Below are 144,179 nucleotides of genomic sequence, written 5' to 3' on the forward strand. Positions count from 1 at the left end.
TCACAGTGGTATTCACTATGTGCCAATGGTTCATGCCTGCAGGGGGGCCACCAAATCCATTATCAGGTAGGACAACAGTTTCTACACTGTTTCACACACACTGTATACTATATGGAGTGAGGAAGGCATTAAGAAAGGCAAGGGAGGAGAGAGTTGGGGAGAGCTGAGGAAGGCTTGCTTTTCAAGCTAGATTATGAGCCAAAAGAAACATGAAGTAAACACCAGAAACAGTTTCAAAATAGCACATTATTTTACATCATATATCTAATATAGTGTGATCCTGCATAGTGGTAAGAGTAAGATTTATGTGAATCTTATATCTATACCTGAATGTTCTCAACATATTTTTTAGTCTTAAGTTAATTACTAGTGTGGTACAGAGTAATATATCATCAAGACATGTCAGCACAAAATTTGAACAAGCTCAAGTTTCTTCAAGTGTATGTAATTCATTCTGACACCTGAGCAGCTCAACAAGTTACTTGCATGACTTCAGAGATAAGATTAAGTGAAGCGTAAGCATAATCTACATCAAACAGCTGTCTTTTTTTGCATTCCAATTTCCAAATGTCAGAGGACAAAACAAAAGTTTATCGGGCCATGGAAAGCTAAAGGTTAAGCAAGGGAAAAAAACTACAAACACTCAGTTCTGTCCAGGTGGTTGAGTCAGGAAGACCAGACATGTGCTAATCTCTGTTGAACATTTCTTCACCCAAACATACTAAAAAAGCTGAATTATAGTCTGATGATTTTTGGTGCTGCAGTGGGCTTTGCTTGCTAAGATACTGTCCTGATAGAGGCAAACTGAACCGCCACTGGCAACTGGCAACATTCACTTGTTCTCACACACATGTAGACAAACACACACTCACAGATGCAGTATGGACCAAGCATAGGCCAGTGTAGCAGTAGTGATGGCCAGTGTGCCAGTCTGAGCATGAGTGTGTCTAATTCCAGACTAATGCTGTCTACCCCCAGGTCTGCTGTCCTTGGCTGCCTGCCACTCTCTCAGTACTCACTGTGCTCCTTTAAAAGCCTTTCAAGGAAAAGTTCAGGGGCATAAAGCAAGATGAAAAAAGTGCCATGAAAAGAAAGACACAAAAACACTTATTAATCAGTGAAAAAAACAAAGTAAAATGGGACAGGTAAATTATCTGAGAAATATTTGATTGACCTAGTGTTGATATACTGAGCATCTTTTAGGAAGCAGCCATAGTAGGCTTATATCTCTCATTGAATGGAAGACAGCACCACCACTCACCCCCCTCTCCCAGCCCACATATGTAACCAGTAGGAACAGTTATAACCTTTAAGCATGAGGTTTAACCTGAAATTTACCACCTCTGACCCCTAACCTTTGACATCCTCACCTACTCCTACATCTCCAACTGCCTTTTCTCTAAGCCATTCCTTACAAGCAACATACCATCGCCATTACCACAACTTACAGAAAGTATTTCTACTCGCTCAGCACCTACATGTACCTTTTCTTTAAGCTGTAGGCTGCTGTGACTCCCGAGAGCATCGTCAACTTCAGCGTGAGATGTAAATGTCTATACCACTCATGGCCCATGAGGCCTGTGGGTTAGTAACATCGTGCTGGTGACTTTCTCTTATGAAACCTGATACCATTAGCAAAGGTTACAAATATTCAGGTTGTACAGGCTGGGGGGTGGGTGTGTGTACAGGGGGGTGGGGGGGAGTTGGCTACTCAGTCAAAGAAGAGTAAACCAACCAGTCAGGCTGGTGTAGCGTGCTGCAGTGTTGTATTCTTCTTTCCCACCCTTCTGTCCTTTGGTCTGACATGACCAATATGTGGGATCATGGACGTGCATGTGAGATGGGTATATCTGCAGCTTTTGCCTGCATCTGCCCTTAGTTACCAAGGCGTGTCCAGAAGCACAGCTATCAAAGCATGTTATCTATGACACCTGAGGGTTTTTTTTAAACTCTCCCCTCTACTCCTCTTCCTTTTCTTCCATTCCCTCAAGGAACCCATAAATATGCCCTCTGCACAATTTGAAATAGAGTGTCATTATAATCACCCTTTAGATATGCATTTCACTCTAAAAAAAAACCTAAACGTAGGTATTTTTCTGGATGATGCCAAAACACAAATACTGCCCTTCAGGTAATGGAATAAGTAAGATATATTTAGAATAGAGATATTCTCTGTCGAAATTAAACACTCAGTTAATTCTTTTGTTTAAATCTTTCTAATTTCAAACACGTGTTTTTTATTGAATGGTTTTCAGGTTGACTTAAACACCGTCCATCTGCAATAACAATATATTCTGCCTGTCAAAAGTGACAGCAATGAACAGTGTTGGGAAAAAGTGGAGCAAATAGAAGTCATCAGTTTTTGGACTGATTTGTAGATGTGACAACATCTGATCATCTTTAATATCCAAGACACATATTTGAAAAATCTAATTTGATGTGTTTTATACAATATATCACAGCGTAATAGGTTATTACTAAATTATGTAGCATGAAAACCCCACAAAAAGGGGAAAAAAGGGATGAACATTGTCCCAGCTCCTCCTATTTTTCCGATTTCTTATTTAATTTTTGCATCTGAAATAGATAGCTATTCTGAGAGGCCACTGACAAATCAAAAAACAATCCTGATCTAACAAAGTGCAACAGTTGCACTCGATGATGTGGATACTGTGCAACCACAGAAAGAATCCCGATGAGTCTTAAACATAATAAACATATCAAATTTAATTTATAATTAACATATCAACAACCCTGGGCATAATTCATGTGTTGAAGATAAAACGCTGTAGATGTATAATTGAAGGTTAACGACCACGTGTGTATTTGTTTTCATATGAACTTATGTGAATATGTGTAAATGTCTGCTCATGTGTGCACATATCAGGCAAGACAGATGAGGATGACAGATGTGAGTGTATTCGTGCATGGGATTGTGTGTGTGTGTGTGTGTTGGGGTGTGTGCATGTGTGTGAGTGGGGGTTGGGTGGCAGGGTGACAGTGGTGTTCATGTGTGCATGATGGGAAAATGTCGAATAGACATGGGAGCACAGTGACGGCTCTTTGAGTTTCATCCGTCTCCCCATCACTGCCTTCATCCCTCCATCCCTCTTCCTCTCCTAAAGGCACAAACTCTGCCAGTTGTCACCTTAGAGTATTGCAGGCCTGCTGAAGCACTCCACTCCTCGGGAGGAGAATGTCAGCCCAAGCTCGGGGCAGTTTTGACAAACAGAGTATATATTGATACATGATAAAGTATGCTAGAAATCACCCGACTGCTGAGGGCTACTATAGTTTTAATATCATCATTTGAATTAACAAGCATTCTGTGGAGAAATAATGAGCTTTCATTATTCAGAACATCATCCTTACCCCGGCGGAGACTCGCAGGGCTATTAGTGCTTGAGAACTTAATGAAAAGAAGATAAAGAAGGTTTGAGATAAAAGTTTGAATGGCCACACTCGGTAACCAGAGTTAAAATTTAATGTGGCCCCAGTGGATGACAGATGAGCTTCTTATCTAGGGCCTGGGGAATGGGTAGACAGGGGATCTGCTTTGGAAGGTGCCATTCTGAGGGAGGTGAAGGATGTGCACTCCACCTGCGTTTTCTGACAGGCCTAGTGTGACGTGTCAACCTGTGTGGACCCCCCACCCCTCTTGCGCAATGATTCATCCCAATGCATAGATAGCTGTGTGTGTCACTACAAGAACACTTTAAGATCCACGACCAAAAACATTGTTGCTTTGCCAGAATGATGTCCCATTTAATTAACTTTTATTTGATTGGAAAATATGTCTGACTATCAAGCCCAAAGTTAAGTCTGCTTCACTTCCCCTCTATAAGCTATGGCTACAGTGTATTACATAATTAATGATTAGTTATCATCAAGAAAAGATAATTGATGCCCACAGGAGTTGGTAGTTTAAGTGAAGATAGATCAGCAAAGGCTAAAACAAAGTAAAATGTATAAAAAAAAGAAGTAAAAACATTTCTCATCTCCTCTATTCCGTCTATTAAAGATTTCACCACCACGATCACATTCATGCACACTAAACTGCCGTAGGACAGATTCTCTTCATTAAGCCAACCCCATGGTGATGCCTTTTCCTTTAAACTAGTGTGCTTCTTCCTCCAATGTGCTTCAGTGCCACTGCATTACGTAACTGACATGCATTGAGTTGTCAAGAGATGGAGGACAAAGCCAAACACTTTTTTCTTCATTCAAAGCCAAGCCAACTTTACTGATGTGCAATTAAGCAGCGCGTGTTACTACCAATTTAACTTTTTAGTGGGAAATCATGTCTTTGTAGCGAAAGACACAGGTACAACAGCCCTCTGACACACTTATAAACACACTATGCATACTGAGTAACACACACACAAGTTCTAGAAAAAAAAGACAGCAGCAGCCACTCATGGAGTCCCTCTGCTTGATGCTGTGTTTGTCCCAAGGGCCTTAAGGGAAGTATGTTTGCTTGCTGAACCATTGTGAAGTCTCCAACAGACATGTCTAGTTTGCTGCTGTGCCGGGCTGCGCTGTTCTCTGCTGGAGGAGATCTCTGTGAATGGGAGGGGAATGCATTGATTTGATGAATGAGTGCATATTTGTGGGAGTACTGGTGGCCAATGTGCAGTCTGGTGTGAGAAGTTATTTTTGTTGCTAGAACTTGACAACAAAGCTTTTAGCTCTAGGAATGCAAGAATAACAGCTCAGAGAACGAAGAGTACAGATGTGATTTTCTCACACTGGATATTCTTTATGTGACTTTTTTTTTTTAGATTACATTACTGCAAGCGTAGCATGACATCAGCTGAAAATTCTAAAAACCTTTCATACTTTCAATTTGTCAGATTTAATTTTATGATAACAGATTCTCTGGTTTTCAACAGTGAAACTCACAGATGATATAGAGTTAGTCAAAAACATAGCAGAAGAATCAAAGCCCCTATTCAACCCAAACAAAGAGTCTGTCTTGCATTGCGTCTTCAGCCTAGTTTGAAAGCTAAACTATTTCAAGCTGTATTTCCATTTAACAGAGTTTTGTGCCTTTTCCCTTTCCCATACATCAGTATTCACACATATGCTGCCAATGTGCTTTTCAGTTTGTAAAACCCTTGACGTGGCCAATATAATCTTTTAAAAATAACCAATTAATACCTCTGCTAGGATAATAAAGTTTGACATCAAACCCAGGTGTTTTATGGACAAAAAAGTAAATATCATTTGAATGCGTTTAACTCCATAACTTTTTCTCTTCATACTCATAACATGGTCCATACTTCAAAGAAAGTGCTTAATTTTTTAAGCACCCATAAAGGTTCCTTATCCATAATGGCAACTCCATTTATAGCAGCTATATAACTTTAATTAAACACACACATGTGTTGGCTGGTAACAACTTGACACGGAACAGCAACAATACGACCTGGTAAAAGATATGTGGGGGTTTTGGGTGGCCAGGACCTCTCTAGGGTTTCACGGGGTAGCTGGGATTCTGGGTTTGCCAAAAACACAAGAGCACTGCAAGTACTTAAAGGTTAACGTCAGTCAAATTTGGAATCCAAATGTTTCTTTATGTGGTTTTCAACTTCCCTAAAGTCCTGTGAATCAAGATGAAAAACATTCCGTTTATAGAGCCATTATGAAACTTCCATTGCTTTTGGTTTTCCAATATTGGATACATTTAAAGATGTTTTTCTTTCAGAAATTAAAGTTGGCAAATTATTTTAGATTTTAACTTTCTGAAAACATGCTTTAAAAGATGCCTACATAGAGATCTATGTGTTTGAATGTTCTAACGTAATCAAAGAAATAAGATTTACAGGTCGTGCTGAGCTAAATTATAGCAGTTTATATTACTACGTGTCTTTTACACCACCAAACTGCACAGACACTTGCCATGTTGTTCACATTAGTGTCTCCAAATGGATTTTTCTGTTATTGCCGCTGTTTACTTCCATAAGATTTGACATTCATCTACCTTATGATTACATTCAATCAATATCTGTGGTCACTCCTTGTATTCATAAGTTCATTCACACATTTCCGTGCTAAAACATCACAATGCATCTGGCTAAAAGAACAAAAAAACAATCACAGAGGAATTAAATATAGGGTTTAAAAGGAATTTAAAGCAGGCACAACTCTGCCACATTTACAGATTATCTCAGGCATTTTAATTCTGTTCTGTTGCATCATTTTATGGGATGTGGCAGGGATTGCTGAAAGGTAAGGCTGGGGGATGGAGAAGAGTGTGGTCTGACTCCTCTACAAGTATTCACATGCCCAGAAAGCAGGCAAGCTTAATAAAAAACGTCTCACTAATCATTTCAATGCAGCACCAAGGCAGGCAGGAAGATGGCTTAATGTGCACAAGGGAACACATGAACAACAACAGGTGATATTCATAATATCAGAAGGGACACTGCGAGGAACATGAAATAGGATCTAACTAAAAGAAGAAGTCAGCAAAAAAGCACAAATACTGATACATAATCAAAGTTGGGCAGTCTGTGTTTCACCAGAAGTGGAAAGACATAGCCAAATCCTAGAGATGAAGTGATGTAACAGCATCACACATCGGAGACTAGAAAGAAGAAGGCGGTGTGTTTTTAACGAGACGAGTGCGCCTGAGATGTGAAGACATCTCATTTAGATAACTGGAGTGGTAAGCCACTGTCATCTCAAGGGGAATCTTGCTCCTAATTTCCCCTGGAATCACAAACAGCTGTTGTTTAAACTAGATCACATCACTGTCACATGGCTGCGGGGGCTTGTGGTAGTCGCTCCGCTGCTACTCCTGACTGTCACCACCCAGCAGCCATTTTTAACGCTGATCCCTAACAGGTACTTTAATGTTCTTGGCGTCTCGTGAGACAGTAGGGGTGGGAAAAAGAAAAGCAAAGAGAAATGTCATCTTGAGAGATATTTACTTCATACCAGCACTGTCCAAGCGAATTAAAAAGCTTGCTGCCTTGATAAAGAGATGATCTCTCATTTTTTCTTTGTCCCTTTTCCTTTTTCCTTTGTAATTCGGGATGTTTGGGCCAAATCTCTCTCCTATCTTTCCCAGGATACAATGCTTGTGCCATGTGCTGCTGATCACAAACACATGGTCGGAAAACTGCAGAGAATCAAAAGACATAACAACAAATGCAAACTTTCACTAAACTTTTGCCCTGAAAAATTCTTTCATATTTTAGTGATACCTAAAGTTAAAGCTGTTTCAACACACATTGACACACAAGAAGAATAGGTCAGGCTTATGGTTAGGGATGATGTTTTATGCTGAGCAGATAGTTTAGCCTTTATGCTGGTTGTTTAAATAAAGAAAAGTCATGCTGGATGTTATTACCACATATTGTAAGCTATATTTTACAAGAAAACCATTTATTTTAGCTTGAGGGATATTTTTGAAGTATTCTAATAGTTAGTCATTGCTTTATGTGTGATAGAGCACATTTTGGTTTTAATTCCAGTTAAAATCTGCCCAAAGTAGTCTCATAAGAAGGCAGAGGCTTACTTTTTGTAAGATTATCACTTTTTTTTTTTACTTCCATCCACATTAAGCGGGCCTTGAGAATATCTGCCTCACTGTACAGCCAAAAGTAAAGTAAAAGTAAAAACAGCTGCAACCTTTAAGTCATATTTCATGTAATTAGACTCTAGGTAGCCTGGAAGCTTTGCCAGAAGCATGGCATGTATTTATGCATCTGACAGTGCAAAGTGTGTATTTGAAAGACAGCAAAAGATTGCAAAGGCTGGAGTGATCCTCTATAGACCAGACATCAGGAGACAGAGCGAAGCAGAAATGTAAATGATTGTGTCCATCCACCTAAGGCCATGATCAAAGCTTTTACACATGCAAACTTTAAATACCTCTCACCAAGCTCTTTCCCGTAGCCTGTCTGTCAGTGTCTTTCTGAAGAAAGGGCGGCTGACTGGACTTTTTAGTCATTGATTATGTGATAATACTGGCTCGGCATGTATCCAACACCACTCATTTTTTTCTCATAAGGCGTGGAGTAGTTTTTAGGTTTGTTTGTGGCTAAGTGTGAGTGGGTGCGTTGTCTCTAATGTTTGCATGGTAAGCTAAATTTAAAACATATAGTCAGTCATCAGTGTTGTGGCTCGAGATCAGTTACTTTAACCCATTTTCAAGCTATACTATTTGAATACAAGTTGTTTTATGCTGGTAAGACAAGCTAATCTTTAAATTTGTGCATTCCATTCCCATCTGTAATTTTAAAACCATGAACTGAAGAACTCTGCTGTTGGGTGTTGCTCATTGACTTCCTATTGTGTGGCATCTGCCTGCGTCGTGATCATAAAGTACACACAAAGACACAAATCATGTGATGAGTCAGAGGGAGCAGCATTCCTTCATCAACAGTTCCACTGTGAGCCTGAAAGTAACCACACAGAAAGCCCCATAGACATGAACACACACACAGGCACACACACACACTCTGCAGGTGTGCCATAAATTAAGTGCATGAGTAACTGTCTAGAAGAAGAAAAGAAAAAAAGCACTCCTAAGAGACATAAAATGCCACAACACACTCATAAACAGATGTATGCACGACTCCCCACTACAAACGGACACAAAAGAACAAAGTCATACACTTATGCAACAGAGTTTTGTTCATACATATACTTTAGACTCCTACCATGTGTATATGTGAATGTTTGAGTCTTTTAGAACACTTTTGATCCTGACATGACTTAATGTAGGATTTCAATAATGCTAAAATGATTTGAGAATGGAAAATGCCTCTCGTGCTTCACTTTCACCCAGGTTTGTTGAATGGATAAGATGGGCTTTAATTGTTCTGACCAACACATGCAACATAACAAGACAAACACAATCATCACACAATCTTCACACTGTCTTATCACTCCAGTGTTGGTGGTTATGACTGCTACTGTAGTTGTGTGTGCATGTATGTTATACTGCACAGTTTTGTTCTGGGCTCTGTCTATGCCAGAGACAAAGATATCATTCTAATAAATGACTTTCTGCTTGCAGTCATTGTGGATTGTGGCACAAGGCAGTGGCAACTTGACAATTCAGTTCTGTGTGACGAGTCAGACCAAAAGGTCAGAGACTTCAAAGCCTGAGCCAGCTTCAGAACAGAGCTCTGCACCTCTGACGGCTACATAAGATTTGTGTAGCATATACCTGTATGTGTGTGTGTGTTTGCGCCCAATGAAAAGTGGCAGTTTAATGAATGTTCGCCAAGGATAACTATTGATTTGTTATTATATGATTGGTCAAAAGTGCACACACATTGTTGTTATACGTAGAGATGTTGGTATAAAAACTTAAGCTAGCATTTAATAGTTTTCAGTGACTATCTTTCATGTAAACAGTCAAAGATGCCTTGATTTTTGCACGTACAAAATACATAAAGGCGGGGAAAAGTGACAACTGTTTCCATACTGCATTATCTTTTGACAAACTTGACTGGCAGGCCCAGAAGAAAGTGTGTGTTTGTAGGTTTGGAAAAACACAGCTTTGGCTGGTGGTGATTTTATTTACATTGAGAAGTAATCCATACACAGTCGTCACATTAGGGCTGACTTGTATCATCACAAAAGTCACCAAAGTCACACTAAACTTGGGTGCACTCTTTGATTTTTTGGAACGACTTTGAAATATTAATTTGTAAGTCTGTCACAAATAAATTGCTCATGTAAAAACATGCCTGTAAGTTCAAGACAAAAGGAGAACAGCTCTATCTTCGTTGCAAGTAAAGGATTTCCTTCCTTATCAAAGCAACACAGGGCAAGATTAAAGAGTCAAAATCCTCCCCATGTATGTGTGTATTCGCTCCTGCGTGCCTGCCCCCGGATGTTCTGTCTCCTTCTCCTCCCTCCCTCTTGTCACTGTCCCTGTAGCATTAGGAGCTAGCTGCCAGGCTCCCCTCTTTAGCATCCATCCATCCCTCATCCTTACCCCTGGAGGAGTTTGCATTAATCATTCCTTTTCAAAAGAGGACCTGCTACAGTAACTGGTGTATTTTCGTGTATTTGTTACTATGCTGATGAATTTACACCAGGCCTTTTACAGTGGGAATGTAGTACATGGCCAATCAATAACATTAAGTAATTTTTTTTTGCCCTTTCCTGTGTCCATCTTTTCTTCCTGTATTTGTGTATACAATGACTAAAAGTTACGATCTACTTAAGTAACAATGAGGATGTGGGTGCTCAGATGTAAAGTATTTGAAAGTAAATGTGACCAAGTAAAGTGACAAACTCAGCACTACATGGAAACTTATAACAGCTTAAACATCTGGGCCAATTGTGTATTTTGCAGACACTGAAATCTTACACTGACTTAAGAAAAAAGGATGATAAATTTAAGGCAGCATTAGAAAATGGAATAATAGATATTTTGGGGTAGGACCTTAATTCTTTAATACTTCATGTTGTTTATCACAGCAAAAATGCAATCCAGACTGTTGCAGACCCAAAAAGCTTCAGTGAGAACCGTTATAGTGTTAATATTCACTGTTCAGGTATTAATCTTGTATGGTGGGTTTGCTCCATAGTAATCAACATTTGTTAATAGAGCACAGTGCAACTGAAGTCATGTACAACAAAGCACATATTGTCTCAATGAAAGTCCTTTTTCATTAGTCAGTTGCCAGGTTTACATGAAGTCTTTGATTTGCATTTAGAAGATTTGATTAAGAGTTGATCAGAAATGGTTAGAAATTGAAAAAACTTCCACTCTTGCACAAACAAGTTTGCACACTTGCCTGTTTTGAAGAGTTGCTCTGCATCAGCGAGAGTTGAAACAACTCTGTGAATTACTTCACACATAACAAACATTAGAATGACATGACTCACTAACTGTTTCCAGTCTGAGCTGGTAAACTCATGTGATCTCATGTGATTTTCCAAATATGAAATAATTACCCAGATATTTCCACAGATAGAAGTATCAGCTGAAGAAGAGCTCTCCCCATTTTTCTCTTCAGGATGTCAACCACCGTTTACTCTGATCCGTATGTCCTTCAGGTTTGTTTCTGGTTAGGACAACTACTTCTTCTACTGAAATACAGCCTCTAGCAGTGTAGCCTATATTGCCACCCTCTACACACTACCCATCCTAGTTTAGTAGATTCAAAACAGTCAATGAACATTTTACTGATGAACATTTTATTTTGGCTGCTTTTCAAAAGAGGACTTCCGGTTTGCTTTACTTTTGAATTGGCACTTTAAGAGAAAAAAACAATTAGGACCCTATACCATCTAATACTGAAACACTGAAACCACTTTGAAATAAGATAAATAAATATTTTCCAGATAAAATCCCATAGAATTTGATCTTGAAATTAGTTACAATTCAAAAATAAAACACAAACAGAAAAATCCTCTTGATATGCCCCAATTTAAGAATGTAGTGTTTCTAATGCTAGCCTGCTACTCTCTGCAACACTGGGTGCAAATCAAGCTGTCAGCAAGCGTGCCAACATGTCCAGAGGGTGTCACCACACGTACTGTGCTGAGCTATGAACAGACACTGCTTCCTGCAGTGGGATTACAGTGGCTGCCAAAGGCCAGAGAAGGAAAGATCAGGGAGAGTATGTGGAGACATTATGTGGGACAGAAAGATGCAAAGAGAAGGTGAAGAAAGAAGAATAAGGAAAAGTCAAAATGTGTGTATAGGAGAATGAGAAAGAATGAGGATGAGAGAGGAGGTGGAAGATGGCAGGAGGGCAGCATGCAAATTGCCCATAACCTGACTGGCATATTCTTGGATGGCTAACAGACGGAGAGACAGGGAGAGGAGGGAGGGGTTGTGGAGCCCGGGGAAAGTTTAGACCCTCAGGATGTTCTGTCCCACTGCCAGCCCCAGAAGTGTGGCTAGGAGATAGCAGGCCCATGTGCAGTGGTGCACCATACACAAACACACATGCACTGACAATAAAAATGCAGTGATTGAGTAATTTATGGATCAACACAGAAAAGAAACAATGAACTAAATAGATATAAAATCAAACAGCACTGGATAAATAAAGTAAACAAAAACTAAACTAAATAAAAACAAGCAAATGATTCATGTTCAAGTCCTTTCAAGTTTTCAAGGTTTTATTGACACTGCATGGAAAATTATGTTATTTAAATGAGGAAAGCTGCTTCATTTAAAGCCATTATTCCAAATTTGTTAACACAAACTTGTCACAGACACCAGTATGTAACACATCTTCAGACAGACCAGTTCTTTTTTTTTTTTTTTCGCTTTACTTTCTCCATCTGTATCCTCCACTCTCTCATTGGCAATGTAGAATGGAGAAGCTTGAGGCCATGTGTGCAGGTTTGGGCCAATTATAGGGATTCTCATCAGTTCTGGGCTGCCTTTTGCTGCAGGCGCAGAGCACGCACAGACCAGCCGAGGGTCCACATGGGTCAACCCTGTACCCCTCACATCTCCACACAGTGAGCGTACCTGGGAGATGTGTGCACCTCTGCTTTGGTAACCTAATATATAAAAGACCACAAATGTGGAAAAACATCAAATTATGCTCGCTGGGCATAGGTATATAAAATAAAAATCGGATAAGAAAACAAGGAAAAAAACCCAATATTTTCAAGTTTTGCAATGTAATGTAACAGTGACTATGCAGGCAAAAAAATCTAGAATTTGTTTAGCCAATGCAGATAAAGTGTATTAATTAATTATGCTACTTAAACAATTTGCCATAAAAACACTTCTGCTTATGTTGACAAACTGATATGATCCACGTGAAAAACAGGGCCAGTGTGTAATCCTATGAGATTTTGATACTGTGGGGGTGGGCTGTGTCTTGCCACTGCTCACGCCACATGTTGTATGGTCTTTGTCCTGAAAGAGCAAGGTCAAGTTGCACTCTGGCAAGGTAATAACAGAAAATGTTTGTGGAAGACTCAGACACAGTGGGACCAGATTGAGGTTGTTTTTTGGCAACGTACACACAGATGGTTATCAGAAGGTATAAGTAATCTTGCAATCAATTGTCTTTGGCAATCTTCATACATGTATGTTGCTGTATGACATGTATCTCTGCTGAATATGTTAATGAAACTCCCCTAAGAGGTTGCAAAGGTAAGTCCGACGACTGTTTATTTTCTCCATAACAATACAACGGTATACAGAGCATAACTACAGTATTGCGTGGAGATACTGTGGAGATCATTGTGTGGAGAAAAAATATTTGTGAAATTAAATATTTGTGAAATAATTTACTATTTATTTAATCTAGATTCACCATTGATTACATTATGATAAGGTTGGATTTTCCCCTGCTAACAGCAGATTATTAGGGGTGATACTAGATTGGACTAGACTGGAAGCATTAACAGCAATATTTCAATTATACACTTTATTCAGTCATGATTAGCAGCTTGGAGGAAAATTTGGCTGAGAAAACTGGATTAAGCATAACCGAACCCTCTTAAATGGTTAGAAAAATCAAAGTGTACCGAACGTTTGCCCCATATACATTGGCTTCAGGATGAAAGACTTGGCCAAAGTTCGTGATCTAGCGCCAACACCAGTTTTTTTTTTTTCATGTCAAATAATCAGCTTTTATTCCACCAGAACTTTGATCAGTGTAGATCTGTGTGAAACAGGATCTCAAGCATGGCTTGAAACTGAGACTTATGCCTTGGAAAGAGAATCCAACTTGTGGCCTGTTTGGCGCAGCTGCATTAGCGCAGCCCTAAAATGGATTGTGCAAGTGCACAGGATTAGCAGATAGCAGGCAGAGTTTTTACATATGTGTCAGTGTGTGTAGTGTATATATATGTATATATATAAAAGCATCTGAGCATGTCTGTGTTGGTGTAGGACGGTAGTATGTGGTGAAGAGGAAAGATTTGCACCTCTATTCATGCTGCTGAAAACCTGCTAACCCTCACATTTTCAACTCTCAGTATTGTGAGGTAAACGCATTTTTAGTCAAGTAGACCCCTCCTCTCCAGAAGATTTTTGAAGCAAAGGCAACAAGAACATATTCAAAATAGCAATGCCATAGACCCTAAAACAAACATTTTGGATTGGAAGATGAGGCTTGTCATCCAAATACAAACATACCCCAATACCATCAAATGGACTTCAGCCTGCTGACAAAATGAAAAGCAAAGTATGCAATTATTATTATTTTCCCTTCAGGAAATAGCACTGACATAGAAATGTATACATAGCAATCATGTTAATCCTTTAAACACTCATTTAAGTGCTCTTGGTTTTATTAACCATCATCATAATATGAATAATAGTGGGTATTTTTTTCTCTCCTAAGAGAAGAAAAATGAATGTAAGACCCAGATTCCTATCCCACATTGCACTTAGTGTTGTTAGTTGAAGAGAAGGAAAGGCACACAGAGGAAGCTTTAAATCCTTGTCAAAAAAAAAGACATTAGACCTGAGCGAGATGTTCATTTAGGAAACCTGTGTGAAGGTAGATACATGGGTCCATTAATTACAATAATCACATCGTAGGTGTTAGAATAATTCATTAACTCAGATTTAGTTAAGGCTTCATTTAATAAGTCCTCACTGGTCAGGAGAATAAGAGACAGGAGAGAGGAAGGTGGGAGGGGGAAGAGGATAGAAAGAACGAAAAACGAAAGAAAGGGAGGGGAAGCTTGAGAGAGAGAGATACAGGGTGCCTATTAAACCACAAGGCCTGGATTGTCAATTTGTGTTTGAGCGTTCCACTGGGGGAACTGTTCCATCCTTTTTAAGAGATATATCATTTTATAAAAGACCAAAGGGAGGAAAATGGAGACAAAAACTGGGGGGATGGAAGGATGGTTGTGATACTAGGGAGGGATGGAAGCAAGGAGTTACAGAGGAGGGGTGGCTGGTTAGGGAATCAGTTTTGCCTACTATATTTAACTGACCCATAAATCTGTTTTTAAATTCCCTCCATTTGAAAACACCCGGGCGAACAGGAGAATAGAAAGCAATGGAAGGAAAGAAGGGAGGGTTTTTCTTTTTTGCGCCGGCTGTTAAGTACCACAATCCATGCATAGCCAGCGCTACATTTATCCTAACAATGTAATTGGTCCAGCTCCCTTGGCTGGTGGCTCAGTTACTGGCCCTCCCTCAGGTCCCCCAATGTGTGTGTGTCAGTGTGTGTGTGCACGCACAACTGTGGCCCTCCCTACAGGCCTAGAATGAAGAGAAACCCCTGGCTTCTATTGAGAAAGACAGACTCACTGGGGGGCATGGTGGCTACAGTAGGCTAACTCTGCTAATGCTAACATAAATGATACACACCTGCTAACAATGCAACTTCAGGGCTATTAGTGTGTATGTGTGCAAAATAATGTGTGTTTGTATGTGTAGGTACTGAAAAGCCAGCTGGGAGTGGGGTTGTGAATTGCACCGAGGGCAACAGATGAAAAGCAAAGGACTCACACAAACAAAACTGCATACACACACTAACATACACACAAACACAGACTCATGCTCAAACAGCCCCACACCAGCCTCTCCTCTCTTTTTGGTCTTTCTCTCTGACACATACGTATACAGTACACGTATTCGCAGACACACACTCACACTTTGCATTGAGCTTCAGTGCAATTACAAGGAAGAGGACAAAAGCTTCACATACAGAAGCAGTGCAAGGGTTGGCTCACTGTTTCACCTGGAGCTAAATATCAGAAGCGATAAGAGAAAAGACGAGAGGGAGTGTGGGAGAGGGGGGAGGGAGGTGAGGGGGATGAGAAGAGAGAGATGGATGGATAGGGGGAGGAAGAGATGGCAGGACAAGAGGGGAAGACCAGGGAACGGTGAAGAGATGGGAGAGCAGGTGGTTACAGCTACAGAGAGTCTAATATTGTTTCTTTTGTTGATTGCTGTTTAACTTATTGAGGTAATTTACAATTTTTTTGTCATATTAATACAGACAACAGCAAAATTGGATGGTAATAGATAACACAATAGCGGCCAGATATAGAAATAAAAAGAGGAATTAATAGGAATGATAATGGAAGAGGATATTGGTGCAGTAGAGGAAAATTTGGCAAGAATCAAAATAATTGATGTTGGGCAGGGATGAGGAAAAACAGGGGGGTGATGATGTAGAATAGGAGAGAGCTGGCTATGAGGGAAGAGGAGGAGACAGGAGCAGCATAATGAAATGCTGGGCTAATTTGGAGAACTCCAGCTGGCTGAAGCCAGAGGGCCTGAGGTTCCAGAACATCTGAAGCACCTTAATACTGAATACACACAGAAACTTTGACTTATACACAGACATAGATGCAATCATGTAATCATACAGCAGTTAGAAAAAAGTATATTTCACACACCTGACTGTTGTGCAATCTGCCTGTGTGTTAGAAACTACAAACACCAAAAACATCCTGGTGTGGTATGGCATTGTGTATATGTGCCTATGTTGATGTGTGGGTTTGTAATTAATGAGGTCTAAGAGTTAGTTAAATCCTTTTTGTGTGTATATGTGTGTGTATGTCAATGCTGGAGTTATTAGGGGGAAGTATGCAGGAAATTGGTCTGAACTTGCTTGCAGAAATTACCTGCTGCTCCATAGTTTTGTCACTTGTTTTTTTTTAATATAACCAGTACAACCCATTTAGGAACAATAGGAATACAACACAATGTCAAGTTTCCCAATGGCTTACTGGCAAAGAACTTACATATGCTTTGTCTACCTGAGATTGTAACTATGATGGCCTCAAGCTTTGCTGACATTACCACAGAAAAATTGGGGGGGTATTCAAATCCATATCCATCCAAACAAACAGATGAAAAAGAAACAAACAATGGGCAAGTGAGCTCAGTGCACTGAAGCATAAGAAAACTCATGCAAATGGCCCAAACACATGCAAATAAAGAGAATATTTTCATCAGCGACACAACAAATGCATGACAAATTAACTCCAAATAACCAACAACAGAATATCAATGGTTTGCTTAGAATGAGCAAATGGTTAAGGCTCGTTTGACCCCTACAAAATAATCCAGCAAGAATATTTCCAATATAAAACATGCGGAATTGCTTTATGACAACAGGTTGCATGTAATGGATTAAATTATTTGAAAAATAGATGTCTACTAGGTGTCTTTATAGAGTCAAGCATCGTTCTCAATGGCACTCAGTCATAATTTGATTGACAAAAAGAGTTGCCAAGTGCCATAGTTAATCTTCAACATATTTTCAACCATGTATGGACCGCTGAGCAAAATGACTGGCTGAAATGTTTGAGTAAAATTTCTTTCCTCTGAGGCTACATTGCAGTAATGACTAAAAACACAGCTGGATTAGAGCCTCTCATGTTTATGACCAATAAGGTTTTCCATCTGCAAACAATGCCTAACTATATTTTGTTGCCCTCCTTCATTTGGTTAACCTCAAGCCTTTATGGTTACCAAGGGGTGGCTTGGGGTGATGGCATTTGACTCGAGACGAGAGCCAGAGTGCAATGCTGACTAATCTGTAACATCTGGTAAATTTTATGAGACTCACAGAGAGAAAAGAATGATGCCAGGTTGGCAGGTGGAGAAATGAGGAGCAGTCAACTTTAAATTATTATAACCCCACACACACACAGAAGTAGTGACTAGACTTCTCGTGTTGCCAGGGTATAGTGGCTGCTGATGCCAAGCAGCTTGTCCCAGAAAGTTATCCAACACATATTCATGTCCTTGTGTCTGCAAGTGCTTGTAAATAGATCAACAAACACAGCCTCTGTTGGAGTTAGTCTCTGCTAAACACACACAAACACAAACAAATTTGTGAGTCGTCATAGGGCGAGAGCTTAGCCCCATCCCTTTTTCAATCATCACCCAAGCCTCCGCTCCTAAGGCACCATGAGCCCCTGACCTAGGAGCTGTCAGCAACTCAAATGCTCTTGTAAATAATGTTGAGGCTTACATGTGAGTGTACCTGTGTTACCCAGTGGAGGACTGTACAGTAGAGGTGAATTTGGTTAAACTCAAATGCACTTTCACATTTACAAGTCAAATCAACAGACAAAGAAAAGCAATTTGTAATAAAAGTAGCAGTGCAGGGCAGACTTCATACACACTTTCAAAAGTGTCCCAGAAGAAGCTCAATGCTTCACTTAAAACTATCCATCCAGTTTCTATACCTGCTTAATTCAACTTAGGGTTGCAGGGCGGCTGGAGCCTGTCCCAGATGTCATTGGGCAAGAGGCAGGGTACACCCTGGACGGGTCACCAGTCCATTATAGGGCCATATAGAGACAAACGAGACAAAGAACTATCCATGTCCACACTCACTCCTAGGGTCAATTTTATAGTTAGCAATTAACCTAACATGCATGTTTTTGGGCGGTGGGAGGAAGCCAGAGTTTCCAGAGAACCCACGCATACACGGGGAGAAAGAAACTCTACACAGAAAGGCCGCAACTGGGATTCAAACCTGGAACCCTCTTGCTGTGAGGCAACGGTTTCACTGAAAACATGTACCTAAAATATTATTTTTACAGAAAGGACAACACCATGGGGAATCAAGTGTGGAAATTATCTAAAGAACTTTTGAGAGTACAAAATGATTGACAGAGCTGTCAGATACCACAAAAATAAATTACTATACATACTTATATATATATGAATAATACATTATGAATTAATCTGACTTGTAGAGTAGAGAAAACTCTGAAATGCTTCCAATGTGATATGAAACCATGTGAAGGATGAAAAAAAAAAAAAACATAGCTGAATGGGATACATCTCTGAGCAATGAAATGCAAGGGTTAGGGGTTACAAACAACCTCACAGCTGTCATGAGAGACCATTGTCCCATTGACTTGAAAAGTGAGAGGTTAGTGGTCCAGTTTTCTATGTGTGAATAGATTCAAATCTAAATTATGTATTTTGTTGTCACCTTAACCTGGCTTTACACTGGGAAAGTGCTGCATGTGCTGAACTGCTGCATGAATGTATGCATCCATACCAACAACCTCTCTGTTGGCCCCATACCATTAGGGTGTTACACTAATCACTGGGGTTCGAAAGCAACCAATAAGATCACCTTTAAAATCCGCCAAAATGACTCACAATAAAATATTTGTATACTGTTTATTCTACTTTGAATGTGAATATTCAGGTTTCTACACACACAAATAACCATTCACATACACTTCTGAAGCAAGGACCGTTTATCTTCCCTGCACAAAATTATTTTCATAATCACCTGGAAAATGAAACCACAATGTCACACAGTACAGCACAGGGGGGGTGGCACACACACACACGAACACAATATACTCCATGTTGTTCGCTGTACCACGCGGCAATCACACGTGCGCTGCGCACTAGGATGAGAGCAACAGCAATAAATTGGATTTCCCAAGGATGATGGTGTGATGAAAGATTGTGTGTTTTTCTCATCTACCGCCAGTGCTGTTAGAGCAAGGCATGATTAAATAAAACCTTGCCCAAGTTTCAATAAATGCATTATAACAATTGCATTTCCTTGACAAAGATTTAGGGACTGGTGTGATGCGATTGGATTACTGGGGAACATTGAGCTTTTTTAATGCTGTTTTTGCCCTGCCTTAAGTTGAACGTACACCTCCACTTGAGCAAGTTTAAAGGATTTCTCTCCTCTCAACATGTGGTTAGGGACTTTGATGATGATGATGGAGAGGGCTTTGGCTCATCCCTCTCTTTTCTCAGGCTTTATGCAATGGAGAAAATAAATGACAGCGTTTCTGCCTTTCACCACAGTTGGAAACTACTTTATTTACTCCCAGTGACGAACATTGCATGATTTTCTCGTTAATCCCTGATCAGGGTTGAATGAACAAAGCAGCTGCATGGCGCCACGCGTGTCAGTTAAGAACATTTTAACACCATTTCTTATTTGGTTGCAATAAATTGTAGTTTGATCAAGTAGAAAAAGTGTGTTTGCACTGTCCTCTGAAGTGCTCTGCCAAATGTTTCTTGTTCAAAGCTAACACAAAGTATATAATACATCTCATATTGTTTTTTGTTTTATTCCAGGACAGTTTGACATGATATAGAAGGAGCCTTTTTCATCAAATGTAAAAGAAAAACTGGTTAGTACATGTTCAAAATTACCTCAGAATCTCTATGTGGTGGACTTGCAGTTGCAACACAACTGACTGTAAGTCTGTCTTCCTGTGCTGTAGACTGCCAAACATTAACTGTTAATAGTTAACACTCATAATAATAATAAAGGTATGAAAACTGGTTAATGTTAAGTCAAGGGGAAGAGGGGAAGAGCGGCAGCTCTGGATTTAGAGAACTGAGGAGAAAGAAATTGAAAAAGAGAGTAAATAAGATCAAGGAAACGAGTAAAGAGCTGACTGAATATATTAAGCATTTGCTTGTGTCACCTACCACCGTGAGAAGATTGCAGAAATGTTCATTTTGCTTAAGCGTCAGTTGTCACTGTTTTGATTGCTTTAACCTGTCAGCAGAAGCACATATTGATGTGTGACCCTCAATTATGCAATTCTGGCAGGTTGCAGCGGGCTGATTTATGACACCACACCTTCTTTTTCTTACTTTATCTTTCACCCTGCACCACATCATACACACCCATACAGTTACATCTTATACACTGACATAGACTGCATGTTGGAACACAGTATGAAAGTTGCATTGCTAGGTTGAATATCTAACATCTAACATATCTTTCAAACACTCTCATTTCCATCAGGATCTCATCATGTCAAAATACTGACAAATTTTTGAATGATCCTAATAATAGTAGTTTTCAGACGGATGGCTCTTAGATGGCTGAGTGAGGAATTCTAATGATTGATTAATTCCATACTTGAATGTTGGAGGGGTAGCAGATCAATAAAACACAATACTTCTAACTGACTAGGAGACTCAGCTTCTGTGATAGGAATTGGAATCCAGTCAGTGATTGTCATTGGCCATCTTTTCTAAGTTTTAACCACCAAAACTTTTGCGGTTAGATGTAAGTAAAAACCTGCTTAGGTTGGAGATCATGCAATAGATCACGATTAGGCTGAAAGTACAACGGCAACCATTTTTGATGGGTGACACCTTTGCCTCAAGCTTCTCCTTCATTCTTAATTTACCACAGAAATTTGTCTCAACTGGCTGTGATACAGACAATATTTCTGCACGTTACACTTTGACCAACTTGTCGCACTGATCATTTCACCTCATATCATTATTACGCTCAGTCGTCATGCAGTGAAAACTGTGAACGAAAGAAATCAAGAAACAAAAAATGTAAAGTCTCTTTAGTCTGCCACATCCTATGTATTATAATTTGACAGCTGTATGGGTTTTAACTGATCGAACTTGATCAATTTACCATTTTTTTTGGTGAAAACCAAAATGAGTTTTGCAGTAAAGTATTGAAGTTGGAGGTTATTTTGTGCCTGACCAATTTTTGAGTCTCTTGCTGATGGTACAGCACTCTTCATCCAGTGTGCTACCGAGCTAAGTAAGGTATTGAAGATGATGAAAGGCAACATATAACTTGTTTAAAGCAAGCAACACTGTTTCTCTAACGTGAATCTTTTAATGCCTGCCTCAAATCCCCTATTTTTACCTATGTCTAAACCCAACCAGATGGTTTAGAGTTGTGTCCTACAACACAAATCGGTAAACAGTTTCATGAACCGCTGTTCTGAAAGACAACAGCTAAGTACATTGTGGTGAAATTAAGCAAATATTTGAGGCAGTGTCAGGCATAGTTCTTGCTCCTCCTACCCTATCACAGTACAGGAAACTATGATAATATGTGTCTCTGCTGAAAAACAGAAAATCTATATTTTTTCCTGCAACCCAGCATGAAATTTAAAGTAATATATGTCAATAGGACATCTGGTTTATGTATGAAGCTCATTTTTGTGTGTTTAGGCAAGGGGCAGGACTTGGCAGCCAGCAGCCTATAGGAAAAGAATATTTTGATGTGGAGAGATCAAATGAAACATTGACACAAATGTGATGGTGTACAAATAATCAGAATAAAGTTTGGTGTCCAAAGAATTTGAACTGGTTTTGGTGGTTAGACTTCAGTGCTGCATTAAAGTGGAGCATGACATGATGGAACGTAGGAAAGAGCCAGAGTCTAGATGCTGGTGGTGGGCCTCTTTTTCAGGCTCCATCTTAAGCAAGTGGAGAAGGCTGAGTTGGGGAAGAGGTGGGATGCATGGGTGGGATGTATAGAAGGAGAATGACAGCAGAAGTGAGTTTTAAAAAGAACGGAAAAGATGGAAAAAGCAGAAAAACCATTGGATCAAAGCAGTGATGTCATAATTATAGTGGAAAGTTTGACAGCACAGGAAAGAAGGGAAGGGCAGGGAAGCAGTGAAAAGCCAAGTGGCAAGAAGGAGTTAAAGAAATGTATCAGATCTCCCTTACTAAACTTTCGCCAAAACTTCATTTTGATGCAGTACATTAGTACGGGGTCAGTTTAATGCAAACCGTGATGCTTTCCTAACCATAACCATCTTTGTTTTAATACTTAACCAAATTGTGTTGTTTTAATTGACCTTGAACTGAACCAGGTAATTTGCAATTTGGCAACAGAACAGTGAATGAAACCGCAAGGAAACAAGGAAACTGAATGCAAAAACGGATGCCACCAGGGTGTGTGGCGACATCCTCCAAAGACTCTGACCTCCAAATATGGACTTTTTTGATTAATGAAAGTGGTCCAACTGTCAATACGTGACTATTTTACCAAATGTTGTGACACCGTGCTACACAATAGAGTTATTTTTGTGTGTCGTAGCATGAAAAAAAAATCAAATCAAATAATTAAATAAAAACACCAGCAAAAATCACGATGATGCACAAGTATTGATAGAATAAATGTATGTGAATTTCACATTATACAGTAAGACTTGGTTAGCTCTTTTGGGAAAAAAGTAAGTAAGTAGTGATTATATATGTGTGTGTGTATGTGTGTGAGAGAGAGAGAGAGAGAGAGAGAGAGAGAGAGAAAGAGAGATTTGTTTACAGTATTGAAGTAAGAAATATTCTAAGCAGTTGATAGGATTAAAAAACTGTGCAGTTTTACATAAAAAAAGAAAGACAAAAAAGTAAAACATGGGCAAAACAATGTGACTGTTATTATGATTATTTCAACAGGCAAATATGTGACATTATAGAATGTCATAAAAAAGTGACATTGAGTAATGACAAAAACATGCAACAATAACCGACTGTTGCAAAGGCTGCTATGTCTAATCATTCCAACCTAAAGTGACATCCAGGTTCCTCAGTGCTAAATAAAAATAGAAAGCTGAAATGCCTTATAATGAGCAGAAATTGTTTTATTAATGTTTCCCCCTCTTTTCTCCTTCTCCCTCTGTTGGAGGCATCCTGCATTCTGCACAGCATAGCTCACAGTTCCTCCCTGCTTGCACTCTCTCCTTGGAGGGAAAGTCAAAAGGTTTTTCATTTATCTCAGACCGAAGACGAAGCATAAAACACAACTCCCCCGAGAGACCCACAAGGAACCTGCAAACACCTTGCCCCAAATATCTGATCTTAGAGGAGCAGAAAATAGCATGCATGCATTTGCTTGCTAGGACGGAGACTTCCGTCATTCCCTAGACGCTGTGTTGTCATTGAACATTTTGCCGCTGTGTGTTAGGAATATAAAAATACATTTAGATTCTTATTGGGAAAAGAAAACACATCGCAAGTACAAAAGATAATTGTATTGAGTTGCCAAGCTTGAGAAATAGGCAATGCTTGAGCTCTGAGATTTTGAGTGTATTATGCATGTGCGTGCATGTGTGTATATTTGCTTGCTTGTGTACCTGGAGCTTGTCAGTTTGTGTGTGTTGTATTGACCAGATTTTTATCAATGCTGAGATTCAAATATTAAATGGATCATTGGGTTGCTGAAGTGTTGTTTGAGAATTTTTAAACTAAACAAACTAACAAGAAAGATTCTAAAAAAGTTTGAACCTCCTTCAGAGGTGTCTTATTTTAGCAACTGTACCTGCAAAATGTAAACACATAATGGTTTACATCCAAGTTCTTCAGTACATTTAAGGTTGATTAGTCTCGTAAATTAAAATTATAGTGTTCTGCTTTTTTCTTACAATCCAGTGAACAAGTGCAGAGTGGCCTATTTGACTTTACTGGCAATATATACTCTAGATGCACAGAGTATGTCATTGTGAAATAAAATGGGCTTTCATGGTTGCTTTCACTGCAGGGTTTCATGCCTTCATCTGAACAAAGTCACCGGCAACAGTTAATCTGAGTCACAGAGAGAGGAACTGGTAATGTCAGTTATGGCTGATGGCTCAAAGATATACTTCCTTATGTTTGGCAAGTTAATCTCTCACTCACACACCCTCTTTTGCTGGAAGCTATGATAAATCAGATTGACAAATGGTTAACTACTCGACTGGAACAGTCTGAATGTCCGTAGAAAAACAAAGAGAGAAAATTTGTCATTTTTCTTTCCATTCCTTTTATCATGTTTTCTGTCTGACTCGCTGTCAGTCTCATGCAAACTTTCACTGTAGGGTTTTGCTGAGCCCTTTCTATTTGTCTTCAAATAAAATGGGAAAATTCAATTTTGTTTTTTCCTACACTTTAGGATGTGTAACTGTACAATAGAATATAATAGAAGTACTTTATTCATCCCAAACTGGGAAATTACTTAATTACTTACAAGTTTCCTTTGGTAAACTACAACAGTAAGTTTGAGCACCTAAATGTAATATTGGTTCATGTTATTGACATACTTCGCAATAACCATGTTTTTTATGTTTAAAACTGGATGTATTTTTTCCACTCTGATAAGTACAGCAATTAACACACAATAGTGAGTACAATCAGGCATCATAAGCATGTCTGCCAAGGCAAAAAGATGGCTCGGGAATTTGTTCCTGGACAGCCCACTCTTTAGACAAACTGTTTGTTGGTGGGTCCGTGTCTGTAGAAACATTTCTTGACAAGTGCTGTACAGCACAACATCAGCACACAATTTATGATTCAAATCACAAATAAAAGAAAAAGTCTTTTGAAGCAGCAATGGCACACTCCTGTAGAGACAAGGCGTCTCACATTATCACATCTGGCTTATTTTGTGAAAGCAGGGCAACATGTGATATATTTGCAAACATTAATTTGTAGCTGCATTCATTTGCACCTTTTCACAAATGTAGTAGTAAAACAAATGTTACAGAGCAGAACTGCGAAAAAAAAAAACCTCCTTAGGAGACCTCCAGGGAGGCCTGGCTCAGGGGGCAGACTTCCAACCTCCTCACTGGGAGGGTGACCTGCAGAGGAAAGGGGATCAGTAAGACCTTCAAAGGCATGTTAGTGGGAGGGACAGACACGACCCACATCCAAAACACATTAATTCCTAGCCCATGAATGCAACACAAGTGGTAAATTTGCCACACTAGAGCAGAGAGGCATACATTTAGTACATGACCACATATGAAAAATACACAAGGTGAACAGATTTGAAATAGCTATAAAAACACTGAAAAAAACTTTGTTTTCATTTTCCAGCTACACACACACACAAGCAGAAACTTTCAATCTGGTTATCTGCCTAGGTCTCTTGGCTACAGGGCTTGTGGGATACCCCTGCTTCTTGGCAGTCATTTCTAACACAAGCTGGAAAAACAGGCTTTGAGTTTGTGTGAGTGTGAGTGCATCTGATCTTCTGAGTCACTCTATGTGTTTTGTTTTTACATGAGTCTTTGCTTATTTGTGTGTCTGCGTCTCAGGCATGTGCAGTTTGTCTTGGCTTTTGTTTGTGTGATAACTTGTATTTGCATGCCTAAATGTGCAGGCAGTTTTGCATACATGTGTGGATTGTGGGAGGCAATAATAGATCCATACTCAAACTGGAAGAACTGTGGAAAAATCATGCAAGGGCATGTCAGTTAATTAGAGGACAAAAGTGAATCAATCTCCCTCAATTTTTTTTTACGCAGGCAACAAAAAGAAGATTATTTTTTGCCCCAACTCAATCTTTAAGAAGGGCAAAAAATCCCCAATTTATGTCTGAATCTATAAGTAATTTAATGGAAAAATCTAAATTTTAGAAAAGCAAATTAGGTTTGTGTTATTTGGCCTGAACTGTCTCAAGGGCAAAAATGAAAAAAACTGAACTAAAATGTTCACATTTCATGTTAGGTTACCCAGAAGCAGTCTTTAGACTAAACAACGATTTCTTTTTTATTTGAATGACTCAAATTCTTTAATTCTTTGCATTTCTAGTGTTTCGTATTTGGCTGCTCTGTGACTTTAGAATAGCATAGCTGAATTGGTGTTGTCATTAATAAGTACACATTAATGTAATTTCAGTTATCATTGACATGACATTTGAAGCGAAAAGCACAACAGTGATGAAAGAAAGATATCCATTTACAACTCACTTACATGTTTTCCTAAGAACTCACACATGCACTTCTAACTGCGGTTTTTACTGCCTCCTGTCTGGGCTTTCAGGTCACCTTTAATTACCTCCATCCGTCCGTCCCTGCTTCCCTTCATCCATTTATTCATTCTTTCTATTTTCCCTTATGGGTGCTGAACTGAAATGGCTCAGCTAAAGTGATGAAGTCTTTTATCTCTACAAATGTCATGCATGTATTGTGTGTTGCCTTAATAACTGATCCAATCACCTTAAGTGGTGATTCTATGGAATTTCTTGAATTCCTGAGGACCTTTTTTTGGTCAATAAACACTGTTTAGTTCCAGAACTTTACTTCACTGGTGTCATGATGTTGAACATTTTTTTGCACCAAACAAGTTAACAAGGCTTCTGTAGCAGCTTTACATCATACTTTTCCCATCATCTTACATAATAGGAATAAAGTATAGAAAAGAAAGCCATGCAGTATGGGTGAGCTGTCATCACAGGCCTAAGCTGGCTAAGAATTTAATGGGTCTGACGGTTGAAATAAAGCCACTAAATCCCCTCTGTATCTGTTACGTCTAACCAAACAAACTGGTCACTGTCATTACTGTTTACTCTCTCTTTCCCTCTCATTCCGCCTCACTTCCTGTACATCTACACGTGATGTGTCCCTCTCATAATCCATGCTGTCATCAACAGATTCACCTTTAAGCCTTCATTTCAATTTGGAAACCAGTGAAAGTGAAAGTCAGCCACTGGTTTTGTTCAGTAAGTGTCAGGAGCCCTCCTGAATTGGTTTGATTGCTGACTAAGCAAACTCCATCCCAGAGTCATTCAAAAAGGGAGGAAAAGGCATGTTTGGTGTGGCAACCTTCCTGGTAGCAAGTCATCCAGAACCCTAAGGAGAGCAAGGAGAGGAGATTTCACTGCTTGTCAGGAGATCTACAGATATTTGCCAAGGCTGCCAGATACTCAAGAAAATTTCAGAACTGAGTTTCTCTCTCTTCCTGCAGTGCAAGTAGTGTGAGTTTGTAGCCCTTTTCACACAGTGGCTGCGCCTTATTAGAAGTAAAATAGCATAGTTGTTAAAACCGTTCCCCTTTGGTAAATCACACAGATCAAAAGAGTGTGCACAAGTGTGTGTGACATAGCAAGCTTCAGCTGAGTGGCAGTTCTGCCGTACTGTCTCATCATCACCAATTTGGCTCTGTGACTCCCTCGGTTCTTGGTTCAGAGGTGTATTAGCACGCCTCAACTTTGACCCCATTCTGCCTCTGTACTTAAACACAGGACCCTAATACGTATCAAGGTGTATCAGTCCCACTTTGAAGTTGGTATTGTGAAAAAAAAGCTTGGTGAGTGTGTGTGTGTGTGTACGTGTGTGTGTATTCACAATCTGATCTCATGAGAGAACAGCTACACTGACCCACCAAACATTCAGAATGAAAGAATTACTGATATTTCCTTACTCATTTCTCTACACAGGTGCAACATCCATACATTTTCTGCATCAAGTGTTTTAAATATTTATGTCATATACTTGATATTTGATGACCTAGCAAATTATTTCTGTCTCTTGAAGTCCACTTTCTATTTCTGACTAGTGTTGATTTGGCTAAAATGGGTTATAAGGAAGAAAGCACTAATCCACAGACCTTCATGTGAGAGATTGTTAGGCCAAGATGTGTTCTACAGTGTTTTCTGCTTCTCTATTTCTAGTACATGTTTAGAATTAGAATGAATTTACATTGCTTGGTCCAGATGTTACAAAATCAGTTGGAAAAACCTACAGCCATGAAGCCAGCACCTTCTTGACATGAGGATATTTGTTCCTGTTACACATTCTTTAGACTGGGCTGCTATTCATGTTTGCATGTAAATGAATGTCCAACCGTGAGATTTAGATTTAGATACTCAGTGAAGTGACAGAAAACCAATGAACATGTAAGTATGCAAGTGAAAAAAACAACAACAAAAAATTTAATAAAAAAGGTCTGTCTGTCAACTAGGTCTGTCATAATATCACATGTTTCCATCATAATGATATTATAATATCAGTAGAAACATAAAAGAAATTGTGCTATTAGACGAAGCCACCTTTGTTTTTAGAATAATTTGTCTTTCTTTTAGGCAATTGATTGATCTCAAAATAACAAATGGATGGACTTTGTAATCAATAATAATGTGATTTTATGAACTGAAATCAAGACAAAGTATCATTGTTTATGTATAATTCCGCTGTGTCTCCACAGCGAAATCAAAACTAATGATGGAATATTTTGTATTTTGTAAAACAGTCACAAACAGAATTTACTAGGCAACAAAGTCTCTGTTGGGAGGTTGGAGAAGTTCAGTTGCAGCTTAACACACAGGACTATGAAGCTGAACATTCCAATTTTACATCTGTCCCAACCACATATATTGTGTTGTAACTTCACTTTAGGAAGTTTTAGGATTCAGTTGCTTTTTCCTTGCACTGTGTTTGCATTGAAATCTACATAGTCAAGTTATCTGTTTAATGACTATTACATTTTCTGCTAAGTAACCATTTCATGTTTTTCCATGAGACTGGGCTGATTATCAACATAATATTAATGTGTCGTTTTTTTATATATCAAGATTATCATCAGTTCTGGTATATCCCAACACCTCAAATGTGATCATTTCATGGCAGATCTGGAGATACAGAAATAGAAAGAGTAATTCACAAACTTAACATCCTAAACTATACATCTACTGTAGCGGTTCTCCTGAGTATTTCTATCATCATGTTCATTCACTTTTAGGTGAGTGTTATATCACTTAGTTGATACATTTATCATCCCTTGCCTGTTTCAACAATCTGAACACAGAACTTAACTATGCAACTGAGTCCACTTCAGCGAAGCAGAACACAATATTGAGATGTTTGCCAAATGCCGGAAAAGCTTTTTAAATGGCAGGAAGACAGATACAGGCAGACATGATTGCTCTATATGATTACTATAAAAAAATCACTTAATTTTCCAAATTGTTAATTCAAATTAAATTCAAACTCACATTTACTGCTGCTCAAATATTCAAGCATACAGGTGAGATTTTGGTGTGAAATGTTATAGCGAAGTTATGGCAAACAATCCTGTACTTCTGCCTTCCTCCCTTTTAATAGACCAGGTTAGTCTGAAAATCTCCTTGACTCAAGTTGTTTAATGACCATAACTAATGCCGCTGTGCTCACCCCTCTCTTTGTCTTGTCTGTGTAGCCAGCCTAATCACTGCTGACAGTCAGCTTTGCTCTTTTATTAGCTCTGCGTCGCTTGCAATCAGTGGCAGTGAAGTCAGGCAGCAGGAAGGGCTTGTGTGAACTCAACACCCACTCTGGCCCAGTGCTCAGACTTGCACACATGCATACACACACACACACACTCACACATACACATTTATGGGTGCTTGTGCACTTTCATAAAAGACAATCTCTCCTATAACCAAGTAAACAAATGAATACCGTTTCACATGTATGCATGCAAACGTATAGTGTATGTGGACACATTTGCTCTTATATTCATGTCCATGAAATTAGAAATGCATGCATGGGCACGCACGAAGGCACAGAATTCTCCGAACACACACATTTACTTTCAAAATAATGAAACAGCCTTGACTGGACAGTGAGTGGCCTCTCTGTATGTGGGTCAGACCCATGCAAAGCTGTATTGATTTTCGGCTGTGTGTCTGACTGTGTGCTCCCATGCTCAAAACACTGACTGCAAACACAACAGCTAGCAAGCATGTCTAAACACACGCATATTCACAGTCGACAGAGTTTGCTAGCCTCCTCTTGTCATTGCCCCACGAATTGGCAGACAATGGAGTTGTTTGATAAAGAGGAGGGCTGACATTCGAACGGGCAATTTGTGAGCGACGGGGCGCGAGAAAGGGATGGGGGTGGGAAGGGTGGGTCAGGAATTTGCTTCACTCTCTTTAAAGAATGTAGCGTCACCCATATGTCCGTCTGCCCTGGTGCATAGTCGATGGAGTGGAAGAGCAGGGATGCAAGAGTGCTCTCTTTTTCTTTCTCTCTCTGTTTACAGCCTATTTTTCAGGGCTTACAAGCCTCTCTACGCACTCCTGATACGGAGCAAGCGCTTAATGCTGTTTTGTCCATTGCATTAAACCATGTACTGGCCATTTAGGCCACTATTTAGGCCACGGCAAAGACAGATGGCCTTAAAACCTGTGCCATCCACAGTTGAGGTCAGAGCAGAACACAGAATTGGCACAGTGAAATATTCCCCACATTTGAAATACTGAAATGTACGTCATGCTGTATATCGTGTACCACCAGCACCCTTCCATGCTGTGAACTCCATTTAACTGCTTTTGAAAGAGTCCTTATTAATCTCCTTAACTGCAGGCTTTCAACTCATATTTACCACACCTGACCTTTTGACCCTTGCCAGTGGCTAGCATTTGATGTTGAAAATTAGCTAATTTGTGAAATGGCAGAATTTGGGGGTAAAGACCACTTAGAGCTAATGGCTGGCTCATCTTATTATAAGTGCCATGCTCAGGGGAGGGCAAGCACAGGGCAGTTGCGATACAGCTGTTGGTGAGGTGTACTGTATGTGCAAGAATGGACCATCTCAAAGAAGCCAGATATCTCTCCCTCTCACATCAATCTGAAAAGCTAAGACTTTCCCTATTCCATTAACTTGCCATTTGTTATCCTTTGTATGCTGTAGGCTTTTTCTCAATTACAGCCATTTATGGTTTCTGGAGTAATTACATTCAACTTGAGTTAGTTACCTGTAAGGTGTGTTCTACTGTAAATTAATTTGGAAGTTTCTGTCTTACTTCCTTTTCATTTGGTAGTAATGGGCTATACTTGTTCTCATGCAAGAGAACCAGAGGGCTGAATGAATTTGGAAGCAGGAAACTGACCTCATAAGGGAAAGAAGACTTCCAAGAGTTCAGAGCAATTTCAATTAAAGCCAGGAGACAGAACAGTGTGTGACAGATTATGTCAGTGTCATTAAACCATATTGTCCCAAGCAGGTAAATGCAGATAATAAAATCAAAATTATCAGCTAGCTGTCATGTACAAGATAATTAAACAGACAGTTAACATATTCCTTTCTACATAGACATATGACAACAGGGTCAGAAGCCAGATTGGAAGCAAAGTAGACAAAAGTCTGCTTCATAGTATTTATACTACTTGCACTGAAATAAGTTAATTTCTAAAATGATGATAATAATTTTAGAAATGATGCATGAAGTACTAAGTGGTCAAAACTCTTTTGAAAGTGAAACAGGACATTTTGTATAAAATTGCACAATAACTATGTTTGATTACAGGTAACCTGAGAAAACTAATTTATTTGTGTAGCTTCCTCCCTCTCTACTCTCTGTAATTTGTGTATTGGATGTCTGCTATCTCTGTTACCTTCAGCATATTTAGCCGGCCCTTCATTTGCACTGCTCGTTTAGGCTAACAGCTTATTCAGCCTGTTTATGGATGGCCCCTCAGAGCTAAATTAATAGACGAGGCTTTGGGGACCAGAGAGGAAAGTCATAAGCACGACTGTAATGCTCATTTGCAATGTAGAGACTAATTACCAATTTGCCACTCTCCAATCTTGTTTCATAATACGTTCCCGACTCAACTTCTTTTGTGTTTTGGTGCCTGCAAGCAATGTGTGACTTTTATACAACAGAGAGGGCTTTGCTTCTGTCTTCTTTATAACTTCATGTGCTGGAGATATTGAGTGCTTAGATATACCCCACACAGGCCTCACATCTAACATTCGCTCATGTGAGAACAGTGCTGTGATTGCCTTCAGCTTTGACAGTTCTCTTTGGTTGAAATTTTGATTCATGGAGAAAGACAGTTAGAGATGACAGAGAGCATCTAATGGAAAGATCTCAATTGGACATCTGTCATCTCTCTAAGTTACTCAGTGATTAAGTTGCCGAAGCAGTTTCAAAAAGTACTCGTTAAGTTTAACTTGAATAAGGAATTTGAAAGAAATGTTCTAAACAGCAGGCTATATAACCTCACTACTGTTTCATAGAAAGGGTAAAAACATTGGTAAATGTCAAAAAACACACAGGCCAATAATTAGAAATCATTTTGTTTTTAGGAATGGAAGTTACACGAGTTTCACCTGACACAAACATAAATGCCCTGAGAAGGTTACCCAATTTCAATGCTAAGCTACAGTAAACCAGTGTAAGTGATATGTAGAACTGTGATAAATGAAGAAAGTGCTCATGTACCAATTTACAAAACTATTGACCCAAATACATTTATGTCAGTTCTTAACAGAGATGGAAAGTGTGATATCCAAAAGACTTTGAGCTGAAATATGAACTAACAAGCCAGCAAGCAAAAGAACTAGCATGCCTGAGCTACACTGACACCATACCTCATCTGTATCGGACTCCTGCCTTTTATATACTTAATCTTTTGTAAAACAGCCAAAGAGTAATTTCTGATGTTGTTGATCTTTCAGCAAACCAACAAAGTCAGAGGATTACCGGGCTTTAGAGACTCAAGTATCAGAATCCAACAGCAATGAGTTGTGGGTGTGAGCTCTCAAATCTTGTGTAACGAGAAGTTCACATTATGTGTCATAATTTTTGTAAAGGCAGATTACAAAACTTGGTCAACATGCCAGGAGGACTTACTGAAAATGACTTAATGTTGTGTACTTTCACTTACTTGTGACAACACAACTCCCCCCCCCCCCCCCCCCCAAAAGCTTTCTTTGTCCCTTTTATGAATGAGCTGCGTGACGAGCAAAGCCAATTGAGTATGGTGATTGAACTAAAAACAACGGAAACGTAGTAATGCACAAAGTAAATGTTACATTCCTCTAAAGTTTCAAGGTTTTCTTCGTAACCATGGAAGCTGATTATCGACAGAAAATGACAGAACTGTTGTTTTGTCTCGACAGATGTATAGAAGCTTGTTCTCATGTTTTTTGGAATGTGGAATAAAAGCTAAATGTATAAATAAAACAAACATTTTCTGTTTCTAGTAATTAGCTTCAATTAATGTAAATAAACTGCCTCATACACGAAACAAACGGCACAGTAATCCACAGTAAAACATGTTACGTGTTACGACATGGTTACAGCTTACACATTTTACTTTTCCTGTGAGTTGATTCCTGTTATGTCATAGGAAAGCTGGTTGACAGAAAAGAAAAAAACCTGTCCATGGCTCTCTCACAATTTACAACCTCTGATTGTGAAACTGCTACATTTAGGACACGTTGAGAAATGTGCCTATATATTCTGCTAAGAGTGCAACCCCTTACTTGCAGCTATTCAAAGGGTTACTCAAAATGTGTGATGAAATGATTTAAAATGAGGACTTCAAAAACTAAATAATGAAATCAAATGATTCAAATGAATCAAAGAAGAAGTTTGAGGGACATATCTACAAGGTGCTGCGTAGCTTTATTGGTAGAATGGTGTGCCCAAAGTAAAGAAGCTGTACCCAGAACTTTGATGACTAGGTAGATACTGCATTTTGGTTTCTGTGCTTTAGCTAAAACAAATTATGTTGGTAAGTTGAATACAATAGTCTGCCTCAGTGTTTTGCAACGATTCATACAGATTCACTTTTTTAAAATAATATTTGCAACATAACATCTGGTAAATGTATTTGATTTGCTGAAATTCACTAATGCTTATTTCGATTTGTAGCAGGGTAATCAACATGATGTTGTTGGTTTTTTTGCAGCAAGTCCCATTAGGTTTTTTTTTGGATGGATGGACTAATATATATATATATATACACATGTATATATAATGTATAATGAAATGAAAAAATATAGTGAAAGAAAGAAAAGAAGAGGGCGATCTGTTGTCTTTCTCAGTCTGTTTCTCTCCTCAAGCTCCTCACTGGTGCCCCTGCAAAGACCTGTCACTTCTTCAAATCTAAACCCTAATGACAGGCTCTCTCTGCACCTACAGTAGCAACAAAAGGTGTTGAATAAAATAGTTGAGATAACACAAATGAAAAAAATCCCTTTTAACTCTCTTGATGTGTCATGTGTTTGTCCACCATCTTGTGACTTTTGCGGTTTTTGCTCCATTCTTTGGTAGCAGCCCTTGCAGTGTTACTAGTCTGCACTAAAATATGAAGGACGTTACAGCTTTGTTCAATTACACAACGTTGTCACTAGATTTACAACTCTTCTTGCTTGTATAGCACATTTTTTTCTTCACTGAGCACCTTGTGAAAATCTATCACAACTTGGGACAAGCCAAACAGCTACACAGCAGATTGGTGCTCGGCCCTGACTGAAAAGAGAAGATGTTGTGGCTTGTTACCCAAAAAGAGTCTGTGATCAGTGAAGAGGAAAGATTAGAAAGTCACTGTTTTGCTTCTCCCTTTGTCTCAAGTGATATTTCTCCATGTTAATACAGCTGTCACAGCACGTCTGTAACATCTGTGTGATTTGCAATTTAGTCAGATGACATCACACTTATAAAAACAGGATTGTAACAGTGCAGTGCAAGAGCTTGTAAAGGATTGCTTAACATCTTGGCTCTATGTTTTCTTTTGTGGCATTGATTAAATTCTTTGTTCTTCAGAGTTAAATGTTTACAAGGTTTTACTCCATGAAAATAGTGCCTTTGTGTCTTAAAATGTCCTTAATGAAAGTACAGCTTTGTTTCATTAATTATGTGCCAATCTTTGTGTTTAGAATTGGTCACGTCTATCACTAAAGCTAGGCTGCAGTTGCTTATCTTTGAAACTACTCAAACATAGTTAAACTACTCCACCAAACACAATGGTATTGGTCATTTTGATAAAATGCTGAACTGCAGTTTGACTGTGATTTAGTGGAAGAACATAAAGAAGAGGAAATAATAATGCAACTAATGTTTGATAAACTTTGTCGTTATCACAAGCTTTTAAGCTGTACCTCTCATTTTGATTGGTTCCTTTGCTTATCATGTATAACATATATGAAAGGGGGGGGGGGGGGGGGGGGGGCAACCTGGATAGGTCACAGGTGTATCCCAGGGCCAACACAGAGACAAACAGGAAAAGCATCGAGGCATGCTCACAATCACTCCAATGGTCGGTTTAGAATCACCAGTTAACCTAACATTGATGTTTTTGGATGACAGGAGAAGAGGCATTCACAGGGAGAACATATAAACTCCACACAGAAAGACAACGAGAGCTGAGATTTGAGCTGGGCACTGTCTTGTTGTGACATGACAGTGCTGACCACCATCACTGTGTAGTCCAACTAATTTTATGTCATGATTTTTGGAAAGTCTTGAATTGTAAACATACAAGAACAGTGCAGAGGGACACATTATGGCAAAACGTTTAACATTTCAGCTACCAGTCATAAACCTGACTTTCATAAGTCTCAACCTCACTAGCATACCTACTCAGGACAACTTGCAGATCATTCACCTTGGCGTTCACCCAGGAAGAGCAGATTTCATGAGATCCAAGGTCATAACTCAATGTAACGGATGTGATATGTGCATAAAAAACAAACATGTGAATTGATGAAAACTTTTTAACAAGACATGACTTCTTGAGAAAAGCTATCAGTTACACTAAGCTAACTGCCTGCTGAAGTTCAAGTTAAATTCTTAAGTTCTTTCGTGTGGGTTTAGCAGAACGGCAGAGCAACTAATGATGCTGCAGCTTAGCAAATCAAAGCATTTCTGCATACTTTATCACGGTGTAATGGAAATGATTTTCCTTTAATGTAACAATCAAAAAGACCACTTCGTGTTTATGAATAATTTCATATTAATTAATGCCTCTTCGTTTAGTGGCAGTGTGGCACCACTATTCTCATGGTGGTGTTAAGGTGAAAAAAAATAATGATTTCACTTCAAGTTCAAGAGTGAGGCAAACAGAAAGAAATGCAGTGTTAAATCACGTAACTTCTGCATCTAAATGTGTGTGCTTCACTTGTGTGTTAATCAGTGCACACACACAGTAGTAAACTGAGTGTTGAATCATTAACTGTAGGAAATAGATCATTAAAAGTTCAAAAGAGATCCAGGTTAAACTCACAGAGTGAACATTATACCCTTTAAAAACTTAAAAGGCAAGAAGCAGAGGACACAAAGTCTATGAATAGTCCAATGAGCTTGCTACTGCCTTGAGGGTCAGCGTTGCGTGTCCATTGAAGACAAGCTGAATGGATCTGGTCACTGGACATTTACATTTCAAACATTTTCTTAGATATTAAGACAGATGTATGGGTTAGCCAGTGACCTTAGAGAATGTAGTTAAACTTAATTTAGGCAATCAGCTGCTGTTACAGGAGTTTAACTGAGAATAACTATTACCTGGTATATTAAACCAGACAGGATATATGCTTAACAATGAAGTAGATACAGTTTTGAGTAGTATTTAAGGTCATAAACCTTGGGTAGGATGTTTATTGGGCCTAGTTGTATTACATTTAGAAATTAAGCAAAATCTTTATTGTTTTTCTGCATTGCATGACGTCTGCTTAAACCTTGTCGACCAAACTTGCTCTTGATGGTAGATAATATAGCTATTGTTGGTACTGACACTGATGAAGTCAAGCACAGTTTGACTGAAGAAAAACATGTTTGTCTTCAACAGTCAGGGGATAGAGATAACAGGAAACACATGATTTATTGACATGAATCAAAAGCAGCAGGTTTAATATAGACTTGTATTTGATTTAGTTGGAGTGCTTGACTGTGTGAACACTGATGCTATGTACATTGCTAATTGCAGGTGACTCTTAGGATTATCTATGTGGACTGAGCACACAGCACAACCTGCAGTTTAAAGCTCTTTGGACTGGCATTCAGCAAAGACTTAAGTTTGACTTTTTCTACAGGTCTGAAAAAACAGTATATTGGGGAAAAGAAATTGAGCTACTCATCTGACTCTGCAACTCTTTGAAAGCTTACTTGCGAAATCAAGATTTTGACATCTCTTGAAGTTCATGAAAAATATGGAGTTACTGTTCCTATGAAAAAAAACCCAGACACACAAGAGCAAATATGCCATTCTAAAGGTTGTCAGGTTTTGAAAACCACCTTAACTACTGCTACTGTTACGTCAGACACAGTCTTGCAACTGTATTAAGTTTACTGCAGAGGCAACTAATTCAACTGATAAGTTCTGTTTCTAAAGAACTGAAACAATAGAAGCAAATTTTGATGCTTATGAGCAATGGAAAATCATAAATCGTCGTTTGATTTGTCACTATCGGTAAACATCAGTGTCCCCATTAATATCACACTCCTATGTGTATTTCTTTTCATGAAGAGTGTGTCATCAGACTGAGGTTACTGCAACATATAAAGATATACTCTTCTGTGTCAGAATGCTATCTATATCATATCCTGTTCATACCGACCCTTTGAGCCACTGACACATCGCTGCCCATGGCCTGTTGCTCTTTCAAAAAGATCACAGGATGTTCACCATGCCATGACATCTCTGAATCTCTGAATAAATAGCAAAGAAAGCAAATGCATTCATAGAATCAAGTTTATTCTAATAATTGTCTGATTTCCTAGAGCGTTTTATGCCTGAACTTCCAGTCAATATGCTCATCAACGGGGGAGACTCACTGCCTGTCAAAAAGCACATAGTAAAGCCTTGTCATGGCTCTTATTGGTCAGCAAAATGTTTCTCAAACACTTCTCTCTTGCTTTCAATTTCTTTGAAATCATGTTCTAATGATGACCCTAGGCCCACTTTTAATCACTATTTGCATTGCGCTTTTTTGCAATTATTCCACTCCCCTGCACAATTTTAACTGTAGAAACATGAGATCCTGTGATTAAATCCCTTATAAACACAATCATTTGGGGCCATGTCAGTTTTCTCCTCAAGAAATGACACAATTATGTAGAAATTTCATAAGCCCTCTACAAGTTTTCCTCCATTTTTGCTATATCAGGCATAGCAAGTTTATTTCTACAGCATCTGTCCCCAAGTATGATGGAAGGGAAGTTGAGGCTTCACATACAAGACTTTCTTAAAAACGTCACTCATTCCCACTTTTACGTGGCCTCTGTGGTCAAACAGAAAGCAAAGCAAATATAATCCAGAAACAACAATGCTTGCCAAGTAGATGCATATGTTTTCTGACAGAATTATACGAACATTTCGGTGTTTTACAAAAATATACTCTATTAAATGGCCTGTCCTGATTCATTAAGTTCCTTTTACAGGAGGCAAAGGATCTTATGTTGTTATCAGTGAGAATTTTAATGGCATTGAAATGGCAGAGCCTCACATCTAATCTCAATGGGTTTTGTTACGCAGCTGAGCTCATAAGAATAAGAGAGAATATGTACAAAGGAAGAGATAACTATTTGACCTTTGCCCTTTTGAGATTGAATTATTTAGCATAAAGTAACAGTGTGAATATGATGTAAGACTTCTATGCTCAGATACAAGAAATGGGTTTCTGGTGCTGCAGAGCCACGTTCACGTTTGAGTAATCTACATGTGAATAATAAAGTAGCCTTCAAGGTTTATGTATTTTCCCTTCATGGGTGATGTTATTAATAGCTTCATCTTTCTTTCCGCCTTAAATACATGATGAAATATTTTGACAAGTCCATGGAAGAGAGAAAGGGGCCTAGGCCAAATAAACATTTGTTTTAATCAATCATTTAATTGTGAATTAAAGGTAGCTGTACACCCCGGACTGTCTCACTAGCTCTAATATCACCACGAGTCGAAGAGTTCCTGCTGTAAGTCACATCTGTATCTATTTAGGGAAAATCTTTACAGAAATAAATTATTTTTGAGCAATGAAGGATGAATCTCTTGTGTTTTCTTTGACCTTGTGAGCAAACAACAAAAAGTGGAGCAATCGATCGCTACCCTCTGAAGATACTGCGATATTGTATTTTGGAATGAACAGTAAAAGGAAAAAAAAAAGAAAAAAAAAAGAAGTCAAGCCAGATGAACAGCTGTATTGAGATAAACTGTCACCCCATATGCTGAGGGAAAACAATCTCTGCACATTATGGAGACGGAAGATGAAAAAAAATCACTTAATCAACTAACATTGATATTACTTCTGGCAATTAGGAGCATGCTGGTAATGATATGAGTTTTCAGCTGTAAATAATTATGCTGCCTGCAGGCCATGCTTTAATTCTCGGCTGTATCTATAAACAATAATCAAACCAACAGCAGCAGGCTAAAAGTTGGAGATTTGAGCTTTGCGGAGTAGCGGTTTGAGGGGAAGCTTATTGGAGCCCTGTGGTGATGCCAGTAGTCAGGGTCACCTTCAGGTGCTCTCTCATCTGAACACACACACGCTAATGTGCAGTTCTATTGATCAGCCTGGAAGTATCAACACAACACACACACATGCACATGCAGGTGCACACGAAGGACGCACACAAGGGCTCAGATATCCAAGCTCACAGACAGCATACTTTCTGATTATACATGGATGTAACAAAAAGAATCAAATCACAACATATGTTTTGATAATTAAGTGTTGCTTAATTCAAAAAGAGAGAAATATTCTATTGTATTTGTCATCAGTATTTACTTTTTAAATAAGGTCATTAACAAGTTTAAAATTGTTGATAAATTATTTGACTTCATCTTAATGTAACTGTACAGTCATCCATCCATATAGCCATCCACTATACAGTATACATGCTTAGCAATCATTTGTGTTTCACTTTGGCTACTTTAGAAAAGTATAGAAAGGTGAAAAAGCCTCTACCACAAGAACAAGACTTGACAGCTAACTTTCACTCAGTGTCAAACAGGAAGTGCCAAACGACTGATGTGTAAGGACTAAGATGAAGTGCATAATTAAAGAAACATATGAAAGCCAGCACAGGGCCTGAGATTAATTAAGGGGGTGCCAATACCCTCGTCAATATCCGATTAACTAATGACACATGGCCCAATGAAGGCTATTGATCTTCTCCAACTATGCAGCATTAATAGGTTGAACCCAACACTCAATCGGAGAGCTGACAGAAAACTGTGAGGAGAGTTTCATAGTACAAAGGCGGTGGGGGCCCTAAACACAGCTAAATGTCCCTCCAGTCATACATAACCAAATCACATTCACGTAGTGGGAACTCATGGGATTCCTTTATTGCTGTGACCACAACTGAACTTATTCAGCTTTGCTAGAATTCCCATCCTTTTAGTGATAATTAAAAATGACCCCAAAGGATCTCACTCCCCAAAACGAAGAAAAAAAAAAAGACTCAATCTAGATTAATGGTGGTGGAATCGCCAACATCATAAGTTAGCCCCTTTATGATAATGATTGTAATGATAATAATGAACACTTGGATGAAGGATGAACAATCCCTTGTCCTGGAGTTGAATCCCTATACAGGTTAATTAGGTAAGATAACATCATTAGCCACTCTCAGCCTGCACTGAGAATTAATTGGATAAGATAGAGATTCAGATCTCAGTTTAATCGCATAAACGATCAACGACAGCTTAGCCAGAAAATGGGAGGTCCAAATCGGTGGGCATCTTATTTAGATTACATTTAACCAGCTTAATGAGCAAAAATATCCCATTGGTTTTTAATATAAGTGCTACAAAGGCCCCTTCGGATGCACTGAACGGATTAAAATGTGCATTAATGATGTATTTTTGTGCCTTGTTGAATCCTGATTGTTTTCAGCTTTGTTTGATAATCAAATACGGATTTTAACACAGGTCACATAAATGAAAAGAAATAGTACAGTGGTGATCATAAAGCTTAGATAAAACAACATGTTAGACTGCACAGTCTCAAAACAAATGAAGGCTATTTATTTCTGATGCATATGAGCAATCTCTCTTTCTCAGTTGAAAAGGCCACCAATGGCCTGATGACTAGCAGTCATAAATAAAGCACAGTCTGACTGTTTGTTCTAAGGGAAGCATTAGCTGTAGTTCATGATCTGTTTCAAGGGGACATTAGTGTTAATATGCCTTATGCCATACATAAATGGGGCAATCCGCCGGGCATTCTTTACCTATTCCTCACAGCAGCTGTAAAGCTTGCTTGGCTGTCTTTTGCTGAGAAATACGTTTGTCTGTAGTTCCCACTTAATAATGCATGGAGTTACTTTTGTGTGAACTGTCATACACTACATAATGGTTGCTAACAAAGCAGTGCGAGGGCTTTAACTTCAGTTTAGGGAAGTTCATTGTAATCTAGACTGAGAGATGATAAAGAAATCGGTTGTACCTGTAATATCTGTGTATTCTGGTGAAACAGCAAGTTAACATCTCTCTGAAGAAGCGTCATGCCACTCTCCTCATTAATAATTCACCATCACTGAATACTTAAAAACACAAACAGTAGTGCCATCTGGTAGATGAAACTATCACACAGATGAAACTTTATCTTGGCAACTTAACGGTTGCAGTTGTTGGTCGTAGGCTGTTACAAACATAGTCCTCCCCCAAAATGGGAAATCAAGTGAATCACATTTCTGTACTGCCATTAATTTTACAACTTGTTTCTCTGTATAATTTATTTAAAACTTTCTCATGTACTTTTGTTTCAGCCAGTGAGAGTGAACATTGAGGAGGTCATCTGACACCATGTGTGTTGTGTGTTGTTGGAAGCTGCGTCATCATCACCTTGACGACTGAGGAATAGCCGACCGTGAAGAGGGAGAAGTTGCGCTTCATCAGGTAAAATTCCTTTTAATCATAAGTAATAAATATATACATACAGTAACAATGGTGTGTCCTAGTTTTTTGCAATAAATTAGGTTGACAATCCATAGGGATCAAAGTGCACACTATATTGAAATTGAGCAACTGGACAAAACTCAAGTGCAGTTTCCAAATATGTAACAAATAGACTTGGATAGATATACTTGACTATACCATGCTCTGCATGGCTCAAATGCATCTTTTTAGGTGCAATTTGCAGTGCATTTGTTGTAAATATGTATGCAAAATATCTCAAGTGGATACACTCTACTGTTTTTGTAATCTTATGGTCAGCTGTGTGAACTCTCTTTCTTCAGGAGAGGGAGACTGGATGTTGTCAAACAATAAGGAAAGGCCTCTGTCCACAAGCCAATAAAAATGGTCTTTGGTGTACGATGCCCTGTCCCTCTGTGACTATTGAATTACATCCCTGATCCCTGTTCGTGGAAAAGAATAAGAATGTCAGGCAAGGATTTCAGGTCCCGTTATGCCATAGAAAAAGGGGAAGTGCCTTGTCTGGTGCAACACAGATCCCACTGTCATTCTGGATTAAGGGTTGATTGAGCTCAGCTCACTGAATGACAGAGGAGATGGTCATTCTCAGGGCAAAAGTGGGACGTGGAAAATACTGAAGGTCAAATTATGCATGGTTATTCTACTTGCTTTCTGTTTTAAAATTGTAATTTAGGTCAGTTTTTTGGCTACTGTACTGTCATTATTAGTCAAATTCTATGATAATAAAAACAACTTCCTTATTTTTTATGCCCATTGTGTAATTTATGCAAACCATGATGCCAAGAAGGTTAGGAGATTGTAGGAGTCTGAAAACCAAATTAAACTGACAAATTCATTAAAAAAGGCGCTTTCAAGAGATATTTCTTCTCGAAAAAGTCTAAACAACAATTAACCGACAGCAGGGTTGTGCTCTCAAGCTCTGACCACAGCTGCTCATTCCGGGCATGTTGCTCTGATGAAACAGGGCAGACCATTTTGTGGTGTACAGGTCAAAATCATTCACATTTGCAGGAAACCCTGTATAGATAATTTAGCAGTGGTATGGTTAGTGTCAGCAGCATGTGTTTGCATGTAAGTATTATTCAGTAACTACATCAGAAAATTCCTCTCATGAACTCATACATGTTTGTCTCTTTCAAAAGATGCTAACTAAAATCTATCAAGTGCATTGTCATCTAAATGACTTTAGGGGTTTGCCTCATAGTATTTTAATGGAAAGTGCAAACCTCAAGCAGAAAAGTGAATCAATTTTTAGTGTTGTTAACACTAGTGTTGACAGTCAGTTTTTTTAGAGAATCAGGATTTGGCAGGAGAAGTGCAGTTTTTACAACTAACGGACTTCTCACAGCATCACAATTTAACAACCTGTGTAAAACACACACGCAAACATGCACATGTACACACACCTCTGTCAAAAACCCAGAAACATAGTTAAGCAAATTAAAAACAGCAACGTTAGAGAGTCTCATTCAATGAAATACACATGTTGAAGTTAGTCTTTTTCTAAAAGTGTGATCCCTCTTCTAGTGATTAGCACCAATGGACACAAATATACAGAGCTGGAAATGTAGCGAAGGAGCACTACCCACTGTCGTTTCCATAATCAAGTTTTTCTTTTCTTTTTTTTTTGCTTTGTGGGTCGTGATAAGGTGCATGGATATCCTGTGGTCTTTGCCCGGTTAATGTGAACGGACCGCACACTGGCTCCGCTTTCACTGAGTTATTACGTCGAGTGTAATTTGAAACAATTACAAAAACACTGGCCCACTTGTTACAACACTCATTTTCCCTCACATACACAAACCACAGATTCAATAGCTTTACATGTTTTTCAATCACACCCAGTGGAGCAGTGTTCAGTGTGAAAAAGTGTAGCATTTCATCCTAGCTCGCATGGTATGGGATAATCTTTCACATTTTGCCCGGGGTTTGTTTTGCTATTTCAGCAGAAACTTGTGCAAGCCATGTGAATTACCATAGGAAAAGATGATAAAAATACCAAACAGTATTGTATCAGATGTAAATTAATAAACTATTTGAATAATCAGGGCAAATTATTTGTTATATGTAATAATAAATGGTGCATATTGTCCTTTATACTCTGAGATGCATTGCAGAGATATTAGTTTTAAGCATACAAACAGCAGAGGTAAACTATAAGGCTTGGAATGAAGTATTTTGAGCAGCACAGTAAGCTATCAAAACAGCTCACTGCCAGCCAACTTTTAATTCGAAAAGCACATTTAAAGTTTTGGATTATGTCAGTCATTCTCCTGCTTTCTGTGAGCCTTGATTTGTATTATTTTTCTTTGGACACATTCATCACCATTTTTTCCCTCATTCCTCTTTCTTTTTGCAGGCTTTGCGGTTGCTCAGATTTCAGGGTTAGCCAATGATGATCTTTTGCAGTTTTGGAGATGGACACCTTTGGCAGTGTGAGTGCAGTTTCACTTCTACTCATCCTAACAGTCTAGCTGCAAACAAGGAGGTCAGACCTCATACCTCCATCTCTCCTTCTCTCTGAAGGTGCTAGTGCGGTCTGACCATTGACATTTAGCATTCCTCCGCGCTGCCTCTGGCTTCTCAATAGGGGATTGAGGGGTGCAGAGGGCACCGCCTGGTTCTCAAGGGTAAAAACAAAAAGGCTCTTGAAAATCCCAAAGAGTTCCCATGATCCTAGGAAAGACCTTTATCCGACCTGTGTTAGATTTCCATTCCAAGGATTAGGACACACAAAAAGTACATATTTGGCTGATTTAGTTTGTCTCTTGCTCTGGATTTGGGACAGAGAATTGCAGTGTTTCACAGACTGGCATTTAAATATTTGGCAACAATAAGAATTTGCAGATGCTTGGCAGTTTATATTATTGTGACCACTCAGCTTTCATGGCCTTCACTGACATTTCTAAGTTAGTGCAAAAGCTTGCAGTGACATTTTATGGTGGAAAGTTTTCAAAGTCATTTTCCAAGGTTTTTCCAGTAACATACATAATCTGTTAGCATCAAAGGAGCACACATGCATAAATAATTGACTAATTCACTTAAAGGGGCCAGCGTAGATTAATTAAGCTTGAATACTAATTATGTTTTCTGTCTACACCAACTGACGCGGTTGTTGTTTAGAAGAAACTGTTTGGTGAGTTGCAATTACCGTGCACATATAAGGGTGCTCTATAAATTAAGATGCTTTCACATTTTAAGGGTAGAATTGACTTTGTAGGCCTTTGAAACAAAATGTTAACCTTATCTTTAGTCATTTGAATCAAGATGCTTTGTAGATGTTTTCATTATTCTTATGACATTTCACTGATATAGTCATTTTTGTTGTGTTGATAGATAAAGGAAGATTTCCTAAACATGAAAACCTAAAAAGCTTTTATGTCTTTAATGATTTAGCAAGGCATTCACTTTCATCCTTTTCATGTCTTTATGTTATTCTATTAATATAGATATGTGTGTGAATATAAGCATTCATTATGTAGGCACTCAGATGTCTTTTTTATTCTTGTTTATGAAAAAGGGTGAAAAGGGTTTTTCAAGCAAAAAGAAATCTGAAATCAAGGAGGAGACAAAACATGTGCAGGATCTCTGTGTAAAGCTTGTAAAACTCTTGTCACTTCCAGAGACACTCATGCCCCTGACTCCTAGTCGTGCCTCGTGCAAGGGGTGATTGTCTGGAAATGGTAGCTTTAAGTGTTTCGGTGAGGACGAGGTTTTGCTGTCTACTCTCCCCTGGCAAGCAGCGCACACAGGGACAGAGGAAGACAGCTCAAAGCTGGGGCCTTGTTTACAGCTGTGTGGGGAAGAAAACAGGCAGACGTAAATGAGGGTTGACGGTTTCATGAAGCACAATTGGTTGATGGCAGATTCAATGTGACTGGGCTGAACTGGGCGATGATCCGTACAGTATGCAAAATTCACTTTCTAGCTGGTCTGTGCCCACCAGCTCCTAGCAGCAAGCGGTCTTCCCCAAGCCCTTCTAGCTATGCCTTTGAACGCAACAAGAACTGAACAAAGCATTGTTGTGCTCTATTCCTTTTGACAACAATCACATTTAAGAAGAAAGAACTGAAAATAAATCTTGAATTTCTTTTGTCACCACTTATGAATGATTTTCTTCTCATGTTGACTGCAAAGTAAGCATTTTGTGCACTTCACAGTGAAATGTGGGAAGAGGGAGTAGATTTAATAAGGCATGCAGATGTCTTCACATGACATGGGAACAAACCCGGGGGGGGGGGGGGGGGGGGGGGGGGGGGCATGGTATTGTGTTGCTATATATGTATGTCTTTTGTAAATGTTATAAAAGACCCACATTTATTGGCAAACAGTTACAGCCCAGCACCATTAATCTAGCATATTTATGTGCAATGTTACGGGAAAATTACATGAAAATTTCGCCAGCGGACGGGCAAATTAACACTGCTACTGTCACAGCTCTTGTGTAATGGAGAGTCATTTTTGCCTCTGAACATCGAGTCTACTTCATGAACCTCCGTGACACTTTTTTCCTCAGGATTAAATTGTTCCTTTCGTTTCAGAAGAGCAACATCTGCGTGCTGTATTCGCTTATGACGCTTCAAACAGTTGCAGCCAAACAGTCATTGTATGAATACAGGATGCTGTCAATGTCAGTGGGGTCTAGAGAGCAAGATGAGAACCATGCATTCTCTTAGCTTTCAAGACAGAGTGGTTTATATGGTGGTATGTGGATTAGATTTCTAGTGACAGTAACCAGGAGCATTAAGCCCGAGGTGCATGGACTGTACTCCTCCTGTATTATTTCCTTGGTTGAATTTTACTGACATAAATGCAATATAATTCATCGTAATCAGATGACTTATTGACATATGCAAGACATGGAGACAGAAATTGAGCAAGGAAGAAAACAAAAGAAGTCAAAGTGGAAAAAACAGAAGAAAACAAAAGAATCTTATCTCATATGAGTGCTGATGTTACACTCTAATAGCTGTATTGTGTGAATTCGTAAAATGGTATTGAATAATATTCCACATAATTCCGAGCAGCAATTAGAGTGATCAACAAGGTGCAAACAAAACTTAATGGGTTTTGTTCTTTGATTTTGACACATCTTTCCAAAGTGTCTTTTGACAACAACACTGACTTGGAGAGTGAAAAGAAGAATTTGAAATGAAAACAACAGCAATAGCAAAAATAAATAAATCAACATATTCCAATGGCACAGCACTTATTAGCACAGTCTGTGTTTCTAAATGGCTGAACAACGCTCTTAGCATCACAGAAATATACTGCAGAGGGACATTAGTTTAAATATAGTCATGTGGGTTTCCAGTACAATGACTTTGTCATCATTTAAATGACTAAATTAGTTTACAGAACAATACTGTTGAAGTTTAGTGTTGTAATACAAGGTAAATGGTTGTTTTTTTTTAATTAGCAACATTTCCTTATTAATTTTGCCATAATTATTGCACTGAGTTGCTTTATTTGCATAAGCACCCAAAGAATAAGTTGTGCAAAGTTGTGTTAGTCAAGAGAAAAGAAAAGAAAAGGAAAAAGACCTTACACATGCTGCCAAAGCCAAATTTGTCTCTCATTTTTGGTGCTACACAGTATGTACAAGTCACAGAAAATGATTGGTACCCAGTCGAAAAGAAAATGGTTTTTAAATAAGTTACAATTAGATAAGCATTAATCTCAGTGGTATAAATGAATGTCTTGCTGTAGGGCTTGTTGAATGTAAAAACAGATTTACAAAAACTCCCCTTACCAGATTGGTCTGGAAGTAGTCTTCTGCTATTTTAATTGCTCTGTCATTTAGAGCTGAAATAAGCCCCCCCCTTCCTCCCGCTCACCAAACATTCTGCCCCTTGATTTTGCCTTTGAAATTAAATATAGTATACAAATACATGCTGTTCATGGGCTTGAGCACAGTTCATCATTGAAATCTGCATAAAATGATGCTTGAAAAGCTCCATACGCTTTGAGCAACAGAGCCTTTTTTTTTAAATGGTGCATTCCTATGTAAACATATCAATAACAAAAACAACTAGTTATGCCTTTTACCTCAGCCTCTGCATTGTTCTGCTTGTCCGCAGAAATAAGAGAAATGTGGGAGTGCAGTTTGTTCCACATAGTCTTGATTTCAAAGAAACCCATACTTTCTCTTACATCCTTTCTTCCTTTTCTTTCTATTTAATGACAGTGAAGACCACCTACAACACTAGTCACAATCGTGTTCACTTTGCATGTTTACATCGCTTTTGCAGCTGGGCTGTATTGAATTCACATTGTATTTGTGCACATCCTTAAAGATAAATCCTGTATTGAAAATCCCCAATGTCTACGAAGTAAAAGAGACCAAATGCATTCCTCATTTCTTCTTCAACACTTTCTAGGTTAGGTTCATGCGAATGGAAGTAATAAAAAGTGCGCCTGGATGTCCACACACACTTCCACAACGAGTCTGTTTACTCTCATGCAGCTTGTGTAAAAAAAGCATAATTTTTCAGGACATAGTGTTGTTCCATGTTCATTTTAGATACAAGGAGGAAGTATTTTAATGTGACCTTCATTACACATTCATGTCAACTTTTCTTATCTATTTATGATTAAATTCTTTTCCACTCCTGTTGTTCAATTAGTGCTTGACCCCTTTAGCGGCGATGTAAATTAAATGACATTTCAGTGTCGTCCCATATTTAAAATACTGCGTTAGTTGCGGATCATAAATGATGATCTTCATTCTGCAGCTAATTTATTCATTTAACAATTTCCCTCCAGAAGTTACAGCAGAAGGCTCTGCAGCAACCTAAGCAGAAGAAATCCAAGTCGGCTGAATTTCTGATGGGTGAGTCCTGCTTGATGAGTTATTGCTCATAATTTGTGTAAGGATTAATTAACTAATTACAGACAAATGGCTTTGGGCTAAATTTTGCTCTTGCTTGTCAGGGCGCAATTTGTAATTATTTTAATCATTTCTTCTTCTCCTCTTTTTTTCTTCCTCCTTCTTCTGCAAGATTCTGATTTAATTTTAACCTAATTGTGTTTTAGTATCATTCGAGGAGGATGCGTTTGAACATTTAGGGGCAGAGAAATCACCAACAGGATTTTCTTGTTAATGAATATGTTTGTTTTCCTTTTGTGAGTCATATTAACCTAGCTGTTGTATTAGCCTACATGTACATGCCACTGTTTTTTTTCCATTTATATTTCTGCTTATTCTGTCAGGAAGAGAAGAGAGAGCTACTGTAGTGGGCATAGAAAATCCAGCCTTCGATGGAGGAGGAAGCACTGAGCTTTCCATTTCTCCGAGTTGGCTGGGGAGAAAAATGCGAGGTGACAGGCCAGATAGCACCCTTGCAGCTCACCGAAAAAAAATGGAGCTGCAAGCCCCTGCCAAAGAAAGAGGTGAAGCTTCATTTTTCATTAGCCTCAAATCTGTTGACAGTAGATGTGTTCCTGATCTAACCTTTCTCTCGCTTCCTCTTCCTTACTTTCTCGCTCTCTCTCCATTTGCGGGGCCCTTGGTCCTGGCATTCCAAAGCAAGCGTGTCCAAACAAGCAACCCTCTTATAACTTCTTTCTCCACTGGAGAACGCTACAGTAGTGGGTGTTCTATCTCTATCTAGAAGTACCCTCGACACAATCAGCCTTGACTCCCACTCTCGGCTACATGCCTTGTGGTGGGCTGGAGTCATAGGAGAGTGCATTTACATATGCTACTATGTTACCAAGCCGATCCGCTGTCTGTGTGGTGTACTCGCAACACCCCCGAAACACGGCTTAAGGCCAATCAGGCATAGGAATATGCCCCCTTATAATTCAGTATGTCAGGGAGAACTCTTGAGGAATGGGATGGTAAATTAGGATGTGTTCAAGGTTGTGAGTGTGCCAGCTTTCTCAGAGATGAGTCACATTTTAGATTCTTGATTTAATGTGGTTTATTTTGCTTTTACTCTGAATGGTTAGAATTTTTTTAGCACTATTGTCATATTTGCTCTGCACAGGAAATAGAATTACAATTGTGTGAAAGTCAATGATCCTTCTAAAGTTACTTTGTAAACGTATCAATCTCCTTTTTGTTTTTTTTTCTCATATTTGGTTGGAATTTCTAAAAAAAAAATGTATGTGAAAAAGCAGATGTATTGCAGTCTTTTTTCATTTTCTCTTGCTCATATCCAGGAGTCAAGACCAAGAACCAGTGTTTTTCGAGACTTGCTGTATCTGACCTATACACAAAGTATTACAGGAAGCATCCTAACTTAACACCCTCATTAATTACAAACTTGATTTCTTACCTCTTCACTTGGGCTGTCGATAAGGGAAGCTTCAGGGTTTGTTTACAGTCCATTTCAAAGAAGCTACACTAAACTGCATCAAGTTTATTTCCATATTTTTTGTGGAATTGTGAATTTCTCCATAAAAAGCAAAGACTGAAAAAATCAACAGTTCACAGCAATAAAAATAAATCTTTTTAATGATTAGATGTCAGTCTTTGGGATAACTTTATTATTTTAATGCAACAATGTCATTTACTCAGTTAAACAGTTAATAATCTTCGTGGCAAAGAGTACGTGTGACAGCAATCTTTCATATTACTGATATTTGTCCTCGGAGTCCTGGAATATTGCTTAGTTTAACTGTACTATTTAATACAAAAATAAAAAAGAAGTAATATTCAATAATGTTACTATACATATAATCATATATATATATATATGTACAGGAGAAAAATGTGTATTAACTTAGGAAAAACACAATAAAGAGATGACCCCAGTTTGGTCAACAATACAAACAGTTTTTGAGCCTTTTTGTTGAGTTTATGGGAAATGTCAATCAGGCTACATCTTTAAAGCAGTCTTTTCATGCAGCCACAGTTGATATACAGTATATGAACAAGTCTAGCTCTTAAAATACATTTATGAACTTGTTAATGCGTACATGGAAAAATGCTCAAGCACCAAAAATGAACCAATTGCATTTTCTCCATTATGAAGCTTGATTATGTATGTCAACTGCATATATCAACTGAACCTAAATTCACAGATCCAAAAGCTGACTGTTCCATGTCTGTCTTTTACTTTGGTCCTCACCAAAATCTTTCCTTATCTCAAAGCCACTGCTAACAGTATCTCTAACTGATATTGTACATGTAAGAATAGATAATTGAAATTTTCATTAGAGGGATGAATTGGAGGGCAGCCAGACTATTTAGGTAAATCACAGCTATGACTCAAAAGGCGATTCACGAAGCTACTACCATTATGCAAATTTGTATTTGAAAAAAGGGTTTCATAACCTCAGAGCTATTTGCGGAGAAATTGTTCAAACTCACTGCTAACAGTGTAGAGGGATTTAACGTGTGAATTTCACAGTCAATTTATGGTGCCATTGAAGAGTCGTACGGCTGCTCCTCGGTTAATAAGTATTACAGTCTGAGTGTTTAACTCAGAGTATGGACAGGGTGTGAAAACCACATGCAGACATTTCGTATGAGCACAAAAGAATCCGAGTGACCGTTTCTGGGTAGTGGATCAGTAGTGCTCCTTTCCAAACACATGTAGTCACAGTTTTTATGCATCCAAGTACTGATGCCCTCAGACTTTTTGCAAAGGAAGTCCTTGGATGGAATATATAACATCATCTAATGCACTGTGCGTTTTTTTTTTTGCCCCACAACCTGAGAAATACAAGTAAAGCAATTTAGATTGAAGTGAAATATTCAAGGCTTTTAATGAGAATCATTTTGAGGCTAAGAAAGCTGCTTGGTGGGGTGTACTCTTAATAGAAAGAGCCCCGGAGCCATTAGATTCCCCATAAACTCTGTGGAGCAGACTTGATACCCATAGGTCAGTGATTGCTAATAAGAAGTCAATGAGACATGGGCTCAGGTTATTTTTCCCTGGATCTGCTCCTCCAAACTTGCCTGGTCGTCTGGGCTGCTGACCTTAGAGTATTTAGAAGGTATTGTCTTTGAAATTCCAGATACTTTTGGGCTTGTAGACTTTCTCATTAGTTCCTTTTGAACACGGCAAACATATGGCAGTCGTATTTAAGAGATTGCCTGCCGTGACCTTTTGCGGCATGCTAATTAGGCCCCAGAGCACCGCAGGCCGTACAGAGGTGCTCTGAGAAGCCCAGCAGTCTCTTTCCCACTCCTCTCTCCCTGCCTCTGAACTTCTGTCTCATCTTGGCTCTGCCTTATCTGGTAGCAGCCGCTGACACTGCCCTTCGACAGTGTGGGTTTCAAAATTAACATTTTGCTTCATGTGCTTCTAATAACCACTAACCTGAACCTGTACTACTCGCTCCCTCCCTTCCCTTACACTCCCCCCTACCCCACCACCACCAGCTTTCAATCCCTCTTTCTCTCATTCACTTTCCTCTCACACTTTCCACAGGAAATGAACATGCCCAAAATTACTTTGACCCATCGTTGGCAGAGCAGACAGACCCAAGGCATCGCAGGACGACTGGGGTCAGCACTGAAGATGAGCTGGAATTAAGTATGCCATTCTCTGTCATAATGGTTCTCCTTGGTTCATTAAAGAGGGGTGAGAGAGATCACTGGTAGCAGGCCATCATTTGTGATGGCAGGACAGTCTATGTAAATACACTTAGCATGGTATTACTAGATTGGCTAACCAACTCGTTGTCATTGATGAAGGTCATGCATCGTTGGTCAGTTTTCATTTCACCGTAGAGTTTTCTCTCCCTTGTCAAATGACACATGCAGAGACATATCAATAGTTTGCAGCCCCCTCCTAAAGTAGGCCTATTAAAAGTGAGCTCTTGGGAGCCAAGTAATATGCATGTTATAATGAAACCTGGCTATTAATGGAGAAGCCATTTCACCTGTATCTTTTGGATATCACTGCCGTGTAATATCAAAGGATTCACCAAATCAAATCTCATCACATGATGACAGGCCAGCGAACAGGCATGTTAATGCTCCTATTTCATTACTCTTCTGCACACACTTCATTTTCAACCTTCTCCAGCCATGGCTAATATTTCAGGTTTGCATGTTAAGATGTGCTTCAGATTGACTTCACTGATTCAATTCAGTTCAGTTTTTTTATATAGCGCCAATTCACAACAAATGTCATCTCAAGGCACCTCAATGATACAGTCCAATTCAAGCCAATTAGAGTCCAAGTCATTGTAATCATAATGATAAGTAGAAAGCAATTTTAAAGCCCACAAACGCATGTGATTTTCTTGGACTGCTGGAGCTATATTAATTTGATGATTGTTTTGATTTCTAGCAATACTGAATGCAGATGAAAACAGACTGTATGAAAGGATGGCTGCTCTGCTGGATGACGATACTTTTATAGATATACCTGGTATGTATCCTCATACTACTGACATCTCTGTCACTGGAAGGCTGTTGGTTGCTTGAACTCAAAAACAGCCGAGAATAATAATTTGTAACTCTGATTCCTCTGACATTTACATTAAATGCTCTTCCTTGTGGTCGCTCCTAAATTAAGATATCTTGATTTTATTTTTCTGTTGAGATCATCTTGTAGCAGCTGGTAAATGTACATTTAGAAGCTCTGATTCTTGTTTTACACTCAGAGAACACTTTGATTTGCATAATTATGTTTTGATTGAAAAAAGAAAAATTTTTAAAACTTTTTTTAAAACAAAATTTTGGGGTTTTACACTCTTTATTTATGGCATAACACAAATGTCTGAGACCATAAACAAGCCAGATTAAAACAAGATGCTATACTGAAAGCAGTACTGTCGCGGAACAAAGAATGAACTAGAAATGTACCCTCAGTAGTGCTTTCCAAGTGCCGCCATTGTCTCTCAGTAGGCGTGCCTTTTCTCATTAGCTCACTTTCATTTGAACATGTAGTCATCGAGGCAACACTGAGATGGTTAATGCTTTGCATTGTTCTGGGTGAAGACAGACGTACCAGATCCTGTTGACATGACGCACATCTCCCTTGTAATTCCAGCGCACAAGTGATGGGTTTAGGTCCGCTTCAACACGGTAGAATTTAGTAGGCTTGTATTATTTGCCATTGTTTTGGATTTAGCTGTACCACCGAGATTAGCGGGCCCATTCTTTGTCTTGGAATGTTCATGAAATCCCACAGAGAAAGTAAAGAGGATCTTGGATTAACAGTTCCACGCAATAGGCTGGGAGACAGGGAAGGAAAGAGGAACGGTAAAAATGAGGAACAGAGCTTGTACTTCTATGCTGGAGTCAAACTGTGGTGACTGCCAGTTTGCACTTCACTCAGCAACAATAGACTTCAAGACAATTACCTTATGTAGTTGTATGGATGCCTCCCACCGGTATAGGCTGCAAGTGTTCTTCGCCGCATTGGATTGTGTCACAACTGATCCTGATATTAAGTGACTGCTTCTCCAGCTTTTGTTTTTGATTTTACAGCCTGCCACAAAGGACCATACATTTCACAAGAAAGAGCATGAATAAGATAAAGTTTTAATGAAAGGAGCAGTGGCCAGTGAGTCAGAGGTTTTTTTTCACGCAAAGATCCAGGAGAAATCCCTTCTGTCTGTCTAAGATCATCAATCCTTCCTTTTCATCTCGATGAATTCCTTTGCTTTGGCTCAGATATGTATGAACACAAAACTAGCAGTCTATTCATTCGAGTTTTCTGCGATGTGTTAGGCACTGATATGAGTTTCTACATGAAAAGAATTAAGCAGGGACAACAGCTTTGGCTGTTACTCATGTTGGACTGCACACGTTGAATACCCACACTCTCAGGATACTCATGCTTTCTATCCAGGAGGTAACATAGCAAAACTTAAATGATGCACATGAAGCAGGTAAGTAACTGTAGATTTTCTTTCCAATTTGCTAAACGTGCAAGGCCAATATCCTTTTTTTGATCCTCTCAAAAGAAACAGTTAAGATAAATATGTTGATAATTCTGCAGTGTTAGTTTAATCGTAAATTTACACTATAAATTGAAAGCTTCTAATGTTTATAATCTTTAGTGATGTATTTTGTATGATTTTCAAATGAGTGTTGTCAGGTGAGCACTCAGCCTGTCTCAGTCTGGAATATGTTAAGGCCATGAGAATGCCTGTGTGCCTGATGCCTCGTATGTTTCTGTGAGTTGCTGTTTCAGTACATCGCTGTCCACTTCCACACTGTCTGTTCAAAAATACACATCTCTGTGAGTGTGTGCGCGCGTGTGTTTCTGCTAAGTACGCTCATCCATCAGTATGTGAATGCATGCGCCGATGTTTATGAATGCACATTCATGTGTGCGTGTGTTTGCGTGTTTGTTTGTGTGTGTATGTCAGTGCATACTCACTGATGCGTATCTCTCCAGGTACGCTGCAAGCCTCCAGGGATGAGGAGGTGTTGGAGGTGAAGGCGGGTGATCTGGTGCTTCAGCGGCGACTGCTGCTCCACAGTGGTGGTGATGCCTCGGGCTCCGGGCCCTCCCAGGCCCCTACCATTGCCAAAAAACAGGCTGAGGGTGGTGTTGGGCTGGGAGGAGAGGCTGGACTCCAAGCAGGGAGGATGGTAATGGGCAGAGAAAGCACTGTAAAAAGTAATGCTATCCTTTATTTGGTTCAATATTTGATTTATTTTAAAGGCATGTAGGCAATATCTTAGCATAGCTTTCTATTCTAGAAAACATTGAACTACACTGGAGAATAAACTATATATGATACGATATTATTGATATATGAAAGCAAGTGTAAAATTATTATTTTTTTCCTGTCATGACAACTATATCAAATAATCAAATCAGTTTAACAGCTTTCAGTCAGTTATATGTATTCATGTTAAATTACTGGTTCCTTAAGAATAGTTTAATACAACAAATTTCATTGGTGAAATTTGACGTTGCAGTAATATTGTATTTATTTTACATGTCTGAAGGTTTTTGATGCCCTGAGTTATTTCTTGCAGTGAGGGCAGCTGAGGAAGTGATCCCCCACTACGCCCAGCAGCTGAGGGAGCGTGTGCGGCCTGACATGATCACGCTTGGCAGCCTTTCACTGCAGCAGGTCAGGGCTACAAAGAGGAATATCTGTGTCATCATCCCATATTCACCAGCACATCAGCCATGTCCATTATGCTGTGTATGTATGTGCTTTGGCTAATGGACACGGAGTGTGTGCCAGTGTACATGTGCGTTTGTCTGTCCGGATGCTTGTTTGAATACTGTATGTGGGACTTACTTGCCTTATTATTTTTACATTTTCTCATTCCATATTGGTTTCTTTCCTGTAACCTTTGCAAAAATGTTGCCTTTTGTTTTCATGAAAGATGGTCTAAATCTCAGCCGTAAAATTTCTTTTTATAACAGGCTTTAAAGGTATTTCAGAGATTAGATAATTCATTCATCCTTAGCTCAAATTTGGTGCATGGATTCCAACTCTGTCTTCTATCCCACATATGATATGCTCACACAATTATTTATAGAGACTGTCTTATTCTGTCTTAACTTTGTTGTGCATTATTATGCATATTTGTCTCTGACTGTGTCTGAATTTTCTTGGTTCTTTTCCTGTCTTATAGCCTTTTGAAAAAGAAAATAGAGCATGACTACATATTATTTTCCAACAGGGGAGTAGGGATTTTGTAAACTAGCATTGCAATCTTTAAAACACTTCCTTCAAAACAAGCATTTGTATCCTTCCTCAGACGAAGAATGGAAGTGGATACAAGAACATTGGGTTTCTATTGTCTTGGGAAATCTAGATTGCAAAGAATCACAGACATTACATATGTAAAGAGGAAGCAGAACTTCTATCCACGGTATTTTTAGTTATAATCTCATTTGAAAAGAGAGTAGGAGAATTAAGTTACATGAATAGAAACAAACGTAATTGGGGAAAAAATGTACAACAATGTTTCAGTGTCACTTGGAAATCAGAGCAACAGTTGACTCATCTTCCCATAGATGGATAATCAGTGGAATCAACTGTGTACTGTATCAGTATTGGAATCAGTGTCATCTTATTCTCCTATAATATGTATGCATTCTCCTACTGTTTCCACACCCACCTCCCATTTAAAGTACATTATCCACCAGAGATTTCACATCTATTTTGAAAATTATAGCTTTTTTCTTTCTATATTCTGCTGTACAAAGACTCTACGAGGCGAGACGCTGTCACTTAGCACTGTCAATGTGTCTGAATGGGGAGTGAGAATGTGCTGACTGAATGGAAAACTGGCAGAAATACTCATCAAATGCTACATGTCTTTAGGGTCTGGCTCAGTATCGATTGCCTACAGATTGCATTACAGTTGCTCCTTGTGCTTAATTCTGCCATTATGGTGCACTGTACTGTTTCATAAAGCTGCATCTATAGAAAGTGTGCATGTGTATTTACACATATTTTTAGCAAGTGGCTCAGAAGCGACCCGTGAAGAGGAGTGAATGGGCAAAGAGAAAAAAAAGACTAATGGCCTTCGTCACTGGCAATGTTGAGGTAAAGGCCCAGATACTTTATATTTACGTATGTATATAACGTATGAAAGATGTCTTGCTTCTTATTTATAGCTAAAGCTCCCCTTAAGGCATTGACACTAGAGCTAAATGTTGCTTGTAGGCTTTTTTACAACCAGAAAACATGCATCCCATTTGATTTTTTTCTTTTTCCAATTATTCATTCTTAAACATTTAAATGTTTAATACTTGAGCACTTTGCTTCAAAAATCGCTGTCTCACAGAAATGAATTTGGACTGAAGCCATTTTACACTAAATAGTTTTAATGATTGTTTACGCATAGAATTCAATTTGATAACATTTTGCTATTTGTCTAAAGGATCCCAGATCAGAAAGAGACTGTGATGAAGCAGTGAGACCACAGCCTCGGCGGAACACACTGTTTCAGTGGTAAGCACAGCCCCCTTTCATATTTCTCTCCATATGTAAAATTGATGTCATATGACGGTAATCATTAATTGTGCGAAAAGCATTTGTATTACCACTGACATTCGGGATTCATATGTCCTTTGCATGGCTTCTCCTGTCGGCAGGCATTGCATTGTGGGTAATATGGCTCTAGGGCACCGAAATCTGTCCATGTCATTGAGCTCGGAGGTGCATCAATTCTTGCTCCATCCACTTTAGTCAGAGATCACACATCACATCTTGTGGCGAGAGCCCTGCAGGCAATCAGCTTAGCATGTTTAAGTTTTTAGTAATTATGGACCGGCTGACGTGATAAAATCAAGAAACTACTGTACATATCAGTTTCTTGTCTTGCGCTGGGCTGTGTTATGGGTGGGTGGTAGTCGGACACCAGCCCTGTCAGATGAATATGGTGTGGAGTTTAGCAAGATGACCTCCTCCAGACAGCCTTGAACCCTGTAAATTCCTTCTGATATCAATAGTGGGTGGCTATTAGACATGGGAGACTTTCTATGCATCACCTAGGGCTACATCTGCCTGAAATTGAATGAGAAATTATTTCATTTTTCTCTCCCTATGCCTATGAAAGAAAAAAAAAACAAGAACAGAGACACAGAGCTGACTTGTGGTTTTTGTAACAAATGTGTAATTCATTTGTTTCCACTGTTTTTGATTTAATGGAGGTTGAGTAATTGCATTAGGAAGCACAATGTGCCTTGTTGTGAACTGATGAAAGCATGTGTAATACTTTTGATAGGCAAACATAGAGGAGGGAGAGAAGGAGAGAAAAGAGAGAAAGATCTTGTGCCTCGCTTTGATGCAGAGCATTTATTTGCTGAATTATCCTTCCTTTAACAAGCATCTTATCCCCAGTCACAGGCAGGCCAGGGCCCCTGTGATATTGCTTTATTTTGAGGAATTAAGAGAGGTGGCGAGGAGACAGAGCGAAGCAACCGCTTATTACATTACTACTGATAAGATTGAAAGGCAGAGAAAAGCAGGGAGAGAGAAACCCACAGAGGAAAAAAGAAACACACACACACATACACACACACAGAGGCCCAGTGGAAAGTGTTTTGTTGTGGTATTATTAGATTGAGCTGCTGTTGGCTACAGAATGGAACAACAGAGGGTCCAAAATGCAGGTGGCTGTTAACAGGGTTAGCCTCTTGTGTTTGTGTGTATCATATATGTGTGCGTGTTTGTGCACGTCACAGCAGAAACATGGAAAGCCCGTCAGTCAGAGTGCTGGGGGAAGGCCAAGAAGAAGCAATGGGCAAATACAGCCAGTTGAGAGAGCTCCCAGAATCCTTCTCTTCAGCATCACGGCCCCTGTGGCAGGTAAGATGTGTTAGCGTCTGTGACAATTGGGTGACAAACACAAATTCACTGGAAACAGAAGACATGTAAACAGGAGGTGACATACGCCTTAATCTTTAAGAGTGTGATGTCACAGGCCATTGATCCTCAGGTGTTCACAAATCATTCAAAAAGACACATTGTTTCATGTAAAAAACAGACAAATGACGTAATTATGTGAAATCATGTAATAAATGGGACCTGTGAGAGAATGGGAAAATTATGTCTTTATTTCTTAGTGTTTCAAATTGTACGCATGCCTACACAGCAGCACATTCAGGCACTATTCAAAACTGACTTTAAAAGGCTTCCCTATACAGAATGCTAACTATCCAGCCATACAGGATATGAAGAATAGGTTTTCCTGCTTTGTGTGGCTAGTGTCTTTGGTTTTAGGAGCATAAGTAGGAGGAAAATAGAGTCTTAGGAGATGAAATAAGGGGAACAGAGAGAGCGGAGAGAAAAGGGAACCAAGTAAGAAAAAGAGAAGGGGAGTGCAGCTTTAGCAGTAGCATCAGCAGCTGTGGGAGGAGTGTGCTGTTGTGTTGCATCTGGTGATGAGCCTGCCATGCCACCGTGCTGGCTTAAAGATGTAATGAATCTTCAGTCGGGGGCTTTCCTTCCAGGGTGACAACTGGCTTTGAGGAAGGTTGTAAATGCAGGGGAGATTGTGGTATAATTCCTCAGACTGGCGTTTGTGCCCCCCAGTCACCATTCGATTATCTCCCAAATTGCTGTGTTTCACTGAGATAAAGATTTTTTATGGCTTGCTGACTTGAAACAACTAGCACAGGCAGAATAGGGGGCAAAGCAGGCAGAGGGAAAGAGAGGAAGATAGAAAGCGAGAAGCAATGGCCAAACCTGCCACGCATAGTAATTTCTTTTAGTAAATGACAAAATCTTTGTTTATATGACATTTCCCTAAAATTACTGCAGCGAGATGAATCTGAAATATAAAATGTCACATTTGGCATGCAAAACTATGAAAATATATTTCTGTGCAAAATTCATGGAGGCTTTTAATTTAGAACGTGTTTAATAACTAAGGCAGGCTGCATCAGTAATCCTGCCCGGAGGTCCCAAAAAGATTGTCATATTTATTCTCTCTTTTCTTCGTCCCCCTCCTTCATTCCAAAGCCAAAAAATTTTAAGGGTAAATGTTCATTGTTAATTAAGATTTACTAATTAAAATGAAAATAATTAACGAGAAAGCTTAATCTCTGAATATTAGCCCATACTTAGAAAGAAAGGAAGTTTTTGTATGTGGCATTTCCTGTCTCCATTAAGAGTGCATTTTGTGTGATCAGTCAATGTGTGAAAAACCCTGAAAAGATATTTCAGCGAAAGTACGGCCGCTTGCCAGAAAAACCACGGAGGATCCCTCACTCGAGCCTTTGATCTCATCTGTAGGAGTGCTGTAATGTTATGGCACTTTAGGCACAACTCAGGCTTGGGGCAAGCAAACCACCTCTGATATGGAAAATTGGCTCACTTCACCTTTTACCTTCGCCTTACTGTCTTCACTGTCTTTTATGATGCCTGTGCAAGCATGTCAGCCAGATTATAACAATACTTCTGAAAGATATACATAGTTGAAATTGGACAGTGGTATGATTTTATTATTTCATGTTTCTCTCATTCCACTCCTCCTCCTCTTCCTCACTAGTCTGATGCATACATCTTTTTCCAATGTGGGGGTTTGGAGGCCTTCATCACCTCCTAAATGTGAGACGTGTGGGCTAAACCGCTTTGCCACCAATTATACTAATTTCACTTCTGCCTAAATTGTTTGGTTGTTTTGGTATGCAAAGATGCTCACAGTTGGGAGATTGTGGGGCATTACTGCAGGGCTCAGCACACTCATTCCTCCCTCACAGGCTTTCAGAGCATTGGGTATCGGCAGTCTTTCCTAGGTGTGTTATGTGTGTCTGAGAAAAAGAGTATGAGCAGTCACAGGTACAGACTAATTTGAACTGTATACCCGAGAAAAAAAAACTGGCTTTGGAACACATTGCAGAAGTGTGTGTGCTAGTGTGCAAGTACAAACAATAGTCCTTGAGTGCTACTATATCATTGATTGGAACTAAGGGCTTTAATTGCCAGACACTCAGATTTTGCCCTCAGGAACTGGTTAACATGATGTACAATTGAGTACATAAAATAAATAGGAATTACGATATGTAACATAGATAATCACACATTTCCACACTAAGGAAGTCACTGGACAGGATATGATAGGATAGGGTAGGGTAGGGAAGCCACAACAAATATCAAAAGTCACTTTCTGGAGCCTATAAGTATCAATACTAGTTTATGTGGCCACATTTTGGTCATCCACAGACCATAATCGTTGCGGGAGTGTGGGACGATAAATATGGGATAATAAAATCCACAAACTTTGTTTAAAATAGCTTGACTTTCAATTCAGAACTATTTTGTAAATCTGTTTTTAGAAATGTATTTAATTACATTTTTTATTGAATATTCAAAAGTTGTCCCAGATTAACTCAAGTATTGCCTTGCTCCTTTGCTTCATGGAGGGTTATTATCATGCTGAACTGAAGCAGGTTTTCTTTATGGACCTCTCCTGTCCTTTTACTAAGCATAAATAACCTCCCATATTTCTTTACACACACAGACACACACACACACACACACTCATACACATACATATATATATATATATATATATATATATATATATATATATATATAGCATGGAGATGACACAGTTAGCGAAAAAGGCTGTGCTAGTTGACTAATATCTGTATTTACCTTGAGTCATACAAAAATCATCTCACAGTCCAAAAAAATGAAGAGTTAGCCTTGGTATATATGGTATTTTTACTTAAAATTAAACCTTTTTTTGTCTCTATCAATGATTCAGACTCAAAAGATGGGACATTGTTGTGGGAAGAAAAATAATTATTTGCAGTAGAACAGACTTTGTCAAACAAGGTTTGGGGATGTAGCAATTTCAAAAAAATATTTAAAACAGAACAGAATTAATTTATTTATGTAGCATTTCTTTAGAAAGTGCTTTACAAAGCTTGTGGTACAGGGAGGATGTAGATTAATTAAATTAATGGAATTGTGACTGATGTCAATATAATATCCATATTATGTCAACAAATTGGTTTAGTTCCTGATGAACTGCTCAACTCAGACATATATGAGCCCACAGTACTTCATGGAACAAGAATATAACAGCACAATAATAAGATAATGATATCTATAAAATGTTGCAGATGATTGAAAACTTGATTATTACATTGAGCGAGTAAACAATACAAAAATGAAAATAGATAAAAGCAGAAATTAAGGTATAAAAAATATGAAGTTTCAATGCTTGAGACTCAAATAAAGCAGGAAATATCGAATAGCACCTTGAGTAAAAGCCAGGTGAAAAAAGAAATATGTCTTGTCTCTGTGTGATGTTGCCCAACTTTACTGTGTCAAGTAGTAATTGATGTATTACTGGCTGATTGCAATATTTGTAAAGCGCTACATGTTGTCTGCTTTAGGGGGACCAGAGCATCCTTCCTCAGCCTGTGGAGGTGTGTGTGTGTTGCCTGAGAGCCATCAGAGACAAGCTGCCCAAGGGTCTCTATTCAGTTAGTGTGGCACTTCACAGCCACCTAGGGGGTCCAGCTCTCACCTTTTACAGTAAGAAGGAGCAGCAAACTTGGGCTGTGTCCACTGAGCCGACGGAGCACCGGGGTCGCTTCTACGACAATGACCTGCACATTAACCAGAGCCTGGTCATGGTAAACGCATGGTAGCATTGCATAAGGACATGTTTACATACACAATGAAGGATTTGAAAATAATAATACAAATAAGAGTGTCAGTTCCCTATTCTTTTCCCCTATATTCATTCGTACATTATGCTTTCAGTAGTGAAAGACCATAAATCTAGTCATGAAAAAAAAAACTCTATTATGTAAGCAGTTTTGAACCTGTGGTAGCTTAAATTAAGACATTCTCACAACCGAAGACATGCAAAAAGCACTGTCCAGCTCAATTTTAATAAAGCAAATAAACAACAAGACTGTTGTTTCAAAATTCCTCCTAGTTTCCTGTTATAAGCAGTTGCAGAGAACATGCAGCAGTTTCTAGACTAAAAGGCCTATGAGACGTTATTGTATATTACTGGAGAAAGCAGGATATGAAAATATGCCACACACAGCCTCTAGTTTTTTTACACTCCTGGGATCTCCATATGAATAAAACAACAACTTTTCAAATATGACATTTAATCCATCCATGTAAATCAAACCTAATATCAAATATTCATTTATATAAGGAAGTAATGTTTTATTGGAGACAAAATGAAGTAGAAATGGAGTGAAACATTCAGTTTTTAGCTTCTGAGCTGAATAAAGGGATAAGAAAGCAAAAGTCAGAAAGTTACTCACAACTGACAGGGAGCATATGAAAAAAGCAAACTCAACTCATCCATTTCCACTGCACAATAGAAGACTTTGCAGTTGGTTCTTTTGATGAATCAACATAGCGGATTATATTAGATGAAATCTGTGTACATTTCACAGCCACTTCCCTAAACCTCTTGATATGATGGAAGCCGTCCTCTATAGAGGCAGCACTAATCTTAAAAACCCACGTACTTATTCTGGATGGTTGACATTGACCAGTGGATTAAAACTCTTTGGTTATGTTTATTCATTGATGATGTGTGCACAAGACAAAAGAGTCACAAGAAAACCCTGAAAACAGAAGCCTCTAAATTCAGTGTCCCTCTTGATCCTATATAGTGTTGTATATGCTCAGTCTTCTGATGGCAACTGTTAAAGGCCTAGCTGGAGCATTGAGCACATGTGGACACTGTCGATGTGCTGGTGGGCGTATTCACTGAGCTCAAGCTTCCTGATAATATTGTCTCCAGCTCCCATCAAACATAAAAGATGGGGTTTAAAGCTGGCATGAACTGAATGCAGACCTGGGATCTGATTCAGAGGTAAAAAAAAAAAAAAAAGGTTTAAGTAAGGCATGGTAAATACCTCATGTCACTCTTCTTTCCCTCCTCTTCTCCCCAAAACATGAGCACAAACCAACTGCTGTTGTTCTCATTGACAGCGGTGGAAATGGCGATCAGATTTATCTGAGACTTCTAGCTTAGCTGTTTTTTCTCACTCCTCTTGCCCACACGATAGCGTGCGATTTCAGAAGTATTTGCAGTTCCTTCTAAGAGGAAATGAGGAATTAGTGATGGTAGGAGGAGGCCAGAAGCTTATTTTCCTTTCCTCCCTATCTCCCGCTCCCACTTTTTTTCATTCACCATTTGCTTTGTCTGTCTGCTTGGATTTAGACAGAAACAGAGCAGCTCAGTTGGAGTTGTCTTACACACGCAGGTGAGTGGGAACTATGAGAAGAGTCTAGAAGGATTTGCAGTCTGAATATAACTTTTAGACTAGATTAGAAAATGTGCACCCTTTCACGATCAGATTTCATTGTAGTTAGAAGAGGGAACAAGAGAATGAGCAAAAAGAGGAGAGGTCCGAAGATGTAAACATGAAGCTCCGTGGACTTGGTCTCCCTTTTTTCTGTTTAATCTTTTGTCCTATAATTTGGTTAATAAGACTAAGACTGTGAGCAGACTAGCTTGCACAGAGACTGTCCGGATTTTTTCCATCACTCCTGTTTTCAATTAACAAAGATGTGATGGTTTAAGAGACTCCCCAGAAAACAGAGGAAGTGAGAAAACTCTGAGGCACAACATCCACTCTCACAAACCATACAGCACCACAGGATGCAAACTAGAGCACGTAGTCTACATGAAGGCACTTCATGCACGCACACAAATCACTATTTGTGCAGGTCATATTTCCTACAGTAAATGACTAATATGAATATCTTCAATATCCTCAATATCTGTAATCTGTGATATTAGTCCATCAATTTATGTCCTGAGTCACACAGTACTACCCATCATTTCACAGGTGCATACCAGGTTTGCAGGGGGTGAGCGCGATACACATGATTTATGTGTTAAAACAGGTCCTCTGCATTTTCCATTACAACTAATAAAGGGATAAAATATTCCCACCCGATGATGGATGAAGTCGCACACACCTCACTGTCAGTTCATTTTTTAAGCAAACCCACCATTCTCGGGGTAAATAAGAATGCATTTATTTTCCATTGACTGCTAACCACCAACACTTTTTGCCTGATGCAAGACACTGGTAATATTATCAGTTTGATTGATGGTGGCCCTCACCAATCTCAAATTCAGTAGGTGTCAGCTAATACTCCAGTGGACATCTGAAGCTCTCCTTAATTGCCAATAAGTCCAACATAGCCTATCTGACAACTTGCTGGGTTAGACGGGTAAGAACTGCAGTTAAGAGGCCTCTAGGAAATATAGAAATGAGTTAAAGGAGCACTTGGGTTTAGGATATAGATTTAATTGCTCCTTTAATGCCATTGTTCTGTATGTTATCCTGTGTGTGTATATTTGGTCTGATGATTTTGAGAAAGTTTATGCATAGGTAGTACAGGATTTAGTATGTATATCGAAGTGTGTATCATGTGTACTTATATTAGTGTATGCATTTGCAGCGTGCATGTTAACCTCAGCTGTGGCTTGTGTTTTGTCTTTTTTATGTGTCTGTAGAACTTACTTGCTGCATGTGACACCACCCCCTCTATGGTCCTAGTCTTCCAACTCATCAAGCTACTTGGGCACAGCGGCCACATAAGTTCTGTCGTAGCCTGGGGTGCATTTCCTTTTTGTGGGCCAAGCATTAATCTGATCCAGGGCAGGTGAGTCAGTTGCAGATGATACCTAATTGCGTTAAATGTAACTATTTCAGTTCATTTTCTGAAGCTCTTCTCCCATCAAGTATTCAATTGTGGAGTGACTACTGCCAGTTATGTGTCATCGACCCAGGTTCAAAACTCCAATGCTGAGGGGCGAGCCCAGCACACGACTGGACCAGTTTAAAAAAATCGAAGCTCTCATATCCTCTGACCTAGATCACTGGCTGTGCAACCTATATTTTCAGGTGTGTGCTTGCATTTGCATGTTAGAAAATCTACATATGCACGTTTCTCAGTTGTATGTGCATTGATGTGAATGAATTTTAAATGTGCAAACAAACACATTTTAGTCTCACACTGAACCTCTCCTATTGTTTGGGATGTTTGGGAGGCAGGATAGTAGATATGGAAAGATCAGGGTTGGATATTTGGATTTTCTATGATAAAAAGCTTTTCCAGAGACGTTGGAAAATGGCCCCAGAGAGCAAACGAGAACCACATCTTTACCCAACAATTCCGGATGCAGTCGAGCTGATGCATTGATTAGATTAGTAAACATCTTAATTGAATTAAAACCCAGAACAAAGCTCTCTGTCTTTTGCTTTTGCATCTTTATTTATCCCGTCGACTGTGACATGTTTTTTGTATTACTGCACTGTCACTACAGTTGTCAACAGTTACAGTGATTCCTGAGGGATACTTTTGTGCATCTTTGTTAATGCACAGCACAAAAGAATGTGCAATATCCATGTGATGTTTAGAGGCTTAATTGAACTGTTTTATGGCACACTGTGACAAACCCTAATAATTTGCTTTGTCTGCAGTTTGATTGTAAACACCTGTAATGTAATTACAAGCACATGTTGTTTTCCTGCACACAGTGGTGATGCAGTGGATTCATATGGACATAACTACTAATGGCATGAACTCAAACAGGTTATATTAATGTTCACTTAAGTCATATGTAGATTTTTAACAGATAAAGGCAGAAATATCTTCCTCCTGGTTATTGTGTTTTAGGTAAAGAGGCTCTCGCCGGGAACATCTGGGAAACAAGAGCTCTTCTCGGCAGCATCAATACCCCCATCGAAGTCCCCTGTCATCCCCAAACCTGATGTCCATCAAGATCCACCAAATAACCAGCAACCACCACAGCCTCAGCCCCCAACACAGTCTCAACTCTTTCTTCAGCCCATTCATCCCCACTCCCAACAGCAGCTGTATACAGACCCCAGTTGCAGAACAGGGGAGCCCACCATGGTACATTCTCATCAGGGGTCGCCTCTCCACCTGTCAGCTGATTCCGCTTGCTCTTCCTCATTTCTGCCAGGTAGGGGTCCAATGTTAAAACCCCCGACTTTGCCACAGTGGGGAGAAAATGTCACCCTAATGTCACCAGCACAGGGAGAAGAAGAATGGCAGGCCTCACTAACAGCAGCTCTCCACTGAGGTGAATGTGCTTGAGGGTAGAGTTTGCTAAAGACAGTGAGCAAAACTTGACAGAGAAACAAAGCAGTTTTCTTCTGTTATATTAAATGGGAAAAAAGCAAAAAACAACAGATATACCATACTGGTGTTAGTATTGGCAAGTACTTATACAGAAAACTTAACACTAGGAGCCACCGATACCTTATAGACTATTTCAGATCAATACCACCACAACTTTAACATGTAAACAAACAAGTGCACCAAGCTGGTTACATTGTTACATTGCAATGCATGCTGGTATAAGACACAATAAGAATGTGATAGGTATCAGGTAAGTCCATCAGGTGCATAGATTCCTGCAAGATCACACGACATTTAAAATCACATCAAAATGGGGTTAATGACTTTGTTAATAGCAATAAGGATCCGCGTCCTTATTTTTAAAGCAAGCTGTTCTTGTTTTCAACCTAATTCATCCACCTGGCCATTGCCAGAAATCAAATAGCTGGCTCATTTGGTATTGATTTACAACAAAGACGACTGGCAAGCATCTTTGTTATTAATACATTGCCCTTTTTTCCTTGCCTTTCTTTCCTTCTTTTTTTTGCACGCACAGCTCATCTTTATTTAACAGTCCTCAAAAGTTTCTGGGGTGCTCTGCTTTAAACATCACACAGGCTTTTTAATTACAAATGAGTTGTGACAGGTCTGCTGGGTAGCACCCTGGCCCATTTTAAACGTGATGCCGGCTGACAGCTTGGCAGTGTTCTCCCAGCACTGAAACATGTGGAAGAAATTGGTCTTTTACATTTCACAGCTTGTCGCTTCCTCCGCTGGCTGACCTGTGACCCCCCACAGAGATCCTAACGCCCACAAGGGAAGTGTCCCCAACGAACTGACTGCCTTTCCAGAGAGAGAACGAGAGGGAGATTTATGTTCTGCCACACAAGGCAAAACGCACCAGATCTCCTCCTTGCACAAGACTGCAAGCACTTGCTGACGCAGGGGCAAGGATAACAACACACACACGCATGCACACACACTCTCACATCCTCACAGCCAGGTGAGAAGGTTGCATAGGAAGTGAACCTGATCCGAGAGTAAAATAACGGATCAAAAGGTGTCCTGCACAACACCTCATGTGTGCCTTGCTCTAAGCCGATCTGACGTCTGTGTCTCATTTGCATACAGATCTGTTCATGTTGCATTACCTCTGGAGCGAATTATGGTGTTCAGATGTGGCGATATGTCAAGGCTGAAGGAAGCAATTGGATGGACAACTTTAACCTAGCCAAAAATGGAAATCCAATTCAGCAAGGAAAAGAGGAACAAATTATCCCCCCACCGCCCCTTCCTCAGTCTTTAGTCAAGTCTGAGGGTTTTCAGACGTTTCCTTCCTATTTCATGCCTCCATGTTTCTGATGTGCGCTGTGTGGAGATCACTTTCTCTGAGCTTGTATTGCCTGGATTTTCCTTATTATGCATTTGTCTCTAAGTCAGGACAAGTATATACAGACCTCCTGTGACTGATAGCCACAGAGTGGCGCTTGACAATGAGACTGGAAGTTTGCTTTCCTGAGGACTGGACTTAATGAATCCCCATGGAAAAATCACAATGCTTGCGGAATATCTGTACAGAACAAAACCAGACTTCCTCAACTAAAATATAATATGTCTGACAAGCTTCAATCATAAAATAAAATAATTTCTGTCAGTGCAGCTGCGTGTGAATTCAGATTTTTGAGTTCTGAAAAATTGCTATTAGATGATAATAATCTGATTTACCTCAGATGACTTGTCCAAGTATAATGGAGCGTATTTGGCTTCTGATTATCCAGAGGCACATTAGGTTAATTGACCTTTCACATTAAGTGAACGATCCAGTTACACTGGGTTTGTTTGAACCCAAATGACTAATCAGATCAGCATCTTGTTTTATGATGGCCTTCAGTGGATCACCATGAGCACACTGATGAGTCTGCCATAAATGTATCCCTGTTTAGTTTCTCTTTACTCCGTTTGTTGAATTTCATTTCATTTCTTGAACAAATGCATCTTAACATCCTTACCCTTGAGCACTGACGGGGATTTTGGACGATTCCCCATCTAATATCTTCTTTGGAAAGCTGCCCTATACTTTTTGGAAGTCTTCCCCTCCAGGTCACTCCCACTTATCAGACTTTAAATCTCAGTGTTACATCATATGCTCTAAATCTGTTGTCCTTTGCGCTCTGCCAGTTCAGTTCAACGGTGTCCATATTCCAAATGGATGGATTCAACTTTTGCAGCCTATTTTCAGAAACAGATTTGTAGACTCTTACAGATGGTGTGATACAGTAAACATGTCAGCCCAGCCTCATGGAAAAAATGAATTGTTCATGTAAAAGAAAACTATGTATTTGTGCTAATGACAACAAAATACCATTACTACATTTAAAGTAATGTAGTGTAGTACACTGTCTGGTTTGTGCCTTTAGTCGTGGGGGGGTGGGGGGGTGGGGGACGACTCAGCAGCAAGTAATCCACGAAAAAGATTTTTTATTACAATACATCCTTAAAGGGTGAATTTATTGCAAGTCATGATATTTTCCTAACCTTAACCACCTCATTTTAATATATAATCTTAACCATTTAATTTATAATGTGTAAAACAGCAATGAAACGTTGAGTCAAGCCCAAGGAAATAGCTATTCAGTGTAATCCCCCACCACCAAAAACAAAAACATTTAAAAATCAAGTTACGTTAAGGCGCACTGATCAAAACGGGAGTCCATTTTGACTCCTCAACTTGGCAGTCAGGGATATAATATAATCCTCAACCGTCTCCCACCTAAAAATGCATTTATTCAGCCTAATAAATGTGATGCAATACTCAATAAGTGACACATAGTTTCTCAAAGTCCTGAGACACTGTGTTATTTAGTAGATTTAATTACGTGACTCAGACTTTATGGGACAAACACACCCAAAGGTGACAGGTTTTTTTTGATAAGACGTGCAGCAAACATGATTTGACTTTCATGACCAGTCAGAAGAATAAAACGGCAGACAGATATGAACATATCAGTATTCAGTGAGTGTTTGTTGTTGTCATTGAAATGCAATGGATTAAAAGAAAATACACTCTTGTGTGAAGCAACCGCAAACCCTGACAGTATCATAGCAACCTTAACATGAGATAAAGTCACAGACTCGAGGGTAATCTGTGAGTTGCTGACCTTCGATTCTTCTGCAAATTTCGACCAGTCATATGGCAATTAGGGGCTGAGGTGAGCAAAAACTAGAATATCAGTCTGGTTCCATATCACTGCTAACGTAGTGATGGGGTCTCTACAGTGGTGCAGCCTTCAGGCTTTTGTCTTTACTCGACCTGCTTTTGTGTGTAAACAGGAGAGAAAAGAGGCATGAGGTACACTCATATTTCTATCCTGGGAAGTGTTTGTGCATATATGTAAGAGTGTCTACGCTGATATATTTGCCTCTCAGTGTGTGGGTGCATCAATGCAATGTGTGTACTGAATGAGCATGAGTGCTGGTCTTAACACAGCTCAGAGCGAATGGGGCATAACAAGGAGTTTGTTGTTGGCCTTGGGTGCCCGGAGAGGCTGGAGTTGTGGCAGCTCCAGCACTCTGAGTTCACGGACGTAGCCCTTAGCTGTCAAAGCTGTCGATGCTGCCTCCGCACTGATTTTGGTTCCATAGCGTCTGACCATCAGCATTGTAGGGCCTGGTGTAATGTGTGTGTGTGTGTATGCATAATGTGATTGGTTGAATGGTTTAAGAAAGCATTGTAATCCATAGGGGTTCAAGTCCATGAGTCAACACGGTTGTTGTTGCTAATGGAGGTTGAGATGTTTGTGTGTGTAGGTGCCGTTGTGTGTATGTGTGTGTGTGTGTGTGGGCAAAGCAAAGACATCATGCATTGTATTGCTCTGTCTCAGATTGGAACAATGTTTGCTGTAATAAAACATTAGCTGAATGGATGACTGCTTTAAAAGCTATCCAAAGTTAGACATGCAGAATTCAATGGATTCTCTTAAACACAATCGGGAAATCACGTTGTCTTTATTTCACAAAAGGGATCTCTGACTCACATCTAAATCCATTCCCAGTGCCTTTCAATCGTGTTTCCCTTCTTTAACATTATTTCATGGCACTTTTCTTTTTAATAAACTTGCTAAAAGTGTGCAAAGCTGTCTCTGCCACATTAAGATTTGTTTGCACTGTGTACATAAGACATTTGACTCATCTTAATGCTGACACATAATTAAGTTTGCATGTAGTGTCATGAAAACATTGCAATATAAACAATTTTTTCCTAAGAATAGGAGTTTTATAACCATACTAACTTGCAACTGTAGGTACTCTAAATGTTTAGCAACAAAGTGGTGCTAAATAAAAACTCCATTTGTGTGAAATCTGATTTTAGACTCCCTTAAAATAGCAATGAGCCGACTCTTCTCTCCATTTGCATGTAGTACATTTTGGCTGTCAGAAAGATTTTTTATATGCAGCCTATATTTAAGTTATTATTACTGATATATTTAATCCTGTGGCAAGAGAAAAATTATATCCTTCCAGAGTTTTCCATATGTATTATATAGATGTGATTGGTTCCACGGGGGGAAAAAGTTTCACATAGTGAGATTTTTACATGTATCAAGCTAAGGTTTACTTAATTACAACCTCCAGGCAAAGCAGGAACCCTTTTTTAAATTCTGTGAATGTTAATATGCTAAATAATGCAGATCGTCGACTCTTCAAGCATGAGACACACATCTGGCGGCTTACCATTTAAATTACAGAAAAAAAAGTCAGACAGATAGAGAAAAGGAGAAAATGGAGGATGAAAACCACTTCCAAAGTAATTTACCAAAGACAGAGGAACAGGACAATGTATTGCAAGCAACTTCATTTCTTTTTTTATTTTTCATCATTTCTAATTGTATTCACAAGAGCATCAAGGAAGATTCAGCTCTGACAAGATGACTACAGATGACTCTGTAGCAAGAACTCCATGAGTCAACCCTCCTTCTACTTTCTGTTCATGAAATAACATTGTGCTGCATCCACGAGTCTCAAGATAACGCAACGAAACATCTTTGGTATCTGCTTCTGAGTAACAGCCAAAACAAAAGCGAAACTAAGAGGTGGTTCACTACAAACAGTAGCATAAAAAATATCATGTTATTTTCACGTTGTCCTGTTAAACCAGAAAACCATGTTTTTTGAAGAAAACAAACATGGATATTCTTTATCTAGCTTTATCTATATTGAAAGACCTGGAGATGAAATCACTGATCTTCCAGGTTAAACATTGGTTAAATATAATAGAATAAAATCTATTTTGTACACTTACTCCATATTACTTCTTTTTTTGGGATGCAGGGAAGAATTACTCCTCAGAGATTTGTTCTGGAAACATTGATGAGAAAAGTGATCCATGCAGGGAGAAAGCAGAGGATGGGATTCACAACAAGGTAATGCTGTGATTTAAGGGGAAGTGTTCCACCCTAAAAAAATGAGCACCCTGTCTGCTTTCCCATTCCCTTCCACTTCCTTCCCTTCCCGCCCCTCTCAGCACCTTACACACACCTCCCCGGCTTATTATCTTAGATTTGTCAAAATACATTTCACACTAACAGGTATTTTTCAGCCTTCAAAGCCAGTTTTGATCTGCATGAGAAGCCAAAGCAGCTCAAATTCTGTGAAATCAGCAATGCCAGCCATGCTTCCCTTTTTTTTTTTTTTTTCCCTCTCAAAATCATTTGTAACCCGCCTCTTCCTGTGCTACAGAAGACATAAGCTAAATTAATCAAAGCCTGCATGTTACCTGCTATACTTTGAAGTGGTAATTGCAAAATTACTTGTGTGCTGACCTGGCATTGCAGCCTTCCGGTCCGCCCCTACCATTGTGCTTCCACAGAGGCCTTTTGTTGTTGTGATGGTATTGTTGGGGTAGTTAGAAGCCTATGAGCAACATCAAGCCTCCCTCTCTGACTCTTACATGTCTTCCCCTCCTACCTCTCTTCTCCACCCCTACAATTCTTTATTTTTTGCTAACCTCCTTTCACTGACGTGCAAGATGCTCTTCAGAACACCATTAATCAGTGATGACCTGTTAAATAAATGAGTTTGTTGATATGAGGTTTTATTTCTCTGCAGCCTCTGTAGACCATTTTTTCTTCCCCTTTCTGCCCCATCTTTAAAACCTTGCTAACTCTGTCAAATGTCGTGGTGTGGAACCCAGTTGTCTAATGATTAAGTGGAGTGATCTCCAACCTGCCCCAGCCTGGGAGCACTAGGGATCAGATTTCAGCCCTTCAACCTGCAGTGCAGGCCTAATTAAAATGAATTTTCTCTAGGCGACTACTTTGCCCACAGGGCAGGAATCCAGCTATATACGGAATCTACTCTTAAGGTATTGCATTAAATTTATTGTGGGGAGACACCGGAGAACATTGTGGTTTATATATCTCCTGCATTTTTTTTCTCTCTGCTTTCCTTCTCACTTCTATCCACCTTTTTATTGTGATCATCACTCTGGAATCCCAGCTTGCTTTGGCAAAGATTGCCCTATGAAAACGGATGGAGCTTTTATGGGACTCTGCCCATTTACTACTTCCTGGGCCTAGTTTATCGCAGAGGGAGAGACAGAGAGTGAGGGATGGAGGAGAGAAAAAGATGAAAAAAATGAAAAGGAGAAAGGTAGAATGAGAGAGGGGTAGAAGCAAGAGAGAGGTTGCTTATTCCAACTGTAGATCTCATTAACATACATCAGTGTGTATTTCACAACTTCAAGCAGAAAGGCACTAAGCCCACCCAAGGGCAACACAGGCAGGGCTGACAGGGCCAGGGAAAGCACGCCGTTAACATGTTGGCGGCTTAACAAATAATATCTGCTCCCAAGTACCTTGGTGAAAAATTTAAAACCCCCACTCCTAACTCAATTTCACTGTGTTTATGACGATGACAGTAAACGACTAGTGTGCAAAAAAACAGTGGCAGCTGCTCGGATATCACATATTTAACGCCACCGTCACTGTACGCATGTTTCCCAAATGAACTCAACTTGAAGGATGGCACGCTGTATGCGATTTTGCCGTCATTCTTGTCTCGTGTCAATTGAGGCGCGGGTGAGATATAGGAGAAGCTCCAAAGTACCGAGCATACTGTCACTGTCGCCGTGTGCATCCCCCAAGATAAATTCAGAGGCCTGTTTCCTGCTTTGATTACAAATGACATCCGTATGTGTTCTCCCCCGATTTCTGCTCCTCACAGAAGAAGCCAATCAAGAAGACAAATAGCTGTGGCCCCAGCATGAGCGGCAGAAGTGCACCGCCTCGGCAGGCAGACAAACAGAAAATGCAGCCTTCAATGGAGAACCTCTCCGCAGAGGAGATGGAGGAGTATACATTCTCTCTACAGTAAGTCTCATCCGACACTATCTACCCTAATGCCGGCAAAATTTCAGTGAGGAAAACGTGAAGAAAAGAAAAGAAAAAACTTGGGTGCCTTACTTCTATAGCAACACAGACAGACACTAACAACAAAATGTGCCACTAACACCTCCCGCATATATAGTTACACTCATCTTGGGGAACTGTGTCTAAATCCACATAACTCAACTTTAATCAACATTAACAAGGGAAAGGGAAAGTCATTTTCAGACATTCACAGTTCCTTCTATCCTGTAGAAAAACAAAGAACCCATATAAACTTTGATCAAATATCCACTTCTTTGCGTTTGATTTAATGTGGATTTAAATGTCAGTTATCATTGGGATTTCCCTTTGCAGCTTACAGTTTGAAGACAAAACAATCAATCGGAATGGTTTGCATTAATATTGCATATGAGGACAAACCAAACATTGCCCAGCCTTTAACCATAACACCAGTTTTTCTTCTCTTAGTCTGGAAAAATAATTTTTCCTCTTTATTGTAGCTTAGAGCATTTAATTTTAATGAAAAAAATAAAGGATCTATGAAAAACAGGCAGAGCAGGAAGCATGGAAATTCAAAAACTTTGGTCACATGTATTAAAAGCAACAAGGCGTGGGGCTGTATGCCCATGGAGGTTGAAAACAGGCTGAAAGCAAGATTGCTTATTTCAACAAAAAAATTCACAGGTATTTGTTTTTATTTGAATGTCAACTAAATTAAGAGGGAGGAGATTACCAGACACATAGAGGAGGGTGAACCAGAGAGAGGGAGTCTATGTATGCGCAAGAGAGACAAAAAGCGAGTTCTCCTTGGGGATTTAAAAGTACCCGTGTTTCCTCATTTCTGGGAGTTTGTAATTTATAGCTGCTGGTCACATATTAAACAAGATCACAGACTACTCCCTGACATCTTCTGAACATACTTGGGGAATTCAAATGATTACTGGCATATCCTGCCAACAAATGACGACACAGAGACTGTCTTGGGGGAGAGTGAATACAAAAAGAACACAGAGCCCGGGCAGGCAGCGCACAAAGAAGACACAATTAAATGGTTTTCACGATTATGCATAGTGCCTCGTTTTTACCTCTGAGCAGTACCCTAAGATGACACATCGCTGTCAGTTATAGGCACCTATTGTACAGTACTAAGTTGTAGTTTTGGCTTTTCCCTGATGCCCTGTGGAGGGGCTGCTGCTATTGATTTCATCTTTACAAGCACACACATTACAGTCCCTGTGAGCTAAAGGCTTCTTTTTTTTGCCCTCACCTAATCAGACTTTTAGAGAGATACAGTGTGAGTGTTAGATTTCACAATGAAGTTAAAGACACAGTCTCCAACTCCTCACCCATCTCTCCCTCAGTATTGTTTGGATTGCTATGGGCTTCTCTGCAATACCTGAGGAATCACAGATATCTTAACATCAGGAATTCCATATAGATATTCATTTGTTTTATGATTGTACTTGCTGCCATGGTGTCATCTATTATCTCCATCTCTTCTGTCCTCCTGAGTGGTCAGTTGTGCATCTTTCTGACTGTGTACATATGGATTTGTGCACGAGTATGTGCACACACGTCGGTGTACTCATGTATTTTAAGAGCAAAAAAGATTCATACTGCTGTGATTGAGGGATATTACTGCCATCTATTGAGCCGCAAGAGAGTTAGCTCATTGAGGTTTTTGTAGGGCGTCCAGACACAAATGTGCAAATCAGATGCTCATGCATTATTGAGCGAACACATAGACACAAGAAAATTTGGTTCAGATAACCTGAGAATCAATCAAACAATGTAACACACGGCATTCGTATAAAAGTCAAAGCACTTTGTTCGCCAAGTAAAATAGATGCACAGGAAATAATTGGAATGAAATGCGTTGATGTCTTACAGAGCTCCAAATTATTGTGCCCATAAGCGGATTTACTGAATATGTGTGCTTTGCAGAGACTTCTTTCAAGGTCAAAACAACTTTATTTAAACTGTCCGAAAATATAATATTAGAGATTAAGCAACAAACAGTTGATATGAAGCTGTATATAATATATTTAATATGATATCTAACATATAAAATTCTTTGAATTCTTTTTTTTTTGCATTTTTTCCCCAAATGATGCTCACCTTGTCTCTTTAGATTCAAATCTTCTGTGAGTTTAAGTGTGCTTACATCTTATTCTATATATATAAAGACTGAATAACATTTTCCTTTAAATCAGAATCAGAATTAGCTTATTTCAGCTTATCCGGGGTGAATCATGTACACTTTTAACTTACTGTACTTTAAAATTGCAGATTTAGCATCTCTAAAGCACAATTTTTAGCCTTAAAAGTGGGAAAGAGAACATAAAAACTATAAACCACTGAACACAACTTCAAAGAAAACACAATGTACCTTTTTACTGCAAGTATTGACAGTTCCAAGTCAATTCTGGGTGGATGAAAAGGAGCATGAAAATAAGTCAGGAAGGATCCATTCTCCCTCACTGTTTTTTTTTTCTTTTGGTAGAGACTTACTATGCTGCTGATATCTGTTTGAACATGCATGAAAGACTTCTGCAGAGCTTCCATCTTATTTGATGTCTACAAGTGCAATCTTAACCTCCCTTTTTTGTCAGAGTATAGCACTGAGCATTATCAAAGCACCTAATTCAATACGGTTGTCGTAAATTTGATCAGGCCAATTCAGTGCTTTTGGATTAATAAACATATTCAGAATGCATTAGTTTTACATTTTCGAGACCTTTATTCTAAGAATACTAGGTCCAACTATAAGCTGCTGAGTTTGTGCAATGGGTAATCTATTTTCTGCTGTTTTCTTCAGTTGAACAAAAACTGTTTTATCCTCTGTACTTCATGGCTAATCTTTATATATCAATAGTTATTTTCAGTGAACTTTAGCATTGTATCCCACCAATGTCACCCAACTATTTTTTTTCTACTCTCATTTGAAGAGAAAAAACTGTTTTAATCAAAGTCATTCTCACATAGCAATTAGAACTAATTAGTCCAATTATCAAGATTCTAATTACATTGAAATATACCCCCTAAATCTCATATCAATTATAGTATGTGTGACTTGTCCTGATCTGGAGACATGGAAAGACACACTGAGAAGACAAAGCTGGGTGGAAGGTACAAAAAGAGGAACATCCTCATTCTCCGGAGTACAAAAGACAGCAGATTCCATTTGTTTCAAAAGCTTTTATTATAACACTGTATGGCCAATAGGGGATAAATGTCACCAAACCTTTATTCAACTGCTTCATATTCCGAACAATTTTGTCTCTGAGTATGATGCAATGATTAGTTACATCCTTGTTTTTTTGTCTCAGTTGGATTAGCAGTGAATCACAATGAAAGGAATTTTGGGATTAAGTATTGTGTCTACTTATGAATCACTATGGTCAAGACTCCACTGAGGCCTTAGAGACCTGTGTGGTTGAAGTAAGCAGTATTAAAGTCTGGCTCTACTTTTGGAAATGCATTCACACATATGCCATTATGAAGTAAGCAGCGTGCTCAAACACACACACAAATAAGCACAGACTTACACAATATGTTGCTTTTGTTGTTTGGTATGACACTCTAGGTGCACTGGCAAAATGTACACACGCACACACACACACACACACACCCATGTATAGACTGCTCTTGCTGTGGAGTCACAGGGAACACACTGACCTAATTTCCCCCAGTTAGCTCGCCTCGTTGGGGACCAGCGTTCCTCTCCACTCGTTTCCCCCAACTGAGCCTATCAGAGCACTCCCTCAGAGTGTCTCTGGGTCTCTATCATTCTGTGCCCTCCATCTGTTTGAGTCTGTATCCATGCTCTAATATAAGATTAGCAGTAAAGTGAGCAGTTACTCTGTTCAGAGCTTCACATCTTCTCCAGTCTCTGGTGCTAATTACGCAGCATTGTGTGTATAAACCCTTGATAACCTGTACACTTCTGTGCCAGTAAGTTGCTGAAGAAGAACCAAGAAATCAAGGAAAAAAGTGAGTCAGCCAGCAGTAACATACAGAGAAAGAGAGAAAATCACCTGAAATAACAACTAGTTCCAGGCTGTCAATCTACAGCACACTGCTGCTCCAAATCACTACTCAGTGCAAGGGTCAATCAATTCTGATGTAATGCTGGTAGGAGAGGTGGGTGGAGATGGCAGTCCTGGTCACCCCTGAGTCTCCACTGCTTTCCAGGGCTTTTTTCCTGTGCTCAGGGGGCAGGAATGCATCTGCCTATGTGTATGTACAAGTGCATGTGTGCATATGTGAACGAGAGGCCCCTGGCTAACTCAACCCTGGGTGCATATGTCAGGGTTTTTTGCAGCCAGACGTGCTCTGGGTGACTTCAGATCTCATAGAAACACAGACAAAATCAACGTGCCCCTTGCTTTATGGAAATAAGAACTGTCAGTTGCCTGACAGGCTAACACTGCGATATGATTGGTTAATTTGCAGTGATGTGTGTGTCGATGAGAGCTGAGAACTTGTCTTATTGGTGGTCGGGGTCAAATGAGTGTGTTGTCCACTGACACGTAAGAAAGAGTGGGAGGTGTCAGATAGAAAAAGTGACTTGAGCTGTGTGTAAGAGCATATGAGTGATTGTCTTTGATTTGTGCATGAGGATTGGAGTGTGTGTATGAGAAAAAAAAGAGCAAAGCAAGAAGTGACACTTCACTCACACTCTTCTTATGAGTGTCTGTAATCACTTGTTCCCTTGTATGATATAAACATCTAAAAGAAAAAATGGCAAAAGTCAACAAATAAGATCTCAAGAATTCTAAAGATAGCTAATGCACTGCAGCACAAACATGCACTAATGCATTGGGCCTTGTGCAAATAAATTTGAACTTTTAGGAAAACAGCCCTGACAGGCAACTTTGATGCTATAATTGACGAGTTCTAGATGTCGATCTAATCAGAATTTGTTGTACTATGCATCACTTGTGTATATATATGAGTATGTTATCAGATTCCATTATAGCCCTGTAAGTTTGAAGTGACAGCATTTCTTATTGGGAACTGCAGACTTGGAATTTTTTTTAGAGACACACTGACACACTTGTGAAATCACTCACCCAGCTTGCCCACTAACCTGTTGACCATTTTCCCCAGCTTCAGCTAATTCATATTGAAACTCAGGTTCGATCCTTTTAATTGAAGCTGTAAGACTGCACCTTCGCCAGCAACTTTGTCAGTGTTTTCTAATCAATGAGAAACTATTATATTACTGAACAATGACAATGACACTAACAAAACTTGCAGGAATTGTTATTACCATCAATTTATCTATAATGTTTGTCCTATGAAGAGATAGCAGTGTCACAGTCCATGATTAGTAATTGTGAGATGGCAGCAGATCTCTAGCATGATGCTTTGGGTATGAGCGATCGACGTAGTGAAAAATAGGGAAATTGAACATGTTGAATGTCCATGTCATAATGTAGCAAAAATTGAAAACTGACGTCATGTCTCACATAGTGAGACTTCTGCAGCAGTTTTTAGGAAGGGAAACGAGTGATGGAAACTTAGTCACTGTATGATGTTTAAGCCTTTGTTGTTTTCTACATTTTCTAACGTGGACTAACATAGTTCTTACACATTCTGGCATGAGATTTGGTTGTAATAGTACAATTGTGTTAACACAGTTATTAGAATAGAAGAGAAGATTGCTGTGAGAGTTACAGATGCCCTGTCCACCCTGGCATTACAGACCATGTCCTGGCATAGAAAATGTTTTCACATTTGCTGTTTTTTTTTTTAATGATCTTTGTCCAACTCTCCACGCCTACTGCATACACATACAGTTGTAGCCCATCTCTGTAGCCCATAATTATTTCCTTTCTCCCTCTCACTCCCTTAGTTAATTCCATCTTTATCTCACTTTCTCTGCCTCTAATTTTCTCCATCTTTCTGTCTCCATCCTGTCACTATCTCTCTGGTGACAATGTCCTGCAGTTATGAGGCAAGGTCAGAGAAGTGAAATCCATTTAAATACTGATGCAACTCTCTTGAGGCTCATACTCAGCCTGCGCAGCACCCCTCCCTGTACGCCTCACCCAAATTGACGAATGGGTAGATCACTGTAGAACACCCATTGTTTGTCCTGCCTTAATCATTTATTGTATTACACATCTACTGGCATCGGTTTGTGTTTTTTCTCAGTTCTCCCCAAAAAAAGGTTTATAGAGAGAAAAACAACCTGTTCCTCATTTTTAGGAACTATGTTGGTAATTGTAGTAGCTGTTCGTGTAATGAGTGCTTGGGAAGTCCCAGTGTGTTTGTTGATCCCAGGTGCATCTGCATTTGAAATGTTTCCACCCTCGTTTATGGCACACCAAGAGACCTGCCATTTCCATGGTTTAATTCCCTCTCATGCTAAGTCAGGAGCTCAATAAAAATGCCACATGTTGCTCGACAATGAAACAGCTACCTTATGTACGGATCTAAACTATTCCAAGGTGTGAGAGGGGGCCAAAACATGTTTTAGTAGGAGTCAGAACACATAACATCTACCCATCATTGGCCTTTGCCCATTACCCTCAGATTGTCTAATGCACACTCAATGAGAGGCTTTTTACTGGTTCAATGTATATTCCAGGTGTTTTGTTTTTTGCAGCCTCTGAATATGCTTTGTTTCATATCATTCTGATAACCTGGTGGTGCATCGCTTTATAGTTTTCATGACAAAAAGAAAAGCCCATCTATTTTTTTACAACACACCAAGTACCTGCCAATGGGTTCCTGCTTTTTCAGTTCAACTCATTTATGTGTATTTTTTTTAAAACTTCAATTTACTTTTATGAAGACACAATCATTGTCGTATGTAGCTGACAGAAGAAAGGGATTCATTTGCTGAACCTGAAACAGACTGCTTCCTAAGAAAACAACATTTGAGAAGCCAGTCCTTCAGTTTGGTGCAGGACACATTAATACTCACTCATCCAAAACAGTGTGGTCACATGTATCCCAGAATAGAATCTGGGCAACTGGATATCAATGCATCCTCAATTCATCTTGCATGCATTCACACCTTCACTATCCAACCAAGAGGCGTGTTTATGATATGTTGTCCTTCCTGCAGCTAACAACAGTTTTAGGGCCCTCTGTCATTCATTTAAACCCATCAGCTTTTGCAGTCAGATTTGAATATAATCTGACTTTTATTGAATACGATAAAAGCATAAAAGCATGTGCATTTGTTAATGACTCACAGAGTGTCGTACACACTATCATATTTTTTCAAACCACACTGAAAGTTTCAATAATGATTCAGAGAGGAACTGATTGGGTAGCCAACAGAGGACAGTTGACAGATACTGTCTTTTATCAAAACACATGATTTTTAAAAAAATTAAAAGTTATATTATCTTCAGACCTATCTAGTGACACCTAAAATAACCATGCTTCCACTTATGTATCTGGGCTACTGTGAAAACAATCCTATTATCTGTCAATCTTTTAAATCTGTTTCCACACTGTATTTTTTGGCTTTCTCTATTTCCCCGACAGCAAACAATTTGTCGCTTGAGTGGGAAAAGATGGGTGGTTTTAGTATATTTATTAATAATGCCAGCGGCCTAAATACAAAGAAGGGACAGAAAATATCTTAATCCTCTAAATAAATGGATAAGTTCAATATATTAAGTGGTCTGACACTTGAGGGTTTAGGCCTATGTAGAGTGGATCTTAGAGTTACCTTCACTTGCCCTGGAGCCTTATTATCATAACTGTGCTATTTAGAATATAATACTCTACTGTATTCCTTCCTTTCCCCACCCTTACATCACTCATTACCCATCCCTTCTTAAAGTTTGAAAACTTGCCTGTACTTGTGCTATATTTAAAAGCACAGCTCCCTCTTTGCTCTCATGCCATAGAACATTAAGGGACACAGTGTGGGAGAACTAGTCCAACAAAAGGTTTTAACTCCAGTAGCTGACAATACATGCTAGTTAAATCATATCTAAAAAGCTTTGACACATCCTAGAAAGCTTTAGAGAGGATGACGAGTCCTTTCGCAGTGTGCTTTGATGACATGGGAATGAACAACAAACATCAAAACTAAGATAATAAGGGAACCGCTTCTAGCCTCAATTTCAAGCAACTACAATTAAAATATAGTATTATGTGCCAGTTCATGCATGTTGAAATGGTTAGTTTCATCACTGGGCCACTATGCCACATGCTATCAGCCGTTCAGGGGACAAGCTGTGATATTGGAATGAAAAATCCCACACCTCCACCCCCTGCCTTTCCCTCTTTTTCAGTATCATACTTTTGTAATTGCAGCAGCTATAATGAAATCAATTCAGCAAAAATAAGAGATTTCACATCATGTTAGCAGCTTGCTTTGGAAGAGACCATCGCATGAAGGCATCTAAAAATATTCCTCTTTCATGCATCATCAATATCTTCATTATGTGAAAGATGGACGTCAGGTTGTATTTGCTGTCTCCTTTCGATGCCAGTTGACAGGGTAGCATCTTGCCTGTGTCTGTGACACACTGCAATTTTGTCGACTCTGTAATTCCACTTTTGCAGACATGCGGAAAGCCGTTTTACACCATGTGCACGGTGAAGCAACTCACGATAATGCTTGGAACAAGTGCCCTTGTCAAAATCATAAGATAGAAGAAGGGAGACACATTTGTACGTACATCATCTTCTATCCATTGGGATTAAATCTTGCATGAAAACAAACTTGACAACAAGTTTACATATCTTTCAATATCATGCCCATAGAGGAAAACCTTTGGTTGTATTCAATGTTTGCTTTCATTCCTCAAAAAACATTTAAAAAAAAAAAAAATTAACCAAAACCAGAGGGCTTTGCTTTTCAGACATTAGTGGCGTATCAAAAAAAAAGAATGGCGGATGAGTGAATTTTAATGTCGTGAAAAATAACATGTTCCAGTGTAAAAATCACCTGATGTCACGGAAGAAAGATAAATCCCATATTTACAGTGCAATACAGTATAAAAATACTGAAGTTTAATTCGGGCCGTTATGACACTTGTTTATCTTCTCTGCTTGAGTTTATGTCAGCCAAGCTATGAATATTTATCAGCCCAAACTGCTGACTAAGTATTTTCTGAATGAATCTTGACTTCTCCCACATGGACTGTAAGTTATGCTGCTGCATGCTCTAAGGAACTTCAACTTCAAGTAATTTAACACTTCAGAAAGTATGCTCACCTCATAGAAACAGCAAATGTGTCTGTTCTATCCAACACAGCTGTGTGAGGGTTCATATTTTAGAGACAATGCAAGAAAGAAATAGAATGTAATGCCTCATTTTGATGCAAGTTTAGCCTAATTATTTGGTAGCGGGGTTGGGGGAGCAATACAATTGATTCTGTTTTTCGTCTTTAGGCAGTGTACCATTTTCCCTAGATGCACACTACAAAGTGAATTCCAACTGTGCTCTGGAACACGATGGTGAGGCACAGGGATGTCCACAGGCATAGGCCTTAGGTCACATTCTGTGATGCTAACCATAGATGTAATGTAAACACCCTCTTCTTGCCTTGTTCTAATGAGTGTCAGTCAGGTGATAAGGATCATCAATATCTACTTGCGTTGGCATGCTCAACGTCTAAGCAGGTGGGGCCTAGACTCGTAAATTTACTTTACAGCATCTAATATTCAAATTTCATTTCCTTTCCTTTCCTTTCCTTTCCTTTCCTTTCCTTTCCTTTCCTTTCCTTTCCTTTCCTTTCCTTTCCTTTCCTTTCCTTTCCTTTCCTTTCCTTTGCTTTGCTTTGCTTTGCTTTCCTTTCCTTTCCTTTCCTTTCCTTTCCTTTCCTTTCCTTTCCTTTCCTTTCCTTTCCTTTCCTTTCCTTTCCATCCTTTTGCTTCAAACTGCTCCATCTGTGCCCTCTGTATGAAAGGGAATAGTTGAGCAGGCCTGACAAAGGGCGGCACAGATGAGGCAGAGGTGCTGAGGGAAGCTGAGCACTGCTGGAAGGGATTCCTATCTGTCTGTGTGTGTGAGTGTGAGAAGGAGAGAAAGGGAATGAACAATTGTGTACATGTGAGACTGTGTGTGAATTTGAATATTATATGTCCATACCTTTAGTGCATCTGGTAATGGTAAAAAAAATGGAATATTTGATGTATTACAAAGACCTGGAAGTATTTACATTGTTAGGAAAGATTGAACTAATACACAAAATGCAAATGCCTAAGTTTTTCCTCATGTAAAAAGGAGCACATTTTTGCTTCAGTGATCTTCACCAAAGTTGTCACCAATGTACAGGAGCAATTTTTTTATCCTGGCTTCAAATGAGAATGTCAAAAAATTGCATTGATCTCAGGAACTTTCATATATGTTATGTATTCAAGTAGCATTAGAATTTTATTTAGACAAAGAAAATCCAAGAGAGATAGTGTGTATGATTTCCCTCTCTATGAAAATAGGTCAGCACTAGCTGGTACTGGTTCCTGCCCTCCACGCCTGTCTGACCGAGCCCGTCTGGCCCTCTGTATGCTGCCGTCCGAGCTGGGGCTGCCGTTGCTGCGGCAACAACAACAACAACTCCATCGTAGCTGGCATGGCTCCGTTCGTCAGCTCGGCCTCATTATGCTGCTGCTAGCTTTGATGTGGTTTGTGAGGCTTTACCTGCATTACTGCAGCCAGTGGCTCTTCCTCCAGGCCATAGCAGTTCCTGTCAACAAGTGAGTTTGCTTCCTTTGATATTGCCCTGCACACACACACACAAACACACGCACTCTCAGATACACATGTATAGAAGAGGAGCATTTTGATAGAGACACACAGTGCTGCTGAAACACATTAACAAAATGGAGGTGAGATACAGTACATACAATAGATTAGCATAGCATTTCGGTAAATTGCAAATCCTCACACACACGATGAGACTTGCCTGTGAGATCAGAAATACACACACGCAAAGTATGATCATTTCAAAATAGGATGTGGAGTGGATAATGAGCAGAGGAGAGAATAAAAATGTGCCATGTCTGAGTGTGTGTGTGTGTGTGTGTGTGTTGGCAAACATGTAGGCTTGATACACCCAAATCATCTGTTTGGAATCCCCCCATTAACATTTTAACAAGACGCTCTCAATATTAACAAACCATAGCTGGGGGAGTTTACTCACCACACAGCTTTAAGTCCCAAACGGCTACATTATTTGGAAGGAATTTATTGTTATTATTTGGTACACAGCATTGATAATAAACAGCAATAAGACACAGCAGAACTGTTAAATCACATTGCAATAGCATATGGTGCTGATTTATTTCATCACAATAAAAAATAAGCTGGCTGCAAACAGGCATACAAGAGGGTTTTTATTACAATAACATGGGGGTGCAAACATCGTGCGTTAAATCATGGAAAGTGATTGGGGAAAACAGAGGGAGAAAAACTGTGGACAAAAAAAAAAAAAGAATGGACTGAGGGTGCAGATAGGAGGTGGAAAAAAAAGAGAAAACAGAGGGGGTCAACGTCGGATGACAACTTCCACATGTCCGAATCTGCTGCTCTCCCTTCGAGCATTTCTCTCTCCATGCAGTGACTAGAGCTGTTGGTGCCCGACGAGAGGAAGAGAGACCAAGTGACAGAGCAGTTAGCATGATGACAGGCAATCCTCCCTTCACCCCTTCCATCCAGTACTTTTACTCCTTTCTAATACATCTCACTCTTTCTGTGTTTGCTTCCTGCTTACCCATAATCCAACTCTGGTCACCAGTGGACGGTATCGTTCGGGTCACATTCTTGGCTACAGCGTTGATTTCTTTTCTTTTCTTTTCTTTTCTTTTCTTTTCTTTTCTTTTCTTTTCTTTTCTTTTCTTTTCTTTTCTTTTCTTTTCTTTTCTTTTTTCTTTTCTTTTCTTTTCTTTTCTTTTCTCTAAACATTCACAGAAGTATAAGTTTGAAATAAACAAGGCTCCATGTTCAGTGTTCATATTATCATTGCATTTAAATCTCAAATTTCATTACAATGACACATGGTCACGTAGTTTTTGACAAAGATAAACCATCAGCCAGCTACAAACATCACAAGAAGACATAAATACCAAACAGTAAGTTACATTATGGGTGTCATTTGCATCATACTAAATCTGATGTGATATGTGAAAATGTTCTGCACAGAGAAAAATGGAAACGAACAGTCAATCCCGATTTTTTTTTTTTTTTTTTTGCAGGAGAACATTCAAAACATGCACCAAAACATTTAGTTAACAAGAGAAAAGCATTGATATAGAAATAGAAAACCGATCATAATCAAATATTCTCAAAACTAAATAAATATGTAAAGTCTAAACATGCATGCCATGCTTAAAGAAATGATAATTGAATTAATAGATAAAAACTCAGCTATTTCTTATATCCTGACGGGCCATCGTGGGATGTTGCCAACACTACCAGAATCAGTCTGAATATATTTATTTATCAAGGTGGAAGGCTTCATTCCACTATATCAAGATAATTCTATTTTTTTCTTTTCATTCTTACAATTATTTTCAATTTTACAATTTATCTGGAAAACAGGAACCTACACTACTAAATGCAGAAAAAGCGTCTTTTGTTTCTGTTGGTCATCCAGTGAAATAATCTATCTGCTCTAAAATGACTTTTCAAGACTCGGATCTGTTGAGAGATCTGCTTTGTATGAAACACCGATGGACTTCAGCTGTTAGATTAATGGACAGAATCTGAGATGCTTGACTCTTGGAGCAAATCAGATGGAAATTAATGAGAAAAACTGGACCTCTCCTCTCCCACCGCTGGCTCTACCTCCTCCTGACTGATGGGAAGATTAAGAAACTCATGAGGCTTGCTGTAAATGGGGAGTCTGACTTCCAACAGGGTGTTTGGAAAAGCTATGTCTTTTACCAGCAAAGGTGTCCGTTAACTTTGATACATCTCTGATGTATTTGAATTGAATTTGATATGAAGAAAAATGATTGAGTCAGTTAGAGTCTCCTTTAAAACAGAAAGTGACCTGTAAGGCAAACAACAACTAATTAGAATGATAATTGTCATCAAACTAATTAAATATGATTGAACCAGCCACAAATATTATAACACTTTGTGTAAATTGCTGGAAACAGTTGCCCCTGAGCGGCAAGGCATCACAAACACAAATATGGTACACACATATTGACACTTTCCTCTCTCTCCAGATTCCGCTTCTATGCTCACACAGTGGACCTCATCTACCAGAGTTCTTTGCTCCACACCCGGGAGGAGCTGGCAATGGTGGCGGTGGGTCCCCTGACCTTGAACGCAATAACGTTCCTGCTGGTTCTGATCAGATGGGGCTGTCAAGTGATATTTGGCTCACTCCCTTCCTTCACGTCAAAGTTTATCATGGCTCAGGGAGTGTGGACAGTCCTCGACCCCCTGGCAGTCTTTGCTGTAGACGCCATCCTCGGGGTAAGTCACTTATAAATAACTTGTACATTCATGCACTTTAAATAGGAGTTCACTTTAGCTTGGCAAAGTGACTTTAGATTACCAAAAAGAAAAAAAAGGGGGGGGGGTTATGATGTTAAGTGGGTGTCTATTCTGACAGAGCGCTAAATTTTGTCATGAAGACTGAAATGACTTGGAATATTCTCAGCATCACTTGACAAGAGGCAATATATAAAGAAGAACTCAATTAAACTTAGTCATACCAAACAGCTCTTTATATTCTTTTCAGTAATCGATCATTAATCAGAAAAAAGGGACTCTATACCTATATGTTGGAATTTGCTATTTAATATGTACAGTCTTTGAATCTTTATCCTTCACATTTGTAGATCTTCCTTTGATCGGCTTCTGTGCGAAACAAAAGCTTTTCCTTAGTCCAAATGTCCAGTCTCTACTTTAACATTTAAATTTAACATTTATATTACAAAGATTTATATGGTTTGTCTGCTCTCTCAACCAATGTCTGCTCAGCGTCTCACCTATAGCCCAGATGTGCCACTGGCTGATGCAGCAAAGCTTTATTGGCACTTCTATCGAGCTGATCAATCTGGTGCTGCAGGTGTGATCATCACCGTGTTCCTCTATGCAGTCCACTTCCTGCTTTCCATCACTATTCTCTCTATATACCTGTTCAGGTGAGCCACATTGACATCCTTGTTCAATTCCCATAAAATGCTGAATTGGTTCAAAATATTTCATGCCAGTTTTCATATTGGTGACCAGTTAAAATTAGCACGTTTTATCTCTTACATTATGAAACAAACATTAAACTAAACATCTGACATTAAAATGGAGCCATGTTAATATATGCTTTGGAGCCATTTCAATCTGTCTCAGCCACAGATACATAAAAGTGTCGTTCAGTTAGAAGTACCTGGTGTCTTTTTTATTTTGTCACATCATGCCAGAACTTGCAGGGTTTGGAAAGGGTGTATGTTATGCCAAATAAAGAATAAATTGGTGAGTCTGTTAGAAACATTGAAGGAATGAAAGTTTCGATATTGTTCCTACCTGTTCAGTTGTGTGTTAGATGCTTTGAAACATTTTTTATCTCATGCTGATGGAAGTTCATGAAAGAAAGTAAGTATAAGTTTAGGTATTGTTTCACTGCCTGTTTATCCCTGACCTGCTTTTACCACTTGATTATTGATTGCTCCTACTTGCATTTGATATTGTAAGCAACCAAAACATTTTCTAGCAACAGATTACTCCAGAACAAGTGTAATGACTGACCAAAGCAACATTATCCATAGCAAAAGAAGAGCCATACTGGGATCAAAATTTGGGTTCCTGAGTCACTGGTTTCACAATGGAGTCAAACTCATGTTTCCCCAAAAAAGGCCCATTGAGTTGACCACAACCACTGCACCAACCTCCAAATCCATGCTGGGTTGCTGGTAAATACTGTAAGGCTCACAGTCATGCACATTGCCAGAGCAGTTTCAAGAGAAATAAAACGTTACCACTAGAAACATCCAAATTTTATGTATCCCTAATTTTGAGAAAACACGAAATTATTGTATTGCTGGCAACTGGGTTGCTTCCACTCCCACCATTTGCTTTGTTCGTCAATTTTTTTTGTGAGTGAAAAATGCAACACTTAAGGCTCAAGCTCTGAAAGGGAGTTTTCCTTTAGGTATTGTTTAACTGGTGCAGATTGTTGTTATTGGCTATGAAGAAGACAACCATTACTGAAACACTCACTCTCCCAGGATTATCTCCAGACCTCCCACACCTGCAGTCTTCCACTCTTTCAACAAGAAGTTTAAGTAAATGCTGATCTACGACAAACTGACTTTATAAGCCAATGGAATTTTCTAATGTATTCACTGTATGCATCAAAGTTGTTTCTGAACATTTACACACACACAGACACACAAAATGATTAAACACAAAAGCAGAAATAGATAAATGTTCAATACAGTTGATTTCTCTTAACATAAATTACACTGCAATTGGCTTCCTAGAACTTTTCCAATTCAAAAGTTAAATGTCTTTTGATATAGTGTAATATGTAAACCCCGTACATTATCCTATCAGGCCAAATATTTTGCATGATTAGAATCACTACAGATTTCACACATCTTTAGATGGACTGATTATATGAGATGAACACATATATGCTAACTGAATGCACTGTGCGTGTTTTGCAGCTTAAGGTCAGCCATGCAGAGACATTTACTTGCCAGCTTTGCCTTGTAATTAAAGCAGATTGTAGATTTAGTATTAAGTCTTCTAATTAGTGAGGATGAACAGGGAAAAAAGGACACCCAACAAATAAATGTGAATCTTTCTTTAAGGACTCTGCTCCCTGATGGTTTGGTCAAAACTGAAAATGCTTTCATTATGGTTTCATTAAATTAGATCCGGTTTGCTTTTCAGTGAAATGGAAGACTTAAACAGCCACTTGCTAATCATGGATTCCAAATTTCAACTGAAAAGATGACTGTTTTTGCAGAATGACACTAACAAAGTAGAGGGGCAAGTGATAATTTATTGCATATTGTAAGTCATTGTTCATCTAAGGTGCGTTCTCCCACCCTAATATAAGGAAAAATTCCATTAACAGCTAAAAATGTAAGGAAACCCTTACTGAATAAATCAGTTTGAGATTCGGGCCGGGTAGAGGGTGCCATCTAATTTCAGTAAGCGGGAAGCTTATCGGATCCAGCTAAATGGACAATATTAAAACAGCAGCCAAGAATAATGACTTCTGCCACTCAACTGCCACACGGGTTTGTACTGAATGTAGGCCACGATGCTGAAGCAAGGCTGATAATTTTATGGGTTACAGTTTCCTATTGGCTGTAAGGAAGGGGCTCTGACACAGACCGTGACCTATTTCTGAAAAAAAAAAAACGCCTCAGGCTATATGTATAGATAGAATGGCCTGTTATCCTTTTTTAATTACATTTTAGGCAGCCTTTATTCACTTCCTTCAAAAATACACGTTACACCTCCTTTTTCTGTGAAACTTCATAAACACCAAGAAAAGTGATGTCACACTGGTAGTGTTGTGGTTGCATACACACGGTTACAAAGCTGAAAAAGATTAGGGTTAGGAACTTGCATCGAAGGCCAGATCTACAACATATTGAAGAGTTGATGCTTAAGTTAAAGGAAATGCCACTTGGAATCTTAAAATTTAGTTTGAAATTTCCCATTAACATTAAAAAGTACATAAAAAAACACGATTTAGCAAATACTAGTGAATGAAATAACAGTATTTAATCTTGTCACGTGTGTTATGAATGTTCTGCTCAAATGTAATCCATATGTTGACATAATGTTTGTTCTTATGGTGACCTCTGCAGTTAAAGAAGTTGTGATGTGGGCCTCATCATCCAGGTCATGCCCCAAATATAAGAATATCATAAGGAAGTTCAGGGCTTTGCAACATATTCCACCACTGAGGAAATTAGCCCACTTTGAAGCATAAAGATGCTAAGACGATACTTTCCTCTAAGAGTGCGACTGCATAAATGAATGAGAAGCAAAATTCAAGTGTAGGATGAAAATCATTGCAGGCTATTCCTGTGTCTGAGGTCAAGATTCTACAAACATTCTTCTCCCAAGAGCGATGCGGAATAATGCTGAGTTCAAAGCTATGTTCCAGCTTCTTGTATAAATCCTTGTCGACTTGATGTTGGTTTTATTTGAGAGCTGATTACCCTCTGACAGGCTAGAATCTCTGTGGAAGGGCACAAGATCTTGTGGTTTTGATGGTCAGCCAAAGCATTTGTTTACAGACATGGTGTTTCTTTTTAGGGGTTGGCTGCATGCAACCCTTGTGTGGCGAAAAAAAAAAAACAACACTTTGGTGATGTGCACTCATCTTGAGGTATAAATCAATAAGCCCTCTGCTGTGCAGAACATTTTCTTGTGACTCAAGCTAGGCTCTCCAGACAAATGCACGTCTGTTGCATCTGCGATGTTTGAAGCTCTGCATTAACACTGAAGAACAGAATCGGACTCCCACACATTAACAGATGTACAACCACGCAAACATTCAGCCAAACTTGGACATCGCTACTGTCAGCCTGCGTTAACAAAGCACCTCCCACTCATAGGCCAATTTGTTTGATTCCTTTTGCTATTGCAATTCATATATTAGACTTTATAGTGCATCACCCTGCAAATATACTCTTTGTAATCAATGAAAGTTTCTTATGTTTTTCCAGCAAGCTGAGATCATTGTCCGACTTGCTCCAATGACAGCCAGTCAGTCTATTTGGCAACAGTTAGTTATGCTAACCCATCACTTTGGAAGCAGGGCAAACATGCACGTTTTCTTTGCTTTGGTGATCCAATGTGACCTTGACAGGTCAAAGGTAGAACTTTGGTGAGTCGTCTCTCCAACGCTTCCATTTCCCTCTCCTCACCTTTTTTCTTATTGCACACCTTTCAGATTCCACAACGATGGTCGCATGCTGGATATCTTTCAACGACTCACAGCCAAGGAGGGCATGTATTTCTTCCCTCAAGACTTTGAGCTATCCAACCAGGAATTGAACTATATTGTCAAGAAGGCAGAGCAATGGAGAGGCTTCAGTGGGGAGAGACGGAAGGTAAACACATCACTCCACTGCAGTCCCTCCTTCTTTCTCTTTTGAGAGTGTTTCTCTACTCAAAGCCTTGGAGATTAATTGGGCTAATGACTGTTTTGGTAGGACAGAATGAACGAAAAGGTCATTAATACTAGTCTGATCGATTAGTCTGTGCAAAGGGGGTCTCTGTAACCTGGGGAGGTTTCTGAATGACAGGGCTGGCTGGAGTGGGATGAGCAAGAGTCTGAAACCAACATTTAATTAATTGATAATCACTGGTCACTTTAAATGAAATATTACATGTACAATGATCTATAGATTGGGCTCATTTTATATCATAATATTTTCTTTAGTTACATTTGAGAAAGCTGAGAATTCATCTCAGAGGTCTTTAGCTTCATTCTAATTAGTACAAGATAATTACCAAAACAGAGACTTGACTAGGCCGCCTGATTAGTCTGTGAAAACCAATTGCCGAAGATATTTCATTAAAGACAGACTGCTCAATCAACACACACACTGGGATGCAAGTTCATGTTATAGTGGGCATTCTCGTCATGTGTACACTTTCATGTTCGTTAAGGCAATTTCATTGACTGTATGTCAACATGAAATTATCGTCTCAGAGAGAGGCTGTCACATGTTTGATAGATCAGCAGGAGATGGTGGTGATGTCACAGGGACGCTGAGCCTACAACTAATGTACAATCTTTGCATCTTGATTGAAAATGTGACTTGTAGAGATAAAGGATATATAATGCAGTGATCAAACTACAGTCCTCCTTTAATGTATTCTATAGGATTTGTTAGTGGTACACTTCGCTCTGTGTTCTCCGTGTTAACTAATGATTAATAGTTAACATCAATGCATTTTTTCTTCTGAAAGTTCATGTGAACAACATGGAAGCAGAAACTACAGCAAATTCTTGGTTTCTGGGGACATGTGAACCAGAAATAATGCACTATTTTGCCTTAGATTGGATTTTAAAGAAGCTTGAGCAAGCCAGGAGATATTCTTAGAGGGCCAACTAAGTTAAAATTTGAATGAACGAATCACTGGAATACAATGTCCTGTGCAACCCTGTCCACACTCAATTTACACTTGTTAAAAAAAAAGTTGTTCCTAAAATGTGAATGGAGGCCATTCTTATCTGTCCAAACCCAATTAGAAGCAGACAGCTCAGGAAAATTCTCAATTAATGAATTCCTAAGTTGTAGGGGTAGGTGTCCAGAAGTTAGTTCTGTGTAATGATGATTTGGAGCCCAGCTGACTGCACTTGCTGCGTTCTCAACAGGGAAATATTGAGCTAAAATGGAGACACAATTAAAAATGCTATTTATTTTGGTATTTGCAAACAGTACATTTTTTAATGTAATATCAATCCTTGAAAATGAAGGTATTTGTTGCCTTGCTGCTGTGTTTCCTCCTAAATTGCTTTTATTTTAAACTACTGCAATCTTTAATGAAGTGCAGCCCTGATTCTGAAAGGTGACGACGGTGCTGTTATTGAGATGTGAATGGACCTGTATACTGAAAGTGAATTAAACCTCCTAATGTTTCCAGACTTAAATAGGAGAAACAAAATATGGTAAATGCGTAAACAAACAAATAAATAAATGATTGGATAAATAAATAAGTCTGTTAGTGTCTCATTAAGCAGCTGATGTGGTACATTTCTAAATCATCCTTGCATTGCTGCGTATCTTCCTCCACAGCAACAATTACAGCATACTTCATACTGTACCTAATTTGGTGTTATTACACTGATAAAATGCTAACCCGTTCCCACATTCTGCGGCATGATGAAAATTTAGGGTTATTGCATTTTAACATTTTTACATTATTCAGCCAGACAATTTTTCATCAAAATAAGATGGGCTTTGCCATTATGTTATAATTATTGTAACGATTTCTCCTATGAAAAGGGTCACTTTCAGAACTCAGCAAAGACATATCCCTATTAGACTAATTTGCCTACATGCAAATTTTTGTCATTTTTCCCTCATTAACTATTTATCATAGACGGGAAAAAAAAAAAATATTCATGAAGGCGAGCAAAGGAGCAGCCCGACAGAGCTGAAACTAATATTTTGCAACTCTAATGATTTTTTTGCATCTTTAATTAGATAGAATAAGGTTGATATGATTAGGTCAGGATGTAGTGTTTTTCATTAAAAATACATTTCAGAAACTGTATTCCAAATGTGCCCTTGCAATTAAATAATGAATCTGACGCGTTCCTTATTACGTACCCAATTAATATCAGAGGTAAGGGCGTAATTTTAATAACAGAGGGGCCTTCATTAGCTGACTGAGAGAAAAGGAGGGATGAGGAGAAGGAAAACAAGGTACTCACACAACAGCTGCAGTCTGCAGCCAATTTTAAAAAGTTATTGAACGATACATTCTTAAAAGGACAGAGTATGACATTTTCAACAAATAAGATCATGGGCAAACAAAATCGCAAATACCCATTGTTTGTTTTAGCCTAGTTTGATGTCAGCTGCTACATAGGGCAACCGAAAATAGAAAAAAAACAAAAAACATTAATCCTTTATTAAATTAGACACTCCTCTGTTGCACCCTATCAAGGAATTAAAGCTGCATTAATTCATAGACAACAGTTTGTTGCTTCATTAGTAAGAAAACCCTGAACAAAGGTAAGTTGGACATCTGTCAGCAAGATTTAAACAGGCAAAATTTTACATGTGCCTGAGTTTATTGTCCAAGCTGTCCACACTGATCCTCTCACTTTGACTATCAACTATGATAAGACAAATAGAGCCCAATTATAGGATCACACAAGTCACGATGTCCAGCAACATCTTGACACTCTGATTTATGAGCGTTCAGCCGACATTGCAATATCATTGCATCAGAACTCAGCCCTCGGAAGTTGGACCACCTTTATTTTGATCTCAGCTACCTGTGAAGTGTTGTGACTGCATCTTGTACCGTCACACTATTATGTTGACAAAAACTGTCCTCAGAGAGACGGACATAAAACCACCAGCCAAAGTTATCAAAACTTCATTTGTCCTAGTTCTCGCTGGAGTCGGGATCTCAAGAGCCACATTTTTGTCGTAATGGGAAACATACACACACTCACACACATTAGGACACACCCGCAGACAGACTCACGGAGTAAAAGCAGTACCAGAAACATTATCTTGTAGTAATGGTAAGTAATACAAAGTTCAGTGGAGAACTTAGGCTCAAGTATCTGTTTTGTCTTTTGCATCACAAATAGATATGTAACTGAACAGTTTGAATTCCTTTTGTAATCCTAAATCATAAAACACTAGTTTCAGTCACATGAATGACAAGTAGTCCTGCAGCAGATTGCATGGCCCCCACAGAGCCGTCAACATCGTGTGTCGTGTGGGATTGCAAGAAGGGCCAGAAGACACTGGGATGACTTAAATCAATTAAAGAACTGTGGCAAGCTATCCAAAACAGCTTCAAACAACTTACTTGCTAAATATTTAGAACATTTTTTGCATGTGTACATAGATTGCAGCTGTTTTAATGGCAAGCAGTTTTCTCAATGATTCAACTGATGAATTATTGTAATTACATTTTATGTACGGGTTCATAACCACATTTTCATTGCATCACATTACTAGCGTCACACCCTACAACTCTTTATCTTGGCAAGAACACAACAACGGATTTTATTAAAGAAAGTGAAACAACACGAGAGGTGATAGTAATCAGTCAGATTAAAACTAGTTTTGTGTATGTGCTGTACTATAGCTAAAATAATTAGCAAAATTTGTGATGCTGTTTCTCCCTGGGGCACGGAAATAATGAAATAAATGAATCCACATTCAATAACCAACCCGCAAATGGCCTGTTATTATCAAACTTGTAATTTTCACAAGGCGGTCATAAAACGTAATCTAGTTTTTACTTTCTCACCAGTTAACTTTATATCAAAGATTCCTCCACGCCATATGATCATTTAGGTTGCTCTGAGGTTTAGACATTACCCACAGGTTAAGATGTCAGCAGCAGAGCTTACTGACCAAGCAAAGAGGATGAATAAGTTGAGGACCTTTCTACCTCTGTGCTTTTAAATTAGATTTTTTTGTGAAGAAGGGGCGAACAGACTGAGTTTCTGGATCACAGCAGAGAGAGTTTTTCACAAACATTAAATAAATAATAAATTAAATGTGGTCTGTATTGCTGATGATCTGGTATTGATTTAGTTGGCAGAGTTGTCCTGAAATTGAAAAGAAACAAAAATAACGTTTGTAATTGTGTTTAGTTTCCATCTGATGTGTTTAATTGCTTTTAAGCTTACAAATTTGGATCTGAAACTACAGTTAACAGTGCAGTTTACTCCACTAAAGACAAATTTATAAAAAAACTGCTAAAATAGAACAGGAAAGTCTTCACTTTCCCTGTGACTTTACAACTATACTTGCTCTGAGCTAGTAAGTGGGCTAGCATGCTTCACATCATACTAGCAGTTTGGTAATGAGCCCCATTAATTATGTAAAGGCAGTGATGCAGATGGACCTAATTAATTGTCTCCTGTCACCCCCTTGATTACTGTACCTGGAAGGGAGGTGTTCATTTCTGTAATACTTAAGCAGGTATGCAAACTGTTTTGTTGGAGCCACCGCTATGACAATGACAGAGTATAGTACCAGCTTACCTGCCGCAAAGCCCTATCTGCGTTAATTCACCAAAAGGAATGCTTCCCAGTGGCGGTGGTGACATTCTGATAATTGAAGGAGAGAGGGAGAGATTAAGAGGAGTGAGGAAGAACGGAGAGAGGGGAGAAAGGGTTTGTGTGTGGTGGCCCTGGAGATGTTTTCTCAACCTGATTGCATCAACATTTGCGTTCGTTTGCGCCGTTTGTCACTGTATGTCTAGGTAATGGGTAACCAGCGGGCGAGTTTGGGAACACCCAAGGTGCTTTGCAAGTGCAGCGTGGTTGGTGGGGAGGGAACCTGTTGAGAGTCAAACAGCACAGATTGGAGTGGTAATGACAACCTGCATCTGGGAGACCGGCTGTTAATCATACATGTTGTGTTCTCTGTTCCACAGACAATGCATGTCACCAGCAACTGATCTTAAAGAAGAATTAGTAATTATCCTGCAAATTACCAAATTACAAAAAAAAAAAGTATTGATAAATGAGATTTAATCTTACTGCAAAAGTTAACTGAGAAAAACACTTACCCCTCAGACAAATTAAGGTGGATACAGAACATACATTTGTCATGTACTCCAACAGCACTTCCTCGAGGACACACTTTTTCTCCAGCATACTTGTTATAATTTGACCTGTTCCACATTACGCAAGGAATCAACGTCATGAAATTTGCACTCTGTAAACTACAACAAATAATTTCAGCAAAAACTGAACCACGTGCATTAACCCAGCACTTTATCTGGATTATAAATCTTGTGCTATGCAAAAACACTAGTACAGTAAATGGAGTATAACCCACCTTAAAAATACAAATCTAAACTCAAGTATTGAAGGAAGAAGCTTTGGAGAGGAAGGTGGACACAGGAATCAGTAGGCCATGACAGGATACACAGGAACCGCTGTCACATAACAATAGAACCTTCAGTTCATGAACAGGAACCCATAACAGCAACAGAGCTGAGTGTTTCAGAGGTCTTTCTTTAGAGTCAGAGGGGGTAACCATAGAGTGGGCATAGTCCTCCCAACCCCCAATTACTTCCAGCAATGTGGCCAGTGTGTGTGTATGTGCGCACGTGTGTATGTATGGGAGCACATGCATTTTTTGTGTGGCAGTAAACCAGTTCATGTGCACATGGTGTGCATTCACTTTGCATGTCTGTACATATGAGTATTCCATCATGCACATTTTGTATGTGTGAGGTTTAGTAAGTTCCTGCAAACCTTTCTGTTTGTCTGCATGTGCACATTTGAGTGGCTTCTTCAATTACAGTGAATGCCTTTTTTATTTTTCTGTTTTTTTTTTTAGTGGACAGTGCTCAGGGCCCCAAAAGCCCGGGGCGATAACAAGCAGTCAGGCAAGGACAGGAGGGACACAGCAGCAAGCATAGCGTCCACACTCAGAGCACGAGGGAGCTCAATATGAGATATGACTGCAAAGGCTACATGCCTGTGTTTCTGAAAAGGTCATGGACTTGGCTGGGCAGTTAAGTGTGAAAGCAGTGCACAGTAGTTAAAAAAGAAGGGATGAAAATACAGATAAAGATCAAAAACATTCACCTCGTTTTCAATTCACACATAGAATTCTAGGGACACAAATATAAAATATGACAATGCAAACTGGGGACACCAGCAGAGAAAAATCCACTTTGCAGTTAATAAAGCCTTTTTAAGCTAAATAAACTCAAAACCTAGGTGTAAAAGACTGCACTTGTAAAGTGTTATTAAACCTTAGCTGCACTCCACACCTTGGCTACTTTAGAGCACCGAGACATAACACAGGAGCCTGGGTATCAAACTACCACCTCTAATTAGCTGAACATGAACAGGAAAGGGATTTACGATTGAAATCAAGTTGGCAAAGTCTCAAATCAACCTTCTGGTTGTATGTAGACAAGTTTGTTCCAACATAATTTAATTTATTGAAATGTCTGCAATGAAACTGTAAGCGTCAATGAAATTATCGAGTAGAATCCACTGCGCTGCGTGCATTATATGTGAGCACTGTGGTGAGCTTGCTAAAATGTTTCAGTGGCACTCTTTTTGCTGTGTTGGTCTGTATTTTGTTACCCCCATGATTTATAGCTTTGGGAAACCATTTGAATTTTGAACCAGGGGATCAGGATTATTGTAACAGGTGTGATTTAAGCATCAATCAAAATGTCAATAATAGACTTAATTTGATCATTTTCTGAGCAAACTTTAAATATTTAATCACTTTTTGTACTAACTTTACATGAAGAATATACCTGATATTTTTCCTAAAAAGATTTGTCTAACATCTAACCCTCATCCAGTAAAAACTGGAGGTCAGCATCTCTTATAGCGTATCCTGCTTATGGTTTGTCATGATATTAAACGATAAAAATGTTCACATAGAAATCTAATATACCAGACACAAAGTATTGTCACTTTAAATTTGCTTTGATGAGCCGGGATTCCAATCATCTGTGAATGGCAGATATCTGTTTGGCTCTCTTCTCTTAATTTCTTAGAAAACCCTGACTCATTTCTGAATCAGTCGATACAGTCATTTGCACAACTTCTTCTACATCTCAGACATGTTTTCTGTGTTTTTCCGCCAGTCAAAGATTGTAGCCTTCGTGCCAGCTGTGCCAGAGTGTGAATTTTCTTTAATATCTCCCACAGGAGGTACAGTTCACTAACCTTCTCAATATCCTATATGTAGAAGATTGTATTTAATGAAATCATCATGGAACATATTTGTATATTGCTGTCCTTGTGGCCTGTTAGGGACACGTTAAACAAAGAATCATTCTGCATATTTTTCTGCTTAGCACTGTATTCTCGAGCAAAAGTTTTTTTTTTTTTTTTGCTCATTACAGACCCATTATTGTAAAAATCTGAACTGAAATTAGAAATCTCAAAACAATATGGGCTCTTTCATTTGGTATGTAAACTCCCTTTGCTCACAAACACTCTGCGTTTCTAAAGAAACGCAAGAGAGGCCAGCTGCTCCAGCTGTGCAAGTAGAGAGAAAGGAGAAAATGTTCTAGTATGAACTAGTCGGTGTGAATGGTTTAATTACAGGGAGTGTCAGCTCCATTGCTTAATGTGTCCCTTACAATTAATCTAGGGAGAGGATATCATTATCTACCAATGCCTAGGCCTGGGCAGGCTTCTCTGTCAATAGGGAGGGAATAAGAGAGGGAAAAAGAGAATTAGTCTAAACACGGAAGTATCTTTGGTTGGCAGCCTATCATATATTCAACCTCTGTGTCACACAAACATATTGAGTTAAAGTGCTTTGATACTGTTTGGAAACACAGAGTTTGACTATTTTGGACAATTATGAATCCATTAGTGGGGAAGAGCTTTTTCCTATAATTTCTTCATAATGTGAAGCTTCGCCTGTCAGCTGTCAAAACATGTGCAGCTGGACGAGGTTAAATTGACACCAGATTTTCACCACTTAATTTTTCCTTTTTCACTCCATTTCTCTGCATTGGGCCAAGTCCTTAGAAGTCCTTTCTAATTCCCTTGCCATCCCATAATGCAACACAGAAGGCAACAAATTAGACTGTTGAGAAGTGAAAAAGATTTATAAAACACAGAGCACAATTGAGGACAACAAATATCAGTATTAGCAACCAAACCACCTGGCCCAGATCTGTGCAGGCTGAGTGGACTGTGATTTAACCAAACCTTTAAACTCATCCATGATACAATAAGTTGTCATTATTGGAGGGAAAATGAGTTGTTTGCGTTGGCTGAAGAATTGTTAAAGAGCATTTGCCACACATGCTGACATTTATACCTAACATGCAGACGGGGGTAATGCTGTATGTAACTTACACTCATGCAAACATGCAAATACAGCCTCTGGCTCCACAGCGGTTCTATTGCTTGAATGTGACAGATCTGATTCTTTGTGACTGTCCATCGTTAGTCACTTCTTTTCCCCTCACCCTCTTCCTTTCCTCTAAAGAGTTTGACCTTGGCAGCTTCCTATGGCCTCCAGGGGATGCAGAAGTCCTGTTGACTGTGACAGGTGTCGTGACTTAACAGCCCCACATGAAATCCTGAGGAGCGATAGATACTTAGGTGTTTTTTTTTTCCATAAGGATTTTACTTATAACCTTAAAGAGACAACATAGTGTGTGTGTGTGTCTATGAACATGCACATTTATAGTCTGTGTGAGGGAGCACGCGTGTGCAGCCTAACCGCTGACTCCCAGCACTCATTCTGGTTATTGGCTTGGATACTTATCACCTCCAGCCTCCAAGGCTTGATTAGGTTGAAGCTACTCCAAAGTCAAATTCTGGATATCAAAGGCAATGCTCAACTTTGGCATCTGTCTGCAGCATCTTAATATGAATCCAGGTGTCATGAAATTTTGAGAAGTGAACATGACATCTCGAGATATGTGCTCCATCCAGTTAGGAGTGAGAGAAATATGTTTTCCCACCACAAAAGGATTAGCTGGAGGAGGCATGACACAAATACTGAATCAGTTTAGTGGAAAGTATTGGTGATGTGATTGGTTTGGCTTAGGTATTAATACATTTAAGGATCACATATTCATGGCGGTTTATTGCCAGTGCGTGCACATGCTGCAGTGTACTTGTGTGAATCTGGCTTACAGCATGAACACACTGTGACAGGTTTGAAGTTCCATTTTTGCATATGGATTCTGTTCAAAATGTTAATCACCTCTGAGATCATTCTTAAATAAACTTAATTAATATGTGACAATCAAAAGATTTGGGAGACAAGAAAATAAGAAGTGTTTAAATGTTGAGCTGACTTATTTTCCTTTAGTAGTTCAAGTTGAGAGTAAACTTCAGCATACCCCAGAACAAACCTTGAAAAGTGCTCTGTTTAGGGCCTAGAGTGACTCAGAAATGATATAAAAGAAAAAGAAGCTGCTATCTGAGTTGTTTACTGTAGGTCGGGCGTAGGCTTTCTGCAAAGGAGATTAGTAACAGAGAATTATGCATATCTTATTTTCTGGATTATCTCAGGCACTCAGAGATGCTATCTCATTTCATAATCTCTTTTAAAGTCATCTGGTCTATTCTGACTGTAAAAACAGCTACTCTTGCTTGTTTATCTTTTCTCGAAGTCCAGTCTAGGATGTGCTACTTTTGGAAGGAGTTTATTGTTGCACCTTAACTATGACTGTTCATGCTGAGCTATTTATAGACTGTGATCTTTGCTTGAGAAGCAGAATAATGAGAGGACGGTGGGTGAAAGCTACTGTAGCATACAAGCCATTTTATCACTGTGTGTGTGTCAGTGCATGCAGATATATGTGCCCCTCCATGCAAATATGAATGGGTGGCCTGTCTTGTCCAGTGGTGCGTTTAACCAGACATAGACCTTTGCTTCAGCCAAATCAGGCCCAACGCAGACAGTGTGCATCCATGCCATTTTCAAGCTGCTCCAATTATATCTGCCGACTGTCCACATATTGGCCAATTTTACAATAATAGCATATCTATTTCTATTCTAATGGCTGACATTGCTTGGCTTATCCATGCATGCATGTCAGCGGTCTTTTATGCTTTGAAGTTTGGTCTGTTCCCAGCCATGTGCAATGTACTGCAGCCTATCTTGGGTTTTTATGCGTGTGTGTTGCATAGACTCAGTGTGTAGCCATGTATAGTGGCAGGCAGTAGTGCATTAGTTAGTTAATGTTCCACAAACAGGGTTACTTTGTTTCTGCAGCACGTAGTGTAAATAATAACATTCTGAAATTCAGAAATTATCTTACACATACTTTTTCAGTCACCCTCGGTTACTTTGACATTTGTGGTGAGCTCCTTTACTGTCTTAATGGGAGCTTCGTTCTATGAGGGTTATAACTGTAAGCTTGATATCTCTCCATTCAGTGGACAGACTGTTCCAAAAAGTGTGGAACAGGAAGGTGGTTTGCCTCCTCCCAAAGGGGAGAATTACAGATGCTAGTAAGATCCAAGGAAGCTTGTTTTTTTCTGTGCCTGCTAACGTTAGCCACAGATGCAAGCATTTGATATCTGTCGTTTTATTAGGAGTCGCAGATAGTGTGAACATTGCTACAGAAACTGAGAGCTGTGTTCCCATAGTGAGGCTGATTCTAATGATTTTGAGTTGTTCTACATTAATTAGAGCTGTGTAATATGTATAAAAAGTGATCGGTTGCTTTTTCTGGCAAATGATTTGTGGTGAAAAAAAACAAAACTTTTTTGTTTATGTAAAGATTAACCGATTGCAATTTTCTAGTGACTGGCTATTATTCTCTGTACATGTGCATGATTCATGGCAATGAGTCATTGAATTAGTGCAGTACGACAGAAGAATAATACTTGCACATTTCTACTTAGTAATATCTGCCTATTAATTGAAATTGTTGTGCATAATCCATATTAGATGTTGTTGTTCTATGAACCTGTGTTGGCATGTATGTTTGTGTGTCTTCGTACTGCCTGTATCTGTGGCATGAACCCAGTGCTCAGCAGCTAGATCTTGAACTGAAGAAATGTCTGACAGAAATAATGATGGTCACAGTGGAGTGGAGGGATTGACCCTCTATAGCTTAGAGAGCCTCAGTGCACTCACACCCACCACCACAAACACATACACACACATATGCACTAAAGCCCTCTCCACCTTCCCATCACCCCACAACTCTCCATCCCCTCCCTCCCCCACTGCCTGCTGCACAGCCTCAAGTGCCCGCAGGCATTGGAGATGCACGCATGCGTTGCCTCACTGTGTGAGGCTTTGTCTGTTTGTGAGCATAGTTGTATGTGTGTGTTTGCATGTGTTACTGTTTGTGAGTGTGTCTGTCTGTGTGTGTAAGTGGACAAAAGAAGCAACTACGTCTACCTGTTCTTTCACTTGACAATAATCACTGATGCTCCTTTTGGCGGTCTATACAAGTGGGTCTACTGCATTTCCCTGTTGTGAACGTCTTTTGTTTCAAATAAACAGAAACAACTGTGTCAAATTGTAATATCAGTTATCTTTTCACTGTAAAGTGACAATGTGGATCTAACATAATATATTGTAAAATAGACTAAATATTAATTTATTGTTTGCAATCTTTTTGAATACACATAGTAGTGTCCAGACATGGTTTGATAATGTTGTTAGTTAAGCCATTAACCCAACCTCCCATTCTCTTAACCACTTGGTTCATGTGTATATATTACGCAGCTGTATAGCTATAAAGCAAATACCAGATTATTATTGCCTAATATTGGCTTAACAACCCCATCGTGATCATTTTAGACTAAATCTCCATGATAGCATCTTTAAGCATGGTCATTTGGTACTACATAAGCAATAAAACTGGTATTTGCTCAGTTTGATCGTTTCCATGCCACCAGATTTCAGGATATTACTATCAAATCACTTTATGTGTGTGTAAATCTACCCTAATCTGATAAACAGGTCTTGATTAATTTCCCACCAGCAACTACGTGAACAGTTCAAATACTTTTTAAAATTTCTTGGTTTACTTGTGCTGCTGCTTAATATTTCCAGCCAGCATTAACTGGAATCCAACTAACAACATTAAAGTCTATTAACCTAAATTTAGCAAAATATCAGGTGACTTTGAACCTGATTTCAAATTACTTATGTGCTTCAACACGTAAATAGTTCTAAATAGTTCAAAGATCCAGACTTAATACACCATGCTGATTTAAATTACAAAAAAAAAAGAAACCAAGCCTCCCATCTTTCAGTTGTTGCAGTTTTTCAAACCTACAATAAATTGAAACACTATTTGTGTGATGCTTATAATGCCTTGTCTGCAAGTATACCACAATTCCTGAAATCCAACCAACTTCATGTTTTAGTTTGGTGCTCTTCTAATCACACAGTCCAGTTGGCTCAATAGAATGTTTCAATTTCACTTTTCCAGAAAACATAGGTGTTAAATTAAAGTTTCAAAGTCAAAAGAGCTCCACTCCCATCTCATCACTCAGCAACAATTTGTAAGCTTCGATTGCTATTTTATGCCCAACCAAAATCTCTCTTCAAGCCTTTTTTTCAGTTATGTTTTATGATGGCAAATGGGTTGCATCACCAGATGTCTCCTCACTGCAATGATAAATCTTTTCTCAGCCATAACACTAGCTCCACTGCCTCTTGTCCATTCCTAAGTGCCAGAAGCAAAAGCACCGTTCTAGCCTCCAAGTTCTGAACCAGAAACTTCAGTATTCTACTAAATCCAAACACACTCAACTGAGTTTCATTCACTTTTCTATAGTCCCAATCCCAACTACAGCCCCAGCCAGGGCTTCCATGTGCGACTGACACATAAATAACCAAGCCTGTCCGCCACCCAGGCAAATTCAAATGCACCTGTCAAAGTGATGAAGCACCCGCCCGCAGGGGAGCATTGTTTACATTTTCACTACACTCTTTGCAAAAGTGAAATTCTAATTATTTTCCCACTGTAAATTAAAGCCAAGTGGGACAGAACTACAAACCAAAAGGATCATGTCAATGGAGAAAACCCCTGCCCTTCCACTGCAAATGTGAATTTGTGAAGGGTGGCAAATAGCTGCCAAAAATATGTAGGTGGTAGAGGGAGGGTAGGTCAGTAACTTCTGCCTTTAATGGAGGAGACTGCAAGTAAGACAAGAGAGGAGAGAAAGCGCTGTGGTAGCATTTTCACTGGCTACATAGCAGCACAACCTCTGTTATGTTCAATAATGAGTCTCGAAAATTCCAACGAACTGAAATATTTTGTGCCCTCACATTTCATACATGATAAAGTGCCAAAAAAATGTGCTGGATTGTTTTTTTATGTCACATGGAGTGAGACTGAAAGACCATTGGTGAGACAATGGTCATATTTAAGGAGTCTGTGAAAATTTGAGGTAAAAGTACACAGAAGAAGGCAGATCCAGGGAAGAAAGAGAGCATGAATAGTAATTATGGCTATCTAGTTTGGATCAATCAATAAGGGATCAGGAGGACTGACAAGGCTGTTTGTGTCCATGCCTTAGGCTCCTGTTCTGGACAGTAGCCAGCCTGGCTTGGCTCAGTTTGCCTGCTCATGCAGACTTCTCCTTCTCTCCTCCTTTCAGTCTCACACAGGCACAGAGTACAGTAATGTGCGTCATAGAGTATATGTACCAACAAGTGTCTTACACTTAAATCTAGACAGACACACGTATTTACCATACTTAATGACATATGAATTCTCTATATTTTCCCGTGGGCTATGCAAGTTTGTGTTTAGTAATCAGTAATGGGTCCATCCGCTGGTCAGAGTTAAAAAAAAGTGGATTAACAGTCACATTATTTGACTGTGAGTGATTTCTTATTTGCCCTTGGGGCTGATTCTTACTTTTACACAGTGTTTTGATCACTGGAGAATGGCAAAGTTTACTACAAGGTCTTGAGGTCAAGTTTGGGAACTGTTTTGATTGTCAGCAGGGACATGTCAGATGGAGTCACCATAGAAGGATTTTTTTCTTTTAATAGCCAGCTCTAGACACTATGTTTATGTCGGTTATGTCAAGAAAATAAAGAAAAATGTGTCAGACGCTAATATATGTGACAGTCAAGGACATGAAAGATTAATATACAAATATATTGTACCTTTCCCAGCCTGGACCAGTTCTATTTCTTGACCAGGGTGTCACCCAGTGGAATATTACTATTTAAGGCTTCCTCACAACCTCTTTTTAGCTGAGGCTTGTATATTCAAATTCCAGTTTAAGTATATATATATGGGTCATGCTTTAAATACGATTCAAAATAATGTTCAGAATGTATTCATTTATCTCAGAGGCTGGAGCACATATCTTTTGGCCTCAAACAATAACAAAAAACCCCAAAAACATCATGATATCAGATACAAGACCTTATGTTTGGGGACACTTGAATGAAAATTGACAGGTTGGCACATCAATAGAATTTTATTTCAAGTCCCACTGTATTTTTCAGAAAGAAACCTCTCAACAACCACTTTTCTCTAAAGACTGATTGCTTTTTTCATGTGTGGTAAGGTGTGATTCAGAAAGTGTGAAATCACATCTTCTCCCAGGAAGACAGACAGACTTTATTTGTGAACCATGGAGCCATGTCTGCAGCTGTGCCATCCCCACTTCCTGTGCCCCTGTCCCTCCCTCCCATTCCCAATGTGCATTTGCGGTAATGTCTACAAATCTTGAAATTTATGTCCCTGCTAGAAAACATGGTTTACTGTTTATAGCCTTCCACTAAAAGAAATAAGACCCGTCTCTCCTGATACAAGTCAAAGGACTGATGCAGACTCTATCAGATTTCTAAATACAGACCTCAACGATAAATCCTGGCTTGATTGGGTTTGAATTGGGTTAGCTCACTTGAATGCTATCTGCTTAACCCACAGCTGGCCTGTCTGCTCCATGCAGGCATTGAAACTAAATCAGTCACTTAGTGCTATCAAATGGAACAATGGTAGAGTGGAGAGAGCACTCAGGCTAGGGCTAGAAGCCAGGCTAGCACCATAACGCAACACAACAGACCAGAACAGAGTAGTGCAAACCAGACAGGCCCTCTAATGCTCTTTCCTTTTTGTGTCTTAGCTATGATGCTTCCTGAGAGCCATGGTGCATTGCATGAAATGGCATCACCCAAAATGAACAAACAAACACCTTTTCAAGCCTTTTGTTTAGTCTTGTCAACTGGATTTTATGTGCTAATCGGTGTAGGATGGTGGCATGGCTAACATAGGATGAAAAAAAATCTATTTTCATGCAAGCTACTATACATAAACATGCACACCACATTGGATAATTCAAGCAGGTGTGTTTAACTAAAGTGACATACAATTTAGAATCAGAATACATGGTGTTTCTATCACCACTGTACAGCCACTGGAGAGGCGCCATTAAAGGACCATAGTAACACCTACTGTGGCCAGTCAAGGAGTTTTTTTCCTCACAATTATGACTTTGAATACTTGACTTCTCTTTATGCATCCTCACCAAACTGAGAACTGCTGCATAAGAGAGGATCTGATTTGCTCACACTCCGATCTGTGTTTTCCTCAAAAAGCAAAAAAAAATAGGGAATTAACACACACATGTTATCCAAACAGACTGATTACTGCCTTGCAGAGGTGCTGATTACTTAAGAAATTCAGGTAATCAGTTTTCGCCTAGTGTGGGCTGAGGCCAAGCTAGAGGCAAAGCACAGCTGAGGCGATTTCACTAATGAGAGTCTAAATTAGTGTTGAAGAGATGCATCCTTGCATTCACTCCTAACCTTGCACACAGATGCACACACACACACACCTTCCTTCTCTCAGTCTTCTTTTTATATGCTTTCATGACTCTTTGACACTTTGACAATGAAGTCCTTTCTACTTACAGGGTTGTCTGCTTTGTACTTCATGCTACGGCTCTAATTACAAGTGTGGTAATGGCTCCCACTGTTTTCTCAGTGAAGTGCCTAGAGTTGTGTTTGGCAAACCGTTTATAAGTGTGGGGGTGACATCGATATAGCACCAAATTAAACCTCTCCTTCAGCTTGACCCTGCCACTCATGGCCCGCCGAATGAGTTTGCCTTTTTCTTTTTTCTGTATTTTTAGACGAATCATAATTACACAGCCAATTAGGGGGTCACCTTGAAAAACTTCCTCCTCTTCATGACTCTCTGTGTGTGTATTTTCCACTAGTGTGAGTCTGTTGCTCTTAGTTAATGCTTAAATTATGGCCCTGCATAGCACTTTAAGTGCAAGTGTAGACATGCAAACACAGGGATGCTGAAAAAAGTGATTCACTGAGTCATTACTGTACGTCTTTACCACTAACAGTTTGAGAAAACATGTACAATATATAAGAATGTGTAAAATATGGAGAATTGCGTGCTGTGTGTGAAATTGATCTAAATGAGTGTCGTATGTAGATTTTCTGCGTTCTCTTTTTGTTGAAATTATGTTAAAGATCTATCATGATTAGACGTTCAAGCCGTCAAGAGTAAACGCTCTAATAGAGAGTGGGAGCTTCCATGATCTTCACACATGGATGATTTCGAGTTACATGACCTATATAACGTGTTACACGCCCCGCTTGCTCCCATGTCTCATCCTAATACAGAAAGGCAGCACATTACAGGTGTGTTAGCCCATGACGCACGCACATGAACATGCAGAGAAGGAGTCATAAACAAGCCAGCCATCTGGATTATAATGCTCATATAATCACAAACACATCCTGTCTCTTTACCTGCTACAGTTCAGGCCCCAAAGGACTCGTGTACTTTACACCAGTGGCACTCATCTGATAGCCCCAGTTTCATACGAGCATAAGAGCAGCCATGTTGCTTTTTTTAAATGGATTTGTCTGTCTTAAAGCATAACTTGTGAATCCAATGCTATTCAGCAGCCCACTTAAAACATGAGATGTCACGGCTTCCTCTAAACTTTGAGGAACACAAGCAAGGAAGAGTTTTACAGTCCTGACGTACAACCATATTTCTCTCTTAATAACTGCTGTTGAACAGGTGGCTGTTTATGACTATATCTGGACAGCAGAGGACCCCCTGTCAGGCTCTGCAGGCCTCAGTGATGAGTCCCACAGGGAGGGTGCAGCACTGCCAGAGAGTGAGACCAGCACTCATGTGATAATCTACACTTTGTACCTGAGTGGGCTGAAACAAAGATACAGGCATTTCCTCCGACAACCAGATGGGACAATTATTGAGGTAAGATAGAAATAAAGATATATGAGGTCCTGATTGTTCTCACTGCAATTAGTCTGTTCGTTCCTGGCTGCTATCTCTGAAGTTGCGTCCTTTGTTAAAAGAAATAAGGGAATTAAAGGCAAATAGGCAAATAGAGGGCTAGGTTTAAGACCAGTTTGTTCTATTAAGTTACTGTTTTTCTCACACTGTTGTCTTATGCTGCCTTTAGACTAAAGTTGAACATTTAGAGAAACTGAAAGACGAGGACAAAAGGAATGAGGGAAAGAGTGTGGGAGAGAGGTGGTTTAGAGGTTAGAAAACCTTTCCACCTTCAGACACTCACCTTTCTCTGAAAGAAATGGATACAGTGAATAGTCTGCTGTTCTGATTTCAGTGCAATGGAAGGCAACAGTATATTTATGTGGACTTAATGGGTAAATAACTGATTTTAGCCAAGTTAAATTTGAATTTTTTTTATTATTTTCAAACATAAGGTTAAGGCATGCAGAGCCCTGAGAAACAAATATCGACTTATGCCAATATGCAAGTAACTTTTAGTAAAATAAACTCTTTGCTATTTCCTTAGCTCATAACCGCTGTTGCTGTACAAGATCCAGGATATCATTCTTTAAAATACCAAAACATGAATTCTAATGATATTGGAAACAGTAAATAACACATAGTGCTACCTCACTTTGCCACCCAGTGTAAGTATAGATCCTCGTCCTTATTCTACAGGAGAGGGAGGTCAGAGTATTTGAATGATTACCAGATCGGCCTAATCAAAAGTAGCGCTTTGTTGCAACTGCCGCTATTACAAGAATGTATTCTGTCCTCAATCATTCTGTCGCTCCCTGAGCTACCTGAATCATCCCAACAAAATTAATATTTTGAAGTTTGAATGTCACAGTGATGAGGGAGGGTGTTTAATGCACTAACAATTAGCTCTGAGGCTCTGTTGCATTCTAATGGTTCTCAATCATAATTTGACTGGTGATGAGCTTAGGTGAGTAAACACACTGCATGGTATATCTATTACTGGTGTCACACTGTCTGTGTGTGTGTGTGTTTGTAGCCTCTAGACTTCTGCATAGCAGATGAGACATCTGGGGGTATTGTTCATCGCCAAGCATGGTGCGGACATACATGCACACACGCACACACATACAAATGTGTACACAGATCTTCTCTTTCTGTGGGCAAAAGTGAAACCTTCAAAGCTCCCACCGTCTGCAAACACACACATACAGATTCTGTCAAACATTCCCAACACTAATAAGCTCAAAACTCACAACCTTTGTCTGTGAGAATGCTATCTTGCTACCTCCCTTTTCTTTAAACTGGAAGTAAGTTTTATATTAGCTACTCTGCGAATGATAGGTGTCACTATCCCTGGAAAATCACCTCACATACTCCACTTATTCCTTCTCTCAGACACACACAGATATTTCTTGGTTGTCTTTTCCTTGCAGCTTTACAGCCAAAGACCTTCTGTAGCAAAAGATGCCCATGGCATTCTCTTTCACCCGTTGGTAGCAAGGAGTGATAACACCCATGTGGAGCACCGGCGACAGAGCACTATACTGTTCCTCTACGCCTCGCAGCAAACCTTCACTTTACATTTTAAAAACTAATCCTCCCCTGAATATATAGGCTAGTTTTATGTATAGGACATGATGAAGGAATCACCAAAGGCCATCCTCTGCTCTTGGAGGAACACTTGAGCTGATTTTATTCGTCCTTTCTATAATTCTAGCAGTAATATACACACTGTGAGAGGGTGCTGTGTACAAACTGGCCTCAAGATGTGAGGCGACAGCTCCTCGAGGAGAGAGAAACAGCCAAATGGGTATGACTTCAAAAACTAAACTGTTAAAAAAAACATTGAATCAAAAACAAGTCAGATTTAGGATCAGATGCAATGACCGTAGTAAACCAAGAAGAAAAAAAAGTCCATCCTGCTCTTAGATTTTTTTATTCCAAATTTCTTTATATGTTTTCCTTTACAGGCTCATTTCTTTATCCACTATCATCCAAATGATAGTATATCTTATGGTGATGTGGATGCACTATTACCAGGCAGGGAAGGTGCATGAATCGTTTTGGAGCAATGCAAACATACTATCTCAGGACATGTGCTTTGTATTGTCTGTTTTAAAATGTGGGAGTAGATCACCCATCATCATGCCAACAGTGACAAAAATGTTTCACCTTAATTAGCACGTCCAGTTAATGTGACTCCATTCTCTTTCCCAGTTAACTAAACATCCAATCCTGCCACTTTAGAAGTCTGTTTCCATTCACTGAGGAAAGATTGACGGATGGCTCATTTCCTTGAAAGAGTTCTGTTTTTGCAGGCAGCATACTGCGCTGCAGTGCCCTGAAGGACTTCAGGGTTCCACCCATAGACTAACATGACCACAGCTCCAGGAACTGGCAGCTTTGCATAATAGCTGCACATTTACACCCAAAATTTGTCTAAATGAACACAGTGAAGAGCAAGTCCTGGAAGAAGTGCCCTGAGCCAAAGACACTGTTTGGCAGGAATGAAACTGCTGGGTGGGGTCCTGTTTGATTTGATTGAGAGTGAGAAGCTGAGCAAAAGTCATGAGAAGCTTGTTTATTCAGCTGTTGTTGAATCAGCTATGTTGATTCAAAGTTCTCCTTGCATTGCATCCTTGATTGAAAGGAGAGAAGCTAAAGTTCTGTATGTGTAGTAAAAAAATATAACGATAATGGGAGTCTTTATGGACTTGCATATTGACTTCTGTTTAAAGTGAGTTAATATTAATGATCCGTCATGTGCTCTCATAGTTGCCCAAGGCAGGTGAGTAATACTGACCATGTTGAAGAAATCTTCTTGCTGATTCACAACAATACAAAAAGTTGAAGCGACGTTCCCATCAGTGTGCTCCAATAAAAGACATTAAAGGTAAAGTGAGGTGTAGCTTTTCAAACGCTCATTACCTATAAACAGATGCTCCGCAGCTGCCAACTCGCAAAAAGCAGTGCTGACAACAACTGTTAGGGCCAAAATTACACATGGAAATGCATCCATATAATCCAGGACCTTCAGAGAACGACTCATAACCACTCTGTCTGTAGAAACAAGATGGCTGATGAAGAAATTAATGCAGGCAAAGTCATTATCTTCCCCTCCTAAAACCACAGTGGGTTTATGTCCCCCTGTGTCGCTTTTTCTCTGAGGCTAGCATTTAAGTGTCCATGGACTTATAAAAAGATAGGACAAGCCAACTGTGCTCCTTTTGTCTCTTTTCCTCCATATGGGAGGCAGCAGCATATGCAAGAACTGGCTCAGCTTCTGTAAAACTTCCATTAAAGATGCACAACTAAGGCTCTGCCAGCTTGAATATTACCTCTCTCTGCAAATTATTTATGGCTCGGAAAAAGCGCTGATGGTGAGCATCTCTTGCGACTTGTATAAATAAAAACACTTTTCTCTGCAATTTCGGTGTTGCTTTTTTCCTCTCTTTCTTGGGGATGCACTTAGCTGCAAAAAACAAAAGCTGTGCATTTTATTTAATAGCAAGGTTTTATCTGCTTTACATTTAATTTTCCTACATTCAGCAGGAGTGAATGTGTTGTGGTATGATTAGCAGAGGAAATTTCCCTTACAGATTGTAGATTTTTACAGCTGGAAAGTGAACAAATTGCCCATCAATGACTCAGTCCACTATCCAACTGCACATGACCGTGACTCTTCATTGTATTCGTTACATTCTATATACTAATATTGATCTAATTTAGCAAGCAGAAAATATGAAGAAGTTAACCTTTTGAAAATACAGCTTGCAGCAACATTAATTGACAAACTGCATCAATTCTCCCTCCAACCTCTCGTTTTGTAATTACTCTGCCGCATGTTTGATTGCCGCTGTGGAGCTGAGGACCTACGCTTCATTTGCCGTTAGGTCATCAGCAGCCGTCAGAAATATGAATTTGATTTGGACAGGAAGTGAGTGCGCTATGTCTGTCTCTGTGCACACTGTCTCTCCCTCATGTGGTGTGTGTGGCAACAAGAGACTGGTAAAGGCAGAAAGATAGGGGAATGTCCTTGGCTATTTGCTCTATGTTGCAGAAAGAGATTAATGCCTCCCTGGCAGCCATATCTGCTTAGCAGGACTTCTCCAAAGTACACTACATGTAATTATCTGGCCAGTTTATACTAGTTTTATATAGAACATCTTAATGTTTTTGCTATTTGCAACCCTTTCAGTGTCATTTTCAACTTTAAAGTAGAGAGTGTGTCACCTTACTTGTTTGACTGCTTGATGCTGCTGCTGTTGTTTCTTTGACTTTACTTAGGATTCTGTCAAGTTAAAGTTTTAATGTTTTTTTTGTTTGTTTACCTTATCATTCAACAATGGCTAGCTGTGATATTTTAGTTGTATTTTCCCATCTCTGTACATAAGTAGGTCAACCCAGAGTTGTAAGAGCTATTTCCCCTCTGGGACAAGAGGTAGTGTGTCATATAAAGTCTCCATTTTTGCTTCTCTTCCAACTTAACTGTAAGTACTGGGACAGAAGAAGAGACTATGCATGACAACACTACTTGGAGGCCTCGAGGAAAATAGCAGTTCTCCTGCCAATCTCAGTCATTGTCATCTAGGTTCAACCTGTACTTTGAGATGCTTGATACCCTCAAGGGTCTCCTGAAACAGTTGAGTTTTTATCACTGTTGTGCTGTTCATTCTTCTTTGTTGCCTGTCCATTCATGCTGTCTGCCTGATTATAACATACGCTTGGCTTTTACTGAAGGTGATTGGCGACGTAGAGGGGGTTAATGATGCAACCAGAGTGATGTCCTGCCCAGGAAAGAGCTCTACCAGTGAGACAGGAGACATGAGAGGTGCCGGTGCTTTACTCCAGCTACGGAAGCGGAAAAAACTGTTTGGGCGTAAGTGTTGATTGATGCTTTTACAGACAAATAAATCTTATTGTTATCACATAAAAATTGTTTTTTCGCTGTGTCCTCATCACACATGTGATTGTTTTGCCTGTGTAAGCCTACCTGCTTAACATTTACACAGTTTCATCAGATGTTTTGTCTCCTTTAGGGCCCCATCGTGTTGAGCCAGTAGGAGGAAGTGGATGTGGCTCCAACTTTGCACTGCACCACAATCAATGATATCAAAAGAAAGACACAGCTAGCTGGAGCTTGAACTGATGTAAGTTTTCCCATTAGCTGTCTGATGGTAGACATTGTTGCTCTCTAAGTAACTCTATTAATATTGCTTTTTTCAGTAGTGAAAACACGGATGTACATTCTTCGCAGAGTTACATAAATCAAAAATTTGCAAGCCAAAGCTTAACTAGGCAGACTAATAGTAAACAAACATGGCTGAGCTGTAGCTCATAGTGTATCATTTTTGTAACCCTATGCAAGTAATGATAAATAATAAATAGTGCATGTGAACTGATCAGCCATCTGTGACCTAATAAACTCAGCAAACACTTCAGCAACATTTCTAATGAATGCAAGTTGTCAAGTGTCCCTCACTGCCTCAACACAATGAAATATGAAGATTCTTAAAGTCACCAGTCTGAAGACGAGTGATAAAATATCAATTTTGGCCTCACATTAAACAGGATAATATTCGGGCCAGCTTGATTTGTATTGAATATGTGTCTGCTAGCCGGTGCTTAGTGTAATGAAGTGGCTCACAAATCAGGCTATAATGGCCGCCTACTTACACATATTGCTTAATTAAAGGTTGTGAGCTTATTAGCATGTGTCTCTGGCACAGGCTGCAGGAAGATGGGGAGCAGGACTGATGCCATTCAGGGCTTGGCTTTAAAGCTTTTATAGATAGCTAACCTATCATACTAAAGCCATAGCCCCTCTAAAATCGGATCTTAATAACATGTCATTTTCATTGATGATGATTTCCCTTTATGTGCGGCCGTTACAGATCAAGTTCTGGGTCTCGCTGAGTGGTGACAGTGGCCATTTATGGTCGTCATTAGTGGGAACACACCTTACCTTGGCCTTGAAGTTGCTTCTCACCTCCATGTTTAAACCACCACAGTCATGGCTCTGGGGGACGGAGTCCACAGAGCTCTGATGGCAGTTACAAAAATCCCTATGAAAGGAGAGAAAATTAGAGAGCATTTTAGATCTCTGGGAGTCTGGAATATAAAAGAAGACAAGTGCAACATGGTGATATTATTGCACATGGACACTGTTGACTCTTAGTCACTTGATATGTGGAGATGCTCAACATGCTTTGGTGAAACCTCAGCAGTGGTAGGATGTGTTAGACTTGTGTTGCATCTTGCCCTACTGTCTGCCTTTGACACTATCCAGAGCCTGTAGAGCTAATGCGCTCCAATTAGAGATCACTCCATTAGGAGTGACAGTGCTACACCCCCCAATTCAATCAGCCCCCTAATGAACATTAAGCAGAGACGTTGCCTTTCAGAGACGACAAGGAGTTCCTCTCCTTCTCCGACCGTCCTACCACACTGCTTGTGCCATTTAACCCAACTTGTGACTATATTGCTACTATATTCCTTTGTTTAAATGTCAGTACAACATGGTGGTGGCCTGAAGAGCAAGTTTAACACAGCTGAACGCAGGAATATTCCATTGTTCTTCTATTTGTTTTGATATGTTAGCCTTTTATGTAAAACTATTCAATTTGATGAACGGTCCCTGTTTCTGCTCCTACTTTCTCTGTCATTTGATGTCTTCTGAGAGAATCATCACCTTTTCTATTCATGATCATCAAAACAATGCCCCGTGCAATATGTTCAAACTGAGAGAATCGCAGCTACGGAGGGGGCAAAGGTATTTCACTGGTTCAAATATTTGATTGTTAATGACAAACACCATTTCACCGCAATTTAAATTTAAAATTGATCCCTGGGAGCAATTATTTCTGAGGGAGGAAAACATGCCGCTAGGTCTCTGCTCCACACATTTGCTGATTTAAGTTAAAAGAAAACCTTTTTGCAGTGCTATCATAAGGGAGCTGCAACTTTTTGAAGTAAGTGCCTGAATCTCCTTTCGAGCCAACCCAACCTGGGGACGTTGCTGGAGAGTGAGAAAAGAGTGGAAAATAAAACATAAAAAGAAAAAAAATAACACTTTGTCTAATTCTATATTTATGTAGCCCTCAGCTTGAGGTATTCACATAAAACAGTTTGTATTCAGGAGTGCTGCGGTGATCGTTATGCTGCGCATTGAGATCAGCAACTCTTCGGGCACGGTTGGCGGGTTCAGCTCAGCCTGATTCATTTGAATTAAAGTTGCTCAGCTAAATAGAGGGGATTCAAATTCCCACTTTTACTCCTGTGTTTCTTCTTTTCCTCTTTTTTTCTTTTGTAGTCTGCAATTATTGTTTTGGGTTTTTTTATATTTTTTTTAGGGCAACCACTGAAGTATTTGTTTTGATGAGGAAGTTTTTATTAAACATACATTACTGTATTTTCTGTTTCCACACCTTCATGTATGGCACCTTCTTGTTTGATGTTGAAATATAAGTCTGCGACTGGAAGAGCTCGGTGTTCTGTTTTTTTTAATCAAAGAAAACGGAGGCAGCGTTGAGGAGGTCTGAGGGCAAAAGGAGAATTTTCACTACAAAATAAACAAAAAAATGAATAAATAAAAAATATAAACAATTTTTTTATACTTTTGCATACATTTGACAGTGTTTTATGCTGTACCTAATTTGACCTAAGCCTGAATATAATTCTAAGCTTGTTTCATGAAAAAAAGACTTATCAAAACATCCACTGATCCTCTCCTCTGTGGCACCTGCAACACCAGCGCTATGGTGACATTTACGCTACTGTGGTAGAACAATAATATGCAAAACAGATATAAATTCCAGACCTTTGTCAGGTTTTTTTTCTGTCAAAGCTGTATTCTTCTCCACTGACCCCAAACATGATTTCCTGGTGCTTAAGCCGAGCAAAAAACACACAATCGGGGTGTGCAACAACGTCGAAATCGCGCCATATTTCAGTGGCATCTGGATAGATCATGTGCCTCTCTGCACACATATTTATTTATTTTTCCTCTTCCAGAGCAGTGTCAGGGAGGCAGATGTCCTGCTCACAGGAAAAATAATTTCCAGTGGAACAAGGGGAGGGGAGGTGAAGGGAAAAATATATGAATATGCAAATCTTGTCACAGTGTGGAACCTTGTAATGAGTGGGAAATGTTGTCGCCATCTTTCATTATGCAGAGGTCATTGCTTAATGCCAGGCAGCTGGGCCCAGCTTCTTCCCTGTGAGCTCCCCCCCAACCTCTCCTGTCATCCAACAACAACTTGAACTAAATTTCCATACACACCCCGTGCATGTTGCAGTTGTTGCAAGAAAAAAAAAAGTAAAGCATTTTTGGTTTGTATTTGGTGTAAATACATGCCATATTCATAGCTGTCTTGTGCTGTAGTTTACATCATGCTCAGAGCACCTTCACTTTTTGTGCACACTATAATCCATTGAATCATCCTTTTTTTTTTATCAATTTCAGTTCTTTTTTAATTTTCAAATATCCATAAGTGGAATCTCTTATATCTGACAGAGCCAGATGTGGTAGCTGCAGAGCTAAGGTAGTTGTCCTTCAGTGTGAAGGTTGCTGGATCAATCCCTAGCTTCCCCACTTTATATATCCAAGTCTCCTAAGGCAAGATATTGAATCCCAGATAGCTCCTCGTTGTGTTCCTCACTTTTAAGTGGCATTGGACAAAATAATCTGCATGCTATCTAGTAATGTAATGTAAAAAGTAAGAGCAACCAGGGCAATGGTCACTATGACAGATCTTTGAAAATCCTCTGCTGCGATATACAATTCTGAAGAATGGATAACCGTTTTAGTAGCACTTCATTATTCAGGATTTCATGATAAAGTGGGTAGGTGTAAGATACTCAGTCTAAGGTATTGAACCGCTTGCTTTGTTTGAAGTTTGTAAACTAATTTTTTAAAAAAAGTTTTGCAAGTAGAAGGATAGAATTCTCAGTTTGATCAAAAATAACAATTCAGCCAGTATTTCTTATGAGATTCCAGCACTGCTCATCATTTGGTTAGTACCATCCTCAGATTAGAGCATAGCTGTGGTAGCATGCTGTGGGGCTGCCGCTCACTGGCAGAGCAGGAAGGATTATCAGAACTGAAGGGAAAAGTATGTATCTGAATACAGAGAGAATCTGCTCTACAGTGCTTGCTGTAGCAACATTTCACCATCAGCATAATAGCAAACTGCTATATAAAGTTAAGACAGTGCTGGAGCCCCACAATTGTCCTTAAAAAGCCAAAGGTTAGACAGAAAACTTATGTTAAACTCTTAAACAAACTTGAGGATTGCAGCTCACAGATACTTACCTTCTAATTTGACAATGCTTAACCACATTTATTTGGGATCCAGTAGAGACCGGACACAAAGCTTTAATGGTTGCCAAAGGGGCTTCTTGAGTGTAAGGAAAAGATTCTGACTATTTTTGTGAATCATTTTATTCTATTTATGTATTTAAGTAAAAGTTTCTAAAATCCTCTTTTCACTTTTAAGACTGATGGGGTAAATGGGAGTTTTAGTCATTCAAAAAGTCTGCTTACAACTTTACAATCAAACAAAACTTACAATTTTTAATGTGAGTATACCTTTATGTTGCATGCTCCATTTGTTTCTGCACGCTGGCTTTGATATTATGCAAAATTGACTCGTATCAATCCACCAGTTCGATCGTGTATGGATCTTTTAGAGGGTTTGCGTCTAGCTCCTTCAAGATGAAAGTTGGAAAAGTGGGCAGAGTCAATAGTTGTCGTAATTCCTTGTTTTCCTTTTGATCAAACCTTTTGTTTGCTGTAGATTGCTGAGACAGCTCGCTGCTGTTCCGTCCCTCGCAACAGATTTCCTGAAATTTCCGTCGGCGTCTGCCCGACATTGAGCTATGGGGCTAATCATTAGATAAACCCGTCTTCCTCTCTCTCATGCACTCTTCAAATAATCCTGGGTCTGAATGCTAAAAATGTAATGAACTTCACGGTTCATTGTGTCTGACATTGCTTAATTAATGGGTGCATTTAAAGTACATAGGGCCTCAGTAATTGATTTATATGCATGATTTGCACATACAGCTGTTGGTTCCTGTAGGAGACTCATCACTCAAAAAGTGGCTACGCTGATGATTGGCTGGGTAGGTGATATCAGGATTTTCTTTTTGGCCTATTCAGCCTTGGGAAGGAAAGACCAATTCACATGTTAGTATATGTTACTTTGAAATTATGCAGAATTACTTAAAAACTTTGACTTGGGCATTTTAAAATACCATTTTCTACCAGACACTTCTAATGACTGAGCCTTAGCTCCTCAATTTCTTTTTTTAATATGAAAACCTTTTGCCCGTGTAACATAACTGGATAAATTAGACCTCATACATGTATTTTCATCAGGCTATGCCTGACAACGTTATTAGATGTAGTTAATTTTGTGCCACACAGGGCACCGCCAACATCTCGCTTCTTTTCACCTGTCTCCCTCTATCAGACTTTCCGCACAGAATTTCCACACATAACGCTCAAGAATGAAGGTGGACACAAGCATGACTGGCAAAATGCCAAGGCAGTCTCAGGAGACAGACTAGGTTGACAAAACACTTTGAATATATTGTGTTTGGATCCTTTGGATCTTGCTCATACGGTTGGCAGAAACATACAATACTTCAAATAGTGCACTTCTGTGCTGCTGTCTTGCTCACGTATTCAAAAGGAGCTGGAGAGTGCAGTAGTTTGTATGTGCTCCTGCTAACATATGTACATGTATCCAGCAACAATGAACATTCCAAATGTAACCAGACACAGTCTCTCGTAGACCTTTAACACTTTATTGCCCTTCCAAACCATTTGTTAGATCACATTTTCAGGTCACTATACCATATGTAATTAAAGATAGTGGAATTAAACCTGCCTAAGCCATCTCTTGGTAAATACATATGTTTAGGTAGATTTTTAAAAGCTATGTTTTGGATTTTCAGTTGCTCTTTCGCTCAGTGAGGAAATTAAAGGGTTAAAATAATTCATATTTCCAGGATGAATGTCCTTATTCAGGAGAAAATATCCAGGATAATTATAACAATAGCAATAAACAACTTGCAACCAGTCGTACCGAAGAACATGTAAGAAATCTTGATATTCAGTCATTGCCTTTGTTGATTAGTTTTTTATGTTAAATAAAGATAATTCATGTTGAAATCAGTCAGAGTTTGTTTGATATCAGGAAGGTGTACACAGTGTAAAGACTTTGTATGGTTCTAACTTTTTGCTCCATATTTCAATCAAGAATTAGCTATGCTAAAAATGATTCCATAGTTCCATAGTGTGAGCAGAATAATCTTATACATTTCTTAAAATTATTTGCACTGGGCTGAGAAATACAAAAGTTACAATAAAGTAAAAAAAGAGAGACTTATATAAATAGTATATATTCTGAAATATAGGGGGTTTTGTTATGCTGAAATGCCATTTTTGCAACATTAGCATTTAGCCTTCATTGGCCTTCATGCTCAGTATACACACCGTGGTTATAATTATTGTTTTCTGTGGATATCTGGAGGTCGCTGGCCCTTAACCATTATTTGCTTTTTGGACAGACTCTCTGTAGGGCTCAGATCAATCTCTCACCTAGAGAACATTCAAGCATATTTCTATCACCATCATATTGATTTTTCCATGAGCAGGCCCTTGTTGTATGTGTGTGCGTGTGTGAAGTGTTTTAATGCTGGGGATGCAGCCTGCAGCACACACAGACACACACACACTTGCATGCACAGCATTTGGCTGACACAGACGCTCACACCCATGCAGACACACACACACGCATACTGTACTTGTTCTTTTATTCATTTCTGTAGACACCCTATGGCATTTCTCTGAGTAAAATGCACACACTGGCATATTCAGTGGCTTCAGATCTCCAACACACACACACACACACACACGTTCCTTGTTAAAGCAGACACCAAGTGAACCATGTTCTTTCTGGTGCCAGGTGTCTCGCTTTCTTTATTACACACACTAATCAATACAGACTGACCTGGTGTTGAGGCCTGCCATCTTTCCATCTTACCTCTGTGGCCTTCCCTCCTGCTTTACCTCCTTCTCTCCTCATCTCCCCGCCATCCATCAGTCATACTTTGCCTTCTCTCCTCTGCCTCTCACCAGAAATCCATCCATTCATCTGCTCTTGCATCCATTGTCCCTTATCCTGTCATCATATGATCCGACCATCACTCCTTCCATACAATTTTCTTGCTCTCTGTCAGTGTTTTGATTCAGAGGGAAAAGAGTGATAACTATGGTGAGAGAGTGGAGTGGAAGAGGGACTGTGTATGTAGGTGTGTGTGTGTGTGTGTGGGGGGGGCACTGTTGTTGTCATCTATAACATAGCCGGACAGGGGAGGTTGATTTGGATTTAAATAATGTATTAGTTTTTCAGCGCTACCATCCACAGTGCCTCACAACACATATGAAACATAATAACTTAAAGGTGCGCACGTGTGGGTGTGTGTGAGAGTTTGTGTATGAAAGTGAAAGAAAGTAAAGGAGAAGCAAAGCATTTGAAAACCCACATCTTTAAGATGCAAATTGAGTTGCATGTAAAAGGGTTTGATGCAGACTGATTGGGTAAAAGTGTATTCCCGCTGTTGTTTAGCAATAAAGACAAGAGTCTTATATTGTTCAAGCGTGTATCAGACACACAGAAAGTCAGGCTGTGGAGTAAAATTGGAGCTGAGGGCTTTGGCAGCAGTGCTTTGAGACAAAAGAGGTGGCTAGGCAGAGCGATAGGGGGGAATAAAATATTGTGATGGAATTTGTCAAAAGCCAATAATCATTCTGGTGCAGAAGAAGAGTACTACATCAGAGTGCCGAATCAATATCGCATTACTTTGAGTATGGGAGTATATACAAGACTCATCAAATTGATTATTTTTGATGCTACAATGGCAGTTTCATTTGTGGGGTCCCTCAACAGCTACTGTTCAATTACTGCGTCTGGGAGTGAATTGAGGGAAAAGAAAAAGAAATACAACAAGAAAAATTGATATTTATATGACTAAAATAAAGCCTTCCCTGGAATGGAAATGAGGAATGGTGTGTCACAGTCAAGCTCTGGTTAAAAGATGACTTGTTTCATCGGACATTGAAATTTCATGAATATATTTTCCAATGGCCTGGGAAAAACAGAATTCATCATGAAGTTTTTACACAGGCCATAATGTCACAACAAAGATTACTCAATTCCCTAATATATTGTGGCATTGTTTAGCATATGCCTCGCCTGACTAGGTAACAGAGTGTGATGTTTGCAGGCAGGGTGCAAGGGGTTCTGTTATTTTTGCAGAAGTGTAGTTTGGGCTTCTTTTAAAACCACCGACAGCAAAAATTAATGAAAAGTAAAACCAGATGAACATTAACTGCTCAGTCTGACATTAAATATTACAAAACTTAATACAGCTTAGCATACATGTTAGATAAATGTTTTACAGTATCTATATTAAGCAGAGAGACATATAAACTGTTTTAATTTAAATAATGTAATTTAAAGAATTATCCCCCCCGCAAAAAAAAAAACCTGCATCAAATTCTTTCAATTTCATCATAAATTCTAACCATCACTGCTCAGTTTGGACCAGCTCATCCCTAAAACCTCCATCTGTTGCTCAGAAAGGCCTCCATCGATGAAGTCCTCCTCTTAATGGCCTTAAGTCTTCAATATGGGGCCATCAAGAGAGACAAGGCACAGAGGCTCCTTGGATGATTAAAAAGTCATTTTCTTAACTGTCCTCCCAGGATTTGAGGGCTTTTTTTCTTTTGTAAGAAAACATTAAATTGCTCCAATCAAGCATAAACGTCTCCTGCTTGTGGTGTAATTTGTACTGCTGTTCGCGTGGTGGGTGCTTATTTGTCATCCTTTTCCTTTTGGCGCTTTTCCTAACCGTCTTGATCAACAATTAATGGTTGAAATTGCTTCCCTGTTACTTATGGCTGTGGAGGCAGATGCAGCAGTGATTCAGAAAAAGAATTTTGACTGAATGAAAAAATTTAATTCACTCAACTTTTTGTAAAATATTGAAATAATTTCTATAGTTGTCCTTACTTATTTGTTATAATTTTGTAAGATGCAGCACACTGTACAGTGCAAGTTCCATTTCTACGGAAATGTACAACAATGGTCAACTCTTTCTTTCCTATCCACATATTCTCCTCCTCTACCTCTCTACTCTTCTGTCTCTCTCCCCCACTCTGTTCTTTTACACAATGACCTTTAGTGCTCTTTTCTTCATTGCGGGGACAGGCCGGGGCCTGGCATCTGATAGAATCAATATTCTATTATGATAGTGCGTGGAGCGTGTGGGGCTTTACAACTCTGCTGTAATAGTCTCTCTATTTCATCCCGTGGCAGCCATGGCCTGAGGGATCATCCAGGCTTCTCCAGGCTCTATGCTCCCAGCATAGCCCCATTTCCATTAACGTCGCTGGCCTCTGCCTACCAGGGGACAATCTGTGTGACCGATGGATGGGGTTGAGAAAGAGTCCAGCCAGGGTGCAATGTGTGTCAATAGACTGTGTAATAGCAAGGCCTGGGTGAAATGTTAGTTAAATGGCTTTCCAGTTTTAAAAGACGCAAGAGGGAAATATGTCCTATTTTTCTTATTTCATCTTGCTGCTTTCTCACCATTAAATGTGCCTGGGAGTGTAATCAAACTGAATCAACAAAATGGGGAATATACAGTTGTCATAATGATGTTATCAGAGTGAGATTTGAAATAAATTGTCCAAACAAAATGATCCTTTGTTCCTTTTAGTGGTATGGTCTTATGAACTTGACTTTTGCTGTGACAGCGAGACAATGCAGGGTTTTTAAAACAAAACGTACCCTGAATGTGGCCCTTAGTGCCATGCTACTCCTTGCACCATACTCCAGTATGTATAACCGTTGTTGATTGAAGCAGTCCTGGGTTGCACTGCAATCGGGAGGAAGTGCTAAAGTGAAAATGTTAAGCTATCAAAGATCATGACACAAGGCAGACCCCCATAAAAAATTCATGCCATCCACAGCTGCCCTCTCGCATAATTAACTAATGGGAGTATTTTACCCAGCAAAACGCAGTTATGGTTTAAAAAAATCCTCGCATGTAAATGTCATTTGGGCAAGGAGTTTTGATGTGAATTTTTAATCTCAAGCAATAAACATTATGAGGTTAATAGGGCCTTGATGTCATCCTGAGATACTTCCATTAAGCCCACGTTAGAATCCATTTGGTCTAAAATGTCAGGATTTGTTGTAAAATACGTAACAGTTTCTACATATGTGAAGTTGTTGGAATGCATATTTGTACAGCCCCTGAAGTCAAGACGACACTCTTTAAAACATATGGTCGGAAGTGGTGCATAAGTTCTCTTTTTGTTCTTTTAAAATGCCATATTTAAATTAAAATCTTTTGTAGAGTACTTGTAGTTTGTATCATCATACTTCTTCAGCCACATTTACTCCTGATTTATAACTTTATTTCCTGTCAGCATACATGCTCCTCATTCCCACAAACCCCGCCCCCACCTCTCTATTTGATTGAGCTGGGTGACTAGAGGTACATGATGAGCTCCTACTCGTCTAATATTCATCATGATGTAACCGTGAGCAACCCGGATCTAAATTACCTTCTTCTGGCATCATTCCAGCACATGCTATAAATGAGGTAATCGTCCTTGACTATAAAATTTGCATTTTCAAGACTTAATTGCTATCATTACATTTTTTGCGTAATTCTATTAATTTAACAGAATGGGAGATCAGGGGCTTTTTTTATGGTTATAATTTGCAGTAAAACAATGCATTCTCAAAGTGGAAAAAGTCTTGAATAGAGAAGGAATGAGGGAACCATCAGGGCCACTCTGGCCTCTCATCAAGAATTTCCATTATCGCTCTGCAGTTTTTGAAAAAAGGGATTTTTTTTTTTTTTTTTTTAAAGAAGCCAACAAATACTGACGAAAAACTTCCACTAACATGCAGTCAGACACAAGGATGTGTGTTTGAGTGGACCAGCATGAAAAGCTCTTTCAGGTTGAAAAACAGCAAATGCATCAATTATGTTCCATCATCACATTGTGTGGGCTAACTGAAGCTTGTGTCTTAATAATGTCGGGCCGGGCTCTATTTTTGCCAAGCTTTTTTAACATCGCCTGCCTCCTTTGTGCATATATGTACATGATGTCAGCTGCACTCAGTAGTGCCGTCCCCAAATAGTATGGTGGAGAGCACGGCGGATGACACGGAACAACGGAGCCATCAACTCCCATTTATGCTTCCTGCAGTGACCTTGCCACAGACGTCTGCAAGGTTCAGAAGTGCGGCGAGCTAAGTGCCAGCAACATTCTGCAACCCGCTGCACTTCCTCGCACTCTGCTGACCTTAAAAGTATGGCCTCAATTTGGAGAAAAGATGAAAACACATACAAGTTGTCTGCACCTCCTTGTCTTTTGCAATTCTGCTGTAATGTCCTTTTTTTCATCAGGCAGCAGTTTGTGATCTTGATTTCACTTGGACAGATGCAGATGTACTGTAGTTCCTGATAATCAACATGGCAGACTTTCAGTGCCCTTTCTTCAACTGACATATTAAATGGCAAGCAAAGAATTAGGAATACTAACAGGAGACCAGAATCCTGTTTGATTTCTGATGCACACATATAAATATGTTAGGAATTATATTTTTGGCATCTATGAATGTCATATATATGGCAATCGTAGATGCCAAAAATATAATTCATAACATAACATATTGTGTGGGCAACTTCTTAAAATTCACCATCAGCTTGAAAAATTTGATGACACTGCAAACAAACAAAAACAAAAAAATGTGGGCTGAGAATGAATTAAATTTTTCCTCTAATGTGTCAAACAAAGCTGGCAGACTTTAAATCTAGGTGTAAAGTGTCTCTATGGCAACAAGTATGTATTTATTGGACTCAAATTATTGATGATTTATGATTTATAATACATTCCAGAAATGAATAAAAAGCTTACTTTACTTCAAGTGCAAAGTTGTGCATTTTGGACAGTCTGTAATCCTCCAAACGTACAGCATTTTGCTGCTTAAACTGAAATAATCAGTATTTGTGAAAATCTACAAGATTTTCCATAAGCAGTACCCCAGTAGGATCTGGTGTATCTCTATTCCTGCTCTTCTTTCTCTCCCCCCCCCCTGTACCGCTATACTGACTTCTGCTGACACCGACCAGGTGGCATCGTCACCGTGGGTTTCCACGGAGCCTTCCAACAGGAAGCAGGTAAGGCCTGACACGCCAGCCTCGATGCTTAACGTAGCGGTGAAGAAACACTGAGCTTTGTTTTGACCGTGTCAAGCAGCATCAGCTCAAGCTCCGGTGTGAGGCACAGCGTCGGGTCTCTGTATCAGCATCTGGAGTGTGAGAGTGAGCGTGTGTTGTGTCTTCATTGCAGGCGTGGTCGGAAGAAACTGTCAGGTGTGCATGTGCTGGTGGTCATCAGAGCACTACTGACAGGGACACTTTAGTGCGTGTGTGTGTATGAAAGTGAGGAGGGCTCATTCACCTCTGTACAACGCTTCAGTGACTTCATACTGTGTAAGATATATTAGACTAGAGTCAGTCCTAATATGAAGCGTTTATATACATATATATGTATATATATATATGTATATAAATATATATATGTATATATATATGTATATAAATATATATATGTATATATATATATGTATTATGTAATGTTGGGAGTAATGGAAGACTTTAGTCAGGACACTTCACATTCTATCCTCATAAATCAACTGTTAAATCCTAGCAGAAGCTAAATGGAGACTTTCTTTGACTTTGGATTTAGAATCCTTATTGAAGTGTTGAGAGGTACAGCTCCTCATGACCACTGATGATATCGATCTATCAACACACTAAGCGTGTTGCATTAAAAAGTTCTCTCGTCAGTGCTTTTGATGAAAGGCTTAACACATCTCATTCTGCACAGCAAAACGTAGAGATTCAAGCTGTTCCCTCAAAGATTATTTTCTGAGACAACGAGACAGATAAAAAGCAATGAGTAAAATCATTTCAAGAAGTCACGTCTAGTTTACTCTTTGGCAAAAAAGTTACTGTATTTAAATGTGACACTTGGTGATAAAAGGAGTGAAACCTGTTCAAACTTTTGATAGCTTATAAAGAGATTTACTGATATGCCTTGTGAGAATAGTTGATGAAAAAATCAAGAGTTCATGGTGAAAGCCCAGCTCTTTGCAAGCTGAAACAAAGGAGCATTTTGTTGATAAAGCACTGTACTTGACATTCATCTGTTGTGCAAATTAACATTTAATAGCCATGCACATTTGAATATGGTCTTTCTTGACACAGTAAGAAACCCACGACGTTAACCACATACACAAGAAGAGGAGGACAAGAGATGGCTTTTGGCCGCGAGCACTTTTGCCCACCACAAGCAACATTAATTGTTTCACAAAAGCTAACTGCGGTGCTCATTTTTCAACGTTGTTTCTTGTTTTTCGCTCCTCCTGTAAACAACTCCTTCCTAACAATTTTTTCATCACAACTCGATGCTGGATGGCAGGAAAAAAAAAAGAAAAAAAAGAAAACGTGTGTGTTTTTGTGTGTGTGAGCGTGCCTGGGAGTAAAGACCTTGAAAAAAAGCATAAATAAAAGGACCAGTGGGAGGATGATGAAGGCAACATTGGTTGTGCTTTTCTCAGATATCTGAATTAAAGAGATGCTTGCTGAGCTATTGTTGCACAGATGACCAACAGAGACTGCCAATGTGTGTCTCCATTATACACAAGACTGCTCTTTTTCCAGCCAAGCTGCTGAAACCATCAGAACACTGAAGGGTACACACAAACATGAGCCTCAGTGCCATTAAAATCAAAATATACATACACACCCCCATCAATATACAAACTTCCTATGAAGGCCATTTCACTACAACTGACAACCCCTGTTATTTGGCAGTACTTCCCCCGTGCTTCATCTCAACAGTGTGACACCATCTGTCCGTTGGGTGCTGTTTATTTGGTGCTGCTTGACTTCAGCTTGAGAGGAATCCACTCTAGCACTCCTCAGGTGGTGCATGCAGTGTTTTAGAGGAGCTGTCCTGAAATGTGGCAATAAGCCAGAGATAGAAGAGAAGAGAGGATAAGAGAAGAGGCCTCGAGAGTTGTGTCAGTGTGTTTCTTCAAAGCTGATAGCCCTCTTCCTCAGGTGTGACAGACATGACAGCACAGTCAGAACAGTATTTAGCACCTGGAGGTCAGGTAGAGTTAGATTCAGTAAACCCTTTCTCCTGGTCAGGATCAGGTGCTCTCCTTGGGGATGGGCGATGTGGAAACCCTGATACCAGCCATGACCCTGTTTAAAGTGTTTCTATGTGTCTGGGGCCACCAGAGAGGGGGCATCTCCCTCTGATTGAGACTGATGCGGGCCGATTGGTTGCCAGGTCGTGCTCAGCGGCGGTGCGGCAGTGTCAGGTGAAATTAGCAGCTGTCAATGCAAGACCCTCAGACCTGGGGGATTCATTAGGGACAGCCTCTCCCATCTAAACACACTGACAGCCCTTCACACTTACACCCTCGATTCACACACACACACACACACACGAGAGTCCATTCTCGTCTGATCCAAATAGTGACTTCCAGCTAAAAGTCTCACCAAGCTCAAAGGATATAGTGTACATTCATGAGTATGTATGTTATTTTCACTTCGTGTGTGTGTGTTGGCCTGCTTCGTCTCTCCCTGTGCAAATGTGCGATTCTCCAGGGTCATTTCAGCAAACACCACACCAGCTACAAAATATCAGTCACAAGCACCTCCTTCCTATATCCAACAAGCTTAGTGCCACTTCCAATAAAATAGCATCAGAAGAAAAAATTTTTTATGAAAGACTCTTTGCTGTATAGGTTCTTTGTATTTATTTGACATGTTGAATGATGGTTTACCCAAATGACAAAAAAATCTTGCATTATCTCATTGTATTTAAGCATCGATTTAGGTTGCTCATATCTATGGTTTCTTCCACACAAATACAATAAATCAGCCAGACCTTACTCCACAGCTGTGGAGAAAGAATGGTCTGCCCGGCACTGACACATTTCTTTAATCCAGTCACACTAATTGCGGGTGGAGCCTTTGTAAGCCCAGGATGTTGCTACAACAGTGTTGATGATCTGCGATGCCCGGTAAGGTTGCCACATCTGTTCAACACGTCTCTCCAACACGCTGCGGCATACTTTCAGACTGCTCAAGGCCCCTTCTACTTTACAGCTAACAAGGCAAATAGTATTTCATTGGCGTAAAAAAAAACTTCCAAATTTAGTTTTAGCACATTCACACCAACACTTGGTGTATTTTTTCTGTTAGGTAGTTTGAATTTGTGGAGGTGGCACAGTCTCTCTTTTTCTTCTCAGATTAAAACTATATAAGTTGACTGTGTTAGTACCCATGTTATTTAGCTATGTTCAACATTGCATTAACACCCAGAGATCCTGATTTTACTTGCAGTTTGTCTTTGTTTTTATCACTAAATAACTCAAATCTTCAACTAAGACCATCTGGTTTAATGTTACTTCCACCTTTCCCAGACTGAGTCATGTCACAGAAATTGGTATTACAAGGGAGCTGGTTGTCCCCAGCTGGACATAACACACATGCTACCCCTGAGTTTGGCATCAGCCCAGATTTGCTCTGGCAGGTGAAAGTCTGCTTTCAACTGGCCAGGCTGGCTGAGTGACCTCTCTTCCTTCATGCATTGAAGTGTGCCACTCATTTTCATTCCTATACGCTCTAATAACGCATCTTCTATGCAGGTCCGAGTTTGCAACCGAGATGTACTCCTCCAGCTGCCTTTCACACTTGTCTTTCTTTAAAAGCATTTAAGCCCCAGACATGCTTAAACTTTAGGAGCAAACATGACCAGATTAGGAGTCACAGCCAAAGCTTTTCTGGGTGACAAATTACAGATGTACTGTTCTGTATGAGTCATATATTCAGCGTATGTATGCATCCACACGTCTAATGCACATGAGTAGAATAATTTGATACAGTTCTTTTGTGCCAGCATGTTTGAACTAGAGTCCATTGGCCTCATCTGAGCTCTCTTAATCCAGGGTTTCCCAGTTTAGGAGCATGTAGCTGCAACACAGAAGCCCTGCTCATTAGAATTAGAGACATTAGTTACAACCAAAGGAACTCTATTTCATGCACATCTTCCCGACTGACTAAATGAGGCTTTGCAAATCCTCCACAGCTTTTAATAGCTGCCACTGATATTACAGGTCACAAATGATTGCATCCTCATACTCAGATTTGGCTGATCAAACACAGCCCAAGATTATCAGTGTTATTTACGCTTGTGTATCGCTCTGGCATAAACACGCATTTATGGAAATGCATCCCCTTCACGGTAATACACTTTATAATGATTTATGGTAGAACGATTCATGAAAAATGTGACAACATTAGCAGCATCAAGCCACAATTCAAAGTTGCTGCATTTTTTTTCTCTCTGTTTTCTACAGGGAAATTTTACTTTCAAATGTGTGTATACATATACATCTTGTCACAAAGGCTCAGTTTGTGTTTCAGAAACACACGAGTGGTCTGCACTACAGCACAATGGTTCCACTTTTACAAATCAATTAAAAAGTCTGGAGTAAATAATGTGATGCATGTCTAATTACCCAACAATCTAGAAGATTTTGGGGGCCTTGCCAAGAAAAAATGGAGCTAACACATTGTTGCTCACAAACACACACGTGTATTCTGATAAATAATTTCTTTACACACTTAGAAAGCACTCAACTTAAACTAACACAAAGTCACATGTACTGAATGTATCGACCAATTTAAATAAGGGATTATTATGCTGCTGCATGTGGGCCTCTGAGTGCAAAATGTGCGTGTTTATGTGTGTGTGTGTGGGCACCGCTGCCACGCACACAGGCAAGCAACCAGGCAGGCCTCACATTGCCCAAAGCAACTCGGTAAGGATTCCCGATAAGGAGAATTAGTCAAAACTTGGGAGCTGCCAGTCAGCGCCAATTAAACTTTAATCTTGGGCTGAAACAGGCACAAATAAATTAAACCCTTGTGAGCGGCAATGTGCGCTCTCCTGATAATAGGGGATTGAAGTAGTCTCGGAGCGAGGCTGCATGTTCCCTTGCTCAGCCATGGCAGGCAGTGGAGCAGAGGGAACAGGGGTAAGGCTGATGACAGTGAACTAAAAGGAACTCTCAAAGTTGACAGAAACAGACACGAATACACACAGGAGCACGTAAATTACAAGAGTCACTGACGCTGGGCAGCAGAAAAAATAAAATGCTTCAACACTTGATTTTTATTTTCCAGCCTCAGTGTGCAAGTTGGTAAAAAAAAAAAAAAAGAAAACAGGTGTTTGCATGCCTGATGCAAAAGCAGTTGAAAAAATGGCAAAAAATAGGTTAAAACAAAAGGCCTGTAATATAAATGTTTTTTCCTTCAATATAACCTATCTATCAACAAAACTTTCTCCTACTAGTGCGCTCACATTGAGGATGGATCTATGCAAATATTAACAATGATCCTTACATAATTTTTTCATGCTCCATGCCTAAATGTTTATTAGAAATGCCAACCAGGCATGCAATTGACCTCCAGAGGTCCAACACTCTGCATAAAGCCAGCATATTTATTGTAAATGTCTTTGGACAATCTTGGGTAGGAATCATATTGGGCATTGCTGTGTGTGTCGGAATTTGATAACAAAACCATGCATGACGCTTCCTGAACCAAATGGAAATTATATTTTCAATCATGCTCAGACATGGAAAACAGAGTAAAAGTATCAGCCAATGTAATATTAATAATAAAGAAAGATCTACCCTTCATATCAGCCAGAGGAAATGCTTTTAATGTTGCAATATTCAAACGTATGGTTGTCTCCATGCACACTGTGTCGAGGGGGATATTTCATTAATATTTTTTAATGAATTAGCGCCCTTATCTCTATTTCCTGTGCCCGACCTGTGCTAGCCTGGTGTTTAATTTCAAAGTAATTTTCTTCTTATATGAGCATGCCGTTTGTGTATTAATGTCATGGGCCTTGTCAGCCAGTGCCATGATTTATTCTGGAGCAGTGGTCACATACATCCTAATATCTTCAATATAAGCCCCAGAGAAATGCTGTAATGAGAAAACAATAACATTAACAATATTAGCCACAATAATGAAAATAATTGCCAGTGAAGCAACAATGGTAATCACACATGGAGAAATACCTCTGTGTTTGACCGAATCATACACAATTATCATGCATGTGTATATAATATAATTAATTCTATGTCTGAGCCTCTTAGCCTGGGGCAATCAGCATAGAATCAGTTTTGTATGTATAATAGATCAGAGCGCAGTTCATGAATAAAACAAACGTGGGGACTATGCTGCAGTGACTGAATGTTTGTCTTTGGACAGCAGAATCAAAGTGTACATGTAATATTGTGATAATCCATACTTGATGAATTCAAGGGGCTGACTTGCCTTAGCTAAGTTCAGCTAATTTCCAGACATGGCTTGCCTCCATAATTGAGTTTCCAATAACATTATGATTATTCCAGCCCACAAGATAATTGAATTCAAGGTATTTTTTTTCTTAACACTGCAATATTGTAGATGTGTGATTATTATGCATTTGCATGTAGATTTCAGTGCCTTCCTGAAACTCATCACTTTTCTTCTAACTAGATTTCCTATATTGTAGCATACATTTGGCTCATAACAAATGACGGGATCCCCTCTCCTTATGAGCACAGAGTCAATTATTCCAAAAAGTTCATTTTTATATCAATTTTACTGCTCATAATTACATTGCAAGGAAGGTTTCTCCTAAAAAGTCAACTCAAAAAGTCTACCCTGCGTCGACCTGTTTGTCATTCTCATTATAAGTGAAAAGTGAATATTTTTACTGTTGAACTCATCAAATTCACATCACTGCCAATGCTCCTCTCGCGCTTGCAGTTTGATCGTGCTTAAGAAATGCTACCAAACTTAGACACCAAGGCCCCAGTGCTCATCTGTTGCATAATGTAGATTGTATAGGCAGGAGCAGTGCGGGTGTGAATGCAATTTTCATTAGGCTGATAGAGCCCCCACAGACGAACCCTCTGCATAAGGGTGCAGCAGGGGCACAAAGCAGAACAGGGAGTTGGCTGCTGAATATGGTAGCACTGCAGTCTTCTTTTCAGAGGCACAATGCACAAAAACCCTGTTTCTCGCACCCTTAGGTGAAGCAGTTGGCATCTTCTGTGCCCTTGCATAAAACACAGAGAAGTTGAAACATTCATACATGCATGTAGTCATAACTAGAAGCCCCAAAAAGTGGGGAATTATTAACCATATCACCCCCCACACACACGCACACACACCCACCCCCACTGCAGTGAGCCTCATCCTGAAAAGCCAAAAAGTTTTTGAGTACTGTGGCATGTTACACCATTAGCATAGTGTTAGCTGCTATCGCTCTGACTTGTGCTAACTGTCACATTGGGGGATCACTGGGCAACCAGTGGCTGCTTTAAGCTACTGGGCACACATGGATGGTTGTGAATGGAAGCTCTATCCATTCTCATCATTCCGAGTAGCCACAGGGCCTGTACAGTGAGGATGGCACCAGCCAAGACATTATGCCAGAGTTTAGCTGTTGTTTTGCATAAATGTTGAATCATGCCAGCGTCCTTTTAGTGTATAACAACAGCCTGCACTGATATTGATTTAATGCTCACTAATATTTAAACTGCCCTGGGGGATCAATGCTGTTGAACATGATTTAATATGGCCTACTTGTACAGATATAAAAACAGTCACAACACGGAAAATCGATTATTTGGAGTCTGATTTAACTTTGTTATACAGACAACAAATCACATGGATTTTATTTCATACTTGAAATAACTAAGAAGATTATTTAATCATTCAATGAAATAATCAATTATGTTAAATGATGAACATTAAACAGTATTCATAGTTTCCTTTTGTTTGTGTTTCTCACTGGATTTTTATCACTTAGGAAGTGGGCTGACTTCCTCCGATAAGGAAGAATGGGGAGTACGAAGCCAAAAATAAGAAGCAAAGAAAGGTTGCAACAACTTTTAACAAAACATGACATGCGAATGAGCACTGAGTCCTCATTTACATATGCTGACATTTTGCAGAGAATATTTCAACGTTGGGCTGAGCTGTAATGAACTCCTGCCAGGGAGCAGTCAAGGAATAATGTTTCCATAAAGGTAACCTGTCCACATCTCCTCCAGGAGAAAGATGTGGAGGAGGAAAAGAGACATTTTTTTCTCTCCCTCTCGTCTTCCATGTTAGCTGTTTGGCAACAAAGGGGTATTTTTCTTTCAGTGTGCTTCATCCATCTTAGCCGATACTGATTTAGTGTATTTTTCCACCCTTTTTACAGGCTAATTGCACACAGCGACGGTGAATTTGTTAGTGGTGACACCTTGCCTACCCATTGGGAATGTATCTCATTACCGGACGCAATGTCCAGGAACATCAGATATTATTAGCTGTCATTAATCTGCCATACAAAGTGCAGGGGGAGAATGGGGGAGAGAAGGGCAACAAAGGACACAAAGAGACAAATATGATGGCTGGCAAGGGCTGGGCGGTGAGGTCAGAGTTCACAAAGGTTACAAAGAATGCAGGTGTGTTTCAGGAGGTGGAGCTTGTGAAAGATGGCATCTGGATGGTTCTGAAATTGAGAATAAACCCAAAAATTATTTCCAGCTATAAAAGCCAGAATTTTAACGCTAATTCATTTTCAGGTTTAAGAAATAGACAGCCAGACAGAGGTAGCTGATCTGAGTGAACAGGATAAATAAATACATTTGAATCTGTTATAGTGACAGCATCATTCAGCCCTGTAATAAAAGCATGTGCAGAAAATGTACTTTTGTTCATGTTTATATTTATCCATATGCCAGACATTATTCGCACAAATTTAGAAACATTTAATATCAGAAAAAAAAACTAACTAAATTTTTGTATCAGATTGTAAGGAAAAAGCATAGTTGTAAAATCAAATACAAACATCAAAAAATATCTTCTATTCAAATGAATATTTCTAATTGTTAACCTCTTTTTTTCCATTCAATCTATTTTAATGAAACGTGCTTCATTGTACCTCTGCATGCCATTTAAGCTGCTGCGGACTTGCTTTGATTAAGGTATGCACCATGAATTTGACTGTTTTTTGTAAACAGATCTACTGTTGGGTCTGTTTTTGTCATGTTTCGAACTGTGTTTTGTTCTCAAATCCCATTTGACTAAAATGAATATGACAACCTTAAAGTAGATTTTCAGAAGAAATTCGGTCTCTTTCATTACTGTGTGATTGTTGCCCATAAGAGTGTGCTTTTTTTCACACATATGTTTGATTTGATACAGTATCTTTGGCTGTTTTTCCTGCACAGCCCCGCCTGAAGACTGCTACATGCATACTAGATAGGATTACACCTTCTAAGCAGATTTTGTTGTGGAAGGGTTAACACAGATCCCCCTGCTTTGCTGAACAAACAGGACACCATCTGAAGACACAGGAACTAACTGGGCTCTCATTACGAGATTTTTTTCTTCTCTGAAGTTGGGGTTTTCATCCTGCTTTTTTTAAAAAAATATTCTGTAGTGGAGGCACATTGCAGCCTCCTGCCGCGTTGCCAGGCTCTTTGAGTGAGATGAAGTATATGGCCTAATGACTAAAAGTTCCTCTATAAAAAGTATACAGCGCAGCTCCCTGCAAATTGAGTTTCCTCTTTGTGCCAATTGAGGGTGGTTTATGTAGGCTGCGGGGAGTTCCTTTGAACTCTCATTCCAAAAAAACTCCAGATTCCAGGGTCAATCCCCCCGCTCCTCTCCCACCAGTGGTTCAGATAGACGAAGAGAGAAGTGGCTGCTGTCTCAGACGCCTAAATTCATGCCACATTGCACAGAATGACTCTCCAGACAAGATGAGTGTGAGAAAGGAAAACACATCTCAAAATGAGGTTCAGGTGGCATGAAGCAGGTGTTTCTATTCTTCTTTATTGGTAATAAATGGGTTTGTAAATTAAACCTTATTGAATAAAACTTTCTAATTGTGTTGTACATAAGACTGGGGAAGCATATAGTCCTTAGACATTGTAACACTGTCTTTATTCAAAGTTGTACCTTTTTATAATATCAATCAGGACTCCAGTTTCCTTATGAAAGAATTCTTCAAGAACATTGTAATAATTCTTTTAAACTTTTTACCCATAATTGGTCTTGTTTTCAAAGAAGAAAACAACTATAGATTAAGAGGCCCTGCTTACAAATATGAATTTGCCAAGAGACTTGCTGTCTGTCTTTTGTCCTCAGCTATCTTTATTGCCAAAAGCGAATGTTGGCGGCATCCCATGTGGAAGCAATGGGGGCCTGGATGCCCAGAACTCAGCCAAGTGGCAGCAATTGTTTTCCATGTCAGGGGCATGAAAGCCAGGCTCGTTCTACACTAATCAAAACCCCCAAAATGTCTCAGTATAAATCCTGAGACCTCTTCTTCTACTACTTCTTCTTCTCCATCTTCTCCCCCCCACCCCACCATTTTCACAATTATGCACAGACATTGCCATAAATCTAATGCGCTTTCATGATCTGTGGGAGCGGAGTACATAAAACGTGCTTGCGGGATTTGCATACAAACATACTTATTCTAAATCCCCCTCAGAAGTTGTAAATGATTGTCTTTTCCTGAAATACATCTCAGCAAATTGTATTTGGGCATGTTTATGAATCCTATTATGGCACGGGTTTTATCATATTTTGTGGACAGTGATGGCTTCTCAGCATAGCTGTTAAGAAGAGGAAGAGAGGGGCCTTGGGCGATAGACTTTGTCATTTGTTTCAGATGGGCGCTGGATTCCCCTTCATTGCTCCATGACAGGTTCACGGTACCAAGATGGATCTGAGCTAAGTCCCTGCTAGATGAGTAATTCAGTAACTACTGTCTACTGGGTGAAAAGGCTTTATTCAGGGTTCATTTTGGTCTTTGATACAACACTTTTTGATGCAATATATGGACAGTAACAGTAAACAGTGACAGCAGCAGAATCTGCCTTTGATTGTGGCCATTTCATGTTTTCTTTTTTTTTCATTTAATTTTCTTTTTTCCTGCTGTAAACATAGTGACATAATCGAGTGGAATGTTGCATAATAGGGCCACAATACAGCAGTATTTATCAAGAGCTGGAAAGCTGCTGGGCAGGGAAGAGGAAGACGACTTTGTTAGCTGTGCCTGAGAGGCCTGGGCTGCCAAAGAGATTATAATATCTCAATGTGCTCTGTCTCCCTGTAGCAACAGAACAGTCAGGGTAAAAAACTGATGGCATCTGGATGTAAAATACATGCCAGGTAGCGATAGTCCCACCAACAGGAGAGTAACGTTCTTTCTCTGTTTTTTATATTTTCAGACTTGAATGTTGTACATTAAATTAGCAAATCTTATCTATGTCAACAGTCTGATTCCCTTCATTGTAGTTTTTGCCTTATTATGCCTGGTAGGACAAGCTGGGATCATGGGCTCTTGTCAGAGTCAGCCATTAATTGGTGCGACAAGCTGCTGAGTGGGAAGGTCATAAACATTTCAAGAGTTATAAAACTTTCATTAAGTTCTCACGATATCGAGCCAGTGAATGACCCTCTTGCTCTCTCCCTCTCCTTTTTGTCTGGGTAGTGTTGAAGAGGGGAATAATTGAGAACAAGCGGCTTCTTTGTGGTGGAGGGAGCCTTTTTCAAACTGTCTCAGCCTCTTGACTCGTCCTAAGCCAGAGATCAGAGCTTAGAAAGTGGCAAAACAAAGGGCCGATTTAATGAGATTGTAAAACAGGCTGAGGAAAAAGGGGGGGGTTACCAAATAGCCAGACTGCAAGCCCTGGTCCATTTCAAAAGGTCTTTTCAGGATCTCTTCTAAGCCGTCTCAATATGAGCAAGAAAAAAAAAAATCAAAGGAATCCAAATGCTTCGAAAGATTTTGACATGAAGAAGATGTGGATATTTGTCTGCTGTTTTCCACAAAAAAAGGCAACTGCATTCCTGACAAAAATATGTGTTTCAGAGTATTTTTACCCTTTGGGAGTAAAATTCTTTTGACTGCAATCGTCAAATGAAAGATGTGAGTCACATTGGAAATGAAACATTTTTTTACCCAACTTCTTTAAATGAAGGTGATTTCAAATGTACAAATCAATGATTTCTTTTTTTTGTCACGTGTAAATAATTTTTTTACAGCAGCTTTGAGCCTCAAATCAGTCCAATTGTCAAAGGAAGAAGTGGAGTGATGAGAAAATACATGGATCTAGTTTGTTATCTTAAAAATAATAATAAATAAAGCTACCAATTATGATAGTCACATGTTGGGACTTCTTGTTGTTTACACACACCCTATAAATAGAACTGGCACACATCACAAAGCAAACAAGATTCCCATTCATGTTGCTGGCTTCTGAGCTGCTCTTTCTAAGTAATGCCGGCATCGTGTTTATCGCAATACATCTGTCACGTATCTTCTCCCCCAAAAAACCTCTGTGGATTTAGACCATTTAACCCCTCCTCAGTTGTCATTAGAAGGGGGTGGAGAAGACGGACGGATAGAAGGAGGGGCAGGGGAGGAGAGGAATGAAAACAAGCCAGAGTTGAGGAGATAACCATCAGGGTCCTAAACCCATTATCTGGCCCCTGTCCACAGTTGAGTGTCAGGAGTCACACCCAGGTCCAAGTTAGCCTGGAGCTGTTGACCTGCTGGTCTCTGCTGACATTTCCATTCAGATGAATGGCTCTTTGCTGCATGCTAGGAAGTGTCCAGTTTGACCCTTACCTGCCCCAAGATTCCCTCCCTTATTAACTGGGCTGTGGCCCTCTTTCTAACCTGTATTCTGTTGCCTATGACCCCCTCCTCAGCTCAAAGGCTCTAAAGGCTGAGCCGTCTTCAGTAATAATGGAGGACAAATTAAGCCAGCCAGCCCTAATGGTGGTGGTTTTTAATGGCACTGAGCTTTTGTCCTCCTTTCATTTAGGCAAGAAGTGAGAGATGAGGAGCCGAGCTGCCGCTGCAATGCGACAGTAAAACTGTGATGAGTGGCATTCTCCCATTTAAGGTTATAGGACACAGTTAAGTTCCTTCCGTGGCGCGGGCATACGTCAGTAAAAGACAGTAATAGGCTCGTCAGGGCACAGCATCGTACACAGCTGTTTCTTTTATGTTCTTTAATTTGCTTGGAGGAGCAAATAAAGCATATTTTAGGAGGCCCATGGACTAGTGAGACCAAATACCAAAAGGACCATCATAGGTGCACTGTAGTTAACCAATGTAATTAACAAGAACACAAGTAATCAGTCCAGGGAAGTGTGTCATTAAATGACACCCCCCACCTCAATGATTCATTTGCCACTCATAATGACAAAATGAACCTTCCCTGTGTCCTTAATGACCCTGGTTAATCTTTTAAAGAAACAGGGAGGAGAACTGACAATGAGAGAGATAGGCAGAAGGAAACTGATGAGGAAGCTAGAGTAGGACTAGATATTGACTGCTCAAGCGAAAAGTTTGCAGTTCTATAATAATTCAGCCACAACCAATTCTGCCATTTTGAGTAGCTTTGGAGGGTGGTTAGGAAGCAACAGACACATAACAGATACAGCACACAGTGATCCGTTTTGTGGGATAAATCCCCTTTTAGAGAGAACAGAGGCAACACATGGCGCCCAGCATCTAACACCATGCTCTCTAAAGTGGAGGTGGCAAGGAGATTAGTGCTGGGAAAAGATCCTCTATTATACACCCTGTTGCATAATTAAACACACTTCCACGTAATCCGTTCTTTAGAGGAGTACATATTTGTCTTGGTTGTTTTTCTTAAGCCATGATAAAGCAGAATTAACCATTTGAATTAATCATGGGAATTAATGCTTTGATACCAGGATGAGGCTCTTGCATCCAGCCAGCTGCACTGGCCGGGGCTCGCCTGCTTAACACCAGAAGTGCCAAGCATATGCTAGTTGGAAGGAGGAGGGCAGATAGGGAGGTCTGGGTGGGCAGGGAGGAGGTCCCTGTGGAGCCCTTCACAATGAAACACAATATCCTCCTCCTCAGACGCGTGCAATGACTTAAACACTCCATTGTATTAAATATGAATGAGGTTCCCTATTGTCCGAGTGCGGGCGAGCGGGGAGACAGTGTTGTCGATTAGCCACATGATTAAGCAGATGACACAGTAGGGGCCACAGAGGTAAATAAAGGCCGCCTTCTGTCATTTCCTTGTCCCCAAGGGGGCCCCCGCCAATGGCTCTTCACAAAACTTAGCACTGCTAAAGCCAATTGACGGAAAAAGTGATAATATATGACTGTGAAAACAGCTGAGTGATGGGAGGGAGTGACGGAGTGGGAGATTACAAGGCTTGGAAGTGAGGGATGGATAGTAAAAATGGAAAAAGAAAGAAGAAGAATTAAAAGATATGCAGAGAGGAATAAGTAAATAAAAAAAAGAACATGAAGAGAAGGTAATGAAAAGTTACTGAGTGAAGAGGGAGGTGGCAGAAAGAGAGAAGCAACCAAGAGCTGGGAGCTGCAGTCCAGAGCGTCTTTGATTAAACAGGCCGGATAATTCAGTCATGCTTCATGTCAGGTGTTTATTATCACATTGTAGCATTTGCATGTGAAAAAGAGGCAAGCGCTTGCTTCACCAAGCACTTTTTCTGCGTTGGGATTGGCTGACGGGGCATCTGTGGTACATTGTTGCAAAGCCCCCCTCTTAGGAGTGCATGAACCCAGTCACGGCTATTTGCAGTGGGCCCAATATGTCAAACGGTTATTATTGGCAGCGTTAGCCAGGAAAACAAATAGAGGCAAAGAGGCTCATAATGAAAGGGAATAAATTGTTTTAATCAATTCTCCTCATTAATCAATTTAGATAAAAGTGTCAAAGGCACAATCTCAGTTGATACTCCAGACAAATCACATGATTCTGGAGATTCTGGAACTGCTTTGTACTTTAAATTCCAAAATGATTGTCCGTATTGTTATTATTATTCAAATGAATATTTATCAGATTTTTGTGAGGTAAAATGGATCACTGAAAATATTAACATATTTTTATCAGAAAGGAAGACAACCACTTCCAGAATTTAGAGGTTTCCCTTTTATTCATCTTTGCTCACCACACCTCAAATCCCTGCATGGTTGAAAAGTTTGTCTGTTGGGGAGCTTCGTTACACTGCTGTAACTATGTTCTCTCCATCTGACTGATTTCAAGCAGCTAACCTTAACCGATTCTCATGTCTCAGTGTCACCCTCCAGATACCGGCAAAATCCCCCATTTGCCCCCACTGATTTCGTCACGGGACATTCAGGTAACTAATCTGCCTTTAAATATGTCTCGAAGGAAGCTCGGCTAATTAGTATCGGAATTTACTGCCTTCACTTTTATTGACTTGTCCTACTTCTCCGATAATTAACTAATGAGTAAAGTAATGAGCTATGTCGTTCAGTCTTGCTGTTCAATTAGAGTGCGGAATCAATTATTGAAAATAGTTTCTTATTCCAACGCCTAAAATGGCGACTGAGTGTGCATGCAGAGAGGGGACAGCACTGACTTGACCTAAATGGGGGAACTCAGAAAAAGACTGCTGCCTTAAGTTCAAGATTTAACTTCCCGAATGTGTGTTTGATATATTTCACTGGAAACAAGAAGTAAGTGCAGAGCCCAAAAAGCTTATCACATCCCTGTTCAGTCTCTCGTGATACCTGTCAGCTTCTCTACATGATGTCAATCATTCACATTTTCTTAACTACTGATTTACAGGAAACATAAGCTTTCCTGTGGTCTCTTAGTAAACAACGTGTCACTGAGGTATTTTCAATCTTAACAAAAACACTGAGTTCATCATAGAAAATTAATTAGAGTAACACACTCCCAAGTGTTTTACTTGATAATGAACTCTATCTTGATCAGGCCAATTTAGTCTTATGCTCTTTGATAATTATGTTTGCATCAAAATCAATGCACCTTGTGATGAAATGTATTATAATTGATCATGTGGTTTATTATTAGATTAATTTGATAATAGAGTAATCTCGTAATAATGCTTTTCTAGCAGAAAAGTACTTTCAAAAGACACCATAGCCTAATTCTAGCCTAATTCTCACCATGTTATTACAAGCAACCGAATCCTATCAACAAAGTTGACACAATATATATATATTTATATTCTTCCATATACATATATATGTATATACCATACCATATATATACACACACACACACACATATATATACATATGTACCCAACAAGAAGCATGTTTAATCACGTTTCGGCTCGGACCACAAAGCAGTGGTTGGTGGGTCTGGATCTTCGGTGAATGTTTTTTTTTCTTTTTCCAGTACAGTGCATTACAACTTGAGCCACTAAAACACATTTTCAAATTTAGAATAATGTATTTAGCTCCTTTCACGTTATCGTTACACCAGAGAAGCCAAAGCATGCAGCTGTAAAGGCAATTGCGGTTGTGATTCATATGCAATAGATTATTGATCCAATTAAACCGAAATCCGAAAATGTGCCTCAATTTATATCTTCTAAAATCAAACAAGTCAAACATGGCCTGTAATCTTATCCAACCCTACCATGACACCATGCTGCTCTTTGAGGGGTGTGCTAGCTCTCACCTGGGGCTGTTCTTCTTTGTGTGATGCATGTTTCTCTCATCTCTGATGCCTGTCATGTCATTGCCGTCCCACCAGAAGTGGCAGGAACACCAAAAAGTTTGTAATTTTGAGCCACTTTGATGCAACTAACTTTTTAGTTATTCCTTAACTTTTTTGACACCATCTTTACTTTGGTTCACTTTT

General features: G+C 39.4%; 1 protein-coding gene across 1 annotated transcript; it reads left to right on the top strand.

Moving 5' to 3' along the window:
- The first annotated feature begins 44,417 nt into the window (after positions 1-44,417).
- Positions 44,418-115,605, top strand: ofcc1 (orofacial cleft 1 candidate 1). Its single transcript, XM_072378776.1, has 23 exons — positions 44,418-44,489; positions 48,820-48,890; positions 49,271-49,446; positions 52,440-52,544; positions 53,307-53,387; positions 55,368-55,592; positions 55,958-56,055; positions 57,403-57,489; positions 57,827-57,897; positions 59,133-59,256; positions 62,799-63,041; positions 65,912-66,060; positions 66,188-66,302; positions 67,078-67,387; positions 72,874-72,965; positions 74,767-74,912; positions 85,350-85,607; positions 88,086-88,338; positions 88,849-89,012; positions 92,786-92,945; positions 110,047-110,247; positions 115,006-115,144; positions 115,305-115,605. Exons 1-23 carry the CDS (start codon positions 44,472-44,474, stop codon positions 115,373-115,375), a joined length of 3,357 nt encoding a protein of 1,118 aa, XP_072234877.1. The 5' UTR covers positions 44,418-44,471; the 3' UTR covers positions 115,376-115,605.
- Positions 115,606-144,179: the final 28,574 nt, after the last annotated feature.

This window comes from Leuresthes tenuis, unplaced genomic scaffold (assembly GCF_036924035.1).
Source record: "Leuresthes tenuis unplaced genomic scaffold, fLeuTen1.0.hap1 SCAF_24, whole genome shotgun sequence".
Classification (NCBI taxonomy): Eukaryota; Metazoa; Chordata; class Actinopteri; order Atheriniformes; family Atherinopsidae; genus Leuresthes; species Leuresthes tenuis.

Bases quoted from the DNA above. Each gene is read 5' to 3' on its own strand.
- ofcc1 (XM_072378776.1), top strand. The intron at 63,042-65,911 runs GTAAACGCATGG...ATGTGTCTGTAG, and splicing joins TTAACCAGAGCCTGGTCATG to AACTTACTTGCTGCATGTGA. The intron at 66,303-67,077 runs GTGTGTGCTTGC...ATTGTGTTTTAG, and splicing joins TGTGCAACCTATATTTTCAG to GTAAAGAGGCTCTCGCCGGG.